Raw genomic sequence first — 137,453 nt, 5'->3', positions numbered from 1 at the left:
TAACAAATTCAGGTCTTTCAAGACTGTCGGAATGTGGACTTGCTGATAGTGTCTACTGATATGTGCACTTCCTCGTTGTGTTGTATAAAATTTCCCAGTCCTTGCAGGGATTTCACCCTTTCTAAGTGTCACAGAGGCAAAGGTAAAACTTAGAGAGGCCTGTAGCTTTGAGAGACTTGTGTCACTTTTCCAAGTATTTAATCAGAAGAAAGGAGTACTTTTATCTAGAGGGTTTTTTTAAAAAAAAATCCAACTCTGCATCTGTCTTCCTGTTTAAAATGACAGGTTCTCAACAGATTTGTTAAATGTGTTGCTGCAACTTTTTAGTGGTATTTCTGACTGATGACAGCAAAACAATAGGAGCAAGTGATCACATACCTATGTAAGCAAGCTGGTTATTTAATTGTAAGGTACTGGTATTTAATTTGTTCAAGTTGTATGTCATAAGCAATAATAGTGCTGAGTATGTTGCAATTTCAGAAGTATTTCATATTTGATCTCTCAATAATCCCGGCCTGCAACGATGATGTGTTAGATCAGTGTTGCACTGCACACCACTTGCAACTTTGAGCATTCCATGCTTTATTTGACCAAGAGAGGGCACAGTATAAATAGTCTGTTTTCTGGGTATTTGTGGCAATTTTTAGAGGAAGCATCAAGGTGAGGGAGGAAGAGTCTGCATACATGGCTAGGAAGCTTATCCTGTCTTTCAAAGCCCAACTTCAAGAAACCATCAGGCTCTCTGGAGCATCACTATTCTTGTTCCCACAGCCCTCCATGTGTTGGGAGCTGAACCTCTGCAGTGGGGAGCCTTTTCTACACCTGAAGAGGGTTTAAGCAACTTGTCCAAAGGAACTTATTTGAAGGGGAAAGTAGCCTTGTTGTTTTTTAAAAACCACACCCCACAAACCTGTTTTTTTCTTCTTCCACAAAGTTTCACATCTGTACCTGTACATGGTGCCAGGGAGGATAGGCGGTGATGTTTTAGTTAAATTTAAATTTAGCAGTATAGACCCAGGGCCCAGCAAAACTCTTTCTGCTGTTGTAAGACTTTTCCAGGATTGAAAGTTCTGAATCTTCAACTTTATGCCTCTGTCCTAAAATGGGTGTAATTTTTTTTTACCTGATCCACAGTTCCTTTCTTCCAAATAACCAAAATGGAAAACCAAAATACCTCTTTGTTTCCATTCCTTGTTTAATTGTGGACAGGTCATTTCCCTTTTCCACCTTTACTGAGGAAGGAGGAACTTAACTGAACAGAATGGGAACTTCTCCTGGATTTCTGATTTTCACTGCTTTAGAAACATTTTCTTTTCAGAGGGTCTGGTAGAAGTCAGCATCAGTGTGTGTGCATGGAACAAAATGCTGATTAGAGCCAAACATCTTTTTCCCAGTGTAAGGCTCAAAGTGAGTAAGGAATCCTTTATAGCCCAAGGACCACATACTCTAATGGGAAACCTTCCTTGGACCACATACCAGTGTCAGGTGGGGTCAGAGGCAAAGGTGGGCATAGATTTGATGATTTCCTTTGTACCGGAGGCCACATTTCAGCCATGCAAAAGATGAGAGTCTCTGCATGCACACACACATCTCCATCCAGACAAGCTAGAGGTCACAGTTCATGGACATGTGTCAGTCAGGCAGAAGCCATTGAGACACATAGCAGTCCTACTAAAGAAGTGTGGCCTGGAAATAGATGTGGTCTAGTGAGAATCCCAAGAGCCAGATAGAAAGGCCTGACAGACCACTTTGGTCCCTCATCCCCAGGTTCTTCACCTCTGCTCTGATTAATCAGTTTGCATCTCATTCCCCAGATGCATGGAAATGAACTGAATGGTATTTCAGATGTTTGACCTGCTGGAGAACTTGTACTCTGCGGACTGGTGCTGGCAAGCAGGGCTGATGCATGGAGGTCAAAGTGACCCACATCAGCACAGAATCTTTTGCACAGCTAAGTCCATAGGTCCAAGTCTTGCAAAGACTTGAGCAAATATTTAGCTGAGAATATGCTGTGCATCTAAATGAAGGCAAGGGCGGGGGTAGTTGGTTGGAAAGGTGAGTATTTGTTAAGAGCACCTGCTTCACTTTTCATAAACCCTATTTCGGTTAGTGTTATTCCATATTCCAAAGCATGTGCTTTGTGTGGCTGGTGAAAGGCAGGAGTAATATCACTTTATGAAATGAGATGAGCTTGCAGGAATGAAGGAACTGGGCGCCCTTTCGATTCATACCAAAAGCACAGAATTGTGGCAGCTTCACTACACAACCATGTGCTCACTAAGCAGAATCGCTTGGTGAGGGAGCAGGGAAAATATTCTGCATGATATCATTCTATAAGTGTCATACTTGAAAACATGTGTTGGTCATGTGCTGGCTTGAAGCAGGTGGTAGGAAAAGACTGGTTGTTCAGGCCAGGAATGGCAAAGGGATTGTTTTTACAGTGCTAGTAAAGGACTAGTACATTCTGAGGACTTGAGAATTAGAAACTGTTCATGTGTTTACTGTAGAGCTTGGCACATCCTCACCAAGATATAAAGTTTGAATAAGGATAAATGCCTGGTATTCCTCATGGAGGGAGCATACTTGGATTCACTCTAGCCCTTTTTGGATGTTCTGTAGCTTCATTTAGTAAACACACAAGGGGGAAGTGAGATAAGCACGCTAGCTCCACCTATTTGTTCTTGTCACCTTCCAACTCCCTGAGGCTGTCTGAAGCTGGGAGCCTTATGTACTCAGGCAGGCTCTCTGTATATTTTAGAACCTTAGAAATTCAGGACTCTGAGTACAGGAGGCTCCCAGCTTCAGACCGTCGCCATTAAACTCATAGAATCAGGGCCAGCTCTACCATGAGTCAGAGTGAGGCAACCACCTCGGGTGGCAAATGCAGAAGAGCAAGGAGTGGACAGAGATGGGTGTGCCATATGATCTGCTCTGCACCCCACAGTTGCAGCCTTTGAGTGCAGTGGAGGTCTCACCGCCACTGTCAAAGTAAGATTTGCCAACCAATCTGGTCAGCTTTCATTTGCAAAATGGGGGAGTACAGTATTGTCCTTCCCGTGAGGCAGCAAAATGTATCTGGTGGGCCCTGCATGAGGCCCAATGAAAATGTTGATGAAGTAGATGGAACTAGCATACTCATCCCCACTGCCTGCCATTGTGTGGTTACCACACACAGTTACAGCATGCCTCAGAGGAGGGGCTTGTGTGCCAGCCCCTTCCTTTACATTCTGCCTCTCAGGCCTAAATAGCTTGCATAAAGTTATCACATGGATTCAAGATCCAAATCAGGAGTGACATTTACAGCAACTTGGAATGGCAAGATAATGTTTAAGGGACAGGGAGAGAGCGGTTTGCACAATAAAAAGTGGATCCGAGTACTATGATAAATTGTTTCAAACCAAATTTTAATTGACTGTTAAGGTCATTTAAAAGTTGCTTTTAAAATTCCTTTTTAGGGAACTTTTTAAATGTTTGATGTTTTATTGTGTTTTCAATATTCTGTTGGGAGCTGCCCAGAGTAGGTGGGGAAACCCAGCCAGATGGGCGGGGAATAAATAAATAAATTTTATAATACATTAAATGTCTTTTAATTTTGTGTTGCGATTTAAAAACAACCAGCCACATAGGTATGTGTGCCTAATGCTTTATTTTATATAAATGGTGTTATTTATACTAAGGTTATTCTTCAGTATGGACTACTGAGAATAGGTGTATTTTTAGTCACTTATAAGGCTTCACAGTTGCTTGAAAAACAGTCATGTTTGTGCCACTCAAGTTCAGCACTGGAAGAAAGAAGGAAAGCTTCTGGCAGGACTGAAAAACGTAGTTGTAAGCTTCTTGAATCAAGATCACGAATGCAGTTATTAAGAGTAGAAACTTCATGGATGTATGTACAGAATGAATTGATGGGCAAACAAACAGGATTTCTGTGTTCTCTTTAGTTTCATATCCCAGAATGTACAACTCTCTTAAATTTATACCCTTGCTCTCTGTAGTTTGAACACAAGCAGGAATTTGTAAGTTGATCCTTGGGCCATCAGAACACTACCTAACCCAGGGGTCGGCAACCTAAGGCCCGGGGGCCGGATGCAGCCCTATCGCCTTCTCAATCCGGCCCAAGGACGGTCCGGGAATCAGCGTGTTTTTAGAATGTGTAGAACGTGTCCTTTTATTTAAAATGCATCTCTGGGTTATTTGTGGAGCATAGGAATTTGTTCATTCCCCCCCCCATATATATATATATATATATATATATATATATATATATATATGCTTTCGTAGATTTTCACGGGTACAAGAATGCAGGTTTTGGTGTCTTCGGGTGTCTTCCCGTGTAAGAGTCGGGGTGTCTGGGCGACGTTTCGGCGAGGTCTCACTCGTCATCTTCAGGCTGGTGCTTTCGGCTTCTTGTTACTGGAACAGAGCAGAGTCTGGTGTTTGAGTTCCTATAAATACTGTTGAGGGGTGTGGTGTATAGCCTCCAACGTTCTGGGCAAAGAGGAAGTTCCTAGATTAGTGTGCCTTTTCTTCTTTTGTTCCTTAATTACTTGAGGGATATCTTGGGTGATTTCATGAGTGATATTCAGAATATCACTGGGTGGGTCATTAAGTGTAGATTAGTTGCTAAAGCTTTCGTGTCTTGACCTCTTGAGCTTGTGAAGAGTTTTTCTGAGAAGATGGCTGTGCTGCATTTAGTTGTGCTCTGGCTTGGCTTCGTGTATAGGGGCGAGCTATGGTTTTGTGCCTTGTGCCAGCCAGATCTGTGTAGGGATTGCAGGGGGGTGCAGCATCCGGAGGTGCCACTATAGTTTGGCTACTGGATGGAGTCTGTAATATGTCTGTGGAGAGGGTCTGGGTTTGGGTCTGGTGTGGTTGATTGGTGACGGCGTTCTGTGTGTCTCTGGTTCTGGTGTCGGTTTTTGTGGGGAGGGCTAATTTCCAGATGTCTGGCAGGCGGGACGTGTCGTCACGCTTGTTCATGTTGTGAGGGTGTTTCTCTATCTCGATGGCTTCCATGATTATTCTCTTGTGGTGATGTTCCATGTTAAAGAGCAATTTGGAATCTGCAAAATTAATTTCATGTCCTGTTTCTTTCATGTGTTGGAAAAGAGAGGAAGTTTTTTCTTCTTTTTTGACGGCATTCTTGTGTTCTGCGATACGTGCATTTATTCGTCTGTTTGTTTGTCCAATGTACGTGGCTGGGCAGACTTTGCAGGGTATTTCATAGACCCCTTGGTTTTCCAGCTGGATTTTGTCTTTTGGGTTTCTGAGGATATTGGCTATTTTTTGGTTGGTGCAGAAGGCTGTTTTGATATTGTGTTTATGGAGGATTTTGCTGATTTTGTCTGTAGTGCCCTTGATATAAGGAAGGAGGGCCATGCCATTGTTTTCTTCTGTGTCTTGGTTTTTGGGGGGTGTTTCTTTTTGGATTAGCTTCGTAACCCTGTTTTTCTGGTATCCATTGGCGATTAACACATTTGAGAGATTCTGTAACTCAGTTGTCAAGTGGTCTTTGTCAGCCAGGCGTTTGGTTCTGGAGATGAGAGTCTTGGCTACGGAGTTTATTTGTGCAGGGTGGTGGTGTGATTGTGCATGTAAGTAGCGGTTGGTGTGTGTTTTTTTCCGGTAGATAGTGTGTCCTAGGGAGCCATCAGGTTTTTTGTAGATTAGGACGTCAAGAAAGGGGAGTTGGTTGTTGTCTTCTATTTCCATAGTGAATTGTATTTTGGGGTGTAGGCTGTTGAGATGTGTGAGGAAGCTATCTAGTTTTTCTTTCCCGTGTGGCCAAATTACAAAGGTGTCGTCAACATATCTGAGCCAAAGTTTGGGTTTGTGTTCTGACTTGTCTAAAGCATTGGTTTCAAAGTGTTCCATGTACAAATTTGCGATGACCGGTGAGAGGGGTGATCCCATAGGTGCTCCTTCTATCTGTTTGTATCTTTGTCCATTGTGGATGAAGTACGTGTTGGTTAGGCAGTGGTTGGTCAGGTCCAGGATGTATTTGGGGGGGTTGTATTTGTTTTGAATGGCTGTCAAGGCTTCATTAATGGGCACTTGAGTGAAGAGAGATACAACATCGAAGCTCACAAGTAGGTCATCGGGATGTAGGTATTGTTTCTTTATTGTTTCTATGAACTGGAAGGAGTTAGTAACGTGTGAAGCGATGGATTCTGCATAGGGCTGAAGTTGCTTAGCGAGAAATTTAGCGAGATTTTGTAGAGGTGAGCCTATGGAGCTGACTATTGGTCTGAGTGGTGTTCCTTCTTTGTGTATCTTGGGGAGACCGTAGAGTTTGGGGCATCTGGATGATTTTTCTCTGGGGATGATTCTTAGCTGGATTTCTTCACTGATAGGAGAGGCTTTTATTTTGGATTTGGTGGTTTTTTCCAGATAGGTGGTGGGATCTGTTTTTATAGGTTGGTAGGTAGGGTCTTGGAGTAGATTTGATAGTTTTGCTTGGTAGTCCGATGTGTTCATCACAACAGTGGCGTTGCCTTTGTCTGCTGGGAGAATGATTATGTTGTTGTCTTTCCTCAGGTTGGTGAGTGCTTTCTGTTCTTCTTTGTGTAAATTGCTTCTGGGTGGTTTGCTGGAGCAGAGGATGTTGGTGACTTCAAGTCTGATTTTATTGGCTTCATCTGGGTCGATTTTGGTCAGGCTAGCTTCGACTCCGCATATGATGTTTTCCGTGGGGATGCGTCTCGGGGCGACTGCAAAGTTGAAACCTTTGGAGAGTACTTTGGTTTCAGTTGGGGTGAGGATCCTGTTTGATATGTTATGTACTGTTTGTTTCATGGGTTGTTGTGGAGGGTGGCTGGGCTTCTGGCGTTTCTCTAGTTTGTAGAGTTTGTTGGTGTGTCTGTCTGTCTTATGTGAGGTCTCAGTTTCAGCTCTCCAGACGGCTAGTTGTTTGCATTTGTCCCAGAGTGCAGGGTGGATTTTGTTACATAGTTTGAGGTGAAGAGTGAGCAGATCTTTGTTGGTTTGGTGAGCAGATCTTTGTTGAGCAGATCTTTGTGAGCAGATCTTTGTTGGTTTCGAAACGTCGCCCAGACACCCCGACTCTTACACGGGAAGACACCCGAAGACACCAAAACCTGCATATATATATATATATACACACACACACTCCGGCCCACCACATGGTCTGAGGGATGGTGGACCGGCCCACGGCTGAAAAAGGTTGCTGACCCCTGGCCTAATCAGTGCATGGTTAGTAGCTCCCTTCAGATGGATGCTGATCACACAGTGACTGGGGAGTGTGGCTTCTGCAGGCAGCAGCAATGCGGGAGTGCGACTTGCCTATGTATTACTGACTGCCCCTTTCCACATTCAGGCTGAATGCCTGAGGGAAGCTGCTTTTGCTCTAAAATAGACACAATTTATTCTGACGGTGCATATTCTTCAGTATCCTCTATCGTGATGTTCTGCAGTGCTAGCACAAGCGTAAATATTTACACTGCAAAACTTTATATACCAGAGCGCTGCACATTATTATTATTATTATTATTATTATTATTATTATTTATATAATGCCATCAGTATGCAGCACAAAGCTTTGCAGAGTAAGAGACGGATCCCTTCTTGAGGAGCTTACAATCCAAACCAGATAAAAAGATTAGCAAGATATTGTTTTAGAGGTCTTTTTGTTTGAGTAAGTGGTCTATAAATGTTGTTAAATGAATAAAAATAAAGACCCAGTCTTTAATGCAAGTTTATTCGTGCATTAACATAACCTGAATTTGTTTTACGTCCCTGGTTGATAAATAAATATATGATACATTGTTTTTTCATAGAATAGAATAATAGAATTGTAAAGCTGGAAGCAACCCTGAGGATTATCTAGTCCAATCTCCTGCCATGCAGGAATTTCAACCAAATCATACATGATAAGTGGCCATCCAACCTTTGCTTAAAAACAGCCAAGGAAGGACAGTTCACCACTTCTCAAGGGAGTCTGTTCCATTGTCAAAGTTCTTACTGATGCTTAGTTGGAATCTGCCTTCTTGTAACTTGAAGCCATTGGTTCAGGTTCTAGCCTCCGGAGTAGGAGAAAACAGGTTTGCTCCACCTTTCATGTGACAGCCCTTTAGACATTTGAAGATGGTTATCATTTTTCCTCTCAGTCTCCGCTGTACCAGACAAAACATACCCAACTCCTTCAACTGTTCCTTATAAAACTTGGTTTCCAGATCTTTTAGAATCTCAAGTGGTCACCCTCCTCCAAATGCATTCCAGTTTGTCAATATCCTAATATCTTAAATTGTGGTGCTCAGAACTGGACATGGTACTGCAGGTGTGGTCTGACCAATGCAGAATAGAGTGGTACTTTTACTTCCCTTGATTGGGACACTATTGTTGAATGTTGTTGAAACATAGTTGTTGAAACATAGAGTAGCATTAGCTTTTTCTGCTGCTGCATCACACTATGGACTCATGTTAAGCTTGTGTTCCTTTACCACCTTGTTTCCTATCTTGGGCTGTACTTTCCTCCTTGCATCATTTATTCTGTTATCAGCCGGTTGGGCACTGCTTTCCTTTTGGGTGAAAACACAGGCAAAGTAGGTGTTGAGCAGTTCTGCCTTTGCTCTGTCCTCAATAACATTTCTCCATGCAAGGGACCCACTACTTGCTTCTTCTTCCTCTTGCTTCGAACATAGCCAAATAACCCTTTTTCATTGTTTATAACCTCTCTTAGAAGCCTGAGTTCATTCTGAGCTTTGGCTCACCTGACCTTCTCCCTGCAACTGTTGGCTACTCATGTATACTTTTTCTTCATGATTTTGCCTGCCTTCCATTTCATAATGGAAAGTAAGCTCCCTATGCAGACTCACTAGTTTTCTTTAGATGCCTCCCACTTTCCTTTTTCTCCCCCCTCCCATATCTGTCCAAAGATATACAAAAAGCTCTTACCCAATACAAAATACCTTTTTATAATACACCAGAAACGCCCTGTTCTCCCCAAAATATCTATTTTTATTGATATGTGTGCACGGCTCTTGGGCTGTAGACTGTGCTCCCGTTGGTGGCATGTAGTGTTGGCAGAGGCTAGGGCTTAATGTTTGGGCGCCTCTTTCGGACTGCCTTTTCCCAGTGCCAAGTTGCTCCTCTACTTCCTCCCTCCATCTCTCTTCCTCAAGAGAGCTGAGTTGGCTGTGCTGGATGGAATTTTGTTGGATTGGATTGTTTTTATTGCATATAGGATAGTTTTTGAATTCCTGTTTCGTATTGACAGTATCCTCTGCCTCGGTATGATTTTAATGAGAGGCAGTAGATCAACATTTGAAATAAATAGTCTGCATGGAGGAATTCATTGTAGTGCTAAGCAGGTTGTTCCATCAGTGCAAGCAATTCAGCTTGCCAGACATTCAGTCTCCCCTCTCCGCACCCCCTGCCACATGAGCTGTTCTGGGGTTCCCCCAACACACATATATCAGAGCCAATTTGGGGACTGCCAGAAGGAAAGGAGAGGGTGAAAAAAACACCTGTTGTATTAGGGGAAGGCCTTGCATTGGCTTCCACTATTGCGACTTGCTAGTTGAATCTGGCCATATTTGTTGACATACTAAAATGCTACTAGGCGATACTTGATTCATGGTGCAGAGAGAGACAGGCAGCATCATAGAGGAAAATTTATAGGAAAAACAGACATGGGCTGGGGATAGAGGTACACGTCTTCATCAAGTACAGCTGGGCATGATTCTGAGCACCGAGCAAATAACAAGCTGAGTCACTGCTTCAGCAGAGCCTCTTTAACCAGACCTGTTTTCCTACCCGCATGCGCATTGGGCTCAGTAGCTGGGAGAGAACATGCCCAGTAGCTAATTAGTGGAAGGCTTTTGCAGTTTTCATCTGCAGATAAGAAGCTTTGCTACTGTGCCATCTTGCTGCTTTTAGCTTCCTGTCCCCTATCAAAACTAGAACCCCATAGGTAACATGACTGAATTGACTCTGGTTTGACCACCTTGTGTGTTTCATTGATGTAATGCTGCTCTGTGACATAGCATGGTATTTTACTATTATCTCCAATTTCTTCCGTATTGAAACTTGTGCCACCCCAAGGCTAGACAAAGGACATGTTAGAGTTTATTACACTAGGGCTGTCTAATAATTGACACAGTTATTACCCCACACTTCTTTAAGGAGTTCATGGCTGAGTGAATTTGAACCTGGGCCTTCCCTGTGCAGCCACTACACTAAACCAGCTCTTATTAATTATACCATCTAGTTTATAATTAATTACATAAACATGCATAATGCAGCAACAACAACATAACGTGTTTTTAAAGGATCTTGTAGAACAGGAAAAGTTTCTCAGGCATCAGAATTCAAAAGTACATGAGCAAATTAATTGAAACAATGCATGTTTTCTATTTTACTCGTAATCCTGTACTCAAAGCAAACACAAAAAGTCAGTTGATCATTATGGTGTCAGAAGCCTGCAGCCAATAGAAGGAATGATGTGATTGACACAATATATTGAGGTTCTACGAACGAGAGTTATTCCGGAGTTGGAAAAGAGGGATCCTGACTGTACTGGGATATTGCGGCAGGACCTAGCCTCCTGTCACACATCGAAAGGTGAAGAAATTCATGACAGAGCAGCAAATACAGGTACTTGATTGGCCAGGGAATTCCCTGGACATAAATCCCATTGAGAATTTGTGAGCTGTATGCAAAAGTTGCCTCTGTGCTGTAGACTGTACAACTATGGAGAAGCTCATTCAGGCACTGATTCAAGTGTGGTACAGGGATTCAAAAATCAACAGTGACTGTTCGAAACTAGTAGACTCCATGCCAAACCGTGTTCAAATACTGCTTAAAAATAGTGGAGGTCATATCTGTTACTAATGTACGTATATGTGAGTTTTGTACATGTATATGTGAGCTTTGTACAATAAACTACATTGTTTGTTTCAATTAATTTGCACATGGGGGGAGGGAAAAGCTCAAGTGTGCTGTTGCCTTCTGCTAAGAGTGGTTCTAACAGTGATATTTCCACTCAAAAACTGTCCAAAATCTTTTCCTTGCAGAAGCATCTGAACCTTTTTACTATGCATGTGTCCATTTTCCTGAGGGCCACTAGCACTGAGTATGAATGCTACATAGTTGAGTGTGTGGAGACATGTAGTGGGCTGACTCTGTATTTGGCTATGCTTGGAGTAGATGTGCTGAAATCAGTAGATCTTTAGTCAGTCAAGTCCCATTGATTTTCGTGGGTCTGTTCTAAGAATAATTAAGGTCTTGATCCAACCCAGTAAGAAATATTTGGATTCTAAATATCTTTTTAATAGGTTTCCTGTTAAATAGGTTGCCTGGTTTTCACATGATCCAGGTCTTGCTTTAATACCTTGAAATCTCAGTGCTAGCTTTCTAAGGAAAACTAAAACTTGGCAGCAGTATTACACTGACAGATTTTTCCTTTATAAAATTGCATGAATTGTTTTTGGTTATTTTTTTTGAAGTTTGTGGCTGAGAAGATAATTGCTGTAATGTAAACTAATAACATCAGAGCTACCAGACTTTCTATAGACACCCAGACAGATGCAGTAATTGCAGGAGACAATGTAGATGCCATCCCCGAGAACTTCAGACATTGCTTCATTTTGACAGTGGATGTGTAGTGCAGATTGTGCAATTGCTGAGGTCTCGTGGGTCAGGAAATGAATGCATGTGGCATCCTGCTTGCCTCCAAAACCTTGTGTTCTCTGTTCCTCACAATGGGAAGCCCGTCCCCCGCCACTTTAATATAAGAAGAGAAAAACCCAAAACTCAAAACTAAAGCTTCATGAAAGGCACAGTTTGATAGCAAGCCTCATGATACCATAGGAAAGTCTTCTTAAACTACATTAGTGTTCATGAAGATTATGCAAGTGAATTTCATGTCAGTTATACGTCATGTGAAGTAATTCCTACTCCCCATCTCATTCTCATTGTATGAGGAATCTGATGTAAGGTTTTTCTTACAGATTGACTGATGACCACAAGGAAGTTGTTAGTAAACTGAACTGATTGTGTTTTAGCTGTGGTTGAAAGTGGAGCTGGGAGATACTTTAGTACAGGGTTGGGGAACCTTTGGCCTTCCAGATTTTGCTGGTCTATAACCCTCATCGTCCCTGACCATTGGCCATGCTAGCTGAGTACCAGAAGTTGCCTACCCCTGATTTAATATCTGCCTATCCTCTGTGTACATTCAACCCCTTCCAGCCGATATGGCTGGCCTGCTTCTCTTCCTCCGTGCCTTTGCAGGATGTGATATAGTATCTTTCATCTCAGGCAGGCGTTGGAAAGAAAAACTGTGTGGAGGACACAGATATTATTTTAAGACAACAGCTTTCCTTTCCTGGATGGTACAACATTCCTACAATTCCATCAACAGAATGTTTTGTAATGTCCATATGTGTCATCCTTCTAGTGGCCTAGGAAATGTCAATGAACGCAGACAAATCCTATTTACCAGAACACCCAAACCGCAGGAAACATTTCTCCAACATCAGATACACTGTTTTGGCATTCAGAAAGAACTGTTTTCCAGTTGAACATCTGGAGCAATTGTTTGCCTGCCCAGGAATCTTCAGGTCTAGAATCCATGTGACTGGGGATGGAAAACAAATAATCTTATCAGCCTCTCCAGACAAAACTTCTGTATGTCATCTCAGCTTGTCAAGAATTAGTTGCCTCTGTGCATACGAACAGATGCCTAAAATATCATTGTGTAAGGAGTGCACTTAGCAATTTGGTTTTATGTGCCCATGGAGTACATTGTTTTTCCAATAACAAAAAAATGAACATTGTATCTAGTCTGTATATTCTGTTTCCTCCCTGACACCTCTTATTTTTTACACGTTCTTGGGCAATTACTTAAACCAAATAAGGCATAAGTGCTGTTTTGGAAGTGTGTGAGGTTTTTTGTTTGTTTTTAATCCAGGCTCACAGCTTGGGACTTTACTGGATTCAGGATTGTTTTTCCAGAGCTCAGTCTAGTGCACTAAATTCACTTGTTCCTGTAGAGAGTAGATCTGGAGACTATTTCATATGCCTTAGTCACATCCAGATGGTATTTGCAATGTGTACTTTTCAAGGATTGCTATTAACAGAAATCTAACTTGCTGGGGTTTTCCTGCTACATGCACAACCAATTTTCAGAATATTTTAATGTGGAGTTTGATGACCGAAATAGCGCAAGGATGTATACTGGAATAGTATTGCATTATCTTGTCTGCTTTCATGCTGTTAGCAGCCCTGTTCATTTCAGAACTAGGGAGCAAAGTTACCTTAGAAACTCTCCAGGAAGGAAGGTACTGTGTAGTGAGAAGGGGTTTGGACAAGTATGAGGATTTAGGTGGAATCATAGAATTGTAGATTTGGAAGGGACCCTGAGGGTCATCTCATCCAACTCCCAGCAATGCAGGAATCTCAACAGATGACCATGGATATGGGTGTCTTTCCCTTGGTGATGGTAATCCTACCCCACTAGAGAGAACTCCTTCCACAGAAAAAGGTATCTGATTTCCCTATGAAAGTGGTTTGATGAAAGGAGTTCACCCCGCCTTTCCCTTTTGGGGAAGAGCAATAGCTCAGTGGTATAGCATCTGCTTTGCATTCAGAAGGTTCCAGGTTCAATCCCTGTCATATCAGGGTAGGACTGGGAGACAACCCATCCCAAAATCCTGGTGAGCTGATCTAGATGGGCCAATAGCCTGACTCTGTAAAAATTAGCATCCTGTGCTTCTATGTTTTCAGTTTTTCCTGGTGGCAGTCTTCCACATACAGCTACACATTAAGGGTCTCTCTCTCTCTCTCTCTCTCTCTATATATATATATATATATATTCTATCTATCTACAGTGGTACCTCTGGTTACGTACTTAATTTGTTCCGGAGGTCCGTTCTTAACCTGAAACTGTTCTTAACCTGAAGCACCACTTTAGCTAATGGGGCCTCCTGCTGCCGCCGTGCCGCCAGAGCACGATTTCTGTTCTCATCCTGAAGCAAAGTTATTAATCCGAGGTACTATTTCTGGGTTAGTGGAGTCTGTAACCTGAAGCGTATGTAACCTGAAGCGTATGTAACCCGAGGTACCACTCTATCTATCTATCTATCTATCATCTATCTATATCTATCTATCTTATCTATCTATATTATCTTTCTTTTAAAAGTCCATGATGCTGACAAATCAAGAAAAGCTAAAAGGTATAATAAAAACCATCATATTAGTTTGTTGATGTTAACAACAGTAGCAACTAGTGACAGCAATAACAAAAACCTCAAAAGCTTTCAGTCAAACAAAGTGCTCAGCCAGAGGCCTTCTTAACTAACCAAAGAAGTAGCCAACTTAATCACACTTAGAGTAGACCCACTGAAATTAATAGAGTGATGTTTTTACTGGTCTCCTGAAACAATAAAGAGGGTCTAGTGAATATCAGCTGTTAGAACAATAGCTAGGCACCACAACAGAAAAACTGGTAGAGCTCCTCTGACCACGAGGGTCAAGGTACTGTCGTTGCTTAATACTCACTTCAATTTCTACCATATGATTTCATGCTAGCTAGGGAAAAAACCTACGGTGTAAATAGTATTTACACTTAATTTATGGTTGTACCCATCTACTACACATTAATGTTAAATCATCCCAAGTTATTATGCTATTTTCCCCTGTTGCTCTCCCCCGCTGTCGTCTGCTTTCTTTCCTTAACATGTTAGTCTTCCAACATCTCCATAAAGACTCCCCAGATATAACCAGAGTTCCATGTTACAGATGTTATTCTTTTGTGTTGGAATATTTTGGCTAAATCTTGTCAATTTATTAGCTGGACATCTGTTAATGTGCAATTGCAGTCTAGCTGAAAAAGGACCTACAGTGACTGTCTAATTCAAAGATAATATCTGATGTTATAATAGAAAATAAGCTACTTTTAAATTTTATGAAGTTCTGAGACCATGATAGTCTTAGGTGCTAACAAAGTGCCGTGCAGTTTGGTGTATTGATACACTGCTAAATTTAGAAACACTTCTGGGGCATTATGTGACTGCTGCCTTAAATAAGCTGTTTCGTGATTTTCATGTTGGTCTTGTTCTCCATGTTTGAGAGAGGTTGGGTGCTAGTTCCCACTGGCACTGAGTGCCATATTCAAGGATTCGTGTTCAAAATCACTGGCTTTGAGTATAAAAAAATAACAGGAGCAAACTATTTCAGGATTTAAGTTAGTCATTTATTTGGGCAGGATAGCAACTCCTAGGCAACGAGCTTACTAAGCCGAACACTCAAGGTGTACAGTGATACACAGGGGAGCATTTTGTGCATTAGTTATAGTTAGATCTCTATATAGAGCTTGAAACTTGTGACGTTAATACAGTGGGGGGACTGGATCCTCATTTGCAGCAGTGGGGAACCTCTGGCCCACAGCCTAATTATGTTTACCTTTGTTCTGCTTGCTCATTTTACCCAACCCTGCTCACCTGTCCATCCATATGACGTCAGGCATGAGACAGGAAAAGCTTCAAATTGCACTGAATTCAAGCCATAGCTGCAAAGGAATATTTGCAGCTTGAATTTGGCATGGCTTTGTATTTGGTTGTCTTATTGTGTCCCACTAGTTGTTGGCTCTTTTCCAGAGTTACTGACTGGCTGTATAGTTGGATTATAGGTGGTAAGAACTTGGAAGTCCTGGGAAACAAATGTTGTTGTGGAAATGTGTCATCAAAATGGAAAGACGACTGAAAGGGAAATTGCAGTCCTAACAAGGGGGACTGTACCTGTGTTAAGCATTGGCTGTAGAAGACAATTTCCCTTGGCATAAACATTTAGGATTTAAATATTGTGCTTGGCAAGCAGCCTGCAGTTGCTTAAAGTGGTTGGAGGAATGCTTGCTTTTGGGGGAATTCCCAACCATACAGGTGCTAAAGCTGTAAGTTTAATTTTAGATACACATTTCAGAAATTAAATTCCTGTGCTTAAACAACTTGTATATGAGCAGCTTTTGCATAAGATGCTTGTACCTTCATGCACATTGTGCCTTCATTCTACTACAGTTAGAGTAAAGGTTGTACAGACGATTAGCTTTATTTCACAAACTTTGAATTCCTGGATTTACTTTAGATTTGCAACTTCGTTCAGTGTAACTGCAGCATAACAAGCAGTATCAGGGGTGTATCTTTGATGTTCTGATGCAGTACAGAATCACAGATGCGCTGCTAAGAGGCATTATAGGCTATGGAAATTACTATTACTGATTGTGCCAAATGAGAAATGCTAAGCTGCTGATCCACCACACAGCACCAAAGAAAAGAAAATTGAATCAAACTCTAGATTTCATATACTTTGAAGTTGTGTATGATTAAGAATTAATTACCATATTTTTTGCACCATAACACTCACCTTTTTCCTCCTAGAAAGTAAGGGGAAATGTCTGTGCGTGTTATGGAGGAAATGCCTACGGGTGGCATGCCTATGGATTTTCCTCCTCTAAAAACTATGTGCGTGTTATGGTCGGGTGCATGTTATAGAGCGAAAAATACGGTAATTTTTAGGGAGCTAAAAAGTTCATTCTGAGATCATTTAAGATAAAGCGCTTGAACTACAGAGAGGCTTCCTTCTCGTGGATCTTAATCAGCTGATAACCTAAAAGGTGTTTATGAAGATGTGCTGTTATAGGTTGAAAATGCTGGTATGCATTGATGAGAGAACATTTGCTCTGAACCAGTATTAACTTAAAATCCCTTGAAAACAGATGAATTTTAAGAACATCAGTTTCTTTCTTCAAAATAAAAATAGTTTGTTATTTGGGCTTTCATATTTCCTGTAAAAGTTAAAAATGAAGTAATTTCACAACTGCATTGTGTGCAGTTAAGTGTAAAGCCATGCTATATTCATGTTTGTTATCTATTTACAAGTTAAGTACTGGAACTTGGTGTGGAATTGGGTGTCCAGTTATTATTTGTGTGTCCACACCTGTTTGATCACAGCTCTTGTGTTTATTTGCAGGTGCAGGTGGGGCAAGCAGACATCCAATGTCCCATAACAGAGTGTAGCGAACACCTGGATGAAACAACTGTCCTCTACAACTTGCCACATGATGACATCATCAAATATAAGTACTTCCTGGAACTTGGCCGTATTGGCTCGAGCACCAAGCCATGCCCTCAATGCAAGCACTTTACAACCTTCAGGAGGAGAGGCCACATTCCAACCCCTACCAAAATGGAGAACAAGTACAAAGTGAGCATGCTCACCAAAGCTATGGATTAGATGGCACAGCTGTGAGCTGCAAAAGTAGGCCAGGATATGGTGGGCATTAAATGGGCTTTCTTCTCTTACTGGAACCTAATGTACGATGTGCTTTTAGAATACAAATCTGTAGTTTCATACCCCTTACTAGTCAGCTTTCCAGAGTAGCTGGCCAGTTAACCTATTAGTTCCTTTCTTTATTGTACCGCGTTGTTGTTTATTTTGAATTAACCATGCTGCCTGAAATATTTCACGAAGTCTGGCAGTTCCTACATTCCACCAAGCATTAGGTGAATACCACCATACTTTTCAGTAAGTATTAAGTTACATGTATCCATGGTTGAACTTTCTGTAGGTTTTAGCTATGCCGTTTGATAACTGCAGTGGAAGCTAACTTAGAAATTCTTAAGGCCAAGCACTTGTTGATTGGCTCATAATTATGGGCCACCTTCTCTTATGTGCCCTGGTTCTCAGTAATTAAATAGGAGTACTGAAATAAGTCTGTATTGAGGGGCCCTGTCTGTGTAAATACAGTGTTCAAGACTTGTAAAACTGTTTTGTTGACTGAACAAAAGTCTGTTGTATTGGTTGAGATCCAATGTCATGCCAATGAACACAAGAGGTCTCACCCTTCATCTACTTCTTGTTGTAGTTCCCTAGGCCCCCATCTTTTCCAGAGGGTTCCTCATGCCTTCAGAGAAAATTTGGGGGACACAGGAAGGATAAGTCCCATTTGTGCAAGTGCAAGTCTACTGTGCAGGTTCCACAATGGAATATTACCTATTATTACTGTTTATATAGCTAATCTGTATTCCCATCTTTCTCCCGTTAATATGTAGACATTGGTGTAGAACAGGGATTCTCAAAGGTGGAATCTACAAACATAAAAAATGTGAAAATGCTTTTTTTAAAAAAGTTTTGAAAAATACATTGAATTTGGCATAGCTCACTGTCGCCATCTAGTGTCATATATTTATATTGCACTTTACAACACATTTAAAACTTTTTATTTGCAGCTTCAGATAGGTAGCCGTGTTGGTCTGACGCATTCGAAATAAGCAAAAATAAAAATAAAAATGAAAGCTTATACCCAGAACAAATTTAGTTGGTCTCTAAGCTGCTACTGGACTTTTTTTTTTTTTTTGCAGCTGTATAGTTGAGTTCAAATTGTGGCCTGTAGACCATCAGTGGTTGGTGAGCTTCATTTAGGTGGTCTGTGGCATGTCTGTCAATTTGTGTTTGAAGATGGGAGATGGCACATCCATCACATTAAATACTCATATTGATTTTTGATTGTATTTTTATTGCTATGAATTCCAATTGCAATATGATAAAATATAATATATAAGAAATGAAAAAAGCAATTAAAATGCAATTAAAAACCATACTGCATCTACTGAAGTGTATTACAATGGCTACAACAGGTAGAAAAACTATTAAGTGGTCCTCAAAGACCCTCAGGCATTTGCAAGTGGTCTGTAAGGAGGAAAGTTTGGGAATCACTGGTGTAGAATCTTGGGCAAGGATAATATTTGCATAAATCCTGTTCAGATTACTGGTATGTAGGTGAGTTTTACATGAACAATGTGAGTAAATGTTGTAGAATGCTTGGCTTTGAAAGCAGTGGGAAAAAAGTCTTTGTGGCACAAGTACCATAAAGCTAAGAAGAATACGTGCAAGCTCTTTGCCAAGGTTTTCCAATGATATGGAATGTTTTTATTTGCAAGTAAAACCCTAGCAAATGATTTTAGCGGGTGGCGCTGTGGTCTAAACCACTGAGTCTCTTGGGCTTACTGATCAGAAGGTCGGCGGTTTAAATACCTGTGACAGGGTGAGCTCCCATTGCTCTGTCCCAGCTCCTGTCAGCATAGCAGTTTGAAAGCATGCCAGTGCAAGTAGATAAATCGGTACTGCTGTGGCAGGAAGATAAACGGTGTTTCCGTATTCTCTGGCACTTGTCACAGTGTTCTGTCATGCCAGAAGCGGTTTGGTCGTGTTGGTCACATGGCCCGGAAAGCTGTCTGTGGACAAACACCGCCTCCCTTGGCCTGAAAGCGAGATGTGCGCCACAACCCCATAGTCACTTTTGACTGGACTTAGCTGTCCACGGGTCCTTTACCTTTCTTTTTGTTGTTGCTGTTGTATGGTGCTCATACAAAACACTTTTGTTCTCCTTATCATTGGCAGATAGGGAACTGAGGCTGCAGTAAGTCACCCAACAAATTCATGGCTGAGCAGATTTGAGTTCTGCATTTCCATATTGATTTGGTGAATGACAGTGATTCGATTCTAACTCCTTTTGAATTTTCGCTCCTGGTCCCTATTTCAAATTACATTCTGCTGCTTTACTTGTTCCATTAGGTTATGTCAATGTAAAGAGCAGCATAATGCAAGATTGGGGACTGATGTAATAAGATTAAAGTGCATTGTATAACTGGATAGCTTAAAGGTATCTAAATGCATTCCAATGTTTATTGCTGCCATCTTCCATGGGTTGAATCCAGATTTGATCATGATTAGAGCAGACCCATTGATACCAATTTGACTTAGTACTGTTTAACGTGTGTCCCATTGATTTTAACTCTGGCTGATTTCAATGGAAAACATAACTAAGCCTGGATCCATCCCTTTCTTTACTTTTGTATGGTTTAAACCAGAAACAATGTGCGAGTCCTTCTTTCCATTTATTTATATGACTTACACTCCACCCTTTCAAGCACAGACTGGAGATGGCATACATAGTCTTAGAAGTTAGAATCTGCATTCTGTACACACCTGCACATAGAATAAATACCTAGAATGCTTGATCAGCTAGGAATGGAGTGTACTTAGCCTTGCCAGATCTTGCATAGCAGCAATGTGCCTGTGTGTCTGGAGCAGACATCCCCAACCTTCGGCCTTCCAGATGTTTTGGCCTACAACTCCCATGAGCCCTAGTTAACAGGACCAGTGGTTAAGGATGATGGGAATTGTAGTCCAAAACATCTGGAGGGCCGAAGGTTGAGGGTGCCTGGTCTGGAGCTTTCAGGTGTGACTGGCAGGAAACATTGCCGCCCAACCTTGCAGGTTGTGTGTGGGTCTTGGGCTCATATTTCTATGTGGATATTAATGAAGTCAGTTGCTGTGTTAGAACTATTTATAGCTTAAAAAATGATAGGCCTATCATTTACAAATATTTGATTGGGTGATTGCCAGGGACTGGACTTCAAGTGAGAGGCAGTACAGCTGTGGAATTTTCTCCCCAGGGAGCTCTCTTGCTCTCTTTCCATTTCTCATGGGGGGTGTTGCATACATTTTTTGACTCCTGAAGGCATTTTATGACAATTTTGTGCCATTTCAAAAGACTGCTTTTAAGGTTGCTGTGTTTTATAATTGTTTTATGTTCTGTCTATCTTTGTGCTTTATTACTGTAATTTATTATCTGGAGACTGCTGTGGAAATTGAAAAGGGGGATCTGAATAAAGTAATTAAATATAAAGTAGCAGGTCTTCCCTCAAACCTGGAGAGTTAATTAAATTTAGGAACTTGGAAGTGTGCCAAAGGTTTGCGTGCTTTCTCCTCCCCCTCCCAGCTTACGGTTCCCTTCTCTATATCCTGACTTTCTCTAGCCACAGATTGTCAGGATATACATATTTACAAGCTAGAGTTTGCCAATTTGGACATTATGACGAACTGTGTTTTAAGAAAACCATGAAGTAGAGAACAGAACACTCAAACAAAAGTGGAAGAGAGAGCACATTGAGCCACATTATGTACCTGAGCCTTGAAACCATCTTTCAGAGGATTGTTTTATGAAGTCTGAACTATGCAGCTGTCTTTAGGTAGGATATATGTTATGGTCTTCTTTTTCGTTATATATAAATATAATTGTAACATTAAATAATGTATGCACTATCTGTATCCTTTGGGAGACAGTGGAGGTGCTGTGTCAGAATCCTGATAATGCTTTTTCAAATTGCTCTCCGTCCACAATCAGAATTTCATGCTTTTTGTGACTCCCATGTCCTCTGGTAAGCTGTGATGAGGTGTGATGAGAGAGGTGTGGTGAGAAAGTTAGATTAAATGTCTGCTGTAGTAATATCACTGTTCATATTTATTTCTAAAATAAGATTCAGAAGTTGTAAATATCCTGGCTTGCTTTTGATCCAGTTTTGCCTTAGAGAATTCCCTGTATTTACTATGGTGAGCATTTTTCTTAGCCATAACTCAAGTGAAACCCTCTTTGTCCCACAGTGCATGAGAGCTGCTGGTAGCAACTAGAAGACAAAAAGTCTCCAGACAGCAGGAGTGTAGGACATGTGCCCATCATCCCTGGCCATTGGTCATGCTGGAGGGCTGCATATACCCTTTACCTGCCATATATAAAACCAGCAGAGCAACAGTGGGAGTCGGAACAACAATCACGTTCCATATTTTATTATACTGCACAAACTAAAAATGGACTTGTATTGCAGTAATTTCTTGTGTAGGCAGATTTTTTTTTTTGGGGGGGGTGTATTCCGTTTCTGCCTAGCCCATAAGTTTAATTTTAATTCTTATTTGTATTCTATCTTTGTACATTTCTGCCTTTTTGCAACCTATACCACGAAGGCGGGTGACAGATGAAGTGAAGGCTTGGTGTGCTTGCATGCTTTTAGAAATAGAACACCAAGGATGCCTGCTGAAGTATCCAGCAGACAGGCTCTGTTATGAACTCTGTGGGATTCTCTTTCGTCAGAGGAAAAGTCAATATAGAAGGGCAGGGAGAACTTTCTCATTGTACTTGGTAGATGCTGAACAATGGAAGCTCGCATTCCTTCTTTTCTTGAAGCCTGCTGCTGAATTATTGTAGGAAGTATATCCTGTAGATGAGAAATGAAAAATGTATCAGTTTCTCATTAGCTACAGAGGCTCAAATAAATACTATTACAGTGGTACCTCGGGTTAAGTACTTAATTCGTTCCGGAGATCTGTACTTAACCTGAAACTGTTCTTAACCTGAAGCACCACTTTAGTTAATGGGGCCTCCTGCTGCCGCCGCACCGCCGGAGCCCGATTTCTGTTCTCATCCTGAAGCAAAGTTCTTAACCTGAAGCACTATTTCTGGGTTAGCAGAGTCTGTAACCTGAAGCGTATGTAACCTGAAGCGTATGTAACCCGAGGTACCACTGTAGTGGGAAGGAGATGTATGGAATCAGATATATTCAGTACTTTTATAATACTTATTAGAGGTTGGCAAATCATCTTTAGTCATCCAAATAATCTTATTTATTTTGTTTTGGAAATGTATAAACAATTTGCTAAAAAAAAAAGTTTTCCTAGTTGTATACAGTTATATTTAAAAGTAGACTAAAATGCACAAATTGGTTAAAAACAAATATGCATAAATATAATTTGAAAACATACATATACGTCAGTAAAACATTTGCAACAAGCGTAACCAACTCATGTGTCTTGATAAGTCCACTCAAACAGAAACAGTGTCTAAAACAGTGTTGTGAAGGCGCCTCACCTGATGTCAATAGGCAAGGAGTTCCAGAGCCCCAGGGGCTGCCACGCTAAAGGAGCAATTCCTTGCAAATGTTCAACAAACATTGTGTAGCACTTATAAGAATGCAAACTCTACAGACTATGGTGGTTGAATAGGCACATACAGGGTGAGGTAGTTCCATAAGCAAACTGATCCTAAGTCATTAAGGACTTTATATAACAATAGTAACAGCTTGTGCTTTGCCCGGTAATGAATCAGCAGCCAATGCACATTTTTGAGCACTGATGTAATATGCCGACAGACTTCTGCTCCTATTAGCAATCATGTTGTAGAATTTTGCACTACCTGGAGTTTCAGGAGCAAGGGAAGCCCCAGATAAGAGTGTGTTGAAGTAATTCAGTCTTCAGGTTACAAATGCTTGGGAGTTCTGGGCTCATGCTATTCCAATCCAGGAACAGTCACAGCTGTTGTAGCAGCCAGAGCCGGTGAAAGGTGATCCTAGCTACCAAAAGCCACTTGGACCTTCAGTGACAAAGCTGGATCCAGCAGCACCCCAGTTGTCATAGTGGCTCTTTCAGAGGGAGCACAACCACGTCTACAGTAGCAATCATTCAGTTTCCCAGACATGAGAACCACTCACCCACAGAGCCTCTGTTTTGACAAGATTCAAGCTCAGTTCATTTCCCCTCATTTATTCCAATACTGCATCCAGGCTCTAGTCCAGGAGCAGTACAGCTTCTCCCAATTCAGATATTATGGAGAAATAGAGCTAAATTTCAGTAGTGTCCCTTTCCCCATTTTACAGCTTTTAATGTGCAATACAGTACCATATAGCACAGCATGGGAAGGCCTCATTCAGGTGGGTGGGAAATGTTCCTCCTGTCCTTCCGCTGCTCCTAAAACTCTTCTCTCCATCCATGAACCCTCGACAGAACTCCAAGGATCCTGTTTCAGGATGGAGCCTTGAAAAGGATATTTTTCCTTTCATGAGGTGGGGAGAATCTGCAATGTCTTGTTATTGCCCTTAATCTTAAATTCAGAGCTTCATGATAATGCCCAGTGTAAGGAATGTTGAAAATGCTGGCCTTCCCGATAAGCAGCTGGGGATTTTAGTTTATTATTATTTTTTAATGTGGCGCTGTTAGTTAAACACAGCTTCCATCGTAAGTTTGTATTAGGCCAGCTTTCCTGAGCTAAGTGCCTTATAGTTGCCTTACTGTTGTTTAGAGACATTTCAAAGAAAGTAAAAGGGATGTAGCAGGATTATTTTGGGGGGGGGGGGCTAAATCATCCATATTGGAAATTTAGCATGCAGTGCCCACACCCTAGTTTCCAAACCTTTTCTGCAGACTGGCCTGCCAATAAGTTCAGCAACCAGCAAACTGTTTGCTAACAGTTGATGCCTCTTATGCTGCATTTCTCTATGTATGCACTGCTGGTTTGGCTTAGAAGCTGCAAAATTATCAAAGCCATTAGTGTGGCATTCTTCGCCATCCCCCATTACTTAGTCAACTAACATAGGTTATTTTGGGAAAATGCTTGTGCAATCTGAACTGTGGCTTCCTAATCACATTTATTGGGCAATCTTCAAAACTGTTTCGTTGTTTTGTGCTCTTATTTCTACAGATACAGTGCCCAACCTGCCAATTGGTGTGGTGTTTTAAGTGCCACTCTCCCTGGCATGAAGGTGTCAACTGCAAAGAGTATAAAAAGGGAGACAAGCTGTTACGTCACTGGGCCAATGAAATTGAACATGGGCAAAGAAATGCTCAGAAGTGTCCAAAGTGCAAGGTAAGAGAGCGCATACTAAGTTACGTTTCTGTTTGGTGCACGAATATTCTGTGAAGTTTTCCAAACTGAGATGCCTTAGTGAAATTCATGCTCGTCAAGTTAAGTGTCATCAGTTCTGTTAGATTCAGAATAACTTGATCCCTGTCATCTGCTGACATTGCTGCTCTTTCACAAAAGTGCTTATCTGTCACCCTATTTATGTTTGTGGTAGCTGAACTGCTGAGTTTCGGAGCGCTTAACATTGCTGGTCTGCAGAAAAAGAAAGAAAGAACTCAAGCCTTTCAATACAAGTTAATGAATGTGTTTGATATTTATGGAATGGCACTTTCACAAGAAGCAAGTTTCCAGGGAATCCTGTTGCACCATTCTGCACAAGGAACTAATAGTGCAGAACTGGAGAAAAGGAACAAGTGAACATGATGCTGATGCAGTTTAACCTGGCAGTGACTGACCTGGAAAGGGTCCTGGGGATGTGGTGGATAGCTCAATGAAAATGTCAACCTGGTATGAAGCTGTTATTGGGATTATTAGGAAAGGAATTAAAAATAAAACTGCCAATATAATAATACATTTGTAGTACAGTTCTGGTCACGGCACCAAAAAAGAAAGAAAGAAAGAAAGAATATTTTTCAGCTGCAAAAGATGCAGGAAAAGACAACCAGAGCGATCAAGGAACAGCTCTTCTTTGAGAAAAGATTACATTGAGTGAGGCTTTTTAACGGGTAGGCATGTAAGTAAGGGGAGACATGATAGAGGTATGTCACATTATGCAGTGTGGAGAAAGGGTGAAATCTCTCTCTTCTATATAACACTGGAACCTGGAGTGTTGTGAGTAGACTCTTAAATCCCATCTCTAACATAAAACCTGGTCTAATATATAATGCCAATATATATACCTTAAAAATATGAAATCAATGACGTTTGTATCTTTCTTTCATAGTAGCCTGTTCGATATAGTGCAGGTGTGAGATTGACCTACAATTGAGACAACACTTTAAAAAGTAACATAATAACATTTATTATAGGAATTAATATGTGTACAAATGAGATTAATTTAAACATCACAATATAATGTGAGGTTACAAGTATGAATGTTATTTTTGCCATAAAGTTGATATTGTTACTAAGGAATGCAGGATTCACTTTTGTCAAAATAAATCCCTGCTTAAATCCAGGGTCTAGTTATCTCTGTCATTTAAAAGTGTTGTTTTTTGGATTGAAGTCTTCACACAGATCCAGCCCTCACTCTTTTACTTATTGACTTGATGGATTTTCAGCTGCAATAAGGATTTATTTATGGGCCAGGAACACCACTGTGGCTTTAGGTTGCCAGCTGCTTGCTTGCTTGCTTGCTTGCTGAAGTCTTTCACATTCCTTAAGCACAAAACTTCTCAAACTGTCTATCACCAGCTGCTGTCTTCTGTTACTTCCCCTTCAAGAGTTTCTTCAGGCTATGAATCTTCCTCTCAGGCTTAGCCTTTTCCCCTTCGACATTGATTCTTCTCTGCCTGTTCTCCCTGCATTCTTTAGTTTGCGCTTCCTTTCTCAGGCTCTTTTCTGCCTGATTTGAGCTCCAACTGACCCTCTTGATAGTTCTTTGCCTGGTGTTTTGGTCTTCTTCGGGTCACAGATACTCCCTTCTATTGACTATGTTTTTAGAGTGACCCTCAGATTACCATTCTAACGCTCCTGATCAGTATAGATACCAATTACTTCTAGTTCTGCTAACTGCCAAATATGCATCTACCCTTAGCAAATGTAACCAAGGCTTTTGTTAGCTGCCAGGCCTCCATTTGCAGAGGTGTTAAGCCAGGCCTGATCAGGTACAGCTTTACCTCATGTTTCATTTCAGGCTGAAGTATTTAATCATAGTACAACTCTTAATTCTAAACATCTATCATTTTACCTTAAGCAATAATAAATAGTTAATAGTGTTTTGTTTTCTTTTTTTTTAAAAAAATGGCTCATCCAATGAAGGTAAATGATAGGATACACAAAAGGAAGTACCATATTTTTTGCTCTATAAGACTCACTTTTTCCCTCCTAAAAAGGGGAAATGTGTGTGCGTCTTATGGAGCGAATGCAGGCTGCGCAGCTATCCCAGAAGCCAGAACAGCAAGAGAGATTGCTGCTTTCACTGCGCAGAGATCCCTCTTGCTGTTCTGGCTTCTGAGATTCAGAATATTTTTTTTTCTTGTTTTCCTCCTCCAAAAACCAGTCTTGTGGTCTGGTGCGTCTTATAGAGCAGCAGCTACAGAATTCACTACCACAGGATGTAGTGATGTCCAACCATTCAGGCCACTTTAAAAGAGGGCAAGACAATAAAAAGGCTATCAGTGGCTTCTACTCATGATGGTTATATTGCCTCAGGTATTGGAGGCAATATGTCTCTGTGTTCCAGTTGCTGGGGAGCACAGCCTGGAGTACACTTAGACCTGTGTACTGTTGGTGGTTTTTTCATAGGCATTTAGCTGGCCAGTGTGGGACCCAAATATTGAACTAGCTAGGCCTTTAGTCTGATCCAGCAGGGCTGCCCTTGTTACTATGGGCTTCAGCTGATGCTGAATGGTTCTGACCGCAGCCTTCATCCCAAGATTGGAGTTGGGGAAGGGTCGGGGATCACTGCCAGTTTGATTCCCACACATCTCTTCAGCTTTAAAGTTTGGAGAAAAGCTTAATATGCCTGCCAGAGGGGAATGCTACACATTTGATGGCATGCATGGTGTGTAAGATTGATAAAGTCTTTCTCTTAGTCACTACTCTAAACCAGATCTCATTTACCTTTGACACATTTCAGATAAGAATTTATTTGGCAGATTGACATACAGGATGTAACTGGTTTTGGGTTGGTTTTTGTTTGTTTTTCTTGGTGCTCATGTTTTTAAGTAATACAGATTTCCTTTACCTCCTTGCCCTTACTTGGCTGAACTTTTCTATATTAAGGAGAAAGCAAAAAGACCAAATTGGCTTGCCCCTTGAAGGTATGGGGCAGGATGATACCTAGAAGTTGTCTTGTGTAAGCCCTGTTGAAATGAATGGAAACTGCACAAGGGTGCTTGGATGGATTATGCCTGTAGTAGATAGAAAGGCTTTTGGTCCCTTGCAGTTCTGATTCTGTGGTAGATGAAGCTATATGAACAATGTGGAATACGCATAGAAAGGAATGACAGCTGCTGTGGACAAATGCCAACTTTTGTTTTATGTTAATGCTACAGCATTAACTCTTCCTTTGTACTATGTGATTCCTATTAGACAGGTTGCATAGCTCAGCAGTGGCATTATGGCAAATGATGTGACATAACAGCTGAAACAGTATTATTGTATTTCTCTAAAAGGATAGCCTGCAAAGATCTTGAAGTACGTTTTTCATATCGGTGTTCACAAATCTCTTTCATGTGCTGATGCCTGCGTGTTGTTTTTACAACTTTATTTTTTCCTGCCACTTAGTAAATAGTAAACTTGTGACAACTTACACGGAAAATAATAATGGTTTACAGTGAGACATTTTCCAGTTCATTTCTCGTGTTTAAAATCTTGTGGCAAATATCTGATTAAGAGAGCTTGATAGCAAGCCTGAGAAAAATCTGCACTGAGGACTTTCGAAGTGCTAGTCAATAATGGTGAATGGAATTTTTGTTTGATCACAGCTTTATCTACTTTGCTGTCAAATTCTCTTTGGGTGAGATCTAACATCATGCCAGCAGATGTAGTAGGAATTCTCCCTTCATCTCCTCTGCTCTGCAGCTCCCTGTTTGTCTTCTCCAGAGGACCCTCCAATCCTAAAGAGCAGGTGCAGAGGCTGCATGGGAAAGAAAGCAGGATCATGCCCTATTTCCACAAGAGGAATTGTGTTGCATCTCATTAACTATGTTTCAAAACTAGTCAACTGAAACAACTGTATTATTTTCATACTGATAGATCAACCACTCCACATTTTTGTTTCTGGATACTTTACATAAAAAAATAAAATGAGTTAATACTCATACCACTCCCTTCATAGCTTTGCAAATGTGCTAGTAGTTTTATTGCCGCACTTCTAGTTTGTTTTGAGGAATTTGTGCAAATCCCTGAAGCTAAGAGGTTTATTAAATTAATGTTGTTAAAGTTAGGGTAGATAATTTTGAAAAGGAGGTGGCTATGTGAATAGTATTTGGAGCAGCTAATTGAGAAAATAGATTTAAATGTCTTTTTAACCAAATAATAGCACTAAAATAGTGAGCACCTGATTGCTCTGCACTCTGAAGAAGCAAGCAAAGGAGTCAAACGGCTGTGGATAGTCACTTTGAATGGAGTCCAGAATCCCTCTGGAGGAATGAGGAATATTTTATATAATAACACTGTAAATTGCATTAAATAATTGAGCTTTATGTGCAGTACATGAATTTATATCAGACTTCTACACTAAGGGTTATAAAATGCTAGGGTAGTGAGGAATGGTGAATATTTCTACCAACTGGTTCTGCTTGTTTTCACAAAACTGCATTCTCACTGTTCAAAAAGGAAGTAGGGTATGTTTTGGAACACTTTGTTCTGATATGAAACTGACGTTTTGGATTTGCAGCATTGCTTTCATGTACATTCCTTGTGTTTACTGTGAGTATGCAAATCTTCAAGGCTATTGTGATTCCCAAAGATGAGAGATTATAAATCTCTCCTTGGGAACAGCTGTCCTAAATTACTATACCACTTCTATTTACTTAGCTAACTACTTGCCTAGTGCTTGTATAATACCAAGGGAACATATTTTTTTTATTTGCAAGGCAACTTTTGTGTGGTTTCCCCTCATCTCAGGGCCTGGCTTCATACTTCTGAATTGTAGGATATTAAATGGGAGGCAAAGGAAGTTCAGGATGATTTATGGCAGACGATTATCTAGTTCGTTAATACAAACTGTAAATCTTGTCCTCATTATATTAGCCTTGGCTGATTTGCTTTTTACTGTTCATTCTGCTCATACAGTTCTGTGAGTCTCAAGTGCAATTCTACCTTTTTATTACCAAGATGCTCTTCTTTGAGAAACCAGCTTCTATGAGAGCCAGTGTGGTGTAGTGGTTAAGAGCGGTAGTCTCGTAATCTGGGGAACCGGGTTCGTGTCTCCGCTCCTCCACATGCAGCTGCTGGGTGACCTTGGGCCAGTCACACTTCTCTGAAGTCTCTCAGCCCCACTCACCTCACAGAGTGTTTGTTGTGGGGGAGGAAGGGAAAGGAGAATGTTAGCCACTTTGAGACTCCTTAGGGTAGTGATAAAGCGGGATATCAAATCCAAACTCCTCCTCCTCCTCCTCCTCTTCTTCTTCTACCATAACACACACTATATGCAAAGCAGTGCAGGAGGCAAAACGAATTCCGTGTCTGTTTTTATGTGGTTTCTTCATTTGAGATCTGACAAATAAGCATCTTTACTACACCCTGCTGTTCAGTGGATTGCTCAACTCTGCTTCAGATTTTAATACCAGATTCTGACAAAGTACTTTTGAGATCTTAAGATTTTGTGGCTATCCCAAGGGAACGAAGGATCTGTTAACTTGAGCAGAAGGAAATGGTTGTTATGTTCCTGGATCAGGCTGTTAATTGTATCATCTAAACGGACTATGGTTACTTGCTTCTTTGGAGTCATGATTTCTGGTTGCCAATGAACTTTATTAGGCCAGTGTGAAAAGCTGAGATAAGTGGCGGCTGCCTCCCCTTACTCAAATTTCCAGCAAGTTCCTTATTGTCCAAATCTGTTCTTTCCACGTGAACCTTTTATCTCTTAGTAGCAACTGGAGGTGAGCTGCAGATAATATGCCTAAGAGTTGGATTTGGCCTAGGAACTGACAGTTGCTCTCTTTGTGCTCCTATCTTTTTAATTGTTGGCATATTTTAAACTATCTTTCCCCCACTTCTATGTCACGTCCAGCTCTTTAACATCAATGAGGGGGGAAAACAGTCCCCAAGTTTTCATCTTATTAGGCAAATCAAAGCTTATACAGGCCACTCCCAATTTACATGGGGGTTACATTCTAAGGCACCACACGTTTCAGTGATATAGCATATATCTGAAACACAATTGAAAAAGCCTGCAAACACCCCATTTCACCCCTGCCCCATTCTGCTCCTTTTTGTGATGTTTTTGGGTCACTTCTGGATTTGGCGTGATGTGCACTGTCGCGATCGTGCACATATCGGATGTGACTAACGATCGCTGCCTGTATAAGTACTTAAGTGATCTTCTGATCTCCTGCCCTAAACCTCAGGCAGTTCTTCTGGGGCTTTTCTCCAGAGTAACAATTTTCTAAATGGGCTAGAAAGTGCCTTTCAAGCACAGGCAAGACCCAAACTTGCTTAGTTTCAGCAAGATGCTGGGCATGTACCACATGGGGACCAAAACAAGACAGAAAGCACCCCAGAAAAGATGAAGAGTTCTTCCATTAGCTTTCAGCATTTCCAGTCATCAGAAGCGAAACAGAACCTGCCACAGTACATGTTACATTGATTGTGATTTTTTTATTTAAAAAATACCTGCTTCAAATTTTTGATCTACTCATTAAAGTAAAAATAAAATGCACAGAATACTCATTAAAGTAAAAATAAAATGTAGAGGATACTGAAAAGTCTTGAGAGTTTCTTTATATGAACTAGAGATACACATGGAATTTGCTGAAAGTTTAAAAAACTAGGAAGACATACATGTAATACAGAAAAAAGTTAAATATAAAATGTAGCATACGTTTTGTGTTGCTATACACTGCCTTTAATTTTATGGAAATGCATGATACACATTTTTAAATAAATCAAGATTATATTTGCAGCTTTAGTTTTCATGTATTCAGTCTTATGCATGGTGTGATATCTTTGGTGAAACTACTGTGGAGGTGAGCCAGATATCATGGTGACTCTTGGGGCTAAGAAAACATCCAGGTGACAAAGAATTGGTGGAAAGGAAGACTCATTCTTATAGTACCCTCTGCTTGCCCTTGTGACAGCACTACTCGTGCCCTAATAAATGGACTGTTTACTAATGCATTTGTAACAGAACAAATGCTTGCAGGTAGAGAGAAGGCATGTCATATATAAATAGTATTGGATCACAGGGCATAAGACAAGAAGTATGCAGTAAGAGGGTTTTTTTAAAAAAAAAATTCAGTAATGTGTTGCAATATTCTCAAACTTATTCAGAGAATTGTTTTTAAGTACTGGATAACACTACAATAAAAATGCAGTAATATGAGCTGAAGATGCAATGAAAACAATTTTAAGAGAAATTCCATGGGCTTCTGTTGATGCTGTTGAATAATGGAATAGAATTTTAAAGGCAGTATATAATGTATAATGGAAATGTATTGATGAACGCAAATGTACATGGATCTTAAAGTAGGTTCATGAACATGAAGGGAATTAAAGCTGTAGAATGCTACTCATTTTCTTCTGCTATCCTACACTTAACAGAGAGTAGATCCTACGGAATTTGAAGGGACTTAATTTTGAACAGCAATGCAAAAGACTGTAGTATACAAACAATGAATTTGTAAAATGTACCTTTAATTCCTGCAGCCTCAAGCCAGATCCTGCCAATGTGAAGTCTCATCAATTTCTTACTCATAATATCTAACCCCCTGCAAAATCCACACAAATTCCTCTCCTGTTGTCTCTGTCTGTCCTCGCATCTCCTTTGTCTCCCATTCTGTTCAAATTTAGGGCAGAGATCGTCTTTTTGTTGTTATGTTGTAAGATAAATAAGTGGTGTTATACAAATATAAACACATAAAGATTACATCTACTTAGCCAATGGTCCATCTTGAGCAGTCTTGTCTACTCTTACTGGCAGTGACTCTCCAAGGAAGTAGGCACATGCTATCAGATCTGCTACCAGATCTTCTCTACTGGAGATGCTTTGGACTGAACCAGGCTCTCCAGTGAGCTGCGTCCCTCTCTTGAAAAATGGTGCAGCTACCCTGTTCACTTGTGTAGGGTTTGTCTGGGAAATAACAGAACTCCTGAAAAATCCCAACAACTCTTAAATTATGGAAGCAAACATTAACAGTACCAAATGTAGTCTCAGGTTATTTAGTTTCTTTTAAATTGTTGTATTTGTTTGTGTATTAAAAGCAGATTACTTGAGCTTCTTAAATGCCACTGTCACAGTTTCTGAAAATCAGGCTGTTTTGCAATTTGAAGAGGTTCTACTAAGTCCGTTAACAATAAGGCAGTAAACTTTTTTTCAGAGTTCCACCTTGTATGATTCTTTGTAAGACAATTGAATTGACTAAGAACCAACTTGTTTAATTTTTTTTATAACCTTTTCTCTCTTTCTTTTTCTGTTTTGCCTGTAAAGATCCATATCCAGAGAACAGAAGGGTGTGACCATATGACTTGCTCACAGTGTAACACTAATTTCTGTTACCGCTGCGGGGAGAGATACCGCCAACTCCGTTTCTTTGGAGACCATACATCAAACCTCAGTATATTTGGATGCAAATACCGCTACCTCCCTGAGCGACCACATTTAAGGAGATTAGTGAGAGGCTCTGTCTGCGGTGAGTGGATGATGACACTTTGCAAAGAAATGCTTGATGAACACATATGGCTAAACCAGTAAGAAATCCTTTTTAAAAAATAAACATGTAACAAATGAAGTCTAGTGAGTGGTGTAGCTTCTTGGAATGAAATTGAGTTGTTAGAGAAAACAAAATAGAAAACAATATTGTATATTGTGGCAGACAGCATGTGAAATCTGTAACAGTGAAAATTACATACCAAAATGTATTTGTTGTTCACAAACTTCATAATTTTCTGTACCTAGAGCACACACAGTCAATTGTGTAACAATGATTTGTACTTTGTATCTAGAATTTGCTTCAAGGCCTCTTAGCTTACAATGGGAGCAAACCAGGTGTCCATTATTATTGAAGTAGACTATTACATTGAATTGTCCTGCTTATGTGTAGCAGGTTTATCAAACTGAAGGATATCATCCTCTTTCTATGCTCCTCCCGATGGAAACATGCAGATGGGGACAGACATACCCCTGTTTTAAGTCGTTTACAGACTTGTCTTCTCTTGTATATCACTTACTACAAAGCTCAATGACTAAGCTCTTTAGTGACGAAACGTCTGACTACCGGAATGACGTCCGAGCACTGAACCACTGGTATAGCACAAGTGGACTATTTATTACTGCATTTGCAATTGTTCAGATAAAATCTATTTTGGGAAGAAAAGAAATGAGCACTGAACCACTGATATATTACAAGTGAACTCTTTATTTACTGCGTTTGCAGTTCTTTAAGATAAAACCTATTTGGGGGGGGGACTACTTTGGCCCTTTTTATGGCAGTTTATTGTTTTATTACAGATAGTTACCATGGTGGTATTATCTTGTGTCAATTGTAGTAGCCATTGTATCACCACCCTGTTTATTGTTATATGTGTAGCATTAGTAGCCCAGTGACTGGTGCTGCAGTGGTTGCACTGCTGGCATGCTAACTCTACATGCAAATGGACTGATTCAATACAGTATGTTCATACATGACAGGCAGTGTACATGGAATGATTTCAAGGAAATGTGCTTTGCTAATAACTGCAATCAAGTCTGTTTTGGATCAGGTTTTTCTGTGCAAGTATATTACATCAAAAAAGAAACATCAGAACTGAGCATGCTCAGTTAAGATCACTGTAAGCACGACATACAGTGGTGCCTCGCAAGACGAATGCCTCGCAAAACGAAAAACTCGCAAGACGAAAGAGTTTTCCGTTTTTGAGTCGTTCCGCAAGACGAATTTCCCTATGGGCTTGCTTCGCAAGAAGAAAGCCCATAGGGAAATCTCCGGGGACCTCTTTTAAAATGCTGGCGGTCGGGAGCAAAGACTTTCACCCACCGCCGGCCTTCAGAAGAGGTCCTGGACCTCTTCTGAAGGCCGGCGGGGGGCAAAAGTCTTTGCTCCCCCCCGCCTGCCTTCCCAGGACAGCGGAGACTTCTCCGCTGTCCTGGGCGATCTTAAAATGTTGGCGGGCGGCAGTGAAGCCTTCGCTGCCGACCCCCAGCATTTTAAAAGTCCCTGGGGCAGCGGAGATTTCTCCACTGTCCCGGGCGATCTTAAAATGCTGGGGGGCAGCAGCGAAACCTTCGCTGCCACCCGCCAGCATTTTAAAATCGCCCCGGGACAGCGGAGGCTTCGCTGCCGCCCGCCAGCATTTTAAAATCGCCCCGGGACAGCGGAGGCTTCGCTGCCGCCCGCCAGCATTTTAAAATCGCCCCGGGACAGCGGAGGCTTCGCTGCCGCCCGCCAGCATTTTAAAATCGCCCCGGGACAGCGGGGGCTTTTAAAATGCTGGCGGTCGGCAGCAAAGCGCTCCTGTCCCCGGAGCTTGCGGGGCGGGAGATGGGGAGATGGGCTTTTCTTCCCACCGCCAGCCTTCAGAACAGCCTTCTGAAGGCTGGCGGTGGGAAGAAAAGCCCTTGTTCCCCCCCCCAGCCTTCAGAAGAGGTCGGGGGACAGACTGTCCCCCGGACCTGGTCTGAAGGCGGTTTCCATAGGAATGCATTGATTGATTTTCAATGCATTCCTATGGGAATCCGTGCTTCGCAAGACGAAAAACTCACAAGAAGAAAAAACTTGTGGAACGAATTAATTTCGTCTTGCGAGGCACCACTGTAGTTTCCTTATTGAGTGGGGAAATCTCTATATTGTTTCTCAAATTCGAATTGTGCCTAATCTAAATGGAATCACAAGTTAGCTAGCTTGCTACCCTTTGAGCTTTGTGACTTCTTGTATCTCTCGACTGCATTTCTTATCTGGATAAAGCTGTGACACTGTTTTTTAGTTAAACTCTCAATATTTAGAAAGTGATTTTTAAAATAAGCAAAACCTCCCACCGATTTGCAGAATTATGTGGATTGGTTAGGATTACTTTGTGATGTTTCCTGCATATGCTCAGGGACTTGTGTTTGGTTCCTAAAAGTTGCTAACCTGACTGGCTGCCATCTGTCCTGCTAACCCCGATCCTTAACTCTGTTCTGTTGGCAATGCTCTCTGCACAAGTTCTTTACATAGTTCTAGTACTGAAAAGAGACTGCATCCTGGCACAAATTAAGTCCTCGACCAAAAACACAGTTATGGAAAAATATGTGGAAAAGTATAGAATGTTTAATTATATTAAAAATATTATCAGATAAAGAAATTTTTCAAAAATAAATCTTTAACATGCCAAATTATTGCAATATATTACAACATATCCTAAATGGATTTTGACACAGATATCTTTAATAGTGGCATAATACAACGGGGGGAAACTAAGCATAACAGTCCAATAGACCTTGGCTCTTGCATATGGGACTTCAAAGGAGGAGGACAGAGATAATTAACTTCAAATTGAGTTTATTAGCAATCAACCTGGACAAACAATTATTCATCAAAATAGTCATCAATGTTTCCAGGCCAAGAAATATAACCACCTTTCTACAGTATCAAAGCTTAGGGTAAGCATGAATAAGCTCTGTGTCAGAATGTGTTTGGCTTATGTTGCAATATATTGCAGTTATTTGACTTACTAGGAATTTATTGTTGAAGTATTTATGTGATCGTTAATTTACTGTAATAAAAATTCTGTACCTTTTTAAAAACACATTTAACACATTTTCCTGGACAATGTTTTTGGGTGACTAAGTTTTGTGTTAAGGATTATTTTTATCTTCATTTGTCTACAATTTAAGCCATGTCAAAGTCACTCTGTTACTTGATACTAAATACTGATTTCGATCTCTGCAAGATAAGAGGATATGGGTACCTGGAAATGTCAGTTCTGTAAAACCTTACTTTCAACACTTACTGTAAATAGGGGTTAGTTTGTCGTAAGTGATGGGGGAGGAAAACCTATTGGGAGGGAGGGAAGAGGAAGGCACTGTTCCTTTGATATCATTAACAAAATATTTTTCTCTTGGCAGTCCTACGGAGCACCAGAAAAAAATTTGTTCATGGTTGCTAAACTTCTGAGATTATAAGCTTTTTTTTAAAACAGCCGGATTGGGTTTTTTTGCGCTACGCTTTCACAGTAATCTCAGCTGTTTGAAGCCATTTTGCAAAACAACATTTTTCCCTTCTGGATGCTAGAAAACAATTTACCGTATTTTGCGCCCCATAAGACGCTCCGGCCCATAAGACGCACCTAGTTTTTTGGGGGGGACATAAAGAAAAAAAATTTTCCCCCCCCCAGGTGCAGGGCTGGAAGAACCAGGTCGGGGAACAGTGGGAAGGCACGCTCTGCCTCCCCGCTGTCCCCCGAGCTTGTGGGGCTGGCGATGGGGAGAAGTGCACCAGTCCCGGGACGGCAGGCAGCTCTGTGCCGCCATCCCGAGCGGGGCGGGACTTAGCGCCCCGCTCGGGATGGCGGAGTAGACCTGCCTGCAGTCCCGGGACGGCAGGCAGCTCTGTGCCGCCATCCCGAGCGGGGCGGGACTTAGCGCCCCGCTTGGGATGGTGGAGTAGACCTGCCTGCAGTCCCGGGACGGCAGGCAGCTCTGTGCCGCCATCCCGAGCAGGGCGGGACTTAGCGCCCCGCTTGGGATGGCGGAGTAGACCTGCCTGCAGTCCCGGGACGGCAGGCAGCTCTGTGCCGCCATCCCGAGCGGGGCGGGACTTAGCGCCCTGCTTGGGATGGTGGAGTAGACCTGCCTGCAGTCCCGGGACGGCAGGCAGCTCTGTGCCGCCATCCCGAGCGGGGCGGGACTTAGCGCCCCGCTCGGGATGGCGGAGTAGACCTGCCTGCAGTCCCGGGACGGCAGGCAGCTCTGTGCCGCCATCCCGAGCGGGGCGGGACTTAGCGCCCCGCTCGGGATGGCGGCGTAGACCTGCCTGCAGTCCCGGGACAGCAGGCAGCTCTGTGCCGCCATCCAGAGGGGGCGGGACTTAGCGCCCCGCTCGGGATGGCGGCGCAGAGCTGCGCTGGTCCCAGGACCGCAGGCAGCTCTGCACGGCCACCGGGAGAGGGGCGGAGCTTCTCCCCCGGCTCCCTGTGGCCGGGCAGAGCTGCGCTGGTCCCAGGACCGCAGGCAGCTCTGCACGGCCACCGGGAGCGGGGCGGAGCTTCTCCCCCGGCTCCCTGTGGCCGGGCAGAGCTGCGCTGGTCCCAGGACCGCAGGCAGCTCTGCACGGCCACCGGGAGCGGGGCGGAGCTTCTCCCCCGGCTCCCGGTGGCCGGGCAGAGCTGCGCTGGTCCCGGGACTGCAGGCAGCTCTGCGCAACCCTCAGAGCCGGTCTCCCGAGGGTTGCGCAGAGCTTCCTGAAGCCTGGAGAGCGAGAGGGGTCGGTGCGCACCGACCCCCCTCGCTCTCCAGGCTTCAGCGAAAGCCTGCATTCGCCCCATAAGACGCAGGCACATTTCCCCTTCATTTTTGGAGGGGGAAAAGTGCATCTTATGGGGCGAAAAATACGGTAATAGGTGTCGTCATGGGTGTCGGCTGTGGGGAAAGTTTTCCCTCCTCATGCACTACAATCCACATATTCCAAGGTTTCATTTTTTAGAAACAGTAAGTTTCTAGAATTTGTAGATCCTGAGATATGAAGCAAATTGTGCAGGTGCTCTTCTTCAGGGTAGATGGGGTTGACAAACTATCCTTTCATTGTTTTACTTCCTTCTCCCTCCACCCACCTCAAAAATTCAGATGGATGCCATCCTTGCTCTGGATAACTCAGGTGTGGAGAAATGCTGTGTATATTTCTGTCTGTATTTTTGCTTTGAAAACTTATGTAAGCTCTGCTGATGTCAAGAGTGTAACTGTCAAGATTCAAAGGCCTTGTGTTGCAGGCTTGTACAGACGGCGACCATATTGTGTGGGGTTTACGTTCCTGGCTCCCACGTGTGTTCCTCCTCCACCCTGTTCCACCCCCATTCTGCCCTCTTCCAGATCTCAAAGGACCCATAAGCAGTTGCACGTCCATTTGATGTGCACAAAATAGTCCCCGCCTGTTGCTGCTTGGTGAGAGGTGCAGAAAAGGGAGGGAGAAACTATTGAGTTTAATATTTATCAACAGGATGTGAATCAGGTAAATTCATTGTGATTGGTCGCAGAAAGAAAAAGACTGATTGACTTGAGTTCTAAGTCAGTGAAGAATGGGCAGTTAAAAACAGTTGGATGAGGAAGGTATGAGGCAAAGCCCAGAGAATGCTGAAGACAAATGAACAGTTGAGGCCTGAATATTAATTTATTCACTCTGGCATGTTAACTTTGCTGGTGCAGGTCAGAAGAAGGGAGTTTGTGGCTGCATTAGCCTAAGAGGCTGCCATGTGTAAAGGGCTTATCAGAGGAAGGTGTATGCCATGAAGTGTGTACATGTGCACAGGAAAGTGAGTGAGTTGTGTATTGTGAAAATGTTATGACGACTTTTCTTTTTTAAAAAAAGATATGTGTTGTGTTGTGGCCACCATGTATGTTTTTCCTGTCATGAGAAAGCAAGAGCATCATTGTATGTAGTCGGTAAGCTTTTTAGGGCGCAGTGTGTAGAGGTTGGATTATCTTTGCAAATAACAATACTAGTAGCTGCAGCAATGGTAATTACATTGGCTTTTCAATAAGCTGACACAGCAGCTCTTGGTAATGTTAACTCAATAAAACATATAATGAGTGTACTGACTGCTGCATTACACAATTACTGATAGGTTAACAAAATTACTGATGGAAGCTACCATTCATGGACACAATGCTACTCCTTTTGTAGGAATAGAGGAGTTTATTGGAAGGTTATCAAACAAAACAAATATTTTTACTCTGTGGTCCCTCTTCTGTAAACTATGATCCCCTGTCACCAGTGAACACAACACAGGAAAACAATGTTTTCAAAAGGCATCAGACAAATAGTGGGGCAAAACTCTTAATTTAGCCAGCATCTACCCAGCTGCTTGGGGAGGTAAGGGGCTGTTCCAAATTTGGACATTTTGGCAGGGATTGCAAATCCCATAGATTCCCTGGAAACAGGCAAAATACAGCTCTTTTAATTGTATTAAGTTGTTAAAGCAGCATCTGAATCCAATTAAGTGAATTAAGTAATCACTCACATGCTGCATTACTAATTGTGCACTTCATAACAAGCCATGGAATACATTTCCCCATATTTATAGGGATTTTTTTCTCCCTTGGCATATAACTAATTTAACTGTTGCTTTCACTGCTAAGAGATTTAGCATGGCTAGAGTTGTAATGTATTATTATTTATTAGATTCACAAAGGTGCCCATCGATAAAAGATTTCCTGGGTAGCTTACAAAAAAAATTGAAAACACAATATGCAATAATAATTAAAAATAGACAATTGCATAGAAGCAGCAGTCCAGATTTTTTTAAAAACAACAACAACACCCAGCTATAAAGATTGGATGGATATAAAGGTTTTAACAGGGCACCAAAAAGATCATAAAGAAGGCACCAGGTGAGTCTTTCTGTAGAGACTGATTCATAGGCGTCTGTATATCACTATATATTTAGTGAGCAAAGAGATACCTTCAATATCTATGCTGAGGCTGCCTCAAATGGGCCAGTTGGGGACTTAATGGCATTCATGAGATGGTCTCAGTACAACACATGTAAGTGGCTAAGTAAACCCCTCTAAAGAACCAATATCCTTGCTCTTAAACTGGAAGCAGTTATAAACATCAGCATATTGTCATAAATGGAAATTTTAAATTGTTCTCTGTCACTCGGGGGGTTGAGGACACCTTAACTTTTGGATAGCCAAAACCAAACGTTTAGCATTAGTAACCAATGTAGGTAAGTAACCAACCAACCAATGTTCTCATAATATGCTATCAGAGGCTGTATACATTGGTTTTGTGCCTATAGGGGACAGAGTGATGTTACTTGAAATCTCATGTTAACAATTTTTTTTCTTTCCTTTTTAGGTGGGAAGTTGCTTATTGCACCACTGATACTGGTTCTGGGACTGGTAATAGGAGCCATAGCTGTTATCATAGGTAAGAACAAAATGCTATAAATAGTATGAGGTAGCATTTTGAAGTAAGGAATATATCCATTTCAATGATAACTGTTGTCAGAGGGGCAATGAGCAGAAATGGGGCAATTTGTGGGAAACTGTTTGCAGGTAACTTGTGTACGTGGAGCTCCCGCTCATAGGATTCACTTTTATATTTTTCTTCTTAGCTCAGCGTTCTAACCATAGCTCACCTCATTAAATAGCTCACCTCTAAACCTCTGATCCTTTTTGGAGAGAAGACCAGGGAGACAAGAGGGTGAGGAAGTCACCCTCCACCCAACACCTTCTGCAGGCAGATCTCTGGTTCCATCACAATTAAATACATTGTGCATAATGAAACCACCAGCAGCAGTTAAAACAATTCAGCAACAATCCAAACTAAAAATTTCAGAAGAGCATAATGTTTAAAATAAATTTTCACACCACAGATAACAGAGTTTTAAAAGCTGGTAGGAATTTTAGAAGATACTTATTATTATTTATTAAAGGTCCATAGCACCCTCCATCCAAAGATAACAGAGCAGTTTACAATATAAAAAATACATACCATAATTACAAACAAAAACAAGCATTATTATTATTTACTAAGCATCAGAAAACCAGAAGACAACTGGCTGGTCTGCAGAAGGCCCTGTTTTGTGCTTGCCTGCCTCATGTATGGATAGAACAGTAAGCAGGCCCTGAAGCAGGTTTGTGTGAGAACAAATGGTTCCGTACATTTAACTGAGTATAGACAGATGGGTGAGGTTTTGCTGATTAGATACCTTAATTTGCCTGAAATGTGCACACTGCTCCCACATCTCTAGTCAATGCCTTACAATTATGGTTACAACAATCCACTTCAAAAGTGGAATTCCCTAAATAACTGTGGTGCAGATGTGCCCCAAGACATCCAATCCTACTTCCTTCCAGGTACCTTTGCCAGTGATTGGCGTAACATAACATAGACATGTGTGATATCAGAGGCAGATTTGCTCCTTCAAATTTTGACCTTTTTGAGGCCACAATTCAGCAGCCTCCCCGCCTCTCATTTTTGGTTCTGCTCAATTCACTGCATCATAGTTGTGACCCAGTGTGGCAGAACTGGTCGTGCTGCCCTAAACACGCCTGTGGTGTTATGCCTCTGAAAGCATAAAATTATATTAAGCCTCTTGATTTCCTGGTGGTCTAGTGAAAAGAATTCATTGCTCTCACAGCTGCAGCCCATGTTCTATTCCCAGTCAGAGGGAAGTAGTGCTTTAGGACAAGTTATCTAGTCACAGAGCATCTGTTTTTCATGTAAAACATCCCAGATTCAGTCCCAGCATCTCAGGGGTGGAAAATCTTCTTTCAGAGAGCCTGGAGACCTGCCGCCAATAAATGTAGATACTAGTGAGCCAAATAGTCAGAGTCAGCATAAGGTAGCTTCCCGTGTCCTTATGTTTTGTGTTTGTAGAGTTTCATATATGCTGGAATTAAAAGATCAGCTAGGTTTTTTTAATTGCTTTGAGTTAGGCTTGCAAGAAAAGAGCAAGTACTATGTGAGATGCAGGAACATCCAGACAGCTTAGAACATTAAAGTTCTAGCTTACATTCACAAACTTTGTTGTTTTAAAATATTTTTCAGAACTGTATTTTCACATTTTTTTGTATAACATACCGTAATTAATTCGATTTTTGTTATTATTGATAAACCAACTAAAATCTCAACTACTTCAAATTATATGGCTCCTTTTGATGCAGAGTGACTGCTTCTTATATCCAATTTGAATGAGCATTCTGAAAAAAAGTTAGCACTAACAATATCATTGGAAATAAGGCAAATTCTATGTTTTCTGCCTTACAGTAGGCTTCTTCTCTTCACTTGGCTGATAGAAACCCAGGATGCATTTGTTTCTATTCAGTGAACTGTGTACAGTTGATATATATATATATTAACATTCTATATTTTCCTTTGGTTTTGGCAGGTTTATTTGTGTTCCCTATCTATTGCCTTTGTAAAAAGAAGAGGAAAAGGCCACGAACAGAAATGCCCTGGTATGAGTGAGCCATTATATATCTGAAAGGAGGCAGTCCTGCAAGAATTATGGAAAATATGTGCAGCACGCTGTGCTAGTTAACTATCCTGGCAGAAAATTCAGGGGCAACTGCCATATTTTGTCTGCACTGTACACTACTAAAGACAGACCAGATTGCTTCCCTGCTCTGCTACTTCAGACAAAATGGAGGCCTCTCAATTTTTAAAGGTTTTTTTTTTTTTTAATCACTCTCCCAAAAAACCAAGTTTACTTTTTTGGACAGCCTACATCTGCACTGTAGCTACACATCTACTGATTGGCCCACGAAAAGAGTATTTAATTTGGCAACTTCTTCCCCACCCCAAGTCACTGGCGTAACTCTCAGGTGGCCTTCCAGATGGTGTTTTCAGTGGACTTGTTTGTTTCAGAGGCTGGCTTCATATGTAGAAGTGGTTATTCTGTCTAACATCATTGGCATAATGACAGGTGCTGAATTCAGTAGCTCCTTATTTTGTATATGCAACTTTGCCCTAAATACTGAATAATGTGTGTGTGCTAATAGCTACTGTAGAACCTTATAGGGAATTTGGTGGGGAATGATTCAAACAGTATCTAGTCCAATTAAAGCAACGGAGAGATTTGTCTTGGTTATTTGGGAGAGCATTGTGTCATTTTCAGTGTTTTTGACCTGTGCAAGTTGTTTAGCAAGGCTTAAAATGTTCATGCCATTAACTTTCATCAAATACACTGAATTAAGTTAGGTGTAAAAGCCTGCTTTTTATGGTTGTTTCTGGAGTCTGACTAAAGGCATTGTGGCACATATACACACTACAGACCAGAAGCATGTTCATATCTGAATATGCAACAGCAACTAAGAATGTGGCCAAAACCAAGGCAAATGCAAGAAAAGAAACAAAAAATGTAACTACTGGAGCATATTTCAGAATGTTTAGCACTATCTAGCTGGGGAAATAGCAATTTGTTCAGAAGCAGTCCAGAAGTGCACTGTTTTTCTAGCCTGCACCAATACATGCCTAAAGTGAGTAGGCATTTCTAGGTTTTTCCTAGGAAGATACATTCAGGACAGCTTCATAACACAAGGTCACTTAAGACACAGGATCTGTTCATGTCCTTCTTACTGTTAGGCTCAGGTCTGGAGCAGTGCGCCAATGTAAATTATATGTCTGTCCTGGTTTGCCTGATTTCCATAGTTCTTCCCCAAAGGTTTGGGAGTATTATCAATATTACGTTAATCACACACCAATTTGTAGGTGTATCTAACCCACACATTAAATCATTTGTGTGGAGTTTGACATGTATATTTCCAAAGGTCCAGGCCTTCTTGCCTACTAAGAGAAAGGACATTACTGAATTTATGAATTGTCCCATTTGTATTGCACATTAGCAGTTAAATTAAAATGTCACATGTGAAGTGTTATGTGTTTTAAACAATGAATAAATTCAGTAAAAACTAGTGCTATTTTTTTTTCGAGTTCAGGATCAGGTACCTGGCAGTCTTATTTATATGTTCTTTTTTTTCCACTTGATACTTTTTGTTGAACTCAACATGTGAGGGACGTGCATTGATTTTAAAGTTAAGAATAAGGATAATTAAGGAAGGGCTTAAAGAAATTATACTGTCCTGTTACGTTAGCAAAAGAGAATATCAGAGAAAGGAAAACCATGCAAACAATCCATTATATAACGATGGACTGTATTGTAAGGTGCCTTTCTAAGCTCAGAAGAAGTCCTTTGGGGAATGGAAGGGTGCTTTGATCCAGCAAAAGTTCCCATTAACAGGAGGCAGAAAGTGAATTTTGCTTTTACTTCCTGTCTCTGCAGTCCCTCTCACTATCTGCCATGCTGTTCTGGAGGCTGCTTATAGAATCCTAGGATCCAACCTAGACACAGAATTATAATCTGCTGAAGTTTCTTGTTATCTTCAAGGTTCTGTTACTCAACAGAGTAGTGAAGTATTTGAAAGTCCTATGTTCTGTTGTAAGGGCAATAGACTCCACAAAATATATAAGAAGGCAACATACAGTTATTTAGAGCACATTGCGCATTAAAATATTACAGCACTTCATTGCTGTAGGAGTTTGGTGATAGTACAAAATGCAACCCAGTGAATATGTATTAATTGCTGGACCATAAAGCCTCATCTGAAATGGGTAGTAGATGCTACTTATCTGGCAATATGTCTCTGCCTTATGTTTCATTTTCATGTGCTAGCATCAGTCATCTTGCAACTGAAAGTGTTATCCAAATTTACCACCTTTTCATCCACTAAAATTAGATTGATTTTAGTGGATTATGAAACCTGGCTTACTAAAGTAATGAATTAGAATGCAAACATTTCAAAGAGAATTTATTTTTGGTAAATTAATATACACTATGCTGTTTCAAATATTTTGAGCTTGCTTAATGTTTCTCCTTTTTTGTGTTGTCTCAGAGTTGACTGCTGCCTTAAACTTTTTAAAAGATTGTATATGTTTACCTAGCCCCAAATTGCATTTTCTCAGGCCAAACTTGTGCATTTTCTTTGGTTTACTCAGGGATTTCAGTCCTTCATTAAAATGTCAAATACTCTTATGAAAAAAAGCTTTTCTAATATTTAGAAAACATTCAAACATATTAATTATATAATGAGATTTGGTGTTTGTAGTACAGGATGCATTAAAGCAATCTTGAGGCCTCTGTTTAACATAATTCATGTACTGCTTGAGCTTTCTTCTATGTTTGATTTTTGTTCTCTACTCATTTGAAATATAGCCCTTACATGATCCAGGAATTTTCATGTGCAGCAGCAAGTTCTGTGCAAGAATCTTTCTGCTACAACTATTGGCTCTAGAGACAGGAAGTGCTCTCAAGTCTTGACAGAGATGGTCACTTGCTTGGAAATGACTGGTCTTTCTCTCACACATACATACACGTGATCAGCAGGGGATTTGAACCATCATGGCCAACTATTATTTCAGTAACTTCTGAAGGATAAAGGAATGCCACATGATATTTCTGGGTGGGTGCAGATTTTCTTGTCTAGACAATACTTTTGTGTCCACATGGGACCACATTCTGAAGCACTCTTGCTCATGAAAGCTTACTTTTGTAAGTGGGTGTAATCCCATAGGTGTTGCTCCGTTGACAGAAGGCACGCTTCAGCAGAATGGGAAGGGAGGCAGTTCCTCCTCCACTGCTGATATCTCTTGTCTTGAAATGGTTTATAATACTAAGATAAGTGAAAGTGAAAGGCATGTGTATATGTTATCTATATAAGGGTAATTTAAAGTTATTTATAGAAGCAACTCTTTCCCACAAAGATACAAAAATAGCTCCACGGACACAAAGGCATGACATTTTAATACTTAGATGAAACATGTATCAATAAAACCCTATGGTTATGCAGATTTAGTTCACTGAGTATTTAAGTGTAACATCAAGATGTAGATTTTATATTCAGTTTTATATTAACTTGCCTTTTCCAAAAATGGAGCATTAGCAGTTATCATACAAGAAAGGAAGAGGGGCATCAAAATACTGGTTTGCTGACCCCTTTTGTAAGGCTATTTTCTTGAATAATTATCCCAAAGGGTTATTTTTTAATTTCCTTTAACAATACATAAACAAACATACTCATTTAGCAACCATTGGAATGACTGCTGATTCACTATGTCGTAAAACTTGGGTGAAATCATATTGTTTAAAAATCTGTTTTGCTGAACAGTTTCAGAAAGACTGTTGTGTGGTAAAACTGTTCAAGACATTCTTTGATTTGTTTTATGCAGTTTGTATCCTGCTCTGTGATTATTATCTGTTGCTTTTAAATTGGAGTAACTTGATCTCAGTTACAGTGAAATATTTCCCTATGCCTCTGACCATAGCTCACTCACAGTAAGGGAATATTGCCTATTTTCTCTCTCTCCAATGCTTTAAAAGAAAAAAAAAGTATAATATACCTTATCAGAATGAAAAAGAATTGAAATTGTCTATTTGGGGGACAGAACCTCCATTGCATTTATTAGTTTAACAGTAAATACAAGACTGGATGATTTGTTCTAAAGTAGAGCATCTATAAAGTATTATATTATCCAGATTGCTACACACTGTATATTCCAGTTTCAGAAGGTTGACAAATTTTCAATGTATTCAGACATTGCCAAGTAAAGATAGTTGTATTTGCAATGCAAGTAGGTGTAAACTATAGGTTGCAATAGATTGCCATTTTGGTCTTGACTACTGACATTCAGCCTGGATTTAATTTCAGTAAATAGAAAGCTGTTCTCTGGTTGTAAGAAATTCGTGCAATGCTTTTGGAAATGGACACAGGAAAAATGCTTAGATATTGATTCTTACTATTAGCGCAATTTTTCTAAGACCTTTCAGGGTAATATTTTTTCATGCATTGGCTGCTTTAATAATGGGTGGTTGTAATCACTTTAAGAATGCTGTTTCTCACTGTGGTAAAATCTTTGCCAAGACATGCCATGAATTTATTTATAAGAAACATAAATACAATATCCCAGGGCAAAAGAAAACTCATCTTAGCTGAGCCAATATTTCTCATCTTCTTTTTTAAAAGAACAATTTTTACACAAAGCTGCCCCAAAATTGTTAAAGTAATTCTGTGAGTACAAGTGAGGTGACCTTCTGTTTTAAATAATATACTTTTATGTTGGCCACTTTTCCTCACATCCCAGACATTCCAGTCCAGCAAGGAAGATTCATGCCTGAAATAATGCTTCTATTTATGGCTGGATGGGAGCCCATACTGTCAAAAAATGCTGTGTGTGGAGACAAAGTTCTGGATTAAACCACACATGTGCACTCTGGCAGGTTAGCCAGTACTGTTTAAGTTTTTGTATGTATTTAATTCTGGACACCCTTTCTTAACAACAGGTGATTAGAAGCTGTCATTGCTAACCATATGTCTTTGGGAAGAGCTTGAAGGACACCTTTTTGTGTTGCAGTGAGATCTTTGGTTCAGGGCTAGAGCTAGGGCTAGAGTTTCATAAAGTGTAGGATACTTAATATTTACTGAAAATCTTGAATGTTCACCTGCAATTGCAGTCATAGCCAGAAGTTTCAAGAACAAAGAAGTGAACTTGTGTGCTATTTTGTGTGCCATCATTCATAAAATGATTTAATGTATTGCCAATTGTATGTGGTGCCCTCGCAATCTCAGTTTTCTGTTTCTGTAAAGTTTTTAAAGAAATTGTACATAACCCTCGATTATGTGTGAAGGATTTTTTTAAAATTAAAATATATTGGGACATTGTAAAACTTCAGCTGCAACTGTTGTACTTTTGAGTTTTCCATGGGCTTTATTGGATTATATAATAGAATAAGGACAATAGAAGTTGCTTCTGAGAGACTGGTCTTTCAGTTTGGTAGACTGATTGATGCAAAATGAAGATCAAATGGTATAATTCCTGTGGTAAAAGCTAAATAAATAAAAAAAAACCACTTGCTTTTCTTTGTTTAGGCATCAATGCCTTCATTTTTCTTGTGCTATCACCTATATCAGCTTGTATTACAGCTGTGGTTCCCAAACATTTTCCACCATTTGAAAATTTAATTTTCTGCACGTGCACTGTGCTAGATGCTGTATGGTTTTTATTTGTATTCCCATTATTTTTATTCCTTGTGTATTGTATTTACAATTTGAATTCTGAAGAATTGTAATACAATGAAATACAGTATACAAAACAAAAGAAGCAATAAAATGCAGTTAGAAATCAATAGGAATATTTAATGTGATGGACGTACCATCTCCCATATTCAACCACAAATTCACATACATGCCATGGACCACCTGTGGGTGGCAGACCAGTTTAGAAATGCTTGTGTTACAGAATTAATTTCAGTGACTTGGATCCAAAGTGCTCAATGCGCAGAAACCAGTGGAGGCTGACTGCAGCCTGTCCTTTCCCTACAACTGTGCAGCACCCTGTATTACCTTAAAAGCTCTCCTGCAGTGTTCCCAAACTCAGGAGTAGCTTATTCTGAGGTATGAAGGCAGGAAAACCCTGATGCACTTCAGCCAGTAACCTGTTGGGGGGGCATAATGTAAATATTCTTCTCAAAATAAACACAAAACTTGGATTTAGATTTGCAGAAAAGCCATCCACAAATACAGAACTCTGCTAGAGTGCATGTAAAGTTATGAACGGAATCATGTTAGTTAAATAATCAAGTTGATTAGAATTCAAAATTTAAGCCCGCTAAAAAATATGTGAGTAGTCATCTTCTGACATGCATATGCCTGTGTTTATGTATGTAAATGGCATATATGAACTGATTAATATGTGGAAACATCGTATGTAAATGTCAGGTTTGCCATTGTGGGGGCATTTTACCAAGAATTATAGCTGTTCCACACATTAGCATTTTGGTTTTCAAGAATGGTGGGCAGGGACAGTTTTCAATGTAGAGGAGATGCGAGCCAGCCATATAGTAAAAAGAGAAGTTGCTAAATGATTATGCCAGTAGCTGTTACTTGAAAACACTCCACAAAAAGCCAAATAATTGGGTACGCCTGCTTAGTCAGTGTGTGCTTCCTACTTCAATTAAATGTTTTATAGCATGACACACATACATTAAAAAAATATGTTCATGCCTTGCAGATCAACTCAATTGAACATCTGTGTAGAATTTTGTATTAACTTGACTTTTCCATCCATCCTGGTAAATGACCAAAACTAAATATGTGCAAATAAGTTTTGCTCATTTAAATAGGAAGCAATTATTTGCTCAGAAAGGGGAAAAGTAAAATAAGGTAAGGCGCGGGATGGTTGTGATAAATAAAATATTAATTCCCCTCCCTTCCAGAGCTACATTTCATTTCCAATGTGAATATGATACTAAGTTTTAAAATGTAGCTTTTAAATTGAAAAGTACATTCTCAGATTAAACAGTCAATTGAATGGATTTAAAACTGCTTTTTACTGCACTGCTTTAGTCTTGTTATCTTTTTACTTTTTTTACAATTGATCTGTAATTCTTGTAGCACTATGACACTTCATAACATAAAGCTGTTACGCAAAGTCATTCCCTCTACCTAAATAACCATTTCAATATTCCAAACTAATTTTTTTACCTCTGTATGAGACTTCAAGCAAACAGATCTACAACTTAGTATTCAATATCTATTTTTTTTTTTAGTACAAAGTATACCCCAGTCCTCTCACCAAGCTTCTTTCACTGAGGCAATTGTTCATACAATCCAAAGTGAGGATTCTGGCATTACAAAACACAAACTGCTCCTTGTAGCAATGATGTGGCCATGAACCATTGTACTAGCAGTCTTCTTCCTACAGTGGTACCTCGGGTTACATATGCTTCAGGTTACAGATGCTTCAGGTTACAGACTCTGCTAAGCCAGAAATATTACCTCAGGTTAAGAACTTTGCTTCAAGATGAGAACAGAAATTGTGCTCCGGTGGCGTGGCGGCAGCAGGAGGCCCCATTAGCTAAAGTGGTGCTTCAGGTTAAGATCAGTTTCAGGTTAAGAACGGACCTCGGGAACAAATTAAGTACGTAACCAGAGGTACCACTGTATATAATAATACACGGCTCAGTTTTAAAAAATATTCGGTTCCTCTCCTTTTTCATAAGAAATACCTTTCTGGATTGCATGAACCTTTCTGGATTGCTGGTCTCCAACAGCATTTAGCTTTGCAAGCTCACAGGCAGGGCTTGAACATCATGGTCATTTCTTGTTGGTTGTCCCAGGTAATACAACATTTGTAAATGGAGGTTCCATTTACCTATTTATGGTTGATATCAGTGGAACAGCCATTTGATCTTGAAAACAATGTTTTGTTTGTGGTGTTTTAGATTAAAGTTTCAAAGTACTTAAGTAGCAATATGTTTCTTATACACGTTATATCTGTGTAGGAGCTTGGCAAACAAAAACAAAAAATCCAGTAGCATACTCAAGGCAATATTTTCCCAGCACCTTCCGAAGCAACTAGGCTGCTAATGTTCATTTTGTACATCATGTTGGCTTTAACTTGCATCAAAAACACTTTGTAACATATGCCTGGCCTTGTTAAGCGAGTGCCTTTTGTTTCAAGATGGCCTAAACACTGTCTTTTGTTGTCTTTTGTTGGTGCAGAATGTACTAGCACTGTTTAAATATGTCCTGGCACATGGATCTTATATCGCCATTAGATAATACACGGGTTGTATGTGCACATGTATACAAAACTTAGAACACAAGGAATAGCATTCTCTTGCTGTATGTCCTGCTGGACAGGACCTTTTGAAATTAAATGAAGTTTCAACTGTTTTGAAAATTGGTTACCTTGCTGCTGATAATTTATGATTGTTATGTACTACATTTCCACTCCGAAAACCTCTTTATGATAAGCAGTTTCAGAATAAAGTGTTGCCACATGAAGACCAGAATCTGCTGATTGATAATGCAATTGCTTGAGAATGCATTCCATTTACTGTTTTTATTAACGGTGGTTTGTGATAAAGATGAAAGGAAATGGGACCATAATGACACTAGAAATTGTGTAAAAATAAATAAATATGAATTTGACCCAAAAACTGTAATCTTCCAGGTGTTTAGTGTCTAGAGTTTGCAAATATATTTATAGTGGATTTTTTTTAATTTGCACGCTATTGGATTAAGGTATCTCCTAGAAAACGTTGAGCTAATAAAGTTTTGAAGAAAAAAAGATATTGCCTTGATTTTTCATTGGGTTAATTTTATTATAGCAGTATTACACTATATATTGTAAGCCACCTGATGGACTTGCCTGGAAAAAAACAGCATATAAATATGAGCCTGGCTGTAGAATTATAATGTCCTTATAGCTAAGTAGAACTCGGAGGCAGGTGTAAATATTCCCAGGTCTGCTTAGATCTCCTGTCCTAAACCAAGCACTGCTCTGATCCTTTTTCTGCAGCACCAAGTAAGCATCGCCTACGGGTTAATCATAATTCTTAGTTATTTTCCATCCCGCCAGGAGACACACCCCCCAGGGCACGTTGCAATCTGCACTTGTCCACCTATAGAAGGAATGACTGGGTGAGATGGGCAGCCCTCGCTTTTCCGCGGCCAGCTCCCTTTAACTTTTCCTAAGAAATCTTTTCGTTTGGAGAATTTCCACGTTTGCTCTGAAAAGGGAAAGCTTGGGACTCGGAGCAGGGCTTCGTTTAAGCCAGGGCTTGGGCGTTGGAAAGCCCTGCCCCTTGCAGATGGAAGGGAGCGATTTCCAGGCAGGCTCGGAGCGAACCCACCAGCTGGCCTTTCGCCTGCAAGAAGCGAAAGGGAAAAGCCTCGCAGCTGGCGTTACCATGGCTCGCAGCTGCTCGGAGCAAGACGCGCCAATCAGGTGCGTCGCATTCCTCCAATCCGCGCCGCTGCTTCCCAAATACGAGCCCGCCCCTAGGAAGCGCCGCTTAGCGAAGCTGTTTCCGGAGCTTGGGTCGCCATGGCTACCGGGACCGCCGCTCCGGCGAGGTGAGGCGAGGTGGTTCCTCCCGGAGCGCTTTCCTATTTGGGGAGCCCTCGGCTGAAGGGAGGGAAAAGCCCTTCGCTGTTTGATCGGCAGCCGGTGGGGGCGGGGGCAGATTCTGCTCTCCCTTGAAACCCGGAATTTGGTGCGCCGAGGGAAGTGGGTATTTGTTTAGTTCTTGTTTCACATTGCAACTTTTGCAAACCGCTTTTGCACAAACTCGCTTGTTACTCTTCTTGCAGTGCTGGAATAAGCAGCTGCGCCGTGAACTCCCTGATGCCACCTGCCTGAAAAGGGTAACGGATTTTTAGGACATGAATCGCCATGGTAAAATACAACCGTGCTTCTAAGGGTTATAAAACTGCCCGGTTATATTAGCAATCTTAATGTTTTCCTCTGTGGTTTTTTTATTACACCCCCCCACCAAATACATCCTTGTGATTATCCTTACTGTAATTATGATTAAAATATAAAAGTGTTTTAAAAAGCATTTGCGCGTGCACGCGTGTATATATATACCATATATAAATATACGCTAGTTTTTAAAATGTAGAGTGGGAAAGGAAGCAATTTTCAGTGATTATCCCTCCCCACTGTATCTCCGTCTGCACTCCCCACTTTGCTCTGGAGGGAATCTTAACCCTCTAGACAAGATGAGGACTTTGAGGGATGAGTCTCAAAAAATTGCTGCATTTCCTGCTCCACTAATGGAAGACTTGTTGTGAGTTGAACACTCAGAGACGTACCAATAGATGGATGGATAGAAAGATAGACGGATAGATAGAAAGACTTTTATCCAATCAGCAGCACTTTGGGACCTGGGATCGAATAAATACAGCCTTCCAGATCTCTTTATCTGGTCCCTGGGACTCTTCCCAAGCCACACCCCTTCTCAGACCACAGCTCCTATCCCCAGGCTAAACCCCACAAGGACCCAGTTTTATCACTAGCATGGGGCCCCCAGAACGTTGCCTATGAAGAAATGTGGCCTGCGACCCATGTGTAGAGTCGTTTCCCCACCCTGGACTTGACCAATGGAAAACTATGTACTGCGCAATTCTGTTATCAGTTTCCTGGGTGTAAGCCAGTGGAAGTTGCTCAGTAGCCTTGTGCAGGATTGCACTTGTAAGTCTTTTAGTGTACCTTGCTAGCTAGCATGGATTCGTTTCAACCACCTTGTTTAAAGGTATCATAGTATTTTCTGTTTTCCATTGAGAAATGACACCATTGTGCTAATGTAACATAGTCGGCAGTAGTGACTGAGTAGAACTGGGAGACAGATTCAAAACCCCACTTAGCCATGGTCACTGGGCCGTGTGAGAATAAAAATTGAGAAGGGTTGTATACACTGCCTTTATCTCCTTTGTAGAAAGATGGGCTACAAATGTACTCATTATTATTGTTGTAATTTTATATCCTGCCAGTCTGCTCAAAGGTAGGTAGGATGGCATAATAAATTATGTTATTTTCCTTAACACCTTTTCAGCTAATGTAGACACATTTTTTGGGAATCTAAAGCTTTTGGGGTTGCAATTTTCATTTTATTATTTGCTGAATTTTTATCCTGCTTTTCAGACCATTATTGCCTCCCATAGTGGCTTACATCAATACAAAGAAGAAACAGATCCTGTCATCGGACTTACAATTTAAAAAGTCAAGACACCCAAGGAAAGAGGAGTGGTGGAAAGTGGAAGTCAAGGGACGAAGCAGTGAGCTACAATCATTTATACTCAGTTCATGGCAGGCTGATCTCCCCTTGCTTGTGTACTTGCCTGAACAGCTGGTGAAATTCATCACCATGCAAGCATTTCTCCTTCCCCCTTGTGCTGTTTTGGGGGTTCTCCTGAGCAGATCTGGGCAACGTGTGGGAGTCAGGTTGCACTTGGGGGACTGGCTTCCACTAGCTCCACAACTTAGGTGAATCTGGCCCATTAATTCTTGTTCCTTGGCCAGTGGTTGGAGCCAAAGTGTCATCTCCTTTGCTTCTGCCATCCCAGGGAAACTGTCAGCTGAAGCAAAGTGCTTGCTTGCTTCCTACATTCCTTCCTTCCTGAAAAAGCAATCTTCTTGCAGCTGCTGCTCCTCTGGCAACTAGATGGGACCAGGTTGATCTTCCCCTTGCCTTGGTGCAACTTTCTAGTGGCTCTATGTCCATTGGCTGGTGGCAGAAGCCAGAGAGTATTTCCCTTCTACTTTCAGATAATTTGAGATAATGTGGAAGGTGTTTCACTCTTCAGTTTTATTATTATTATTATTAAAATGATTTGGGGGGTGGTTGGCTTCACACTAATTTCAGCTTGCTTTTATGAGGTGAGAGGATCTGTAGTAATAAAGAGGCCAGGTGGTGCTGGAAACTGCTTTCTGAAACAACCACTAATTCATTGCAGCTTTCCAATAAGGCCAACTGTCTAACGTATTAAAGTATTTCTGTTGTTCCCTTTCCCTCCCTCCCCTCCAATTCTGTAATAACCTGAACAAAGAGTACCTTATCTACCCATAGAACAGCTATGCTTTTATAGACTCCCTCTGTAACACTTTGTTGTTTAATACTCTGCATTGACTTTATTCTGACTTAACCCCTAATGTGCTGTTCTGCTTCATTTCCAGCTTTGAGATAAAAAGAACTCTGGAAGGATAGCTATCAGCATACATATTTATGCACATATATGCCGGTGTCTTTGAGCCTATAAACACTACATTGGTGTAAAGCTTATTGATTATATTATTTTTTCATGTAGAAGTGAAATATAAGGATTATCATACACTTTTAGATCACTCAGGGCCTTATGTCTAGATATGCAGTAGTGCACACTCTCAGTTTGTAGCTAGGTTCCTTTAAAACCTGTTTGTGAAATATTTAGATGATTTATATTCAAAGCAATAAAATCAGATTACATCTAAATACTTGAACTTAATTTAGCTGGGCTTTGTTAGTATATCCATTGTAGAACACTACAGGATATTTGGAGAATAGTTCAAATATTTTCTTGAAATACTGCCACTGGAACCTGTCTAGTTAATCTGTCAGGTATCATTTATATCCTTTACATACAGTGCACAGTGTTTTTGAACAATAAGGACATATCTCTGAGTCTTGATAACTTGAACTGCAATAGTATGAGGTGAAGGAGTTGGAAAAGTGGATCAGTTAATTTCTTGAGGCAGTGTGTGCTCTGATGTGCACAAAGTTCTCCTCTGTGAGAATTTTCTCATTGATTTAAACAGAGGTCAAAGGGAATAAAAGGGAAACTTAGCAGAATGCATCATAGGTCATGTTCGTCATTTCATCAAAGTAGCTGTTGGAAAATCAGGCATAAAATGTTAAATATGACTGTTGAAAGCAGATTGTTTCATGATAATATTTTTTAAAAATATATATGCATAATAATGATTTTATTCCGCTTGATAATTAAATGTTCCACGAAATGAAAATTATTTTGTTTGGTTTTAGAAATGGAGAATTCATCTTCAAGCATAGAATCTGAATACATCAAGAACCTCCAACAGCAAATTTACTTCCTTGAACTGGAAGCTAATTTTCTATATCCTGTACTATTAACTAAAAGCCAGTCTATTAAATAATCACAGGAATGGAATACAGGAGTCCCCCCCACACACACCACATACACAAGAGTTACGTTCCTGGACTCCACATGAATACATTAAATCATATAAAATAGGGAGGGCACTATATAGAGAGGGTGGAAAGCGGGTCTCCCTCAGCAGGTCCCCACATGAATTCCTCAGGTGGCGATGTGCCTTTGCACATGCATGCCCTGCCTGCTTCTGGTGACCAGAAAGTTGAGCTGGGAATCAGTGACTGGGTGGCTCCAAGTGCCCAGAGCCACTGTGGGGCCTGTTGGTCTTGAAAGTTGCTGGAGATGGTTTCTTTTTATCTATTTTGTCCCCCATCCCCAAGAAATAATGTTGCTACCTGCTTGTGGGGTGGTGAGGGAGACGGCGATGATGATTGGAGGACAGGCAACTCTTGGATCCTGCCCAAGGAACAAAATTGACACAAACAAGGGAGAGAGGGAAGGGCAGGTGGGTAGAGGTGCAGAGTGGTGCTGGCCCAGAGGAAGAAAGCTAAGGAGCGTACGTGAGTTGGGGCAGCGACACACTCAAAGTAGCCATGCAAACTGTATTTGCCCACTCTTCAACTCGCTCACTTTTTCTGTGCCATTTTTGCCTATCTCCTGCTTCAAATCATTTATTTGTTTAGTTTGTGGTGACACACACAAACCTAGTTGCGGGTGTACAGAATTCATATAAGTCGTGGTGGGGTGCCTGTATTGAAAAGAAACACTTGAAAAGGAACATTGGAATAAATTATTTCATTTTTATGGTAGCTGAATGAAAGCAGCTTGACAGTTTTCTATTTTAAACATTAATATTTTAACATTAATTTCAAATTGCATTTTATCCTTAACTTGCTGTCATCACTCGTGATCAGGCTAAAAAACACACCAAACTGCAACCTCTCATTGCATCTGAAAAAGAACAAATGCTGCACAAGCTACAGGTGTTTTTCTTTATTATCACTCTAATGGCATCACCAGTATTTTCCAGTTGAACATGTAAATCTTGCTCCCTTAGTTAGGCTATCAATGTACTGTAGTAGTAGTAATAATAAAAAATATCGTTCACAGGAATTACAGTCTTATTCTGATGGCCTTCAGCTGGAGCTAAAGAGAAAAGAAAGTGGTTTGAACATACTGAAGACAGAGAGGGAACAACTTAGTAACCAGATCAACATGGCTGATGGTAATATTTAATTTGGTGTTATTCCTGTGACCAGAGCTTTTTTGGGTGGGTGGGGTGTTACTCAAGGGTACACAGTACCAACACTCTTTTTTCCTAGAAAAAAAGCTCTGGTTAAAAGTGTGGCACTTACTGTAAGAACTTCATGGTGAATACTGGCACCCTTTTATCTAGAAAAAAAAGCACTGCCTGTGTCTGACATACAGTCTTGCTGTCTTCTTTCACCACAGCCCTCAAAATTTTTATTTTTTATACAGTAAACAGTGGGAAATTCTGGAGGCTTTTAGCTTCTGAACACTATGAGTAAGGAAAACCCTTGGCTTAATGAGTTGGTAATTGTGGGAGAAAGGACTGTTGGTAGACATAACACCTAGATACATATTCTATAAACAGAGCAAGCCTAAATTCATTTTCCAGAGCATCTCCCAGTGCGTTTCCGAACACAATTCAAAATGTCGGTGCTGACCAAGTCTTAAATGGCCTTGGTCCAGTATACCTGAAGGAGTGTCTCCACCCCCATCGCTCAGCCCAGACACTGAGGTCCTCCTCTGAGGGTCTTCCGCTGGTTTCCTCACTGCAAGAAGCGAAGACATCTGAAGGCAGCCCTGTATCAGATATTTTATATATTCTGAAAGCCACCCAGAGTGGCATGGGAAACCCAGCCAGATGGGTGGGGTATAAATAATAAAATTATTATTGTTATTATTTATTTAGGTAACATTTAAGATAAAAGGGAAATGTGATGTTAAAACGTAAATAATCCAAATAGCTAATATCATTGAAGAAAGGTTGCAATTTTGATGAAGACAAACTAGTACTTTTCCTATTTAAATGACTATTACCTTGGCAGAGGAAGAATGGAACATGGGCCTAAACACAATTCGGGTAATCTGGAACTATGCTGGATACATAATTTCCTTGTTAAACCAAACCTTTTTAAACCACTGGACCTTTACTAGTTCTGAAGAGCCAAGTGGTGCTTGATATTGATAAATCATTACACAGAAGGTGAAAGAAGCAAGATGTTTAATAGGGCGCATGTGTAAATATAGACAGAAATGCTGCATTTTTGAAGAGTGAGGTTCAGGGTTCAGACTCCCTCCCATCCCGTGCCATTCTTTTAAAAAAGAATACCACCACCACGTGGTGAAAGTGTGTATTACTACTTCAAATTATGCCTTCAGGATAAGTATAGTTTGTTTCCAGTGATGGAGTTTATTGATTATCCTTTCTGTAATGTAATTGTATTTTTGCATTCTTTAATACTGTATTGCTGCCAATGGAAGGCTGTTTTCATGCCTAATTGTAGCTTGGGGGACGGGATCTTTGTAAAGAATGCAGCTGGAGCGGGAAGAGGTAGCCTTTCCTTCCCTAGTTACAATTTCCATGAAGATTACCTTCCCTTTGACAATTTTGCTTTAAAAGTTGTCTCTTTCTCAAGTTCACTGATATAATAAAGTTTATTTATTTATAAAACATATTTATATACGGCTATATAGTGTGTGTGTGTGTGTGTGTGTGTGTGTGTGTAATCAGAGTGGTTTACGACAATTATACATGAAATCATACAGTAAAAAAAAATGTATAAATTTCCAAAATCCGAAATCAACTATTACAGAAGAGTATTTTCTTAATTGTCAGCATAAGCTTGGCAGCATAGAAAAACACAACATTGGTCCCTGCAGAAGTGTTGTAGGCCACTCCATAAGCATACAGCATCATGACTTATAATGAGCATGTTTGACTACTGTTAAACTATATTTCAAGCCTTGATTGAAAAACAAGTAGTCTCCACAAACACAAGAATTTCATGAACTAGGAGATGTTTGCATTCTTGAATTCAATGTGTAATTCTGAATTTATCTGCCTTTTAAATACTATATTTGTTTTTTATTTCTCTTTCTAAAAAGCAGCATGTATCTTTACTTTTGCTCAAGAAGTCTTGGGATTTCTTCTTGTTTTCCATTTTTAATACTACTGTTTAATATTCTAGTTTTAATATCATCTTACTGCTTGTTCAAAGATCTTTTTCCACACTCAAAGCCAGTGCTTTTTTCCCTTAAAAATGGTTAGGGGTACTCTCATTTTCCTACTCATATTGAAATACTGCCCCTCAATGAGGCCAAACTTAGATTCAAAAAATGTTTAGGGGTAGGCGTACCACTGCGTCCCCCCAGAAAAAAAGCACTGCTCAAAACCATAGTTTTATTTATTACATTTTCCTTTTGGTTTACATTCCCTTCTCCCCACCTTCTGCACTATTAACTTTGATACATGTTTGAGTGGTTCCTGCAGCTCCTCCTGCCTCCTGCCTAAGGCACTTCTTTTGACCTTTTCACTTTACATCCATTATCCAGTTGAGCACATCAGTTTGTATGATTTTAAGTGTCACACTGTTTTGGTGATGTATACATTTCTTCATTGTATCTCCTTTCTTGAAATCATCTCTATCCAAAGGCAGTTTCGGATAAATGGCTTTTCTTTCTGAAGCCTAACATTTAGAATATGAATGCAAAATGCTGTGTTCTAACTGTCCAGTAATTCAATTCAGCCCTTAGTTTGAATATCAACCTTGAAATTCCTCTGCTTTTGATATTTAGATCTTTGAGCTGAAAAAGTAGGTCTTTAGCTCAAAAATGTCATGACTGATGATGACTCTAATGCAAATTATCATCTCCCTGGAAACACAAAAGTAACATAGAAGAATGGTGTGGTTTTTTAACTTCTTTCTACGATCTATAATATTATATGCAGTTGACATTCTGTATTATTATTTACAATCCTCCACCACTGGTCTCCTGCTTCCAAGCAGCCCCCTTGTTGGCACTGTTTTCATTTTTTGCCTGCAGGGCAGACACCTAAACAAACAACTTAACTTTTTTCCCAGCTTAGCTTTTTCTCCTTTGACAAAACTACTAGCCCCGTGCATTGCTGATACACTATCTACCCCTTCACTTAATCTCTTAACTGTTGTTGTATTTACCTGAGTTTGGATCATTTCTGTAAAATATATTTTATTAAACTGTGTCAGTGGCTGGCTTTAGCTGGCTGCCTTTGCTCTTCTGTTCTGTTTTTTTGTAATACTGATCACACCTGTATGCATTCAGCCTTTCTTTAACAAGGAATATCTGTATGATAATGTGCAATACATTTAATAAATGTTTGCCATGAGTAGATCAGGCAGACTAATCACAAAAATAAAAAACAACAACACATGAGAAAGCCATTTTGTCAGTTTATTCAGCTTGAGCTGATACGGCTCATCTTGCCTTGAGCCCAGCAGAGTATGATCCCATAGTCCGCAAACGAAAGGATGAAGCAGTTATGGCTACATTGCTATACTTTATTTCTAAGCTATACCGAGAACACACAAATATACATCTTGCCTCTGTGAGAAGCAGAGAGCAACTCCAAACAAAGAAACAGGAAACCAGTGAACGTCACATCCAGTCTCCCTTTCCCGTGGGAATCCAACAGTAACTTGACTGTGGAATGAAAACATAGTCCCATGACTTGCAGCTGCTGCTCAGTGAGGGGAACAGGGGGAAATGACGTTGCGGGCTGGGAGCAAGCCCTACGCATGTGCACGGGGCGGGATAGCCCCAGCACCACTGGGGGGTCCTCGGCCATGTCATCCATTGCTGACCAATCTGGACGGTCCGGGGGCATGGTGCGGGCTATTTAAACTGCCCCCGACCGAGGACTCTTGCCCTTTTCTTCCTGCTCACTCAGTTCTCCCTCCCTCCCTCCCTCCCTAAGGTTAGGCTCATTATCTCTTGACTTTACTATGGACCTCGGTTGGTCGCCTGTTGAAGGGGTCTGGTAGGAATTTTTTCCACTTGGCAAATTGGAACCGGCCATTTGGTTTTTTGCCTACCTCGTAGCAAATTCTCACAACTCTGTAACGTTTGGCGGCTAGGCACTGGAGTATTTGGTTGAAGGGGAGGGGAGGTAGTGGCCATCAACTACCCCTCCTAATTCAAGGGTATTCCGTTAAAGGAATCCGAGGGTCATGGTCTCTGTCCGAAGCCCCAGACGGGGGGGCTAGGGCCATGGCACGACCCCTAGCAGTGACCCTGAGGGAGTTTCTAGTTGATGTGCGTCAGCAGGGCTCACCCTACTGGTGGTTAACCCTTCCAAGACTTCCTGTTAACGGGCAGGAGTCAGATATAGACGTGTGGTTTCCAATGCCTAAGCCAACACCACTCATATTCTGTAACCAATAAAGTTGTGGCTTTTTTCACCCATTAACCCAAAATACTGTTTCATGTGTCTTTATTCCAACATCCTGGGAGGATTTGGGACCTTGCCACGCAAAGAAATTGGGGGTCCCCACTTCTCATTCTGAGCTCTAATGATATGCTTAAAAGAAAGCAGCATGAAACTTTTGGATTTGGTCTCATTTCAGTGAGTGCTTCCTCAAATGGTATGTCAATTAATTTGACTATGGAACAATAGTTAGACTTCTGTTTTTAAGTATTCTATTTTAGGCTTTAGAAATAAATTCCTATCTATGCTAGCAATTGGAATTTCACATTCTCCTCCCTTCCTCCTTTAGAGCGTCATTCGAAAGAGAAACAGGCTGTGGTAGAAGAAATCATAGCACCAAAGAGAAAGAAGGAACAAAATGACAGAGAGATCTCTGCAAAAGAGGTAGAGATACTGCGTGCTCAACAGGAACTGGAGCAGCAACAGATGAACCTGAGTAACGCAGAACATACTATCCTTGTACTACAAGCAAAGGTAATCTGATTGCTTTGTTTCTAGCAATTACTGCAAATACCATGATTATCATTGTAGTCTGGCAGAGGACAGCAGTTAGAGATCTCACACTAGAGGTGCCTATATGATTCAGACCACAGTTTAGGAAAAGTGACCCAAAATGTCTTAAATGAGTCAACCAAGCAACCTGCTACAAGGGGAGGTCAAAGCCTCAAGACTGTTACCCAGTCTGGTTTGGGGGATAGATATTACACCACAGTTATGGAGATACTATTTCAGTCTCGTTGCTGAAAAGGCGGCCAGTTTAGGCATCTTATGATGTGGTTGGTGCCTAGAATTAGTCATCACCATATAAAAACAGATGACTGGTGTTGATAGAGCAGGCCATCTGTTTGGCTGTGTTCATACAAACTCAATAAAGCAAGAAGCCCCCTGTATAAAGCTTTCAGTTGCTTGTGTGTGTATTTTACTCATGCTGTATCTTTGGACTCTTTTTGGTGAAAGGGACCAGATCCAGAAACTTCATCTGCATACATGATGTTGTTATCTGGGAAACTGCAGAATGGTAACCATTTGTAAGCCCCAAATATTGACACATATTCATGCAACCAGGTTTGAGCTGTGATAACCTATACTTACCTTCTTTCACCTGTTGAAATTAAATCAAGGTTAAGCAACGGTCAGAACAGCAGAAGGCGGTGGAGTTGCAGCTTTCTGAAAAGAGGCAGGAGTTATTGAAAGTTCAATCTGCTGTGAATGAAATGGAAGATAAGATCTTTAAGAAAACAGCAGCGATGCAAGAACAGATCACTCACGAACTACGGTATCAACAAATGAATCTGGCAGATTGTGAAGGCTCGTTGAGGTTGCATTGTTTTAAACTCAGCAAATATCCACAAAAGTTACATGACCATCTGCCCACTCATGCCTTTATTCATAATCGGTTGCATCCAAGTAGCCTAAAAGAAATAAGAGCCAATTCACTTCCAGCTCTTGACCCAGTCATGAAACATACTGTCTCCCATATGGAGGACCTGCCTTACAGTTTGGAAAACTGCTGTGCTTTAGTAATACAGTTTCTGCTGCAGGAAAGAGAAAGTTGTGTCTTTGCAGAACTTCATTTCGTAGCCTGGAACTGGGCACCCCAGCACACAAGGAACCAGGCTTCATCCATGTGTTTGGAGAGCAGGCTTATCAGTTGATTATTGCTCTTCTATTATAACCCATTCCTTTATCTGTTCAAGTTTTTCTTTGATTTGATTTTTTTTTATTGTGGCGACTTATTTTACCGTGGATTTTAATTGTTGTGAAGCTGTCTTAGGAAGTTAGGTGTTCCTTGAATGAAAAAGCAGGATATAAATGATTGGATAAATAAAATGTGCATACATTTTCTGGTTAGGAATGAGATATCTCTCCTTCATCAACAAATACATGAGAGAGAGCTACTAGCAGAACAGGATCGTTTCTTAAGAAGTAAAATGGTGGGTGATTATACAGCACTGAACAAGGAAAATTCTGCACTGCGGTCCAGGCTCTTGGAACTTACCAGGCAAACAAACATTGTAAGAAAAGAAACAATCTAACCAATTGATATAAACTATTTGCAGAAGATTGTACATAGGAGAGTTCCTGTTTTTCAACACATTTGTGCTTGGAAGTTGCCAAATAATTATTTTTTATAGTTCATTTGCATAAACCAGTAAATAGTTGACGAATAAAGAATCTGTAAATTCCTGAAAGCCACTGATAGAAGTAGGCCAACTGAATATTCATTCATTCCTCTATCTCTCCGGGGTGAAAATGTTACTACTTTTAAAATACATCTATGTCATGCAAATTAGATTGTGAGATCTGGGTATAAATAATTTCCTTCAGTGTTTAAATAACACTCTGGGAAAATAATAATTATACAGTAGTGCCCCGCAAGACGAATGCCTCGCAAGACAAAAAACTCGCTAGACGAAAGGTTTTTTCGTCCGCGATTTGCCTCGCAAGACGAATTCCCCTATGGGCTTGCTTCGCAAGACGAAAGCCCATAGGGAAATCTCCGGGGACCTCTTTTAAATGCTAGCGGTGGGGAGCAAAGCCTTTTCCCCCCCTCCGGCCTTCAGAAGAGGTCCAGGAAGGCTGGCGGGGGCCAAAAGGCTTTGCTCTCCAGCACCAGCATTTTAAAAGCAGTCCAGGATAGCAGGGAAGCGCTTCCTGCTATCCCGGACGGCTTTTGAAGGCAGGAGAGATCCGCGAAGCCTGGGCGCGCTGCGCGCAGGCTTTGGCATGCCGGCAACTCTCCGCCAGCAGCGGCAGAGCGATCCGCGAAGCCTGGGCGCGCTGCGCGCAGGCTTCGGCATGCCGGCAACTCTCCGCCAGCAGCGGCAGAGTTGCCGCTGCTGGCAGAGAGATCCGCGAAGCCTGGGCGCGCTGCGCGCAGGCTTCGGCATGCCGGCAAGTCTCCGCCAGCAGCGGCAGAGCTGCCGCTGCTGGCAGAGAGATCCGCGAAGCCTGGGCGCGCTGCGCGCAGGCTTCGGCATGCCGGCAACTCTCCGCCAGCAGCGGCAGAGTTGCCGCTGCTGGCAGAGAGATCCGCGAAGCCTGGGCGCGCTGCGCGCAGGCTTCGGCATGCCGGCAAGTCTCCGCCAGCAGCGGCAGCGCTGCCGCTGCTGGCGGAAAGGTCCGGGATGCCTGGGCCGGACAGCTTTTGAAGGCAGGCGGGGGGGAGCAAAGACTTTCGCCCCCGCCAGCCTTCAGAAGAGGTCCAGGACCTGTTCCGAAGTGGGGAGGGGGGGCGGGACACCTGGCCCCGCTGCCCCACTTCGGAAAGCTGTTCCGAAGTGGGGAGGTGGGGTGGGGACACCTGGCCCCGCCGCCCCACTTCGGAAAGCTGTTCCGAAGTGGGGAGGTGGGGTGGGAACACCTGGCCCCACCGCCCCACTTCGGAAAGCTCTTCCGAAGTGGGGAGGGGGGTCGGGAACACCTGGCCCCGCCGCCCCACTTCGGAAAGCTCTTCCGAAGTGGGGAGGGGGGTCGGGGACACCTGGCCCCGCCGCCCCACTTCGGAAAGCTCTTCCGAAGTGGGGAGGGGGGTCGGGAACACCTGGCCCCGCCGCCCCACTTCGGAAAGCTCTTCCGAAGTGGGGAGGGGGGGCGGGGACACCTGGCCCCGCCGCCCCACTTCGGAAAGCTCTTCCGAAGTGGGGAGGGGGGGCGGGGACACCTGGCCCCGCCGCCCCACTTCGGAAAGCTCTTCCGAAGTGGGGAGGGGGGTCGGGGACACCTGGCCCCGCCGCCCCACTTCGGAAAGCTCTTCCGAAGTGGGGAGGGGGGTCGGGAACACCTGGCCCCGCCGCCCCACTTCGGAAAGCTCTTCCGAAGTGGGGAGGGGGGTCGGGAACACCTGGCCCCACCGCCCCACTTCGGAAAGCTCTTCCGAAGTGGGGAGGGGGGTCGGGAACACCTGGCCCCACCGCCCCACTTCGGAAAGCTCTTCCGAAGTGGGGAGGGGGGTCGGGAACACCTGGCCCCGCCGCCCCACTTCGGAAAGCTGTTCCGAAGTGGGGCGGGGGGCGGGAACACCTTCTGAAGGCGGGCAGGGGGCGAAAGTCTTTGTCCCCCCCGCCTGCCTTCCCAGGGGCTTTTAAATCGCCCCGGACAGCGGAGAAGTCCTCCGCTGTCCGGAGCGATTTTAAAATGCCGCCCGCCAGCATTTTAAGATAGCCCCGCACAGCGGAGAAGTCCTCCGCTGTCCCAGGGTTTTTTAAAATGCTGGGGGTGGGAACAAAAGCCCTTGTCCCCCCCCCAGCCTTCAGAAGAGGTCCGGGGACAGACTGTCCCCGGACCTGGTCTGAAGGTGGTTTCCCTAGGAACGCATTAATTGATTTTCAATGCATTCCTATGGGAAACCGTGCATCGCAAGACGAAAAAACCGCAAGACGAAGAGAATTGCGGAACGAATTAATTTCGTCTTGCGAGGCACCACTGTATAATATCCCTTGAGTGTTGAGCAAAAGCATAATGTTAGGACAATTCAGACACCAAGAAACAAGGAAAAGAAAATCTGAGTGTGTTTTCAAGGGTATTACACAGGAAGAGCTGGATACATTTATTCACTGCACCTGATTCTCCCCTGATTCCAAACAGATTAAAGACACACAGAACTTGTTTGGATTTGAAACTGATTCTTCATTTATCTTCATAGTAGACAAATATGGATGTGTATCCATTGTGAGTTGTGCTTGCCAAAAAACAGTCATGTAGAAGACTTGTGCTCTCTATTTTTCCTATTACCTGTTTTAACCAATTTCATTTGTACAACTGGTTAGGCACTAAAAGCATGTGCCTCCTGAGCTGCCCTTTGTTATAAGTGCACGCTTTTCCAAACCTTTTGCTGGGAGCTTTCATTAAGGAGGCTAATTAACTAGGAGCTGTAGGAAGTTAAAGCCTGTGTAGGCAGACATAGGAAAGGGTCCAGCTACACAACTAAATTATTTGAAGGTTATTACTCCAAATGCCATTGATCAACTGCTGTGCTTTCAAGAACTGTACAAGATATGTAATTTCATGCTTAGTTCACCCTTCCTTGTATAACTTGCTACAGGAGAAAGCACTCAAGGAGGAGAGATATACATCACACTCTGCCAGCATTGCTCAGTTTCTTACTTTGAAAGATCGTGAAGAACATCTGCAACAAGAGATCAAGAGGCACCAAGAACTCCTGAAACAGGAAAATAACATCTTCCAGGATTTTGAGGATAAGGTTGTATGATGCTAGAGATTCTCTTAAAGGTAAAGGTACCCCTGCCCATACGGGCCAGTCTTGACAGACTCTAGGGTTGTGCGCTCATCACTCTAGAGGCCGGGAGCCAGCGCTGTCCGCAGACACTTCTGGGTCACATGGTCAGCGTGATAAGCTGCATCTGGCGAGCCAGCGCAGCACACGGAAACGCCGTTTACCTTCCCGCTGGTAAGCGGTCCCTATTTATCTACTTGCACCCGGGAGTGCTTTTGAACTGCTAGGTTGGCAGGCGCGGGGACCGAACGACGGGAGAGCACCCCGCTGCGGGGATTCGAACCGCCGACCATGCGATCGGCAAGTCCTAGGTGCTGAGGTTTTACCCACAGCGCCACCCGTGTCCCAGAGATTCTCTTAGCGCTTTATAATTCTGAAAATGAGCAATAGGACTAATTTCTTAGCAGGTTCATAGATCAGAACACTAATCTAGGCATAAAGGGATACTGAAGGATTTTTCCTGACTGGGTCAAACTATCTTCTTCTTTCTTTCTTTGGCAACCACTTGTGGCCAAGTAAGATTTTCTTCCATAAGCATGGTCTTAATGGTGTGTTCTTAAGTGACTGTGGTAGCCAATTCTGGATCCACACATTCTTTCACAGTGCAGATATAGGTTTCTGGGCGGGAGTTGATCATGGAGAGGATTTGCCAAACGTGCCTTCCTCTTAGCTCATTTTGTCCCATGTTCGTGCTTATTCAATTCTATTACGCCTTTGGTAAAGGCTATTATCCAATTGGAGTGCTCGCAGGCCAGTGTTTCCCAATTATCTATGCTTATACTGCATTTTTAAAGAACATCTTTAAACCTCTTTTACGGTGGCGCTGTGGTCTAAACCACAGAACCTAGGGCTTGCTGATCAGAAGGTTGGCGGTTCGAATCCCCACAACGGGGTGAGCTCTCGTTGCTTGGTCCCTGCTCCTGCAAACCAAAAGCATGTCAAAGTGCAAGTAGATAAATAGGCACTGCTCCGGTAGGAAGGTAAACGGCATTTCCGTGCACTGCTCTGGTTCGCCAGAAGCAGCTTAGTCATGCTAGCCACATAACCCAGAAGCTGTCTGCAGACAAACGCCAGCTCCCTTGGCCAGTAAAGCGAGATGAGTGCCGCAAACTCAGAGTCCTCCACGACTGGACCTAATGGTCAGGGGCCCCTTTACCTATTGTCCACCAGTATTTCGCTTTCAATTCTTAAGTTGGGAATAGAGTAGTTGCTTTGGCAGACATCCGAACCACATGACCAGTCCAGCCAAGTTGATGTTAAAGAATCATTGCTTCAACACTGGTGACATTTTCTTTTTCCAGTACACTGACATTAGTTTCAGAGACAAAACATTTCTGAAACATTTTTATTTTGATACTATTTTGATACTATCTCTCTTTCTGGTTTATTGTTTGTGGTTTCTAACAGATTAGAATTTTGGAAAAAGGAAACACATCTTTTAAGTTAAGCATTGCAACAATGAGCAGTCAAGTAACTGAAGCAAGAGCCTTGTTGGACAGAGAGGAGCAGGACAATGTTGAACTAAACAGAGACAAAGTTCTGCTGGTCGATCTTGCATCTAATCTACAGAACCAGGTAAACTCTTTTATACAGTCTATAATGAAGCTGCAGATCTGCAAACAAAGCCATTTTGGGCTCAGTTGGAGCCCAAATAGATAATTGCTATGTATATATAAGAACATAAGAAAAGCAGATACCTCTGTGAATCGCACAAACAGAACATGAACATATTAATGCTTGCTTGACATCCCCAGCAATTAGTATTCAGAAGTGTACTGCTTGTTACCAGAAGTAATATAGTCATGATGACAAATATGTAAATCATGTTATTTACTGATAATTTGGGGACATTTGCCATTATGAGCTTCCCTTGACAAACCCTACTTTATTTGATGATGTATGTGGTGGACAATGCATCATCATTACTTATATAGCACTATCATTGTGTATGGAGTACCAAAGGACCATACCCCCAAGGTGGCTTAGAATGTAATACTTGACATAAATAAAATAACAAAGGGAAGGGAAGGAAGTGGAAGCAGGTGTAAGTGAGGGAAATATGCATTTATATCATTTGTACATACTTTATGAAGTCTGAGTAATCCTTACATTGTACTCTTATGTGTGTTTATTTGGAAGTAAATCCTATTGAATTCTGTGGAAGTATTCCCAAGAAAACATGCATAGGTTTGCAGTCTTATTATAAAGCACAAATATAACTGCACACCTAATTTGCTTTTGCTTGTAAGCCTAGGGCCAAACTACATATTATGCTTATGCATAACATGATGCTTAAAAATGTGATTAGCACCAGTCTTTCCTCTTTTAAAAAAAGCAGCTGCAGGGAACCCAGTCTGGAATGCGACCACAACGTGAGGGAATTAACATTTTCCCCATGTACTTAACTGACCTTGCTATCCATTAGTTTCATCCATTTGTAGACCTCTTACTTTTTTCTTTGTAAGTAGGTCTCTTACTATTAATGAATTTCTAAGCAGTTTACAATAAGGAAAACCCAGATACATGATTAAAATATACAGATGTACCATAAGCCCAGTTTCAGATGATTTACATTGAAAAATCCAAATACATAGACACAATACCCATATCTATAATAACTATATCCATATAACTAAAATTGGAGAAAATTTCTAGGCAGCATGGTACAAATTCCCAATCAACATAAAGCACACTATTCACAAGCCTTTCCCACAATATTAGTTGCACCATCCATTTGAAAAACCACTGCAGCTATTCACCACCTGATACAGTATGTCTGCTTGCAGCACCTTTGGGTCAAAAGGTTGCTTGAGAGGTGATTTTCAGGAAAGAGGAATGGGTTAAGCATCCTCCAGTTGCTGCAGCCCAGCTCCACTGTACCATTTCCCAAGCACTTCCTTTTTCTTGTCAGGAAAGAGAAGAAACAGGTATTCACTGTATTTTTTAAAAAATGTTTGCTTAATATTTGTTCCTAAGGAACATCTTTTCTTTCACAATTTTCTTTCTTTAGCTCATTGATAAAGAAAGCAGTCTTCTACAGACTTCCAATAAGATGCTGCAGCTGGATGAAGCAATATCAGCGTTAAAAACAAGGCATGTGTTACATCAGTCTCTTGAATCACAAAAATGGGATAAAATCTCCAAAATGGCAAATTCCATGAAGAAACTCAACAAGTCAATGACAGATGTTGCAGTCAAAATGGGAAAATAGGAATCTGGTATTGTAGATGGGTTTTGATGTCTTAGAATTTTGAACACTGATGAATTTTAAACAACATTTATATGGTGTAATGTGACCTAGACAATTAATAGTAGAAATTGACTCCCCTACATTTCTACTGTTAGAGGTGTCTGCTGGATCAAAAGTTTTTTCCACAAGCAGAGTGGCACACTTCGGTTTCACCTACAACGTTTAGGGTTTTTAATCTGTTTTTGTAGACCATCATATAATTGAACATTTTGTATGTCCTCTTATATGTATATATATAGAAAGATTGTGTCTGTGTGTGTGTTACTTTAGTGGTTGTGTGTGACTTACTCTTCAGTGCATCATATTAGAGCACCTTCCAATGGTAGTCTTAGCATATCTTAGTCGATATGGTCCAACTTAAGCATTTCCTTGGCTGGTTGTTTTATATGGTAATACATTGATCTTTATAATTTATATATAAAGTTTAAGCACTGATACCTTGCCAGCAAAACCTTTTGGTAATCTGTAGATGAAAATCCACTGGCTTCTATGACCCTTCTATGTTTATGTTTAAATGTGTCTGTTTAAAAATATGTTAAAAAAAACCCAAAACCCCACATCTATGGTTCTCAAATGCATCTTCCTATTCCCACATAAATAACAAATCTCTTCTTTATCCCAAGTAGAAATGCAAATTGCAAAGGAGCCAACTTGCCCAAGAAAGCAATTAATAATTTATATTCCACAATAATTCTAATTCAAAACCAGTTCACAGGCAGATTTCAGGAAGATCATTACACATGTATAAATTGAAGGATGCCCTAGGCAGCTATATGATCTTTCACACTTTTATCTGTAAGAAACAAAATTAAGATGCAATACAAAGTTTGCAGTGTGCAGTGTTACAGACTGCTTTAGGCAGTTGCTCGTTTTAGACCCCCCCCCCCCACCTAAGTAATGGTATGCCTTTTCCCTCCTTTAAATCAAGAAAACTCATATCACTCTAAACCAAGCGTCAGCAAACTTTTTCAGCAGGGGGCCAGTCCACTGTCCCTCAGACCTTGTGGAGGCCAAACTATATTTTGAAAAAAATAAATAAATGAACAAATTAATATGCCCCACAAATAACCCAGAGATGCATTTTAAATAAAAGGATACATTCTACTCACATAAAAACACACTGATTCCCAGACCATCCACGGGCCAGATTTAGAAGGTTACTGGGCTGGATCCGGCCCCCGGGCCTTAGTTTGCCTACCCATGTCTAAACCCTTTCAAGGAAAAGGTCTTAACTATTTGTTCCAAGAGGAATCTGCAGTTATGCTATTGATATTCATTCTCTTAAGTGTATGTCCATGCATATGCCACGATACAGACAGTGACTTGACATGAACCTAAGTGGGACATATGGCTTGTTTCCCTTGGAAAAAACCAGACATACACAATACAAAACATTTTTTTTAAAATGCCACTATCACAAGTGGAGAGTCCAGCTTTACATGTGAAACTAGTTGTGAGCCTTTGGGGATATAGTACTAGTTTTCTCTGCTTTTATTCATAGCAGGTTCATTGTTACTATGTTCTGAGCTTCATTGCTATTTTTCCCATTTCACCATATATGAGAAATTACAGTTGGAATGTGCTTGCTCAAAGTTACTCAGTTTGCCTGAAGCTGATTTAGGATTTGGTTGAGTCCTTTAACAGATAGGAAAAAATGGATATAACATGTTCATATGTTTGCTTTACACATGGATAAGGGTTGGTTAGGCCTTGGGAAATTTACAGAAATAATCGGAGAATGAGAAAAGTTGTGTGCTATCCTTTACTGATTTACTACATGGATTATTATTACTATTATTAATTAAATTTGTATATGTCCTTCATCTGGCGATCTCAGGGCACTTCACAGCATAAAAATACAAGGAACACAAAGCAGTAGTTATCCTTACAATGAGACAGAGTGGTTAAAGGGATAGATGCTCATGCAGGTGAGGATCACAGCTGAGCTTGGATCTGAACCTGTATCAGATTAAAACCCGGTTCTCTGGCCACACCACCACCACCAATAATAAAACAAACAAACAAACAAACAATTTGTACCCCACCCATTTGGCTAGGTTTTCCCAGCCACTCTGGACGGCTCACAATAGAATATTAAAAACATGTTAAACATTAAAAACTTCCCTAAACGGGCAAATCACTGAAGTTTCCTCATCTGTGCACTTATGTATTTGCATTTAAACTAACACAGCCACCTTGCAGTCATAACAGTAACAACATCGTTATAAAAACATAGTGAAGCAGCAGCAGAAAACAGAAGAAACTGCCCAGCCGATTCCAGACATAAGCAGCAACAATGACTCTCGGAACTAATAAAGAAGGAAGATCTACTGGAGCAAAATTGCCTTCACTAACTTTCTAAAAGTAAAAACTGAGGGGATTTGGTGTGCCTCTTCGGAAAAGGAACTGCAGCTCCTTGCTAGCATGGACTCCCTCAGAGAACTTGAGGCGGGGAGGGGAGTATGAAGTGCAGGACCTGCAGGAACAAAAACAATCTCTCCCTTAACCTGGGTTTTAAAAAGCCATTCTTAGAAAAAAACAGCGCGGTGCTTTCACTTCAACTAGAAAAATGAGGAACCTATGAGCCGGGCTGTTGAGTCATTTTTCACATTTCAGTAGTAGGTACTACATGCAAAACCATTAGGCGATAGTACATCTGAGGCATTTTAAACGTACGTTTTCCAGCTGAAGGTCGCGCGCGCCTCCACGCCACCTGCCCGCCGCGGCGAAGAGAAACGTGTGGACCGCCGCGCAGCTTGTCACGTGTATAAAAAGCGGCCCCGAGGGCGGGCGGGCGGGCGCGCGTGGGTGCCGGGCGGGAAGCGGGCCTGCAGGTGGCGCTGTATCGGAGCGCCTCCCCGCGCGCGAGCGAGAGGGAAGGGAGGCGAGCGAGTGCGAGCCGGTAGCGGCTGGCGATTAGCGGGAGCAACAGTCGCGAAGCGCGGGAAGCGGCGCAGCGCTCGAGGGGCCGGAGCGAGTCTCTTCCCCAGCCGAAGAAGCGGATCCCAGAGGGCCCTGAAGGGGGAAATGGAAGCGCAGGCGGAGGAAGGTCAGTTCCTTCGGCGGCCAAGCGGTTCGGAAAGGCGCGCACGCCGCTCTCCTTTCCCCTCTCAGCTTCGCGCTCGGTGATATATCTATACTGTATCTATATCTATATATTGGAGTGGGGGGAGAATGTTTTAGTATCCACACCCCACCCTCATTCTGCATGATAGGAGGTAGAAAAAGTTTTGAAGAGACCCGCATGGCAAAATTCGATGAATTTTCTGTGGAAAGTGTGAGGCCCACTGTTCTTTCTTTCCTGTGGATCGGTAGAGTTATGGATGCTGTATATATATATATATTCTCAAGGTACATTTTGGAGTGCTTCGAGCAAAGGTGTCTTGCTCTGCTGTGATTCGCTGCCGTCGGAGCTGTTTCCTGAGAATCAAAACACAGCTGACCACCTTGAATGGCCGGTTCTCTTCTTGTCCCTTAACAAACTGCCACTTTTGAACCTTAAGAGAAACCAGTAAAATCGCTCCCCCCCTCCACTCCACTTCTTTCTCATAAAGTGCAATCTGATAAGCCAAATAACTGGAGTGTTTTAGTGTGTGACATGCTTGCATGTTATGTGCATAGTAACAGCTGTGGAGCACAATCCTGAAGTTGAGTCCCATTGTGTTCAGTAGAATACATTCCCATGTAAGCATGCATTGTTTAAGCAGCCATCCCAGTTACTTTCCAAGCAAGATCCATTCGCCGCCACCTTGAGCCAGTAATAATTCTATTGTCATTCTTTCTCCTCCTCCTTGCACTTAGTGTATAATGTTTCAGTAATGTGTTTTTAAAACACCCCCTTTTTGTACACTAAAACAGCAACAACAACAACAACAACTCCACACTTGTATTTTCCACTAACATTTTTTGTCCTCTTCCTGGGATAGGAGAGCTGGTTACCTGTCGCTCACAGAACGAAAGTTCCTTTGTTGACTCCAAATGTAGTGAAAGCAATAAATATTTAGTTTAATTAAAGGCTCTCATGGGCTTTGAGGATGAAACAGCATTCACAATACCTTCTGAAGTTTTATTTTGCTAATGATCATCTGGTTGATATATAAACCATCTTTCCATGAGGGTTATTGCAGTATTATCTCCCTAGGGCTTTGCTTGGATTGCTGCATAACAAGCTTGGCAATTCAAAGCAAATATACTGTTGTAATACCGCCTAAAAATCTACTGCTCCATAAACCTTATTCCTAACCAATAGTTTTCTCTGTTTGCTGTGTCTATGTACACATCAGATTTATGGCAGATTTCATGCATTTCAGCTCGATATGGCTAGCATTAAAATGTTTGCTATTAAAGGAATATCTAGTAAAATTAGAGCTTTTCCATGCAGCATTTGCTTCTTAATGACCTCTGTCCTCACAGTGGAAAGTATAATCCCCTTCTTATGACTCGGTCAGTCGCATGCACACTGCTGAGTTGTTTCTAGGCCTAGTAATCACAGCGGAATGTTCTCCACCTTGTATTTTTAAGTGAAAAGAAGCACTCTTCCATCTCATTAACATATCTGAAAATGTTTGATTTCATTTTCTTGAGGGAGAAATGTGCATAAACCTCTTCCAACTGCCTTATCACAGGAATAAAATTTTAGAGCCTCCTTGTTGATTAAATATATATGCTAGTAATTTGTCTCAAGAACAATGCAAGTGGTGTTCTTTAAAATTCACCATTACTTGTCTTTGTTAATCATTTGAATCAGTGTTAGAAACTGAGATATGAAAGCTAGGAGCTAAATGGCACCTTAAGCCATTTATGGGTGCATAAAACCCATTTAAGATTATGGGCGCAACAACGGAATGTCTAGGTGCACATTTTTATAAAAAGAATACAAAGCTGGAAATGAATGAACTGCAATTAAAATATTATGTTTATTTTTCACATGGTCTAGTCCTTCCCCTAATATTTTTAAGAAAGTCTCTTCTCCAGTCTTCAGAGTAGCTGGAATTGGGGTGGCAGAAAAAAGTCCTACTTTCCTTCCACTCTGCAGCTTTAATCTGAAATTAAAGTACAGTGGTACCTTGGGTTACAGACGCTTCAGGTTACAGACTCCGCTAACCCATAAATAGTACCTTGGGTTAAGAACTTTGCTTCAGGGTGAGAACAGAAATTGCGCAGTGGCGGCGGGAGGCCCCATTAGCTAAAGTGGTACCTCAGGTTAAGAACAGTTTCAGGTTAAGAACAGACCTCCAGAATGAATTAAGTTTTTAACCCAAGGTACCACTGTACTGCTCCCAGAACTCAGAAACTGCATCGCAAAATGCGCCTAGAACAATGGGATCTGAATGTAAATTGGGCTCTGTTCCACATCTCAATTCTATGTTTATCTAGGAGTATTGATGGAATCTTAACTCCCAGATAGGCCAGTTGGGATAGGTTAGTTCAGGATGTGACAAATCCCCACTGCCCCACAGCTCAGCTGGCCTGAACCCAGTATAAATGACTTTAAAACAGTGTGGAGGTGGGGCTGCCTTGGCATCTCTCGCCCTGTGCTCACAGCAGCCTAGGCAGAAGGGGAGGGACAGACAGATGGTTGCACTAGCTTGCAGCTGGTTCAGCCAACAGGCCTGGCTCAGATACCAGGCTAGCTTAGCCCTGTCCCTTCCCTACACCCCCCCCCCATTTTTGGGCTCTGCTTGTGGACAGAAGGATAAGGATGTGTACCAGCAGGGTGATGCTTGCATCATTCTGTAGGCAGTGGGGGCCCCAGCAGGGCTGGGCATCAGTATAGCTTTGGCCATTCTAACACATACCCCTGCCAGCTCAGGTCAAAGAGGTCTGATTTGCCTTGCCACCCTGGAATATCTGTTCCTGCTGGCTAGGGGGCAACTCTCCAGTGCAAGTTATGCTGGTATAGAGGGCAAACTGTATCCTAACTCATTTGTGAGTTTCATCCACAGATCTTGGTGTAATGCCTAAGAAAGACCTTTTTTATTTCAGCAGGCATTTTATGGTTTTGGTTTTTAACTGGTTTTCCTTATTGTCATTTCAATGTTACTGTGCACCACTTAGAGACTAAGGTGTTAAGTAATACATCAACAAATACATAAAATAAACTTACAATATCAAAAATGCAGGTGTAACGAAATTCATCTCATAAGACAGGCAACAAATGAATTATATTGTCACTCCCCCACTAGATGCAGTTAGGTTGCAACTTGTCTTACACAGAAGAGTTGTCCCTTCATATCTTCACTGGTTAGGATTGCTGTCTAAGCTCCATTGCACTCAACTGAGTACAATGAATTGAGCAATAATCTGTACATGGTGTATAGATGTATGTATAGTTGAAGAAATGGTCAGCATGTAGAGCCACTGTCAATTGTAAATCCCAGTTACGTGCATCTACACAAGCACAATGTTGCCCCAGCACCTTCCTGTGTGTAGTAAGTCAGTTTTATGTACATAGGATTGTAGCCTAAGCACACACACTTTACCATAAGATGGAATTCAAATGTAAGAAAAGTGGCAGATGGGCAGCAACTTACGGATGATCGCTACAAAACCGTAACTGCGTGCACCAGTTCAAACCCTTTAGCCCCTAGCCCAAAGAGCCATTTTCTACATTCCTGCCCTGTGATCGCTTCATGCACAGCCTTCCCTCAAATATTGTCAGATTAGTGTATAAATGCTGTGCTATAACTTGCTTTCCTCTTTAACAGATGTGAGCCTGGGAGAAGCTTTTGACTGACCGCACAGCACACTCTTATCTGCAGTTTTACTCAGTGTGTGGCATTTAATTATTAATTGTAGATCTAAATGGGCATCAAAGGCCAGAGCACTCTCTGTTCACCTCCCTTATAGTGTTGGCAAAATGACTTAGCAGTTAAACCTTATTTTGAGGGATTACCCAGAATACATGTAGTGCCTGTGCTGCTTACATGCTTTCTACATATTATTATTTATTCTGTGTTTCCTGTAAAGGGGTATTTAATTTTTTGTTGTTGTGAAAAGGTTATGAGGGGAGGAAAAGGTTGGTGTATTGTTTGGTACCCACACAGGGAACAAGCATTTTCAAGTAACAGGCATGCTCCTTGAACCCTTTGTTTAGTGGTTTAAAGAAGCTGATTAAACAAAATGAAAGGGTTTGAACTGCAGTTCTTGGCTTGTCTAATAATTCTAGCTTGGATTGCAGCATAATGCGTTTCCCCCCATTTTTGGCTTGCTTCCCATTTTGCAAATGGAATTCATCAATAATATTCTGAAGAATTAAATTCTTCACCACAAAAGACAACTGGGAATATATTAACAGCTGATGAGCTGCAGCATGTAATTTGAATTCGTTCATATCTCAATCTCACAAATATCCTAGTTATCACCATGTCATATTTGATAGGCCTGTTGTACTTGGACCCAAACTAGAACAATCTGCATCTGTGGCCATACTCTAGAGTCTGAGGGAGGCTCCCTCCATTGACTTGGCTGGACTAACTGTCATTTCCCCCCCCCCCGCCCCAAATACTATATATCCCCTGATGATTATTTTTAACATGGTCATTAACCATTTGTGTAACTTTGGGAAGAACCGGTGCTCAATTTGTAAGCTTATATATTTTTACAGTGCCGAGAATGCTTCTGTTGGTTATACAGTAGTACCTCGGGTTACAGATGCTTCAGGTTACGCGTTTTCAGGTTGTGCACCGCGCCAAACCCAGAAGTACCAGAACAGGTTACTTCCGGGTTTCGGCACTTGCGCATGCGCAGAAGCGCCAAATCATGACCCGTGTGCGCGCATACGCGGCACTGTGGGTTGCGAACATGCCTCCCACACGGATCATGTTCGCAACCTGAGGTTCTACTGTATAATATTTTTGCCTCAGATGCTACTCCTACTCAGAGTAGACTCACTGAAATGAATTAAAAATCCAAACATTAATTTCAAATGGTCTGCCCTAAGTAGGTTTAAGCTGGATGTAGCCTGTTATTATGACCGAAGTATCTTACCCAAAAAGATCTGCACAAACCAGTTTATCTGAGTGCATTATTTTCAGAGTTGGCGGACACATTTATTTTTAATTGCTTAATCATATGGGACTAAACTGCATTATGCTGTAAGGACCTTTTATTAAATCTTAGAATTGTAAATTTGAAAGGGACCCAAGGTTTATTTAGTCCAGCCCACTGCAATGATCAAAAAGTCAAAAATTCTGGGGAACCTTCCCTAAAAAAGGTCAACAACTTTGGGGTTCTGCTCCTAAAAAAAGGTCGACAACTCCTGGAAACGGGGGGGGGGGGCAGGGGCAGGTGGGATCTTTGCATCACGGGGCTGGATATGCTTAAGACGGCCCTGCCAGAAATCCTGATTAATTGCATCCAAACAAGCTAAAATCAGAAGCCAACTTTAAGGCTTGTTTGGAAGCTGTTAATTGTAGTTCACAGTTTGGACATGAACAGGAAGCTCTGTTTAATTGGTACTTGCAAGTTTATTTTGTCACTTGCATGAAAAAAGAAGTGAAGGATAAAGGAGCATGCAGAGTGAAGTGGTGCGGGTGCATGCGGCTTGGGCACTTCCTAGTTTATTCAGCCAAAATTTGATTGTCCCAAATCAAACAGTCATTTTGCGGAAGAAATGTTGAACCACCTTGTGCATTATTAATTATGTCAGCATATACTTTAATTAAAAATCAGTTTGAACCAAGAGTTTTGTTCTTTGTTCCACATTTTCTATAACATAGAGAATAGAAATATTTCCCAGGTATTCTGATATGCCAGCAAATGTAGGACAAAACCTTGAGGGTTTAGATACTTGCTTTCTTGTATTTGTTGTTATGCAGCTTATATTTAAAGCACTTTGTGAGTCTCATTTATCAAGTAGTAAGGTTTTAGCTGGAGCTTTCCCTCTATCTCCATTCCCTTTCTCAACTTGGAGAGCTTACTTTTCCCTTGGTTGACAGGGTAGTCTATGACTTGCTGCTCTTTTTTAATTTTTAGAGTAGAGTTAATTGTAATGGTTGTTAATATTTGTATGCTGCTTTTCCAACGGCCAAGTTCAGCTCAAAGTCGCTCAACAATAAGTATTAACAAACAGCACTTCCTAATACAAAAGAATTACCGTATTTTGTGCTCTATAAGACTCACTTTTTCCCTCCTAAAAAGTAAGGGGAAATGTGTGTGCGTCTTATGGAGCGAATGCAGGCTGCGCAGCTATCCCAGAAGCCAGAACAGCAAGAGGGATCGGTGCTTTTGCTGCGCAGCAATCCCTCTTGCTGTTCTGGCTTCTGAGATTCAGAATATTTTTTTTCTTGTTTTCCTCCTCCAAAAACTAGGTTCGTCTTATGGTCTGGTGCGTTTTATAGAGCGAAAAATACGGTATATAAAAAGGTATAATAAAACACAATAACTCAACCAAAACAATATAGAATAGCAAAACCACAAAATATGAATCAAGCACACTGGATAAGTATTAGGAATGCCAGTTAACCCTGCAACCAAAAAGGGAAAGGACAAGAATTGAACAAGTGTTTTGACAAATCCAAAAGGAGAAAATTGTTTTACTTTATTGAGAATCATAAAGATTGTCATTCTCTGCCATCGGCCTTTCTTTCCTCTTTTTATAGAGTTGATGTGAAGATTCCAGTACCTGTGTTTTATAAATACCGGTAACTTTCATGTTTCCTCTCATCTGTGGGTTTGGGTAAGAGTTCTTCCACTGTCAAGGAGAATGTCACATTTGCTAACATTTTATTGGCCCTATCCTAGAAGTGAGAGCAGAAGCAGCCTAATGCAAAGTGTCCTCAATCTCTGAAAAAGTGTGAATTATGACAATGAGTCCAGTATTCCTTTCTAAGTTCATCTGTTCCTCTTAACGTCTGTTAACTACGGTACAGTTAACATCTCTAGGCCTAATGGAACCATTGTTCAGACTAGAACCTCTGTATCATTCAGGGCCCTGGATTAATGGCGTTGTCCTGAAATAGAATATTTTCAGTAGCATTACTTCCCCCAATTTGCGCAACACCACTCTAGCAGTTAATCAACAAAGCTATGGCAATTTGCTTTTAAAGAACTATTGACTTCAAATATTAGTTTAAGCAGCAGGAAAGAAGTATAATAAGTCTATGCACTGCCTGTAAAGAAATGATATTGTTCAGTTGGCTTGAGTACATATTGCTGAAGGGTGGCATTTTAACTAAAATAATTAAGCAAATGTGAGAGCATTTGGCAACTACCCATAATCAAGCAGCTGTTTGGGAGGAAGCAGAGAACTCCTGTAATTTCCAAAGTTTCTTTCTGTGTTGTTTCTTTTGAATGCACTTGATGTGCCATTTAAGTTGTCATAAGGTCTGAATTAATTAGGTACACAAGCTGATGATAAAGAAGGTTGTACATGTGATGGAGAGAAATAGAAATGTAGATCAGGCAGCAACAGAGAAACATATGTTAGCTGGGTCAGCATGTGCTGTACTTCATGGATAATTTGAACCTGACATTTTACAGTATGTCTCTAATTGAGCTACCCCATGCACCCCAGAACTTCTCACTGTATTTTCTAAAATATATACAACATGTCTATTAAAATCCTTTATGTTTGTGACATAGTTGGGCAATGCCTGTAAGCACCAGTTAAGATCATTGGACCAGTTGTTGTTTTTTATGACTACATTCAAGAGAAGGAAATTTCTAGCGTAACTAATTGATTGTGCAAATATCTTTCCATAGTTTCATCAATCTAAAGTAATATGAGTTAATGTGAGTTGAAAGCCAGTGTGGTGCTTAGCTGTCGAAATCCTAGGGCTAAATATGCACTCAGCCACACCTTTCTCACAGGGTTGGTGTGAAGATAAAAATTACCTTAGATCTATGCAAACTTGAACTCTTTGGAGAAGAACAGAATACAAATGTCAAGGTAAAAGGCTGGATGGCAGTCCTTTTCCCCTCAGTTACAACTAAACAGGAAAGCAAGAAATAAGTTCAAAGATAAAGGATTTCCTAGCAAACAGTTTTCTGTAATCAGGAGGGTCACAATCCATAAATCACTGATTCCACACATGTGCAATTTCTTTTCCTGGGAGGTGGGCTTGCACTCTCATTGGTGTTTCCAAGGCTGATTCACTGAAATTTATTTTCTATTTTTGCTTATCACATCTTCCAGTTATGATGGTGGTTTGCAAAAAGGCATACCAAAGAAGGAATCTGTTCCACTTGCTTATTTTCCAGTATATGTGATTAAGGGGGGATAGGAGGATCTTTTCTACATCTCTACACTCTCCAAAAGTTAGCTTGCCGCTGAGAAAGGAAGAGCCTGCCTGTTTCGTTGCTTCGTTTACCTTCCCAAATAGTCCAGATAGAAAGACTGACATGTGGTGGTATGAATTGAGTTTCTTCAGATTGGGATCAAGTATGAGGTCTTGCAAGTTGTAGCTGGTGCAGGCATGATTATTGGGAGGCACAGAATTATTTATGGGCTTGAAAATACTGGATAATGAAAAGTGGCAGCACAGTACTTGTGCTTGACATATTGTTTCAAACCTAGACAGGTTTTCTTGCTGGCATTTTTGGAGCTCTGGAGAGATTTCCCCCCCCCCCCATTACATTGTCACGGTGATGGGTAAACTCTGTTGTCATACTCCAAGGTATTTAAAAGGATTGAAGTCTTGTGCCATTTAGAATATGGTCATCTGTTAAGGGGAATATTAGCAGCACCATTGAAACAATGCTGTAACTGTACTGATACCCTTTTAGAAGGTTTGTGCCACTCAGAGATCCATTCCACCAGATGGGAGCCATGTTGGCTTTAGAAGTACTGTGGCACTATCTGCTGTGATCTGCAAGGGTATTGATTCTATTTTGCCCCTCACAGTGTTGTCAGCTTTAGAAGGAGTTTTGTTGTCATCATAGGGATGATGTTGATGATGATCTGTTATACTCAGTCCAGGCATCTCCTTTCCTTCTGTGGCATGTATGTTCTTTAGAATCAACACTGCAGCGGATCTAGAGGGTCTAGGCCAGGGGTCTGCAACCCGCGGCTCCGGAGCCGCATGTGGCTCTTTTACACCTTTGCTGCGGCTCCGGGGCGGATACTAGCGAGGGGAGGAGGCGCATTGTGCGCCCCGACACTCCCCACTGTGGTGGGCGCTGTACTGGCTGTGACGTCGCATGGGGGCGGTGCGTGCATTAGTCACGCACCATCCCGACGTCACCTTCGCGCCCGCTGTCAGATCGCGGCTCCGGAGATATATTTGTTTTAAATGTCGCAATGGTTTTGCGGCTCCCATTTTTTTCTTCTTCGAAAACGGGTCCAAGTGGCTCTTTTTGTCTTAAAGGTTGCAGACCCCTGGTCTAGGCTATTGACGCAGTCACAGTGCTGATCAGTTTAGTACAATAGAAATGAATAGTTCAAGTGACTTGGGTGTGCTGATTTCAACTCCACCCCTTTTGAATTTCTGTTCAGGTTTCCTGGTGGCTCTATGTCTTAAAAGTGGATGTGTGGAGTGGGGGAAAGGCTAGTGGCAGCCGGACTGAAAGTGGCTGGCTTTGAGAAGTGACAATTTGGTTATCCATATGTCATCATTGTATTAAAATACATTAATGAAGCAATATCATAACAGTAGAACTTGAAAAATCTTGAGCCCTCAATTGATCAGGTGCATAGATATCTGGGCCTAGCATCTAGGCTTTGAAACATGTTGCCAGTCCTAGATCCTAGAAATACTGTATTTACTCGAGTCTAATGCGCCATCAAATCTAACGCACACCTCAATTTTCAGAACCTTGAAACCAAAAAATGTATTTGCTGGCGAATGTAAATTTGCCATCGAATCTAATGTGCACCTTAATTTTCACAACATAATTTGGCCAAAAAAGGTGAGCAATAGATTCCAGTAAATACCATATGTCTTAGTAAGTGTGAAATGAATGTAGTGTTTTGTACTAAGTGCTTCCTGTTTGCCATCCATTTACATATTGTACTTCCTACTGGAATCTAATCATTATGAAATAAATAGCTGCATAAAAAGCTATTTAGGCATAATGTCATGCATTTCAAAGAATGCTTGAATAGTATTCTGATCTGTTGCTTGCAAGAGGAAGGTTAGAAAGGTTTGCACTGTGACATATGGATGCCTTTTATTATTAAGTTTTCTGAAACTGAGCAACAGAAGAGCTGCCTTGGTATAAAGCTGCAGAGAAGCATATTTATGTTATACTGAAGACAATTCTGGGGATTTGGGGGACAAAAGACGACTTCATAAAAGAAGACTTTTCAAATTCGGGGAATACTGTATTATGGCTCATTTGATTTCTGGGAGCTATTAAGGGTATATCCAGAGTGTTGTTCTTGATGGGACAGCTTCCTCTGAAGAAGCCAATACTTAGCTTGGGAGTACTTCTGGATCCTTTGTTGTCACTTGAGGCTCCATGGCCTTCCATCAGCTGTGCTCATATCTGGACAGGGACAGCATAACTTCTGTCATCTAGGCTCTGGTAACCTCTAGGTTAGATTGCCGTAATGCACTGTGCTTGGGGCTCCCTTTGAAGCCAGTTCGGAAACTTCAGCTGGTGCAGAATTTGGTGGCCAGGTTGCTCATCGGGGCAAGACGGTTTCACCGATCCTGACCTGACTGCACTGGCTGTCAATTAGTTTCTGGGCCCAGTTCAAAGTGCTGGTTTTGACCTATAAAGCCCTAAATGACTCAGGGCCACAATACCTCAAGGACTGTCTTTCATCATATGAATTGATTTGGACCCTGTGATCATCATCTGATGCCCTTCCTCGTGTACCTCTCCTACGAGAGATCCGGGGGTGCAACATGAGAATGAGTGTTTTCCGCAGTAGCTCCCCATTTGTGAAATGCCCCCAAGGAGGCTTATCTGGTGTCTTCGTTGCATATATTTTGGTGCCAGGCAAAAATGTTTCTCTATAACCAGGCCTTTGACTAATTTGCATTCTGTGGTCTTTTAAATGTATTTGTGGGAAGGCGATAATTGGTTTTTTGTTTTTATTATGTATTCCGTATGTTTTATCTTGCATTTTTATGTTGTGAACTGCCCTAAGATCTATGGATGAAGGGCAGTACACAAAGAAGAATAATAATAATACACCTTCATTGGGTTTGAACAAGTGTCATCTGCAGTTTTCGAGGGTTTATATAGGAATGTCTAGAGATTATTTATTTGTAGGGGTGAATCAGTTGGCCTCATCTGTCTTATTGGTTCATTTTTACAAGGAACAAATAACTAAAAATATTTGGCTCAGTTTCCAGCTGGACATGATCATTGGTCCATTTGACAGAAAATGGATTTCAGCTTGCTGGTACTGATAGAATAACAACAGGGAAAAGTGGCTGTATTTACTTTCAAGGTGGTGAAATTGCAGAAATCTTAAATGGAAACGGAAGGTATAGATTGCTACAAGGATAAAAAGAATCATATTTTGTGTGTTAGGACTGCATTTTATGGATATTAGGAATACCAATACATCTAAATTGGTGCTATGGTGTCCTTATGAAATTCTTATTTCTGTTAGGTCAAGACAATAAATATACACGCAGATGGCAACATTTGGGAACTGGGCTGCTTGTTGCTTAACAGCATATTTTGAAGGGAGAGTAAGAATATGAGTATAGAACAAATTCTATGTTCAGTTTACACAGGTCTGTTTAAAGAGAATATTCCTTCTTATGACAAGTTGTAAATGGAAACGCCATGTGAAGCTAAGAGACTAGGTACATCATTCAAGTATATTTTATGTACAAAAGAAAATAGATTGCAGCTTTTAGGTCTTGTCCATGGAGCGTGGAGGACAGGGTGCAAATGGATTGTGCTGTGACTTGAAATGGCCTTTCTGGAAACAAAAGACTGGTGTGCACATGCCGTGAGCTATGTGTGATAATCCACTTGGCTCAAAAGAAGAGCCTATCTAGTCCAGCATTCTGTTCTTACAGTGCCCAAACAGATGCCTAGCAGAAGCCTGCAAGTGGGACAGGAGGGCAATTGCACTCTCACATTCTGCAAGTTGGGATTTGGCATTCATGTGTCATTTGATGTACATAACTGTTTTCTCTTGTACATATTCTAAAGTGGGAATAAAGAGTCATTGTGGATCAAATAAAGAAGTCCCCAAAGATATTTTGATAATCAGACCTAATTTTACATCTTTTCAGTACAATTGACATAAACTGAAGTTTTTGTTGCTGTTTGAGTGTGTGTGTATCTCATATACATTATTTCAGGTTGTTAAATATTTAGACGTTGGATGCTCTGGGTTTTTTGTTTGTTTTGCTTCTGTTCTTTTGCTTTGTTTTATGATTTGGTGCTGAGTCGTTTGCTGAAAATGGCAGCAGCAGTGCTGAAGCTAGCAATGGATTTCCAAATTGTCAAGGAGAGGTCTTTTCCACCTCTGGAACCTAATCACCTGTTAATTAGCTATCAAATCTGACTCATTCTGCACACAAAGCATTTGCTATTCTTCTACATGATGGTCCCTCCTTGTTAAGATCCTTACTAATTCAGAAAAAAAGATTTAAAGGAGATTTGAACAAGCATAAGGCATTTTGTTTTGTTTTAACAAGTTTGCATTTCCTATCTAGGAAAAAAAATCTCTGAAACTTGTCATCTTATTTTCAAAGGTCTGTTGGAAAGGCAAGTATTACATGAAGTAGATGAAGACATGGTCACTGATGTTGATTTTACCAACATGATTTCTGAAGAAGAGCAAGAAGAATTAAAAGCTGAACTTGTCAAGGTAACATTCTTTGTCTCCTGAATCTGTCATCTTAAACTAAGGGCTGGTTTTGGAAATCACAGCTGATGCCAATCTTTTCCCATGCAATTCTCCTTGGGCACATTGCTATAAAAGCAATTGCATGAATTTCTTACCAGTACCATGACTGTATGCCTTACCATGTGTGAAGTGGTTCCTGCATGGATTGAGCAGAGTTCAAACTTTTTCTAATAAAATGTAATTGGAGGCAGGGCAATAACTAGCCAGGTAGTTCTTTACCTTAAACAGGAGCATTCTTGCATATGGATTCATTGAGAACATAACCAATGCAATAGAATGGATAGTGTGCCAAAATTTGGGGTGCCCCGTCCAGCCATGAAGTGCTTTGGGCAACTTTCATGTATTAGTTTTTTCTGTCATACAGTTTGTGTAATAGAATAAAATGGAGTGTTTCCGTGTTTCCACGTATGTCACTCGAGTTATTTGAAGAAAGAGCTTGGATATAAATGTGATCAATAAATTAACATTAAACTCGTCAGTTCAAAATATACAAATGAGGTTTCTTTGATTAATATACAGTAATACTTTGAAAATAATGTATTTGTTCTTTCATTTTTATGTCTCCACCACCCCTCTTGGAGTCATAAAAGCAGGCATAAATTATTTTGTGTTTCACTTTTGTAAGTCTTTGCCCCCCAGTCTTTCCTTTTCAGTGATGTGAGCAGAGGTTAAGGCCTTCATCCTCCAGGCACATCCCACAATACGTATTGTTTGTAGTCACAGCAGTTAATAGAATCTAGGTCAGCTCAGATCACAAGACTGTCCTAAATTGTTCACAGCATTCAAATGGTATATAATTACATTGTTCAAAGGAAATGCATTGGGGATTTGCATTTTGAAATGCTTGGAATTTTTCAGAATTTACTAAGTTTCTGGAGCTCTAATGAAATCATTCTATTTGGAGTGGCTGCTGTACTTCCAATGGGAGTAGTTTGCCTACTGGTTTTCAGTGCCTTTGAAAATATTTCCCTGTATCATTGCCTTAAAAGCCTTAGAACTGTCACATTCCCATCTTAAGATTTTCCCCAAAGCCATGATTCCCCACTTCCCAATTGTATTGCAGTTCCCAACTACATTTTCCCAATTGTATTGTTTCTTGAATAATCCACAAAGTGTACAGTGAATATGAAGATTTTCATGGATGTTAAGGAACATATAATTCAACATATAATTCATATAATTCAAAATGTAGTAGCTTCTGAGGGGAGATAATTTATAACTTATTGCTGTGTATATAGCTGATACCTTCTGTGCAGTTAGTTCTCCATGAAAACGTAGGTTCTGCAACTTAATATTCATATGTATAAATTGCACTTAATGCCCAAATGACAGCAAAGTTGCTCATCTTAATTCTGTTAAAAATAGCCCAGTCCAGAAAGGCCTATCTGTGTATGGAATTAATATTTTTCACATCATAAGATAAATATGTCTCTGAAGAGACTACCTTGGAGAATTACAATTTGAAAATGAAACTAAACGTTGTATAATCCACCGCAATGTTTCATTTAATGAGACATTTTCAATAATAGAAAAGTAGCTGAAGATGTTTATTTCTTTAAACTGGGACTAATCAGTTTTTCCAAGTCCAGTAAAAACAACGTGAAGTGACTGTTGTACCCACCCAAGCCCATCTGTGTTGTACTCCTCCCAATTTACAACCTGACTATTCTGCTTTACATAATCAGATGAAATGTAAGGCTATATTTAACTTAATTGGTTTTACAGTGGTGCCTCGCAAGACGAAATGAATCCGTTCTGTGATTCTCTTCGTCTAGCGGTTTTTCCTCTTGCGAAGCAAGCCCATTGACGGATTAGCGAATTAGCGCTATTAGCGGCTTTTAGCGGCTTTTCTGCTGATCGGATCAGCTGATAAGCGGCTTAGCGGCTTAGAAAAAGGGGGGGAGGGGGAAAACCAGCAGGAACTCGCAAGACATTGTCGTCTTGCGAAGCAAGCCCATAAGAAATTCGTTTTGCGAAGCACCTCCAAAACGGAAAACTCTTTCATCTAGCGAGTTTTCCGTCTTGCGAGGCATTCGTCTTGCGGGGCACCACTGTATTATAATGACACAAAGAAAATAGCTTTCTCTTTGCCAGCATGTTTTTTAACTAGGGTGCTTTTTCTGTCTCTTCTGGGTTATACTGATGGGAGCCATTTTTATTTTACATACACTGCCTCTCCTTAAAGGCACAAATTACTTCCTAACCATCTGTTCAGTACATATGTACATACAGATCCTTGTGCATGACATTGTGCAGCTCATTGCCTGACAAACTTTCAGTTTGAGCCATTATGGCTAATAAATCCAGAAATGAGCAGGCAAACACATTGCTCCTAACTTGTTTTCTGGCCTGGCCATTTCTGTCTTCTATTATATTTGTAGATTTTGGTAGTCCATAGGTCAATGAGAAAAGCAATGAAATACATGTGAGATTATTTTAACGCCACTTTATTAGGTCTAAAGATTCAAATACCATGGCATTTTTGTACTTGAAGAAATTGTTTTACCTAAAACCATTTTACGTTTATCATGAAGAGGAATAATGCAGACTTTTCGTCTGTTAATTCTATTAAGCTTGAAGATGAAATTGCAACTTTGCGACAAGTGTTGGCAGCAAAAGAGAAGCATCTTGTGGAAATAAAACAAAAGCTTGGCATCAACCTGATGAATGAACTGAAACAGAACTTCAGCAAGGGCTGGCATGATGTGCAAACTACAACTGCGTAAGTAAAAACCTTCTGCACACCCTTTTCCTTTGTACTTCTCTCATTATGAAAGCAGCATGGTGCAATGGCTAATGTATTGGACTTTGTTTAAAGTGACCTATGTTCCAACTCCCATTGGGCTTTGAAGCTCACTGCATTGCCTTTGTCCCCATCCTTGCTGAAGATACAACTGAAAGCCAGTTAATGTGCCACCCTGAACTCTTTGGAGATGATATGGAATACACACGTGGCAAATAATTCAGTACATTTAGTCAAAAGCCATTTTGTTATTGCCATTGCTGTCTCCAGTAATTTGAACTCTATTTAAATGCACCTTCAAGGGGTCACTTTGCATGCTTTATTCTACTGGTAGCATACATGATTTTTATTTTCTTGCCACCTGACTTCCTTTGCTTTTTTATGAATGGTTCAGATGCCTTTTTTTTTGCAGTCAACACAGAGAAGTGGGCTGTGTGAAGGTATCCTGATGTGCAATGGACTCTGCAGCCACCATGCTTTGTATGCTTACGACAAGTGGAAGTGGCTCTTTTCTAAAATAACTGCAGTAGCAGCATGTAAACAGTAGGACACCACCATGTTAACATGGTGGCCATTGTTGTTGAGCTACTTTGTGTGGATGATGGCAGGGGCAGACTTTGCTAATATGGCACCCTGAAGGAGGACAAAATTTGGTGCACACACACACACCACATAAATGACGTTGTTGTTGTTACTATAACAATTAGTGTCTCCTCAGTTGGGTGCTCTATGCAGAGGTACTGCCCATGCTACCATAAATCCAGCGTTAATGATGGTCACTGCTGACATGATGGAGCTGGCATTCTTTCTATTCACAACAGACATATATATTGGTCACAGCACACTGGAGCCCTTCCAAGGATGGAAACTATGCATGGTACAGCATTCGACTAAGTTTTATGCAGTGTGGACCCATTGGAATTAAAGAACACAATTATGTCCATTGATTTCATTGCATCTAACCTGAATAAAATTCAGCTGACTATTTTGCACAAAGAAAAGAACTCAACAGAGAGAGAACTTTAGTTGCAGTCATCTTCATTCTAACAATAGAAAAAAATCCTGAACTGGCTTAAAGAAAATAAGCAGTAACGTTTTTTCATTGGCTTCTACTGTGATGGTTGTACCAGCTGCATGTACAAATCTGAATAGTTATTTTTTGAATGCCATTCTATTTATTTATTATTTCGTAGTAGTAATGAAAATATGAACAATATATTATTAATGGCATTTTTTAAAGGCTAGTACCTTAAATATATATCTCCAGGCAGAAGAGAAGGTGAACTGTGAAAATGCACACTCAGCAAATAGATTAGTAGCTGAATAGGTAGCCTCTGAATTTTAAAAAGCTTAGCAACCCTGATGAAGAATGCAAGCATAGCAAGTCAAAGCATGTTGCGTAAATCAGCCATGCGCATATTTAAGAGGATTGTGGTTGAAGCATTCTTTGCATTATCTGACTGTTAGAAGCAGCAAAACCATTTTGGATATGCACCTGTGGTCTAGACACTATCAAGGAACCCTAGAATAATAATTGCAGTGTTGCAAAATTACTGAAATGGCTTATCATTATTTGCCTACATATTACAGTTGTGTCCCCACCTTCCTCCAAAAAGCTCTGGTACATTTTATCCCTGCAACTCTGAAGTAGGTAAGGCTGTGAGATAGCAGTTTACCAGTGACCATCCATTGAGTGTAATGGCTTTGTGAGGATTTGAACTGGGTTTCCTTGATCAAAATTCCAACACTCTGCACAACTTGTGATCCATCAGGCTCAATGCCTCCCACCAGCCAGCACTGGTGGTCTGCCATTGGCTTGACAATGCCTGTGCTGGTGTGCTTTGCAGTTCTAAGCAGGAAGAAAAAACATGAAATTTGGTGACCAAGGACTCTGTCCCAGTTATGCACCTTGCTGTTCACTTCTGTTTTGTGTATCTTGGAGCCATCCTAAATATTATGCAAAATGCAGTAGTAGAATTTTTCTCAACATTCTTGCTCATCAGACTGTGGAAGGGTAAAAATATTTTGAATGCTTCTTCACATACAGGTTTAATAGTAGTAGTAGCAGCGATTATGATTATTATTTATTGCCTGCCCTTTACCATAAGGTCCCAGGGTGGCTTACAGTATAAAAATGTATTAACTATAATAGGAACAAACTTTAGAGAGAAATATGCAGCAAAGTACTTTTAATGTTGGACACTTGTCTTTTCCTGGTGTATATTCCCTGGCAATTCTGGGTACATCCTGACATCATTATTATTTTATTTCTACCAATTTCTCTGCTATGGGTAAAGTAGTTTGTGTTTGGGCCATATAAAATACAGTTAACTGCCATATATGAATATTAGCATTTGGTAAGCTATTTTAAAACCACCCCCTTCTCTTGTGCTGTTCCTGCAAATGAGTTTTAATGTACAGCAGTCACAGTTCTAATGGATTTCTGATTTGAACAGTATGAGAAGCAAATGCCTTGAACTTAAAGGGTACTTGCTTACACTGTAATAACTGTTAATTCTTAGATACAAGAAGACACAAGAGACTCTGAGTCAAGCAGGTCAAAAGGCAACAGCAGCTTTCAGCAATGTCGGAACAGTCATCAGCAAGAAGTTTGGAGATATGAGGTACAGACGTTTTGATTTAATTTCTGGGAGAAAATTAAATCCCACCCTCCCACAGTTCTTTAATTCCCAGCATTGCAAGATTTACATTGAATCCTGGCTAAGGCGACTTTTTCCTGTTTATCACAAAGGACCTAAATGATAGCTTATTAAGCTGTATTCCTGATTTAAATCCTGGCACATTACCAGAGAAACCAGGGAGATTACATGTTGGAATTCCATCTTCTAAATAATGCCATAAAATACATCAACTGCATCCCCCTAATTGTTTTGAAGAGTGAAGCATGCCTCGAAGCTATTCTTGAAACACAAATAAATCAACTTTACTGTTCTATCCATTTCCCAAGGAACGTTAATAAAGACTTTTGTCAAACCATCCGTATCTCCCTTCATTGACTCAACAGAATGCTCTACACAAGGAAAGGTAGATTAGTTCAGAGATTCAAAGTATTCATTCCCAAAATGTAATCTTCTGGAGGAAGAAGCAATTGCTGATTATTCCCTTTGTAGGGTAGCAAGGATCTCCCTGCTTTCAGGGAAGCAAGGCAACTGTGTCTGCTTCCTCACTTGCTGGAACTAACAGCAAATTTGTGGTATAGAGGAATTTACATTGGGAAAGAGGGTAGGAGGGTACAGGATAAAAGGTTAAACACATTCTTCCACAGAACCACCAATCTTCTGAATGCCTTGGGGTCATTAGCTAAGAAAAGAAAAAATAGCAAATTCTAATCCCGATTTAAGTTACATCTAGTTTGGCCTCTTTTCACTGACTTCACTGGAAAGCCTCATTGTGACTTTAAAGGATTTTGGAGAGCGTTCCTAGGGTTTCTGTAATTACAGGTGCAAGTGACTGAGTCTTCTATTTAATTGAATAGTGTGCTGCCATTTCTAACACCTTCATCCTCAACTGAAGAAAAACCAGTTATGAACTACATTTGCTTGTGTTGTCCCTTGCTGTCCTTGTCCTAGCCTTGTCCTCTTTTCCTCCTTTCTCTTCTGACTGCTTGCTCTTTGGGGTGTAGATAATTTATCTGTGTATACTCTTCTTCGACATAGGGTCCCTAGATGTTATTGGACTTACTCCCATCATCCCCAATAGACCAGCTTAGCCCATGGTCGGAGATGATGGGAGTTGTAGTCCAAACTCATTTGAGGACCCAAGGTTGAAGAATACTGCTGTAATGCATAATAATGCATACTGATGGTGCCATATAAATAATGAGTGAATAAGATGCTGAGATGCTGTTTGTACACAGTGTGTACATTGACGAACTACCCTTTGCTTCCATGTCATTTTAAGTTTTACTTTGGTTAGCACAAATCTTTGGTACTTGGTAGGTACTACAGAGAATCTTTTGTCTATTCAATACCACCACAAACACACACCCATGCACATAAGCAAAAAACCCAGGAATGTGACATTAGGATATTTATTTTTCCCTATAGACTAAAAGCTAGAGTGTAACATTTTTATATGAATCATTTTTCTCTTGTACGAATAGTTTAAAATGCTTATTTCATGTTTGAAATAAGTAATAAAATAGGAAGAAATTGCAAACAGGGCTAGATCAGAAATGTTGTATTGTCTAAGCATACTGCATTAATAGGTTGCTTGATCACTGAAGAGCTTCTTGACAGTAACAGTTACTGATTTAGGCATAACACTTGCTTTTTAAAGGGGATTATTTTCTGTTTCCTGTAAGGGAAATATCCACAGTAGTTTGGAAGGAATTTGTGTGCCAGCCTCATTCTGCAGGGAAGCTGGAGGGCTGATTGCAGCTTGGTTATCAGCCTGGGAATTAAAAGATAAATTCAGGGCAGAAGCTACATATTTTTTATTATGTTGAATTGATTAGTGTTTCTTAACTTTCTTAACTTCGTTAAGTGTTTAGATGTTGTGGTCCTACAGAGCAATGCTGCGCCTTTAAGTTTGGGCTGTGCCACACGTACAAACATTGAGATAATTGCTCACTAATATTTGAAGTAAAAAGAGGTGCTAAATACTATCTGTAGTATTTAAAATGTAGAAGCAAACAATTGCTTAATATTCTGTAGTGCAGTGCTCTGCATGTTAACTCAGTTCAGTGGGGCTTACTGCCAAACAAATGTGCACAGAATTGCAGTTATGTGTATGTGAATTATACAGGGTGTACATTTTATTTCATGCCAAGCCCTCAGGCTGGGGTCTTCATCCATTGGAGCATCTTGTTATAAAACCTGATGAAGAGTGCTAATCAGGCCTGGGACATGGCAACTCATAGATCTGAATGCTCAGGAAGTACATATATTATTAAAACCAAAACAGCCGCCTTCTCTTCGCAATAATCCGTATCTAGAATTTTATAAAATCAGTATCTGGAATAGCATATACAACTATGAGTGCTAGATGCAGAGCTCCAGCACTGGGAGTTACACAGTCCCTCTTTGCATGTGTAGTTCCCACTACAGCTGAAAAATGGGAGTGCAGAATTCATTGGGTGGTTATAGTTTATATTTTACAATGCCCCTGATGTGTGGTAGAATTCTAATCACTAGACAGGTTAATGAAGACCAACCAGTTTTATGCTCGCCATGGTAAGCTGCCACTTGCCAAATGTCATCTGTACCTTCCATGTCTCTCTGTTTCATTACAGTACTGAATAAAGGTATCAAGAGAACAGCTCTATAAAGTTGTAGTCTAGAAAAGGAATATGCTTTTTAGTGACATATAAAAAATCAACAGTAAAAGTGGAAGACAATTTACAAGATTTTATGGCACGATATTTACGTAGCAAGTTCAGGACTTAACCAAGCTTGCATGATCAGAGAATTCAGTTGATCTAATTTAAATTAGCAAGGTTTTGACTTTTGGGTTGTGTTTCTCCAGTTAGCACATTCAGTTGTATTACATTTGCCAGTCTTGTGGTCTACCAGGGGCTGCTACTGAACTTCCGTTCATTAGAATGGAGTTTGCTTGAGATTCTCTTACCTTAATTGGAGGATTTTATTGAAAATTAATAAAAAATTATTTACAAAAAAAGAGATTCTCTTATCTGTTTCACAGCAGCAGTACTTGATCAATTGCTCTTCATACAATAAACAATTCCCAGTGTTTCTAACTGACCCTTGTGTTTAATTTTGCTCTGTAATCCGATTTTATCAGCTGCAAGTAACTGGTCCCACTACCATTAAGTTGCATCTGTTGCAATTGATTTGATAGAGCTGAAACGCAGAAGTCCAGGGGTTGTAATTATTTGAAGCTTCTACTCCCTCTTCCCACTTGCGTTATTTATTTAAAAAGAAATTATCATTATCTGGCCTTCTGACCACTCTTCTTTTGGTATTAATTTAGTTTTAATGGATAATACATAGATGTTCTATCCAGTTCTCTTAAGGCAGTCGTGAGTCAGGGCTATTCATGTTATGTTGTTCTGCCTGAATGCCATTGTGCCTGAAACGAAGGCTTCAGTGACAAACACAGATTGCTTAGAATCTCATGCTTAATTGACACAGCTCTTTGGTGGGCTAGTTTTCAAACTGGATTATGTGCTTATCTTCAAACCAATTTGAAATTGCAGCTGGTGACTTGTTGTGGAAGCAAGCTCAACATTTACAAACTTCACAGGTTTCCAAAGAGAGCACGAACAGTTAGCAACTTAGCTAAATTTAAACATTTAAAATGTGTTCCATGTTCAGGATTTTGGGGGTGGGGGTGAGATCTGTAATTATACCAGTGCTTAACTCTTCTTAATTTTTTCCTTATGCTGCTGTTCCAGGTCACATTCACTTGGGTAAGATAAATGCATGTTGCTGCTGCATTTGGCATAGTCTGTTTTATGGAAAAGGACACAGCATGATTTTCTCCATTTGTGGTCCAAGATTAGAAACTTGAATTATTTCAACTGGGACATCTTGATTTTATAGTTTAATTAGGCAGTGAAGAAATTGCTGAAGATCCTGAAGAAAACCTTGGATAGAATTCAGAATGTTGTTAATGCGCTCCTGATTAGATTAGACCAAATTTCCCATAATGGAGGCTTTCAAAATGCATTTCTACGAACAACAATCCTCCCTTCACCACTCAAGATTGAAACATAAGGACTAAACATTCAGTAAAATTGTTTTTTGATTGTTTCTCTGAGAGTGGGCATTATCATAGAACAATAATTAATTTCATCAATTGTTTGAATCCCAAAGTTTGATCTGTGAACCGCCCTAAGACCCCTAAGTTTCCCCTAGTAAGTTTCAGGATTGCTTTTTTCCAGGATGTAAGAGTGCCAGAAATTCTTACTTAAAAACTAAATTAGCCAGCAATTGTGATTTTATTTGTATTTGTCATTTTATAAAGTTTTATGTTTTCTCTCTTCCATGTTTTTCAATTGCAGTTACTCTATTCGCCATTCCATAAGTATGCCTGCTATGAGGTAAAAGTTCCACATCACCTTCTTATCCTGACCTTTGAATGTGTGTTTTCAGGCTTCACACTATGACTATGACAGTAATTTGTTTTTAGTACTGAATTTTAAATTGTCGTAACCCTTTGGGATCAGTAGGAAATTCAAATGTGGCACCATTGGCCATTCTCTGTTGTTCACGTGTGAGTAGTCAGATTCCCAATCCACATTCTCATAGATTTCACTGAAATATATTTTCAAATAAGCTTTGCCACTGTTTTCATTTGTGAATTGCCCCAGCTGACAGACAGTTATGGCTATGGGCCACTTTGCTTGGATGGTAGGAAATGGAGGGCCATGTCTACCTTCTCCTTCCTAACCAGAGTCCTTTCTCCTTGGCTGGGAGGCAAGTTGGAGTAATTGTTGTGCTCCCTAGAAAGCCCTGTCATAGAAAGGACTTTGTAGCTCATCAGAAAGGTAAACAGGTGTCACATTAGTTAATGTGAAGTAATATGAAGGGCATATGATCCATTGCCACATGCCTGTAGTTTTAAGAAACACCTCCTTAGGGCCAAATGTCACATGGCCTTGTATGGTGGCTGTTTAAGGCCTCCCATGCTGGCTGTTTTTTGACTAGATTAAGACCATGGGTTGCTTTAACCCTTTCCCCCCAACGCATCCTATTCAGGATCAAGCCTTCTTGTGCCTGATTTCCATTGGATCATAGCATGACCTAAGACTTGAAGCTTAAACTGTGATCCCAATATGGCTCGGGTATCCACACACTGGCTATCCGTTAAACACACACATGACCAAATAATGTCGCAGCTGGTTTGACTCTTAGCTTGGTGGTAATTAGAAGCCAGAGATGGTGTGACAAGCCATTGTTATCAGAACCCAATCCTGCAAGCATCCAGCAGCATTTAAGGACAAGTGTAAGACTATAATGTTATTCTTTGTTATACCTTATCCTAGGAATTCTCCTACATTCAAATCCTTTGAAGAAAAGGTTGAGACCACTGTCACAAGCCTTAAGGTATGGATTAGAATTGAGGGAAGTGTTATGACCAGACTAGCTAATTTTTGTGGTGTGTCACTGAAAATAACTGAAGCCAGAGTAGTCCAAACCTTATCCTAAAATGAACCCGTGATTGTTCCTACACTTCCAGGGAATTTTCTGTGCACATTTGTACATCATCAGTGCAGCAGAAACCAGTGTTCCCTTTAAGCCCTGTGTACCTGAGAAATAACTTCCTATTCTTTGTTCCATCATGAGCTTTAAGATCAGTAGAGCAGCTTCATGATTGTACCACGGCAACACGGTCAAAACCTATCATTGGTAGCTGTGTCACATTGTGAAGCCCTCTTCTCCTGAAGGGTCAAGCCAAAACTCATTCCAGAAGCACTAAGACTTTCCTGTTTGGGCTCATGTTTATCAGTCAAGGCTAATTTCTATGAGTATATATATTTAGGCCTCCCACACTTCTCAAAATAGTTTGTTCACATATAATATAAGCATTAGCTTGGTAGTGCATGTTTGTTCTTTGTCAGTTGTGATTATTTATCTGTAAAAAGGTGTAAAACCAAACAATGATAAGACCACCAAGGAAGATGAAGGAATTTCCACAGCAACCGCCATTTGCTAATAACCCACATTTTATGCTTACTAAAAATAAAGATTTTTCCTAATTGAAAAGATTATTTTAAACAAAATAACTTTTAAAAATTAACCAGGCTTATAAAAGATACTGGCCTGAGTTGAGAAGTTAAACATATTTAAGAGTAAGTGTCTGTGATCATGAAATGTCATCTGGGAGATAGGGGGACAAGATTAAATCTGATTAAATGTGACAAATATGGTGCAGATACAGCCTAAGAGAATTAAAAAAAAAATGCCAGCTTGATCACCGCTAGCACTTGTGCCTAAAGGCAAGATGGACTGCACTAAGTTCATGCTCTGAAATCCCTTGCTTTTTCAATACAACTTGCCAAGCTGTCAAGAGTTCATCTGGCCTTTATCAGAATCAAATACTTAATAGTGCAAAGCACCACAGCGTCATATACTAACTTTTATTTTATCTGTGCACCTAACCAACTAGCTTTGCTGTCTTCTCCCATGTTACTGATAACCAGCTGAATTCCAAACTGGCATGGCATTTAGTTATAAACTGAGCGATTTCCCACATGTAAAGAACAATATAGATTTATTATGGGTTGAGTCAAATTACACAGAACAGAATGTATATTTGGAAGTTAACCTTGGGCAAATTGCTGCTGTTTCATATTCAACATTTTATTTTAAGCTTGCCTCTTACCTTTTTTGTGGAAGTCAGTACATATCAATACATTATTCTCAATCTGGCACTGACATCTTAGCATCTAATACAAAGGGAACCATTTTAAACATTCATTACCACCCTTGCCTTTAGTTAACACTATAGTTATAATCTGCTACCTTGAGAGCTGAGGAAACAAAAGACAACATGGAATTAACATTCTTTGCAACTGAGGTTATAGAGCCCCTTGAGTTATAATAGTCCTAAGCGTTTATTTGGCTTGAGAATGAGAAAGAAAATTGAGGCAAATTGTTTAGCAGAATGTTACTGACTGCCCTTGCTCATTCCTTTCAGACAAAAGTTGGAGGTGCGAGCCATACCGGAGGAAGTTTTGAGGAGGTTCTCAATTCTGCTGCCCATGCCAGTGCTCAGAGTTCCGCTGTCAGCACTCGACTCCCAGAAACAGAAGAGGAGCTTCAATGCTAGACTGAAGGGATGCTAATCATTTTCTCCATCCCATGTCTCGGGTCCAATTCATACATGAAGCCCTGTTTATTTTTGCTTCAGGATTGAGTATGACTGTATGCTGAAACATTAGCGTAAAGCAGACAGTACCCAGAGTGAACCACAGTGATTTTTGTGATAAGCCAGAAATGATCGCCATCTGTTGCCATATACTATCCAGTTAGCTCTAAGTACTTCTTTATGTGGTCACTTGCCTACATACATGATTGCATGGGGGGGAAATAAGCAAGTCCTATTCTGGGGGAACAAGCTTGGAGTCTTAACTTCATAAATGCTTTTACACATCCAGCTACTATAAGAAAGTTGTGTCACTTTTGAAAATGGCTTCTACCAATGTTGTACTCTTAGAGATTTGTCCATATGTGTATATATGTTATATACTGAATTTTTGAACATTCTGTTGAAATAATATATTGCTTAAATACTCACTTTTCAAATCTTACGGTTTCTCTTCCTTCTCCTACCTGCTTCTGTCTTCGGCTAGCTTTATTTTAAAGGTCAGCTATTTCAGGAGACATGCCATTTTGTCCTGAGGCACCAACCTACCCACCCACCACTGTGCCACAGAGACTGTTCTTCCCTTTTTATCTGGTTTCACTGCCACAGCAAAAGTACTTATGTTTCTAATAAATGGTTTGCTTTTCCTCTAGTTAAGGAGTCTGTAAACTTGATTTTTCAGCATCAAAAAGCATATATGGGTGTGAAAGAGTTGGAGGATTTATATATTAAAAGCAGCTCTTAGCTACTGTCTACAAAAAGGACAATGACACTTTTTGCTGACTTCCACAATAACAGGACAGCTGCATCCTTGAGGACTGTGTATGTGAAATAAATAGTGGCTGTGAGTGGAATGCCATCCATAGGATACCACTCTTGGAGGAACGGATGAAGAGGCAAAAATTACCCTTTTTCTGCTCTTTTAGGGGATTGGGAGACTTTCTGGAGCAGAGTGGGAGGTGGTGCTGGAAACCTTGCATGCACTTCAGGCCTGTACACAAACAAGAGCCTAAGAAGAAAAAGCAAGCTGAATCAACTGGTTTCTTTGAACTACAGCATAAGTTAACTTTGTTCTTTCAAATTTCTGACAACTTTCAAATTTTACCCTAATTCTAGAATATCATGTAAGCTATATATTCTTCAAACTGCCACAATAGCTAAGCCTCTAGTATTATTTAAATTTGTATACCGCCCTTCATCCAAAGATCGCAGGGCAGTTCGCAGCATAGTGAAAGGTAATGCTCAAACCAAATTCAGTGATTTCTGGTCTGAACTCTTGGGGCTTTTACTGGGTTTCACACCAGTGCGGTGTTTGATTCAATGGAGGGTGGGCATTGCTGTAGGCTTTTTTGATTTGTTGTACATGTTTCAATAAAGTAGACCCCATGAACAGCTACATCAAATCTTGGTATTTTGGGTTTTCATGTCCAAGCTTGCTTGACTTTTTAGGAGGTGCAGTGAATATCTAGCAAGGCAGCACTGTCTTCTCACAAGGAGCTCTCTTTTAGCATGTACACTGAGCCTATCTCAGAAGCAACCACAGAAACCTTTTTGTATCCAATTTACACATATGAATATATATAAAAAAATAAAAATTGTCTAGTAGCACGTTAGAGACCAACTAAGTTTGTTCTTGGTATGAGCTTTCATGTGCATGCACACTTCAGATATGCACACGAAAGCTCATACCAAGAACAAACTTAGTTGGTCTCTAACGTGCTACTAGACAATTTTTTTAAAAAAAAAATATTTTTATATATAGTTCTACTGTGTCAGACCAACACGGCTACCTATCTGAATTTACACATATGTTAGTGAATGGTGTGAAGGGCCCAGCTGTCCCCTATAAAACTACTTTCTACATCATATAACCCTACTTTTTATTATTTTTCTATAATGTATTTAGTAAACGAATAGTATTCCGGTGGTAGTATACTGCAAAACCAAACACGCAGTAGAGATTTTAAAATAATTTATTATAGATACAGCTGAAAACATTTGAAAGGTGACTCAAGATGGACGATCTTTGTTTGCTGCATCTATTTTTGTATTTCTTTCTGTATTTATGGAAGACACAAGCTGGACTATTTCAGGGTGACTAAATTTTCCTGTAGATCAAGAGATCACCATTAACATGTTTTCTCATTCTGCTATGTACCAAGAATATAGCAGTGAGATAAAAGCACCTTCCTCAACAAGAAATGCTTGTTCTTGTTATGTTGGATAGCCTCTCATGTTTTATACTGAGCTGCTCTTACACTATTATAATTTTAGGAAGGGACATTTCAAAGTATGGAAAATTCCTGATGCTCATGCCCTGTGATTTCCTTAATCCTTGAAGCATCAGGGCATCAGCAGGTGGCAGCATGAAGCAGCAGTGTGGTGACATTCTTCCTGCCTTTCAAAGCGGGATTTGGGGACCATCAATGGTTCATGAATCTAGGGGGTGTCATGTGAAAGTGTTAGGTAGACTGAGCATTACCAAAAAACACTGGAGACACAAGGTGGTATGAACAGTGCATGCCCAACAGGACTTGGCCATGTGTTTTTAACCTACGGGAGTATCAAAAGCAGTTAGTGATTCTAATGTGGACCTGCACTCCAAGGGAGAAGGGGCAAGCTCACTATCTAAATGGACTCACCCCAAGTTTCATTCTATATCAATTTCTATCTAATCTGCTTTTTGATGGAGGACTTCCCCGGGAGTCATAATTGGGAGGAAATAATGGAACTTCTAGTCGTTGTTCTGGCTCACAGACACTTTCTGAGTTCATTGTGTTGATAAGCTCCCAAGGTGGTTCAGATGCTCAAATTATTCCTGCCTCTCCTGTAACACAAGTCTCAAAGCAGCTCAAATAAAACAATGGAATGCATCCAACTGCCATCATAGATGTGGCACCTGCCAGTTCCCTGTGTGAGAGCGTTCCATCACATGGAGGAATTCAACTATTCCCAGAAGGACAAGGTGTAATTCAACCATAGCTGAAGTATATGTGCATAACCCACTTGCCCAACAAGTGAATAAGCCGGTGAAGCCAATACTAGTCAAAACCATATTATATTAGGGTGCTTTGCATGATTGCGATCTTCAAAGCAAGTGGCAAATGAAAGGGTGTTTGAGACCAAGGGTTAGTATTGTTTTATACTGGATCTCTCTTCAAAACTTTTCTACTGTTATAGTTATATATAAGGAGTGTGCACTGGCCTCTAAAATTTGGCACTGCATCTCTATCTTTTTAAAAATTCCAGTCTGTTGCTCAGTCACTCTATGCTCTAAAAAGGACTCTTAACTCCCCGTCTCGAAAAAAGCAGTTGAAATGTACAGACAACAGGCAAGCCTCCGGGGTAGACTATGTTTGCCACATTACAGACAAACAGGTATAGAGGCTTTTCATTGGGGAAGCAAAAGGGATTTTATTTCCTCCACTGAACTGCAATTATTCCCACAAAAAAAACAGAACCCAGAGGTGCTCATCAAAATTAAAGAAAACCTTTATTAGGCCAGATAAAAGCCCAAAATTCATAAGTAAAAATTTTTTTGAGAAAAATAAGTAAGAGGAGGGCAACTGGCATGTGTTCTTCCTTGTATATTCTGTTTGTTAAAAACTACACACCTTCGTTTCTGGTGCTTGTTTATGTCCTCCAATAAGGCCCTGCAATATGAGGCAGTTTAGTTCCCTGCAGAGATCTGAAGAACTGTGTTTATTTTCCCACTAAAGCAGAGCAATGTAGAATTAAAAAAAACAAAGCTTCTAACTTGTTTCTAAGAATCCTCCACTGCTGTGCCTTAATAGAAATAAAGTAAAATGCGGTGTTTTTCAGTGCTCTGCAGGCAACATTTTGGCCGAGAGAAACAGAGATGCAGGAAAACACAGAGCTGCAATACTCAAAAATAAGGGTACCCTTGAGGGAACCCTGATCCAACTTCGGGGGGGGGGGAAGCAGTTACTAGCATCGTGCTTCAGTGCAGGGAGGGGGAAAGCATCCAAAATCAACCCACTGTGCCTCATTATTCAGCCCTCAATACAGAGTCACTGCACACCCCTAATATATTTTAATAGCAAACTCGGGTGCTGACTTCAGGCAGCTATGTAGCCAAAACAGTGCTACTAGAAAAAAAGAGCACCAAGGTTGAAAAGATTAGTTGGGGGGAGGGATTAAGGTGTCTGGCTGTTTGGAACACCATTTTCCATTTACTCTGCAAATGTTTGTTGCAGGTTCCATTATAAAAATAATACCAAGCTACACAATGAGTGTTTAGAAAAAAAGGAGGCGGGTGTCTTACCTGCCGTTGTATCAAAGAAGTCTTGAAGTCTTCCAGGTTTTTTCTCTAACTCTTCATACTCCAAGGCTTGAAGTATCATCTCACACTGGTCCAGCTCTTTTACAAATTTTGCTTCTGCAGTTGACTGGTGTTCATATTCCTAATAGGGGTGTGCAAGGTGGTAACCCACTTTACTGAGAAGGAAAAAATCACAGAAAATGCAACTGTATGCACTGCTGTACAAGGGAAGCAGTTCATTTCTGAGCCCCCTGGTCTAACCCATGTAAAGGATTTCTAGCCAAATATTGAGAACCACCACTACATGTTCACGAGTCCAGAAGCAATTCTCATCAGTTGCTGCTGAAGAGAGCTTCAACCAAACCAATACCTTGCCAACAGGTATCTCATAACACCTGAATAATGAAATGCATTCGCTGCAGAACACAGGACTTTCCCACTGGTTAGACATGCTTGTCAAATACTTTCTTTTTCAAACAGGTTCTTGCTTTCTAATACAGTGGTGCCCCGCAAGACGAATGCCTCGCAAGATGAAAAACTCGCTAGATGAAAGGGTTTTGCAGTTTTTGAGCTGCTTCGCAAGACGAATTTCCCTATGGGCTTGCTTCGCAAGACGAAAACATCTTGCGTTTTTTGCAAGTTTGTTTCCTTTTTCTTAACACCGTTAATACAGTTGCGACTTGACTTCGAGGAGCAACTCGTAGAACGCAGTGTGGTAGCCTTTTTTGAGGTTTTTGGTGATTTTTGAAGCTTTTCCAAAACTTTTCCGACACCGTGCTTCGCAAGACGAAAAAACTCGCGGAACGAATTAATTTCGTCTTGCGAGGCACCACTGTATGCCGGTTTCCTGTGGTGATCCATCCGCTTCCACTTTTGAGTTTTTACTGTTAAGCACACACCAGTTTCTACTTTGAAATCAAAACTACATGGTTACAACCATTTTTTTCTAACAACTGACACCCTGGATAGCTCAGTTGCTTAGAGTTTATCCTATGGCAGAAGTCAATGCAATAGTACAAAATATGTTAAGTCTCCTCAGGCAAACCTTACTCCAAACCACCCCCAAGTCCAATGCAGCTCACCATGGCATTCAGTTGCATGGCAGCCCCACTGGATTTTATAAAAACAGGCAGGCAGCAAACTCAGAACGCTGATTGTCTCCCTAGTGCCCCCTGTAACATATCCATATTTAGCTTGGTAGCCTGCTTTACACCAAGAATGCTTCCAAAAAAGTCATTATTTAGATCTATACTTGATGTTTAGTAGAGAGAAATACCTGTTTAGGGGAAAATGAATTTTAATATTTAAGCAATTTTAGATCTTTAAAACTTACTTCCCAGAGTTCATAAATTTCTTTTCTCAGCTCCTCAGACAGCACCTGGGTCAAATGTTTCATAGCTTCCTAGAAAAAGAGAATCCTGTGTTTTATTTGGTGTCACCCCAATATTGTTTCCCTTCTTTTGGCAGTGATGAGCTGCATTCTCTTGATCTCACACACCTTGACAGTGAAAACCTGTAAGGATTGGCCAGATGGTCTTGGCAAATGTAAAAAGAATGTGAGCACACGCACGCACACACACACAAACGTCACTCCATAACGCAGTTCATCCCTCATCATCTTAAGTACTAACCAAAAGAAGAAAATTATGCAAGCTATTAAGCAATCTGGTGCTTCCCAGAACAAAGCAAGTGAGATGTGTTTCAGAGCAATAATCTGGAAATCCTAGCACTATGCAGGATACCCTCTTGTCAACTTCTTCTTGTGCAACGAAAGGAACATCAAAAGCTTCAGTTCTGTGGAAGAAGTTCCCATGTGAGCACTGCCTTTCCTGGAAACTGATGTTAACTTAACACTGAGCTACACAATGGAGCCCTCCCTTCCCATACAGACTCAAAGTTTTCTTGGCAATTTGGGATGGGATGCTGCAGCAGCTGCTACGCAACAACAAAGGTGATATGGGAAGAGCAGCATCAGATTTAGGGTGGTGCAGGTGGTTTCCCTGTACAGGGAGCAGAGCCGAGAGGGTGCAAAATTGAGAAGATCCATTTATGGGTGCCAAATTCTGGCCTTACTCAGGAAGCTATATTACGAAAGATTTCCAAAGACCGCCCCTGGGAAAGAGTCCATAAGGTTGTTGGTTGCTAACCTGGACATCCTGACTGTCCCCATTTCAGCCCAGGCTGGACACTCTTATGAAAGCCACATGCCAGTGGTGTGTATGGCCAAAGCCAAATGTGAATTTTATTATTGCACAGTAGGCTGGTTTCTACACCCATTCACAAACCCTTCCCTATGCACCATCCAAGCAAACAATAGGCATGATCAGAATTCAAGGGCACATTGCAGCCAGGCAAAAACACTCAAGTGTTTGGGGAAGAGGGAGCACGGCCAGGTAGGGGTGCCCTGGGGGGAGAGGGCCAGTCAGGGAGGCCTGAAGAACTGCATTTGCCCCCTTCCCAGCCTGAATTCCCCCAGCCCTACTTTAAAAGCCCTGAAGCAGTGGGAGAGGAGGCAGTTACTACAGGCCTCCTTGTCCATTCTCCAGTGCTCACTGCTCACTATAGCAAGCAGGAACACAGTCTTGCCCAGCAGACAGCTTGTTTTCAGCCTGTGTATAATTTATAAAGGGTTAAAGGAAGGGAGCAAAGGATGACCTCTGGAGATCATCAAAAAGCACCAATGGATATGAACGAGAGGGGTCCACTATGCAAATGATTGAAACGCCTGCCATTTTCACAGAATTGCACTGCCACAGATTGTGTGTGGTGCCCCTTACTTTAAATATTTCACACATAACAAGTTTATATCTCAGAGCCTTCTAGTCTTCACTGTCCTTTGACAAGTCAGCTCCTGCACAGAATGCCAATCAGTTTTCATGAGAGGTAGGAAGTTTTCAAATAAGTCACTTTCCATCTAGTTTTCTCTTGATAGAGAAGACAACTGAATGTCAGCTGATGACAGAGCCTCTATGTTTGAATCTTCCCTTCTAGAAAGAAAGGCACTATGGAATCCCACAAACTAGACTGCTTTTCCTGTAAGAAATCTTTTCTTGTAAAATACAAGATTGTGCCCTCTAGTGACCGGTATTCTACACTACTCACCCTGAATCTGTTCAATTTCATTATTAGAGCCACTTCACAGAAACAATTTTGTCTTCAACTGGGTTGACAGAAAACATCAATGAAGTTTTAAAAGGTGCAAATTCAAATAACAGAAATCCCATGGAAGCTTTGTATCATGAGGCTGAGCCCTGTGTGTCTTTCCAACTGCATTCTACATAGGAAAAAACAAGCCAGCCTCTTTTCAAGAAAACGAACGCCACAATTCAGATTACAGAAATGGCAGTATCTAAGTGTTAGCGGGGGACATTTTAACCTCCCTGGATGTGCCATCACTGACCTTAAGGTGGTCATACTGGAACAAAGGAACTTCAAAAGGAAACAGCAAACTGAAACTGCCAAATTACCATTATGAAGCAATTCAGTGTTATCACTTGTGGACTGAACTGGGACGATAGATTTTTACAACACTACATGTGCTGACTAACTTACCAGTGATGTGTGTTTTTTGTGACTAGCTTCTGTTAATAATGTAACTGACGTCTGTACTTTTCTGTATTTCCTTTCCTTCTAATCTCACTGCTAACAATCTCTTGCCTGTATAGATATTCCTACAACACAGGATAACACTTCATACATCTGATGAAGTGGGCTGTACACTATCCATGGAAGTTTACGGCTTAATATTTTTGTTAGTCTTTAAGTTTCCGCAAGACTCTTTTGTTCTGAGGATCTTTCAGACTTTACAGACTAATCTTGGTCCTTTCTTTTTTAGAAGTAGACCATCAAGCTACATGTGCCACCATACTGACCTCCTCTCGTCTGTGTTTCTCCTCTTTGGAAACATTGTCAGCAGGAGCAATGTCACCAACTATGCATTCAGCCATATCATGAACCAGAGCTAACCGGATGCATCTGGGAAGCAGAAAATATTTAAAGACGTTATTACTAAAAGGCAACTACAAAAGATAGTATTGTATAACAATCTCTGCATCCTGTCAACTTATTATACAATTCATTTTGGTTAGTGCAATTATATTTATTTCCTTAAATATCTATGTTAACCTTAAGTTTGGTTCCAATAAAAATCAAAAATAACAGCAGTGTAATATCCTATTAGGACCAAATATCAATTAAAATGTCACTTTCAGACAACAATAATAATAATAATAATAATAATAATAATAATAATAAATTTTATTTATATCCTGCCCTCCCCAGCCGAAGCTGGGCTCAGGGCGGCTAACAACAATAAAATAATACAACATTCTAAAATCATTTCATTATAAAATTAATTCAAATCAAATTGATGGCAACCATTGGACAAAGCTTCCAAATACTGTCAGGGGTCCCTTTACCTTTACCTCTTCAAGCTAGATGTAGTTCAAAATAAAGAGGAAAAGATGTTTTAGAGCTACAAATGTTTTAATCAGATTCAGGTTCTGAAACATTTTTATTGACTTCCTTCAACAGCAACAATAATAAAATGTCTAGCCTGAAGAAGAGTTATCTGAATCAAAAGCTTGCTCACTACTTTCTGATGTTTTAATAGGTCATGATAAAAAGGTATTCAATGTAAGTAATATACCAACCTGACAATTTCAGTACTAAGCCTGGCAAAATAATTGCTATCACCAGTTAAATCGAGATTTAACTTTTGATTTTATTCTGTTTTTAAACCTGCCTGGATTTACTTATTTGATGTTACAATGACAATATTGCACAGCTTTACATTACATATTAATTTACCCAGCAGAAGTTCTTCAATCCTATTGGTGAATGTGAATTCCACATTCCACCAAGAAAGGCACTCAAATTCATACACATTCATTTTTGAAAATTAAAGAATGACCTAAATTTCACATGATGGTATTTTAACATTGGCCTGAATTCAGCTAGCGGGCCCAGCTAGCAGAAGTCCATACAAGGACTTCAAGGTGTGTGTATCTGCAGAACCCCCAGAACGGGGGGGGGGGGGGTGTCAGGGAGAAGAGATTGTTCCTTCAAGCAATCAGATATACTTGTGATGATGGAGCATTTTTAACAGCACAACACTGAATTCCTCCTATTAAGCCACGATTATCAAATACTGTCAACCCTTTTTGACCCACCTAAATAATAGTTACAGGAGTTGATGCAATCAAGCAGTATTAAAACAGCACTTCTATTTTTCTATTAATTGTGTGGTTTGGCAGTGTACAATACCGACGGTTCCGTGTTGCAAATAAATAAACAAACCTGGATCCAATGAAAAGTAAAATAAGACAGCTGCAACGAACTTGATCCCATCAAGAATGGAACTTCAGTGCAGCTACTTTTCACTAAAGTGAACCCACAATGTGCAGTCCCCCACATCCATTAAAGATACCCACTGCAATCAGTATACATACCTGTCTTTATTAAGTGCTTTATCTTCAGTTACCATCGCCATGATTGCCATCCTGTACATATGGTCTGAAACGCTCTCTGGATTTGCTACATTTCTGTATACCCAGCCAGTCCGTGGGACTCTCTAGTCAAAAAGAGTTTAAGCAATACTGTCAAAGGGGGGGGGGAGGCTTGCATGCATCTTCTTTTTTTATACCCAGCTGCCATGTAGAAACGCAAGCTGCCATATTTAACAGACTGTTTGTTAGTCGTGCTTACTGATTATAAATATTGTTAAAAGACACCAAAAAAAAGTAATTCCAAGACAGTATTCCTATAAGCACCTGTGCCCCAGAAATAAAATATTTACTTCCTAGTTCCCCAGGTGGATAGTTTTGTATACTGGGTGTGAAATGAACTTTGAGAGATCCTGCCTGTATCCTATCTTACTAAGCTTACTGCAAAGCTGAACTACTAACTGCAGTCTTTAGGTTCTGCAAGGCAACAGAGGCAATTTATTAGGCAATCCACAAACTGCCATTTCCCCTTGCTTCTTTAATAAGCCCTCTCCGCTCTTCGGCCTTCTATTACTTGTAAACTACCTCACTTTCATTGCCGGCCAACTTTTCCTCCAGTGTCCCTTGGATTTACCACCATCCCCTTTTTCAACAGATTCCTTATTATTTCTACGCTACCCGGTCTCCAGGTTCCTAAAGCAGAGTCAGAACACAGAAGTCCTTCAGCCGGATAAGAAGTTGACCAGGCGCAAGCATCGTATGCACCTTTGTACTAAGCAAGTCTAATCTAAGCAGAAGCACGTGTTTAGGATTGCAGCCTTATCCTACGCAGGTCTAATTGTACATCCCACTGAGCTCAACAGGATTTGCTGCAGGAAAAATCTGCAAACTGCAGTCCTAACCCTGCCTCGGCCCAGTATACCTGAAGGAGCGTCTCCACCCCCATCATTCAGCCTGGACACTGAGGTCCAGTGCCCAGGGCCTTCTGCCTGGTTCCCTCACTGCGAGAAGTGAAGTTACGGGGAACCAGGCAGAGGGCCTTCTCGGTAGTGGCACCCTCCCTGCGGAACAGGGAGGAAATCAAATACTACCTGGCTTTTAGAAGACAACAGAAGGCAGCCCTGTTTAGGGAAGTTTTTAATGTTTGATATTCTACTGATGGGCGGGGTATAAATAAATAATAATAATAATAATAATAATAATAATAATAATTATTATTATTATTATTCAGAGGTAGGTCCCGCCGCATTCAATGGGGCTCACTCCCAGGTAAGTGGGGTTTGGACTGCCGTCTTAATCGATGCTAAAAGGGGAGGGTGAGGAGATGCATGGGGGTTTTGTGCTGCAGCACCTTTGGGGAAGGATACTGCGAAGATGGGCATTGACGCCCCCCTCCCCCACATTTGCTCCCGACCACCCAGTCGGGGTCTCTGCTCACCTTCAGCTGCCCCACCAACTTCAGAAACTGCAGCAAGCTACCCATGGTGCTGGCTACGAGCGCAGGAGCCGCGGCCTCCCGCCTGCCTGCCTGCCCAAGAGCGGGGGGGGAGGAAGTGACGACACCACAGGCTCGGCTCCTAGGTTCCTGCGCCACTCGGCTGCTCATTGGCCGGCGGCTCAAGTCGGCGGCGTATTACGGCCCCGAACGCCGGCTAGCCTAGGGACCCGCACGCGTGAAAGCCTTGGTCGTGGGGATGCGCGCGAGGCGTCCTCTGCACCGGTTCTGCCAGCCCGAGCCTTCGGAGGTCTCTTTGGCTTCTCCTCTCTAAGGATATAGGACGTTGTTTTCAAAAGCAGGAGCTTCGCTTCCCCTCCTCCCTCTCGAGTCCGACGCAGCCGCCCCCCACTTTCCTTCCTCCTCCCCCTCCCCCTCCTGGTTTCTGTAGGTATTTCGTAGCACGTGGTCAAACCCTTGCGAGTGCACACAGCCAAAACACCCCTTGAAGTGTTTGCTGAAGTTCCAGGTGAAGCTGCTCTGGAGGGGGAAAAGCCCTGTTGTTTCGGCCAAGGTTCTTGGCGCGTGTAACCTAAGGTTACCAGATTTTTTTCAATGAATCCGGGAACGCTTTAATTACTTAATTAATTGCTACACATTCCGGACGTTAATTCTGCAGCGATGGCAGTGGGGTGGCTGCAGCCTCGACCTCAACCGCCACGGTTTCCTTTCCTCCGAGGCGTCTTATCTCCACGAGCCCGGGCAGCCCCTGAGTTGCTGGTTCTTTGGTGGGGGGGGGGGAGCGGTCAGGCGAGAAGAAGGACCGAGAGTGGGCGCTGCGTGCCTCTCTTCCCACCGGAACAGCCCCAATCCCATTCATACTTGCCTGCAAAGCAGGAGGGGGCGGGGAGCCCTCAGCTGGGAAGGGAGGCTGCACTATACTGTTACAACATACAAAACATTATTTTAACATACAAAAAGGGACTTTTACCGTTAAATAGTCATTATTTCTTACATTGGCACAGCGCCTCCTACTGTGTTAAAAAAGGAACTGCCCGAACGCACCACATCACACTTGGTAAAAAGAGGAAAAAGTGTTTTAATTTTTGCATTTTAGCCTGATATAAATATTGGATTGCCAGCGCTGTGTTTAAAACGCCAATTGTATAAAATAGACAGAAGAGGAAGAAAAAGTTGCCGCAAAAGGGAGAATTTTATGCGGCACATTGCACTCCCATGTAGGCACCCATCCAGATACAGACCGGGGCTGCTTCTGCTTAGCAAATGGGCGACTACATGCGCACTGCAATGAAGCCACAGTGTATTACGCGAGAAAAGCTTATTCTGTGGCATATTTAAGTCCTTTTGTCTTCAGCGAGTTTTTCCCACCAACTTCTTGCAAAGTAATGTTAATAGCACGCCAACTATAAGAACATTTAATTAGGAAACAAGCTCCGCCACAATTCAAGCCCCTTAAAAAAACACATCCACCCGTGTTGTAAGTCAATGCACGCTTAGAAGACCATATAAAATATGCAAAGGGTTTGGATAGATGGATTTTATTTCTATGCGACTTTTCATTCAAAAGATCCCAAAGCGGCTTACAAACAAATAACAGCAACATGGTAGAACATAATCTTACTGTGCATTAAAATACACATACAAATAATGTATGTAGCATTACGTGAATTAGGAATTACCTGAGCGCACAACACCACTCTTAGTACTTTCTTTTCTTTCTTTCTTTCTTTTTTTGCATTTTAGCCTGACGAACAAAATCGAATATGCAGAGAGTTCGGATGCATTTTTACATTGCATTTTTACAAGATAGCCAACTGCAAAAACAGTCATCAATAACCGCAGCAAAAGCAGGGGAGTGTGGAGGATGTCCTTAGCACTTGTGCTTGAAGGGTTCGCGACCTGCCCAGAAGTTTGCGGTTCTTACAGCAAAACCGGACTACTATGCAACCCACATCAGTTGCTGAAAAGGATGATTAACTACGAACACCGCCCCCAATTGGGATCCCCTCCAAACCTGTGCAACGCTTTCTGAAATACAGCAAAGCTCCTTCACCCACCCATCGCCCAGCCCCGAGGGGAGGTGTTGCCTGCCAGTCCTTCCTGCCGCTGCTGAGTCAACTGAGTCAACTGAGTCATTTTTGACTCGGTGGTTTTTTCCCCACCGATGTCCACAGGGGGAGCAGTCAGCTGTGCTGCGCTGCCTTGAAGCCCCGTTTTCTCCTGTTTTGTTCCCTGGAGCCCCCCCCCCCAAAAAAACCCACCTCCATGGAGACCCTCCTGGGCTGCCTCTGCTGCCTGTTCCGGTCTGTCTCTCCTGCTGCTGGTCAACAGCAGAGCCCAAGGCTCTGTTGCACGGTGGGGTGCGGAGGGTGTGGGGTGGCAGCCAGCAGCAGTGGCGTAGCGTGGGGGGTGCGGGGGGGGCCGGCCGCACCGGTTAGGGGGCGCAAATCCGCGGGTTAGGGGGCGCAAATCCGCGGGTTAGGGGGCGCAAATTACTTGCCTTGCCCTGGGTGCTGACAACCCACGCTAAGCCACTGGCCAGCAGTTAGGGCTGTCAAGGGTGATGCTTGGCTTCCCCAGAGAAGTCTTCCCTTTGTGTTATTTCCCGCCCCTCTCGTTATTATTTATTGCATACATATCCCACCTTCATCTCCAAGGAGCTCAAGGTGGCTCCATGATCCTCTCCTGGCTCAATCCCCACAACAGCCCTGTGAGGTAGGCATAGGCTGAGAGGCAGTTCCCGGCCCAAGGTCACCCCAGTGAGCTTCGTAGCCCAGAGGGGATTTGAACCCTGGTCTCTCTCATGTCCTGGAGACCCGCACTCTAACCACTACATCACACTGTTGTGCCTTCCTCTGGCTTCTTCTCTCTACCGTCTGGGCCCAAACCTCACCTAGAGGCAGGAGGTGATGAAGTAAAAGTGGCTCAGCCTCCTTCTCTCGCACACTCTGGGATATTTGCTGCTGCTGTTCCTCCTTCTCCTGTTTGCCGCTGGTGCAGATGCCCCCAAGGAGGCAGAGGACAGTGGCACTGAGCAGAAGGGGAACGGGGCGGCTGAACAGCAGTAGGTGGGGAACAGGGAACAAGTGTACGCAGTGCCCGTTTTACTGTAAGGACTGGTTAACTTCTACCAGGTCATCGTCCCACATGGAAGCGCTCCTGTAGATACTGAGGTCCTTCACAGAGCCTCGTTGCTGCTGTAACCACTGCTCTGTAACCACCGCCTTGCCCATTCCCACAGGGCCCCATTTGCACCCCTGCTCAGCTCACCCAGAAGGATTTTGCATGTTTGGGAGAAGGAAAGTGAACAGGCAGCAACCAGGAGGAGGAGGAGGAGGACCTGTTCTGTGCAGGGGTACGGCAGCCTGATGATGAAAATGGCCTATGACCAGGGCCAGCCCAAGACATTTTGGCACATGAGGTGAGCCACAAAATGGAACTTCCCCTCCCTGCCAGAGAAGAAGGGGTGGATTAAGATCTACATCAAAAACGGGGGGGGGGGGGATTGCCTGCTGATCAAGATGACCAAGGTGGATCTCTACTGTCTGCACAACCACGGGAGCGACATCTCGTAAAGACTTCCATCGGGATTTGCTGCCCCTGTGGATGCTGTTGTACGAAGTAGTCACCTTCCCGTGCCTTGCAGGTGGACCAGCCCCATCTATGACCCTGCACTAGACCCTGCTTTCTCTCAGAGATGCAGCTCTTTGAAATGAGGCCCTTCTTCGTGTGCCTCCTCCATGAGAAGTGGGTGGGTGGGTGGTGGCAGTAAGAGAACGGGCCTTTTCTGTGGTGGCTCCCCATTTGTGGAACGTTCTCCCCAGGGAAGGTGGTCTGGCCCCTTTGCTACATATCTTTACCTAATTAAGTAATCTGTGGCCTTTCAAACTGTGAAGGGGTATTGCTTTTGTTTGTTACTATGGGGTTTTTTAATATAAAAAAGTAAACTACCCTGTGATCCTCAGATAAAGAGCTGGATAGAAATTTAATAAATTATAATAAATAAGTTAACCACCTGCTATGACAGACACTCATAGGTAAGAAAGCAGTTCTCTTTCACAGTGGTTATGAAAAGGAGTCAAAGCCTGGGACCAGAAAGCAGCAGGGTTGAAATCTTGATAGACACCTGGTTGCCAGCAAGATGAAACCAGTGCCCGTCAGTAAATAGAAAATGCAGTCCTGGCTGTACCATACAGCTGTTGCATGGAAGCCCTATCCAGTGTCTTATGAGCCTTGTACACAAGCGCTCTGCACCCAGGAGGTTGAATTGTGGGCGAGGAAGAGTAAGTTCTTAACAGCTGGAAGACAGATGCAAATAAATAAATGAAACTTTGCTTCTGTGAATCCAAAAGAGGGCTAACTCTTTGCGCTTTGGAGGGCTGAAGTTCTCCTTGTGGTGGAGACAAAAGATGATGAAATACCACATATAGCCAGCAGGAGTCAGTGATTGCCAGGTAGCCTCCCATCCAACATTTTTGCTGTTGTTGATTCTGCTTAGCTGAATAAAGTACTACTGGGTCACTGCCACCAGAGCTATACGTGGAACCTCACGTGAAACCTGTCTTATTTTGTATTTGATTGCTTTTTTCTATATAATAGGTCGCCTTCTGTCTGCAACGTTGCCAAAACAATACTGAAATAATAATAATGGTTTTATTATCTATACCCAGCCACTCTGTCTCCAGCCGAGTCCGTTTCCTTGAATGGCAGCGTGAGTTTCCATTCATTTAATTAATGAGCCTTGTTTGCTAGTGTGAGCACCTTGATTCCCAGGCACATCGACTCAGAAGTTAGCCCCCCACCTCAATCCCAGCTCCTGTGCACCCCCGTCCCCAAGGAAGCCGGAGGTCCGCCAGCCCCCTGGGAACAATGAAAGGGGGGGCAGACGGTGCAAATGAAGCCCAGTAATAATACATTTTGCTCATCGGGCATTGGCCTGGACGGTGCATGAATGCTGTGGACGATTCGTGAAAGGAGGCTTGCTCCCCTCAACAGTTCAACCATTTAGCAAAAAAACAAAACAAAAGGGGATTGTGGTCTTTTAATACTGCTCATCTGATGTGCGGAGCAGAGTTTCTGCGGGGTGTTTATGGGTTCGGGCCATTCTCCTTCGCGACGGCAGGTGGCGCTCTTTGCCCACAGGCTGCTGCCCCGAAGCCGCTGGAGCTGGCGACGCCAAAGGGGTTCAGCGCTGTCCCTTGCGGGCCGAATTGGCACAGCTGCATGTCAGCACCCCTGTCTTTTTCTCTTTCTTTTTTTGTAATTCGACAATGTTAAAAACATAATTATCACCGTCTGTAATTTTCTATGTTTTATTTCCTTCCGACCTCACTGTTTACAATTCTTTCTTTGGCCAATCGTGCCTGTATTTCTTAGGGTTTTGCTGGCCTTTGGTCACAGCTGATTGTATTCGCTACTTTGCCCTGGCTTCTTGGCTGATATTTTATTTTGTATTTTTACTGTCATTTCTTTTTGTAATCAAAGCCTTCTGAATTTAAAGCAAAGGTGGTGTATAAATATTTTAGATAAATAAATAAATGTGCCTGCAGCAGCAGATAGCATTTTATGCATCTGATGTTGTCCACAAAATCTTACGCCACAATGAATTTGATAGTCTGTAAGGTGCCACAAAACTCTCCTTTCTTTTTGCCAACAGAACTATTCATTATCATGATGAATTCTGCCATGGATTGCTGCCTGCTTAAAAAGTATCACGACCTTCCGCTGTGAGACAAAAGGAATATAACTTTTTTGTCTGGTCTCATGGGAGCATCAGCTAGATTCTAGTATATGTCAATTCATTTTACATTAGATTACCTATCATGGAGATAGGAACAGTTTGTGCCTGCTTTATGACTGCTTTTTTTGTAAAATAACCCCCACACCATTGGCAATATAAAATACAATGAAAACGTGTATATATAACAAAGGCACACAAACACATTCTGGTCTGCTTTGCATGCCATGCTGGCATTGCTTTCAAAATAGATATGCTGTTAAGCACTGGATTTCTGCAGGATAAATTTAATTTAATTACAGTGATCTGCTGAATAATTGCTTCTGATATGGATCCTCAAATATGATATCCATGTCTTAGGTTTGCTGAGCAAGAGAAAAAGATTTTGGGGTGAGCAAGTCAGTGAAACATTTTAAGTTCACATTATCTAGTACAGTACACTTCTAGAACAACTAGTCAATATTTTTTCCTGTTAATGTTCCTTGTGCCCAAACAAAACCCCTCAATAGAAGCTGATAAGTAAAACCAAAACAACATTCCACAGAATGTTGTTTTATAATTTAAAGAATACATTTGTTCTATTTATTTGGTTGATGGGGGGGGGGAACTAGACAATGAGATGCAGAACTCAGGTGACAAATCATTAGAATCTCAAATGTATATGTGCATATTTTCTAAAAAGTTATTGTATTTTCATAGACTTTTCAAGGTCAGTGGGTGGAAGGGGAACTTAATGACCCTGCTTGTCTGCAAGAGCAGTTTGTAGCAAAACAAGTCTGTAATCCACTGGTTCAAACTGGGCCTGATATTTGACAACCTCTGTTCTGACTTAAATAAAAATCTCTTGACCAGTTCATCATAAATACTCAAGTATAGCCACATGAATGCACAGCAGCTTCTTTAAAAGGTGGTTTTGCTTATGGTTTATAGTACTGCTATCCTTTCAGAGGTCTGGATGTTTTGAAATGCAAAGAGCCCCTTTTTTCATAGCAGAAGATCAAACAATGCTAAGCAGGCAGTGCTATAATCCATCTATTCAACTTGTCTCTTCTCATTTGGAAGGTCCTTCTCACGCAGGATTCCCTGGATTTTAAGCTGTCTTTTCTTAAAACTGCATCAGGTCCCTTCCCATCTCACCTAGAAATTGTATAAAGAGGAAGGTACATTTTCTTCCTTCCTTGCACCCTCTTTGTATAATGAAACAATGTAAACTCCACCTAGTCCCTAGAGTACCAAAAAATCAAAAATTAAAAACACCAACACTGAAGTGTTTTGCTTGTTGCTCAAAGGACTAGATGTCACTCTCTGTGGAATAGCAGCCGTTTTGCATTTCTTTCTTCCAGGACTTGCTGTAAAATTGCAGCTGTAACACATTTCTCAAGACCCTTTGCTCCTTCCCCAATATTGCCACACAGTGACGGTTTGGAATTCTTCCTTTCCTCAGCCTCTTTGAGCTTTTAACCTTAATTCTTCAGCATTCTCCACCAGCAGTATATTTTTCATTGGCAATGTGAGGGTTACTAATGATCCCATGCAACATGCAGGCTGATATCATCTTTGCACAAACCTGAAACTTGTTAGGGTAGGGCAAACTTTCAGCCACAAGAAATGGGACAATTTTCACTTTGATGGCTTACTTTAAAACAGTAGGGTTGCCATCATTTATTTTTTTATTGGCCTTGTTCCAGGGCTTTTATCAGCAAGCAGTCACTTGGAGTGACTTTTCTGGAGCTCAGCTCAGGGACCGTAGTGCTCCCTTGCTTCCAAAGCTCAGGAGGTTTTCTTGACTATGACCTCTGGGATAGTTAAGGAACTGAACAGTTCCTTAAAAACCAGCTTTTTGAGGCTTTTGCACAGATCTCTCTAGGGTGTGATTATCCTTTGGGTTTTTGAAGGGAAGGCTATTTTACAAATCTGCTCAACACAATTCAACATGAACCTTGAAGCTCGTGAAAATGGACTCTGCGCTTATGTCAATACTTGCCTTTCTTATGAAGTTGCTATAGGAACAAGTAGAACTGTCATAGTATTTTGGGGCAATGCTGGCATCACCCTGAGCAAGAAATGGGCCTTGGCTTTTCTGTCCAAAAAAAGGCTTTCCACTGACTTAAACTCAAGAGGCACAATTCTACTTCTTGATCCTCATTTGTTTGCAGGGAGATTAGACAATGTCGTCTGTTTATTGAGCATTCATTCTTATTTGTCTGTGGGGAGGTTAGAAGATGGTGAATCAAAGCAGGTCATATCCCACACTTTCTAGGAGATTTTCCCATCACTTTCCATATTACAAAAAGTCTGAACTTTGGGGGAAGCAAGTTTGTTGCGCAAGAGCTTCAGATCAACTATAGGAGCACAACTTGAATTGAATCCCATCCAAAATAAATGGCAGTCTGGAAATGCCCATAATGAGATAAAAACTTTTAAAACAATAGATTTTTTCTTCTTCATCTTTTCCCAATTAAAATTTTAAAAAGTACATTTTGAAAGCACATTTTGAAAGCAAATAGTACCTTTTTTAAAGGGTGTGGCTAGAGGGTCATACTGGATCATCTGAATATGGGGGTGGGGAGTAAAAACCAATAAAAGCTCTAAACCAAAATGAGTGAGGACAATGTTTGTTGGAACTGTTAGGTTGCAAGTGGCTGACTAGATTAAAATCCCAGAAAGATGTGGAAATTCCTGAATGAGGAGGCAATGATGCCTGGCTGCTGCCTAGTGGAGGCTCTTGACCTAGCCTTGTAAATTGTACTTGTAAGGTCATTTCCTTCCCCGATTAGATTTTTTTTTTTAAGCCGCCAATGTGAGTATGTCAACATGGAGATTTCCTACTGTGCTGATTTTTCCTTTTAATGATAAATGAAAAGCTGAGCTTATACACAGATGCAGACATATTTCACCCTCAGTAAAATATGTGGATCCTAGAATCAAGGTTATTTAAAGTATTCCTTGTGTAATCTGCTCTGCCCTTCTGTTCAATGGAGGGTTTTTGATGCAGTGGATGCCTCCACTAATGGAAGAAGAGGGGAGGCTGTTTCTGTGTATTCTAGAGTTGCCATATTTCAAGAAATAAAAATCCGTTGCAGCTCCCAGCACACACCCTGGAAAATTGGCTTCAAAGGGTTGGGGGCCCCTCCAGAGCAATGTGAAAGGTGGCATAGGCAAAAATGGGTTCCTCCTCCTTTTCTGTTAGTGGGGGCTTCCAGTGGACCAAAGGCCCTTTTGGGGGCTCACAGACACCAGCTGGGTCCTACTCTGGCATCTGCATACCCCACACATTTCTCTGATGAAAATAGGGATGTCCTAAGGAAAAGTGGGAAATTCTGGGATCAAATAAGAAACTAGAACAGCTTCTGTAAATCTGAGGCTGTTCCTGGAGAACAGGGACACTTGGAGGGTCTGCAACTGATGAGCAAAGGGAAATTTCAGCGACATCCTAAAGGATCAGCTACATGGGCCTAAATCCATATCTGGAGAATTAGTTGCATTTGGGAAAGGGGCAGTTGTGCCGCACATTACAGTACCACTGCCCATGGCACTTACACATTCCCATTCCATACAGCAAGCCCCATGGTAAAGCATATGATGCTTAGGAGATGTGTTATCTCTGTGAGATGTGGCAGGGGAGGAAAGGGAGGGGAGGGGGACGCCTAGATTGCCAGACAAGTGTTTTGTGAGCATCTGTTACTTATAAAAACAAAACATTGTGTCCAGTTTGTAGAGAGCACTGCAGAACGTACTGTAATACCCCGTGCACAGAAAGCATATCTGCTTTTATTTCATGTGAGAATAATTCAGAACAACACTTTTATCAGCATTCATCAGCAATAAAACAGCAGTGCTTATGTGGCTTACTGTCAAGAACATGCTGTTATGATATATGCTCCCAGCAGCCAGCAGTGAATTGCCCGGAAATGTACCTCATTGAATGTGTAAAAATCCATTCTAGCTAAATATCAAACTAAATATGACGGAAAGAAATCAGGGCACCTTTGGTCATGAGCTGCTCTTCTGCTTTTCTAGATCTGAGATTCTTGGCTGTCACTTTTGTGAAGGAAAACCCTCTCATTCCAGAATGTGAAGAATACCACATGCTAAACTAGTAACCCTTAAAAAAACCCCAAAACTTAACTTCTACAATGTTCTTTAGAGCAACCAAGAGGAAGACTTAATAAGATTTTTGTCAAGTATATTCACAATGTCCAAACAGGATGTATTAAAGGCTGGTTATTAAATATGAATATATGGATGACTTTGAACATTGTTGTATGTAATATATATAATCCTAACCTTCATACTTGGGCCCTAGGTCCTGGCTGTTTTATGCTTATTCTAACAATCCTTGTCAAAGTTTGGTTGGAACAGCAATCTTACAAATGAGGATTATTAGGTTGGGTATTAAGCACCCATTGACTTCCAGACAACCCTCTTACGAAACTTCAGAGCGGTGGTAGCCAACATGGTTCACTCCAGTCTCCAGATGTTGTGAGCTACAACTTCCATCATCTCTCACTGTTGACCATGATGGTTGGTGCTTGTGGGAATTGTAGTCTATAATTTGGGGAGAGTATCACATTAGCTACCTCTACTTTAGAGTCTTTGGGTGTTCAAAGCAATCCCAAGAATGGTAAACAGCTGTGGCACACACACATATACACAGAGGGTTGCAGCAGCAGTTGACTGTGCTTGCCATGGTTTGAAGAAACCACGTTCCAATTATCAATCATCAAGCAGTGGGTGCTTAGCTTTTGAACGGCTAGACTGTTTTCAAGCATTTCAAGAGTGTTGTGTTCTGTTTTCGTCTAGCTCTGTCTGCCTTCTCTCCTCCCTTCCCAACTACACCAACCGGTGGGCATAACACATTTGGTAAGTGGCCATTAAAAAAAAAAAAAGTTTCCTCAGTGTACCAAATTTTTCTTCCTATACACAAAGATCCCAGAATATATTTCAAGGCTCTTGGCAGACTAATGAATCCGCCAGAAGGAATTTATATTTTGATAAACTGGCACGTAGATGTCTTGCATTACAGCGTACCTCATGTACTGACAAGTCACAGTGGTGACATTCAGAAGATTATGGCAATGCTTTAAGAATGATTCAACATGAATCATATCCATTGCTTGCACTTAACTTAACCAGGCAAATGCAAACAGTGACACAAAGCTCAAGCTGAAAAGCATTTGGTGGCATTCATAATTGCTTAAGATAATAGGAATTGGCTGACCTTTAGGCTAACTAGTGACCAACAATCCAAGACATTATAAAATCTTCTCCATCTGACTTTGAGTAACCCAGCCTGTTGTTAAGCAGGGCTGGCTTTCTACAAATCATGTCAGTACGATTCCTCCTTCCTCAAAGCATCTTCTGGAACTTTTGTAAAAATTGCCAAACCAGACCTGACAGCTTAATGACAAGAGGCTGATGAGAGATGATGAGCATGTTGCTTAGATTATCTTAAATTAAAATAATTTCTGGGGAAAGTGTATCTTCTGACTCTATGGTCCCCTTCTAACTTGCTTTACTTGTTCTTTTGTAAAGAAATGGCTTATCATGACAACAATGCTAATGGAGTTCCATCAGTGTTTCATACTGGTAATACTCCATAATTTAGGTTAACAAATGTGTTAATTCTATTTTAATGACTGTCAAACTAGATGTGATCAGATCTCCCAGTGTCCTTTGCTTTGCTTCAGAGCAGCTGTGGAGGGGGTGTTCATTTGATCAAAGAAGTGCTCGGGGAGGAGGGTCCAACTTTATCCACTTGTACCTTTTACCCAATTTACTGTGCTTCTGGATAGTTGTTTATAGCTAAATATCAGTCTTCTGCAAGGCCTATGAATTAAATAAAACAAAACAACCCGCCGCCACCCCAATGAAAATGGATGCTGCCTCAGCCACCACCAAAAAGCACACCTCCATTTTCCCCATAGAAACCAGGGGCTGCTAATGGTATCTCTTGTACACTTCCTTTGCATTATGCACAAAAATGGCTGCATGCATACGCAGAACAAGAAAGGGGTAGTGAAGGGTGGGGGAACTGAGATTGAGCAAAGGGCCAGAGAACACAGCTCATAAATATTCCATCAAAGTGCAGAAAGGAAACAGTGGGATACATAAGAAAAACCTAAGACTAAGAAGCCACCCCCAACATGGGTGGTTGTGCACCAAAGATACAGATTTACGGTAAACCCCCCTTTTGTGACATAACCCCTATCTGGAAGCACTCCAAACCAGGCCCCCAAACTGGGTCTCATTCCAAGAGGGAGGACAGACAGGTATCTGTATTCTTCCTTAGTAGTCTGACTATTACTTAGTTATATTTACAAGCACTTATTCTTATGGGCTACAACCCTCTTGTTCCTTTCCATTTTACTTTACTTGAGGGCACTGTTGGGAATTCCATTCCACCCTTGCTGCAGATATGGGGGATTGTCACATGTCTGTTTACATTCCAGCACAGATTGCTGGAGTCCCGTGAACGGAACATCCGCTCTGTATTGCTTTTGTTTTCTTTCTCCCCGAGAAGAACAACAAGGAAAGAAGCCATGTTTTCTTTGTCCTGATTTATGTACAATAAACGTAGTCTAGTATCCACGCCTTGAGCCAGATTTGTTTGTTTACTCTGCTGAGTAATGTGTGCTCATGCATGCACAGCAGTGTGAGTCGCGGACGCACATCAGACGAGGATGACTGATGGATCTCTGCAGCGGCAAGGCTGAGAAGGGAGATGCTCCGGCTGGGGCCAAGCAAGCTGGCTTTCCATCCCACAGTTCCGACAGGCACATGGGTGGCGCTGCTGATCAGAAGGTCGGAGGTTTGAATCCCCGTGACGGGGTGAGCTCCCGTTGCTCTGTCCCAGTTCCTGCCAACCTAGCAGTTCGAAAGCACGCCAGTGCAAGTAGACAAATAGGTACTGCTGGGGTGGAAAGGTAAATGGTGTTTCCATGTGCTCTGGCTTCCGTCATGGTGTCCTGTCATGCCAGAAGTGGTTTAGTCATGCTGGCCACATGACCCAGACCAGGGGTCTGCAACCCGCGGCTCCGGAGCCGCATGTGGCTCTTTTACATCTTTGCCGCGCCTCCGGGGCGGATACTAGCGAGGGGAGGAGGCGCATTGTGCGCCCCGACACTCCCCACTGTGGCGGGCGCTGTGCTGGCTGTGACGTCGCATGGGGGCGGTGTGTGCGTTAGTCACACACCGTTCCAACGTCACCTTCCCACCTGCCCGCTACATTGTAAGGGGCATGTACGCTGGTCACTGCATTGAAAGGGGGCATGTACGCTGGTCACTGTTTTGAAGGGGAGTGAAGAACACACACACACAAAAAGGTAACTTGTTAATTTAACGTTTATTTCTATGAGGAGGAGTAATTCTGAGGGGTCAAACAAAGAAATAATAAAAAAGTGACAAAAAAGTTATTTTTATAATGATGAGTTTTGCAGCTCCCAGTTTTTTCTTCCTTCGGAAACGGGTCCAAGTGGCTCTTTTTGTCTTAAAGGTTGCAGACCCCTGACCCAGACAAATGCCGACTCCCTTGGCCTGAAAGCAAGATGAGTGCCGCAACCCCATAGTCGCCTTTGACTGGACTTAACCGTCCAGGGGTCCTTTACCTTTTACATTTACTTTAGCATATAGCATTACTTGCAAAAACCCCTCCATCAAATTAACAGTAACATGAAATGATTGTACTGTTGTATATGGAAAGGGTAGAAGAATCCAAGGTTCAGATCCCTCTTCCACCATGAAGCACTGTGAGCAGCCTTGGACAAGTCATTCTCACCCTTCCTGAAATCTTAGGGACTCTCTGCCAGTCAGTGTTGACAATACTGAGCTAGATAGACCAATGGTCTGTCTAAAGACAGCCTCTGGTGTTTACCTTTCTTACCAACCTCATACCACTGCTGTAAAGGAAAAAAGGTTTCTTTGAAGTCCTTGGAAGAACGAGTGAAGAAAACAAATGCTGCGCATTCTATTATTTTGACCACAAGAATGATCCACAAAGCAGTTAAGTGGCTTGTGTGGATCAGTTTGATTCTTTTCATGCCAGTTTTCAGTGGTTAAAAAATAATATCGACATAAATGGTAAGATAAAAATGTTCTGCTTTTTAGATGAAGCTGCCTAATGATTTACTTGGGAGGATAGTTCAGTACAGCTGCTAATGTGAATACAGCTCTCTCTCTCTCTCTCTCTCTCTGTGTGTGTGTGTGTTTTAGAATAAAGTGATTACTATTTATTTCCCCCAGACATTTAAGTGTTGGGAGCGTTATTTAAAAAAACACAAGACATTGCACAATGTCAGGTGAGGCGAAAAAAGAAAGAAGAAGAAGAAAGCAGCAGAGTCCACAGATGTGTGCTCAGGTAACTAGGTTTGCTCTTATGACTGAAGGGGGGGAAATGTGATCAAAGTTGTCGTCCTCCCCCGGTGTATGTGAATGTAAACTAGGAAATGAATTGGAATATGTAACATGATTGCATTAGAAGTGGCATAGAGGTGCAAACATATCCTGTGACCTTGCTATCTGCGGGAGGCTGGGATGCAGTCCAGCATCCTTTATCCCTGTAGAAAAGAGGGAATGCGGCATCATGTTCAGCTAATTTAGTAGAGTTCAACTAGAGTACAACTTAAAAGTCCTAAAATGGGGCACATAATCCTGTAGGCCATGTGAGAGGGATGGACTGGAGCTGTTCATATTCCTCCTGTGTTCCTCTCTTAGGCACAAAATTACTGCTAAGAATGGCTTTTTAATATAAAAAAGCATGGGGGGAGGGGAAGAGAAAAGAAAGTCCAACCTCCTTAACACAATAATGGATATATTTGGAAATCTTTTCATCCTTCTTTTGGAGCCAGTGTAGGTCTCCAGCTCTTTATTACTTTGACTTGTAAGTATGGAACATATTACCGTCCTAAGGAAAATCCCGACTTGTCACTACTTTGGCACCTTCTGAGTGGTCTCCTTGCACTGTATCTCAAAGTACTTTGCAGCGCAATAAATTACATTACCAACAGCCATTATGACTTCAGTAAGATCCATGGGCAGCCAAGAACAGCTCCACTGTTACCATCAGTTAATTAGTTGTGCTATTCATTAAACAAGTGAGTGTGAGCCAGGAAGCTATCCATTACTGTTTGCTAAACTGAACAGTGTCCTAGAATGGCAGAAGGAGAGAGAGAAAACCAGCCACATAAAGAGCCACCTCGAAAAGGAAGCTGGAAATCAAAGGCAATGTGCCTTGCACATACATACCCACAGCACATTTGGGTGGCACAACCAAATATTTAGGAGAACACATAACAGGCCAAAAATGTCTCTTTTTGGTTACAAAAGTAGCTCTCAGATTTTATATTAGCTGCTCTAGCAGAACTCTGAAATGAGATTTGAGTTAAGACTCCTGGTCAGCCATGGCATTAGAAACAGGGATGTCCAGATCTCACTTCAGTCTACTCACTGGATCACTATGGCTTTCCTTTAGCCATTGAGTTTATATGTCTTTAGACCCAAGCCTATGATTAAACAAAGGGACATGATCATTTTGAGAGTGAAAACTCCCTCTAGGTATAAGAGTCAAATATTTTGTCCTTCTGATGTTCTTAAGACTTAAAAACAGCTTTTTCAAAAAGATAATGAAAGCTGCAAGACTCTCCACAGCAAACACGGACAGATGGCAGTAGAGTTCTCCATCCCCCGATTTTTTAGTTATATTTTATATCAAGACTGAGTATGACCAAAATGTAATCAAAATATTTGCTCATGATATTGAGGCTGCAGAAGCCATTAAGTCTACCTGCCTGCTCCTGTCTCTCTCCATCTTTACTGCTTGCAAGAAAACTTACTTTTATTTTGTTAAACAAATATTTTATGTACCAGCTCAATTTTCATTTATTTCAAATATTTATAGGTCACATTTCTGGACAAAGTCCTATCAAGACAGCCTTGCTTAACTGAAGGCTTTTGTGGAGTGAGGTAATTTTGCCTTGAGATCTGCATTTAATCTATTTGTTTTTAGTATAATGATGGGGGTGGGGGGAAGCCTCACAGAAGCATTTTATACCCTTCATATTTCACACTGGAGAACTCAGGATTGCATCTTGAACAACTGATGTCAAGCTGTCATTCCTTTTCTCTTTCCAAAAGGATTCCTAGCTGGGGTTCTTGAGTGAGGCAGGAGCTCAATCCCAGCCTTCGTCAAGAGCAAATCACTGCTGAAACATCAGCAAGCCTTTATGTTGTCAAAACAAGACTGGTTGTAATTTTCTCTTTCTGTATTTACAGAAAACAAGGTCTTCCTTCCTGCCCTCTTTCTGGAGTACAGACAATATGCTACTAGTCTAGAAAGCTGATCTTCTTTTGTTAGCTTGTGTTATAGTGTCTCTTCATATCCTGCCACATTCTCTCCTGCCTGGATTTTGTGTGTGTTTGTTTGCAACTCTTTCCTGCTCCTGTGAGACGTGTGAACTATATATGGCCTGGGAAATCTGTGGCACTGTTGGTATTTTTAAACTGTCTTGGCCTCCGGTTTGAACACTGCTGTGACGCAGATAACAAAATTTGCAGTTTCTCATGGGAACCCAGGGATACCCCAACAACTGCTTTTAGTACCTTAATGTGTGTGCATTTATTTGTCCTCAATAATACAAACCACACTGACCCTCCTAATAAAAAACACTGCCCTGTTGACATCTTTAGAATCAACTATCTTTGCACCTGAACAAGACTGGCTGGCATCAGTCATGAACATGTGAAAAGCTGCAGTTCTTCCATTTTGTCCCACCATTTTTTACACTTCTAAATTGGCAGGCTCTTTCTCCAAATGCAGTTTGGTCCAAATGGTGTAGCACTGGCATCCAAAGGAAAGGTTCTGCTGTCTGCAGTGTCTAAAAGGTTTGAAAAGCAATTTTTTGTGTGGAAATTTTCTACTTGTATATATGTTGGTGTGTGTGTTGGTATTAATGTAATGTAATGTAATAAACCCCCCATGCCACTAGTATATCCGTGGGCAAACAATCTTGATTACACATTTATTTAAAAGACCAAACAAAACATTATAGCATAATGGGAGAGGCTGAGAATGGATTGCAAAGAAAGAAGCCCTTTATCCTTATGCCCTGTATGAAATGCAGCATTTCTGAAGAACGTGGCAACTATCAGAGAAGATGCTGAGCTGGATAAACAAGAGCATGGTTCAAAGTGGATTATTTTAAGACTGCTTCCATATGTAAGATTTTTACGTTGGTTTCAAAATGCCATCCCATACAATGCCCCACTTTAATCAGAATTTACACAAAAAAATCACCAAATGTGTGTATTTGAAAAAACAGGGGGTGCTATTTGGGTTTTTTTTTAGGGGGGAGGGGTGTTGCCAGCAGCCCCCTTTTCATGTTAAGATTATGTTCTCTTCAAATGGCAGCACAAAATGTCATCTCTTGTCACAAACCGTTTTTTGAAACTCAGCTCAGTTTCAAAAGTAGTTTGCCGCAAGGCAGGTGGGAAGTAGCTGGTGTTTGAGAAACAGATGTCCAAACCTTCTCTGCTTTTAAAAAAATGGCCGTGCCATTGTTTAGATCTTGAACATCTCCTGTAGTAATCTAGGTGGCTGCTTTCCTTGTTCGCTGTGGGAACAATTACAATATTTGAATATTCTTTTCCAGTCCCCTTTTAATTTATTTTCTCAAGCTTAAGCTGACTGACTAATGCAGTTCTATGCAGGTTTATTCAAAAGTAAGTACCTGTGCTTAATGTGGCATACTCCCTGTTAAGTACATTTAGATTGCTGTCGGGCAACTTCAGCTGTTGGGAAACCTGTGCCCCTCCAGATGTTGTCCCATCAGTCGCAGTCACCATGGCAACAAGCAACATCTGGAAGGCCACAAGTTCCACACCTGTGTTTAGAAACAGGGATGGTAAATTAAATGACCCAAATTTATACTTATTCATTTATTTACTTGGTGTGTGTATGTTTACTTGTTTTTCTTCATTTTGCATGGTATTGCATTACATGTTAATAATAATAATAATAATAATAATAATAATAATAATAATAATAATAATAAATGTTATTGGTTAAATAAAAAAGGAAATATATTTAAAATAATTTTTCAAGTAATATATTGTCCGTATAGCTCTTCCTTCCACTGCTGGTCTTCGTTCTTGAACAAAGCATCACTGCAAAGAGGTTACTGTTTGAATTTTATTTGTGCTTTTTAGTATTATTCTTAAAACAAAAGAAAAAGAAAAAGAAAAAACTGTGAACATATTGTTTGGAGACAGCATCTGCTGGAAACACCCATACCCAAGAGCATTTTAAAACCTTTCTGCTCAACGTACCGAGAGCCGTGGAAAGAAACTCCTGCATTGTTTGTAACAGGAGCATCATGAGAACCACTTTTCTTATGATACTTCAGCGTATTAAGAATTTCCCAAAAGTCTATGAAACGTCTTGAGTTTCTTAAGCCCATTTAATGTGCATCTCTTCGCGAGAGAATAATGCCTCTCCTTTTATTTCAAAATATTGGAAGATGTATTTAGCAATAAAACCGAGAAACCCCCTTACATTAAGGGTACTGTGCAATGTCTGGTTATTAAAAAGCTTACCGTACTTTCCTTTAGCTACGGATATGAATAATGGGTATGGTTCAGTTGGTGCTTCTAATAACTGTTTGCACCACACTCTAAGCCAGACCTTGGCTTAGCAAGACCACACAAACGTGTGGGCTCCTTTAGAGGAGCTTGCAGCTGCTTTGCTCTTCCACAGTCCTTTTGGAGGTGTGTGGGTAGTAACTTCTGACTTTCAGGTGGCTGGCATGTCGCCTAGTGTGCAAAGGCATGAATCACATTTGTTGATCCACCTACATGTGCCTCTGGCTCTGAACACCACTGGCATGTGCCCCTCAGAAGGTTGTTTGTGAGGGAATATGGCCCTCAAGATGAAAAGCCCTGAAAGAAAACACCAGGTGCTTCAAAAATGCACCATCCAACTATGTCCAGATACCATCACTGAGCAGCAATGGAAGAAAGTGAGAAGATCTGTGCATCTGCTGACCATGACTACTGGGCATCATGTAGAGCAAGCCTGTGCAGTATAAGCAACTTTCAGTGGTATGAACTGGTTATGTAACTGAAAAGTGCAGGCTGCTAAGAAATTCTGGGCAGACACAAGACAATACAAACACATGATTTAGTACTGCAGCCTTCCAAACTGGTTTTGTGTATAAATGTTTCTTATTGGGGCTCAAGGAGCCTAGCAACTAAACACCTAAGCTACCTTCCTGGGATCTCAGTGGAATAAGTTTGCAGGAAAGACCTCTGGTAAAGAAATACTATTTAACATTAATGGTTAATATAAAGAGAGCTTAAACACGAGTCGGCTTGGCTTGGCTTCGTGTGATGTGGCACCGAAAAGGATCAAGGATTTCAGAGCTGAGGTTCTCCACCTCTGCATTATTTGAAGCATCATTCCATCAAGTACCACTGGTGGTACTACCTGTGATAAATCCAGCGATTGGAAGATAGGCAAGAATATTACATGGTCATTGGATGAGTCCTCAAGTCATTATTATTATTCAAGTGAAGGAGATCAGAGCTCTAGCAGATGTTTAGCTTCACCCTAGGACTTCAGGGTATTGTGAGAACCAACGTACACACCATATATTTAAAGCCCATTTTAAGCACATGGCTCCCTCCCAAGAATGCTGGGAACTGTAGTTTGCAGTTCCTGCACTCAACAAACAAGATTATTGGGGAGGTCATATGCTTTAAATTTGTGGTGGGCATGTGGTACTTGGTGCTTCATAACATCATGGAAATAATGAAAACCAAACCAAAAACCTTGAGTTGTATCACCCTTCGGACAACATTCAACAGGTGAAATTTGTCAGTACTGCACATGTGGGGTGCTAGAAGGGCCTTCCTAAATTGAATCTATCAGTTGGACTACTGCAATGCGCTCTACGTGGGGCTAACTTTGAAGGTGACCCGGAAACTGCAATTAATCCAGAATGCAGCAGCTAGACTGGTGACTGGGAGTGGCCGCCGGGACCACATAACACCGGTCCTGAGAGATCTGCATTGGCTCCCAGTACGTTTCCAAGCACAATTCAAAGTGTTGGTGCTGACCTTTAAAGCCCTAAACGGCCTCGGTCCTGTATACCTGAAGGAGCGTCTCCACCCCCATTATTCAGCCCGGACACTGAGATCCTTCTGGCGGTTTCCTCATTGCGAGAAGTGAGGTTACAGGGAACCAGACAGAGGGCCTTCTCAGTAGTGGCGCCCGCCCTGTGGAATGCCCTCCCTTCAGATGTGAAGGAAATAAACAGCTATCTTCTTTTTAAAAGACATCTTAAGGCAGCCCTGTATAGGGAAGTTTTTAATATTTAATGCTGTATTGTTTTTAACACTTGATTGGAAGCCGCCCAGAGTGGCTGGGGAAACTCAGCCAGATGGGCAGGGTATAAATAAATAAATAAATAAATAAATAAATAAATAAATAACTACTACTACTACTATTATGAATCGTGTACAATTCTACATAGCAGCAGCCATCATTGGTCATTTTTGGGTCATCCTGAAGGCAGTGTCTTCTGTCTGACTTGAAATAAAGCCAGATCAGTTGCAGATCCCATAACGATCATCACATAGAGAAGTGCCACACTTCTATAGTTTACCCACAGCTGGAGAACTGCTGTACAAAATTATTTCCCATTCTGCTGCCTAAATTCCTTCATTTTTGTATCCATAAGTTATCCATCTCTTATGCAGACCTCTGTCCTGTGTAACATTCCCATGGAATCTCAACTAGGAGCTGTCCTTTCATTTTCTTTTAAACTAAAGCTCTGCCCTGCCTCAAATAAGAGAAAACAGATACATCTTCGCTTGTGGAACACATGCTGCTTGGAACATGACAGTCATTGCCCAATATTTGCAGTTGGAAGTTGACAGCCAGTAATTTAACCCAGAAGCGACACTTAATTTTTGAATTTGCTGCTTAGTTGTTGATATTCTATTTAAAATAAAATAAAAGATCTACGTATTCTTAAAGGGTTTAGAAAACGACACAGCTCTCTACCCAGTAAATACAGCACATATTGCACTTTGGTTTCTATGGCAACAGGTAAGGGATATCAAGTACTGGCATCTTCCCAGCTTTCTGTGCTTGGTTGTAGTCGCATGCTGCTAGCCTGAGGGAACTGGTGGGAGGCTGCCCGTCAGCCTCAGCGGTGGGGAAATGGTGCCGCACACACAAAAAGGTACTGCCTCTGCTCCCATGTCAACCCATTGTGTGAGGCTTGCCTTTCAGACAGAGGAGTCCCCCTTTCCTGTTTGTTCAATGAATGGAGGAAGGCTAGTACTAGCAAACGTGACAGATGAATGAGGCAAAGGCCGAGCTAGGAGAAGAGCTCAGTAGCTGAATCACGGTTGAACAACATGACTTGAGATAAATGACTTCCTCCACCAATGATGAGACAACAAGGCTGAACAGGAAGAGTGACAACATCATCCGTTCAGGAAAGAGCAAGCATTTATAGTGGTCATTTTCTTTTACCAAAATAGATGAAAGGAAGTAGATTGTGTTTTGGTGGGGTTTTAGAAGTCATTCGTAGTTCATCATAGTTCACTTGGGTGTCCAGGTTGAAATCCCTGGCTTCAAATACCATTTCAATCAATGAAGCAAATGGAAGATCTTTGGATAGTAACTCCAACGTACTTTACAAGGTGGTTGTGAAGATAAAATAGGGGAAGCATGAACAAAATACGAATGGAATAAATCAATACAAATTGATACATTCTGATGTCCCACCTACAGACCCAGGCAAAATGTAATCACGTGAAGAGTTGGAACTTGTTAAAAAACCAAATGGTTTTCTTTTTAAGGGATTGAAATTCCCTTATTCTTATATAATCAGTATTAAATTACAATTTTTTTGTTGTGTTTTGCATTCTAGTAGTGAGGCTATATGTTGAAATGCTGTCAGCTGTAAGTCTGTTTTGTTAATCTGAGACCTAGCCCTTCACTGCAAAGAGCGCACAACTTCTGTATATTCCTTAACCATCCATCTGCCCTCTCCATTGGTTCCCAGGGTGAATAAGAGGTTCATTCAGATGCAGACATTATTGTATTAGTTTGTCTGGTTCTGATGTTAGTGCTTTTGTCCCACTTCCTAATGTTCATTTTATACCGCATTCCCTGTATTGTTATAGAACTGTGTTCTTTTGATCAATATACTGTCATGTTATGCTAAATTACATTCGCACCAGTGGGCAGGGTAGGACACAGCAGCATACCTATATGTCAGAATACTGCCCCCAATTTCATCACATGGCGTGATCCATGAAAATGGCAAGAAAACTGCAGCACAAAACTCACAAAACTTTCCAGGTTAACGGGGTTGCAAAATGATGTTTTTCTGGAAGCAATTTGTTCTTGTCTCAGGATATCCTGCACCCAAGTTTCTACTTATACAAATATCTTGTGAACATGATGGACAAAAGTCTTTTTGGGTAATGATTAGCCAAGATCTTCAAACCCAGCCACTTTTTAAAAAAGACAAGCACAACAATTTCCTAGGTTCACAGATCAAGGATTTATAAAAGTAAAGAGTATTGTCTGATGACTGAGGAAAATGATAGGTGTTATGGAAGTTGGAGTTGTGCTGATGGCAGCATAATTTCCTGTTCTGTACACACTTTTTGTGGTCCCACTGTAATCTTCAGTTGTACAGGGTCTTCAAGTTTTTGAAGCACAACAAAAACCTGTTAACGGAGGCGATAGTGAGATGAGTGTGTGTACCATGGACAATGATGCCTCTGTCATGCCACCTTCAACTGCCTGAAACAAGTGCTGTCTGTTTCCAGTGTTCCTTTGCTTTTTGCTTTTGATTTTTGCAGCACGCACAGTTTAAGCAGTCATCAAGGAGAAAAGCAAGACAGAGCCAGGGGAAGCTGAGTAAAAGGAGAAAACAGTCCACCCCCTGCCTCTGCACTTCTTTGTACTCTCTTCTGAAATAAGAGAAAGGCGAAACTTATGGCAACTGAGCCTGGAGTCTGTCTAGGAAGAAGTGGTTTGATTGGTGTGGTTTCTCTTCAGCCACAATGATTTAGTGCAATGTACAGGCTGACTGGACTCCTGAAGATTTTGGGCCTCTGGGCCTTCTGTAGAGGAGTGGAAAGTGCTGTACAAATTTTAGAATAAATCAAGCAAATGTACTATGCGTAACTGTCATTGCAGAAATATTACAGTATATGTGTGGTGATGTTTTTGCTGGGTGCTGTCTATTGCCACACCCTCTGCTTTCACTGTGTTTCAATCAGGCCAAAGGAAAGGATGCAGCCCGACTTTTCCCACTGCTTGTTGCTGAAGTATTTCTCTCTTTAACAAAACAGCTGTGTTTCAAAATAAAAATAAAAATAAATTTTGCCCTTTCAGATACAGGAAGTGGTAAAGGAAAAGGGAAGCAGCAGCCTTTTATGCCAGCAACTCCAAATCCTTGCCTGGCTTGGCCTCTCTCTCTCTCTTTCTCTCTCTAAAATTGACTGCTCTTTTGTGCAAATCTGGTACATGAAAAAACTAATAATAATAAAATAGCATAGGTAAAGAAATACTTGGGTTCATACCCGCAATGGATTTTAGCTTTCATGGCTCAAAGCAACATACACAGATTTTACCGCACTTATTTTCAAATTGTGTGTGTGTGTGTGTGTGTGTGTGTATGATTTGTGTTTCCATTTAAAAATAATAATTAAAGGTACATTCACTTAGGTAAACAAATACCTCTGCATGTCTGCAACAGATTTCAGGTTACTTGGTTTGGAACGATGTAGAGACACGTATTTTATTATTATTTTTGACTGCTCTTTTATGCAAATCTGATCTAATGAAAAGCTAGCATATTTAAACACCTTTAAAACATTTAATAAATACCTGCATGCATGCACACAGCAGACCACAAGATTCCAGAACTTATGGTGGGTGGGGAAGTAGTGTTTGAGGGGAAGGGATCACAACTCACCATGTGGCTATATCCCATCAAACACCAGCCACCAGCATAGATAGGTAACATTGAGCTAGATTTCAGGGCCTTAATATTGAAAGATCTCATGTGTAAATGAAGGTGCAAAATGTGTCCTGGAAACAGTGACTCAGAACATCAAAGCCAGGTTGCACAACAAAATGCACATCTAACTCAAGAATACTGCATGGACAATAGAAAAGCTTTCAGTAAAACAGAAGCTGGCCAGCTCTGCAAGTCATTAATGGCAAGATGATAAAAATTAATCCCTTGAATACGTTGTCTTTTCACTTTCATCTCCTTCTCCTGGGGTGAACTGTTCACTTTTTATTATACAACTGACAAAAATCAAGAGTGTTCAAGGATAAAGCAGGATTTACACACGCACACATAGAAACAAAAGCCATATGGCTGCAATTAGATCTATTGCTATGATATGTACACATTTGAGCAAATCACAGATCCCCCTCTCACATGAGCATCTTGTTATGCGGTAAATCACAGTCATTTATTGGAAGAGTTTAGAGAGCGAAGGACATATTAAACCAAATTTAGTCTAGATAAATCTCTGCTCTAATTAATGCCACCTGGGCAAAATGATTTCCATACTTAATCAATAATGGCACAGTAGTTAAGCAGGGACAGATAACATCTATCCTTCAAAATCCAATACAAAATTTATACATTAGAATGAAACATCTCTCCCTAGTGTTCTGGGATGATGATTCTTCTCCTTCCCCTCCTCCTATTGAAGTTTTTGATGGGCACATGCTAGATTTTACCTCTGGGATTGGAAAAAGCAAACTGAGGATATCGTCAAACACCAAAGCACAGCAAGGTTTGTATATTATCAACATGTGCTAATCTGTATGTAGAGACACCTTCAGTTTAAAGAGAATATAGTACATTCAATCATGGAGAAGAAGACTTTGACCAGGTGAATGATGGGCCTGCTTAGTCTGCTGACCAGGAGCCACCTGTTGATGGTCATCTGCAAGGCCCCTGCTCTCCCTTCTTATGGTTCTTCATCTACCAGAATTGGGATTGGACAGCCCTTCAAATAGAGGATGCCTTCAAACAGAAGGCTGTCCTCTGTATAGTAGGATACATGGCCACTTATTAGTAATGACAACTGCATGTTTGCAGACAGTGTAGGCCACTGAATGCAGGTGGAATAGACTGTTTCTTTCAAGCCCTGATTTGAGGCTTCTTCTTATGTTCTTATGGTGAGCCAGATTGTAGCCCAAATGTACATACAACAACACAGCAAAGGCCGTCAATAAGCAGTGCTCCCTTTTCAAAGCAGAAGAAATGTTGGAGGCAGGGCAGGGAAGGTATCTCCCTCCCCCTCCCCGCAAATACTTTGGAAGCAACCTCGAAGGAAAGACGAAGGTGCTTGAGTGAAAATTGAAAACAGACAACAAAATTTGGCATAGCTGGTGGGGTGGAGGTGGGAGTTGACAACACAATGGTATGTGAGAGATGATATGAACAGGGAGCAGCCCTTGAAGAACTTCAAAATGAAAGCAAGTAATTTGTAAGTGGGTATTGTGTGTGGAATCAAGGGTGACAAGTGAAGAGATGACAAGACCAAGGTACTTTACTTAGAGCTCAAGGGGGGGAAATGCCTGGCAGAAGATTTGTATTTCATTCTAATTTAAATCAGGGATGAGATTGCATTCTCCAGGCTACAGAAAAATATGCTTTATCAAGAAGGAATATGATGATCTTGCTGGGAATCCTAGCCAGGTCTAGTTGTGGGTTTTGGTTCCACCTAACACTTGTAATGAACCTTTAACTCCCCAGTGAAAGATCTGCCCTTCCTCCAGAGAGAATATTATCTTGATCAAGGGCCAGTCCTACCATTAGGCAAAGTGAGGCAGTTGCCAAAGACAGCAGATGCTGGTGGGGTGGAGAGAGGAGAAGCAGCATCGAGGTGATGAAGACCAGAGATCTGTGTGTCACACACTGAGCCCTTTAAGCTAGTTTGTTGTCTTCAGGTGCAGCGCTGGCCTATGTACACATTAGTAGCGCAAAACTCAGGCATGAAGTCTGACTTTCGATTGGTTTAAATGTCTCAGCTTAGTCTGCCTCACAGAATTGTTATGAAGAAGGTGAAGGAGCTGTGTACCTCACAATGAGCTCATTGGGTATGTAAAACCTAAAAGATAAACAACCCGATGGGATGAGTCCCTATTATTTCCGTTTTACACATATCTATGCAAGTAATAAAAGAGTTGATGAAGATTAGTTAGAATACATATGCATTTAAAGCTACCTCCAATTTACTTGTAAATATTATTTTGTAGTGCTTTCTGGATAATAAGCACTAAAGCTACCATGTAAGATATTTTAAAATGTGCCTATGCAGTAAGTGATCATCTGGCACCCTGAAAACTGTTACAAGTTGGATTTTAGAAAGGAACTAAGAGGTTCCAGAGGGAAGTGCTGAGCAAGACACATGCTTCAGTCTGCCAGCCCTGACTGACTGAAAGGTTGCAACTGCATGCTGCTTTCTGGTGCCATTTAAAACAGCAGCTGCAACAACAATTTTTTCCTGTACATCTCAGAAGTCCTCTTGGTGTGCAAAGCCCCTGAGTTTGGTTTCCCCTCTTATTTTCTCATTCGATCTGCACTCACACAGGGAGGATCCACTTTGGGCACAGAGCTGTGGTAGCGTTAGCCCCAATACAGACATTTTTTTTACACACTGGATTGTATCTGATTAAGTCATACTCAAAGGAGAGCTATTGAAATCAATGGACTTCATTAAATCATTACTAACTGAAGTCCATTGATTTCAATGGATCAACTCTGAATATGGCTTTGTCTAATACAACCCATGGTATTTCTCTCCATTATGAAAATTCTCAATTTTTTCAAACCCTTGCCTTCCTGTTCTTTAGCTAGACCTGTTACAAATATTCATTATCCCACTGTCATGCGACTGTATGTCCCCCATGACAGTGGGAGGAGGAAAAACAATAATTTCATGGTGTTCAATTTTTTCCCCACCTTATAAAGAGGCAGATGGGTTTCCTTTCTTTCCTTTCTTTCACTGGCAGCAGATACTTTTCCCCCATAATAATATATCTAGCAATGACATAATGCAGGGCTACATCATTATTTACCATTGTTCCAGTATCCTTTCTTGAAGACGAATTAAATAATGTCTACCAGATCACTCTTACCTACATGTGTTTGTTGACTTGCTTATTCATAAAGGGTTGGTGATATTGTGACTTGCTTTGCAGAAGCCATGCTGATTCTTCCACAGAAACGCTTATTCTTCATGTTAATCATTCTAGCTTGATTAACCTGGGGCAGAAGTTAGGCTGATGAGTCTGTAACATTTTTGTCTCCATGTGGATACATTTTAAAAACTGGCTTCTGTCCAATTCTCTGGTACAATGCATGTATTACATTGCAATTTAGCAATTTAGCAATGCATGTGTTCAACTTAGTTCTTCCAAAGTCCTCCCTGAAAAACTAGGTGTAAGAAAAAACTGGTGTAAAGAAAAGAGCTTGAAAAAGTCCTAGCAAATTCAGTGCTATTGTTGGCTAAGATAAGTTCTCTTCAAGTTGGTGTTGTCTTGCTCCTCCTCCTCTCACTGTGTAATTTAAATGTTGTTGAGGCAGGCAGTTGGAATAGGACTCCCACTGGTCATAAGAGGGAGACATTTCACAAGGGCTAGTGGAGCACAGAAACGCATAGCAAAAGGATCTTTCTGCTTCTTTCAGGATTGTGGAGTTTGTTGTGCAGTATGAAAAAAAAGTCTAGAAATGTTCTAATGAATCATCCTGTTTAAAGAGCCTGACTGGTCACTCTGTTTCCTTGTCTGCATGTATTCAGACAGAAGAGGCATCACCCATGACGTTTTGCAACATTTAAAAACAAAATATCTTTCAGCAGAAAAGCTGGGGAGCACTGTTTTTTAAAGGCAATCTGTAGTGCTTTAAGAAAACTCCAGTAAACAAATAAATAAAATGGAAAAGTGGGGGGCGGGGGGCGGGAAGCACGCACAGACAGCTGAACATTTTTACAGGAAAATATCACCCTGACCTTCCCTAGGTTAAAAGCTATCAATCAAGTTTAAATTTAGCTCCCACGCAGTCCCAGATGAACAGGAGGCAGTCAGGGCAAGGAAAGCTTAACGCCTGAGAATGTTTGTACTGTGTGGCAAGGGAAAAAAATTAAAAAGAGCCACCCAGGCTTAAAGTCAACAAAGGGCAGCCTGTAAAAACAAATGGGGCTGATGAGAATGGGGCTGCCACCAGAAAGCTCATTAGAGGCCAGATGCAGCCACTGGGGCCGTCTCTCGGCAGTTTCCTCATAGACAATTCCCCAGCTCCATTGATACCGCAGACCTTCTGACTCAATAACTCTCCCCCCCCCCGCTCCACAATCCGCCAGTATAACGAAAGAGCCCAGTCACCAGTTCAGATACAATGCGCAGCCTCAACATGAGATCTCTCCCTTTCCTGAACTCCTCATGTGGCACACTAGGCTGCGGCTGAAGGCAAGAGAGATGAGAAAACAGGAAATGTCAGTGTAATTGTCCAGGAAAGAAAGTGGCTGGGCAGAGTGGCGGGGAGGAAAGTCATGGTCCAGGTCACTCATCAAGCTTGGACATAATTGGTTCTGGACTTAGGAGCTCAGAACCATAAAAGCGCATTGGGCATCTGTGTGCATGTGTTCTAAGTCAGTGGCAGCAGTCTGCCCTAGGGGTGTGCGCTAAGTGCTTTACATTTCATTCCTCAATTTGCTCACCTTATTAAAAACCTAGTTCGCTGCATGATTCA

The 137,453-nt window shown here is 41.4% G+C and overlaps 4 protein-coding genes and 1 long non-coding RNA gene across 21 annotated transcripts; 3 read left to right on the top strand and 2 right to left on the bottom strand.

The window, feature by feature from the left end:
• Positions 1-15,862: 15,862 nt before the first annotated feature.
• On the top strand, positions 15,863-50,247 carry RNF217 (ring finger protein 217; the record flags this gene model as incomplete). The annotated part of the gene is made up of 6 exons (XM_082216306.1): positions 15,863-15,907; positions 16,984-17,217; positions 24,323-24,487; positions 32,802-33,003; positions 40,357-40,428; positions 42,395-50,247. The coding sequence occupies 6 exons, from the start codon at positions 15,863-15,865 to the stop codon at positions 42,472-42,474; spliced, it is 798 nt and encodes a 265-aa protein (XP_082072432.1). The 3' UTR covers positions 42,475-50,247.
• Positions 50,248-51,833: 1,586 nt separating this feature from the next.
• Positions 51,834-69,988, top strand: LOC309528573 (uncharacterized protein). Of its 6 annotated transcripts, none has more exons than XM_082216147.1 (12): positions 51,834-51,920; positions 52,158-52,242; positions 53,491-53,624; positions 55,367-55,457; positions 56,359-56,437; positions 56,565-56,679; positions 61,235-61,419; positions 62,067-62,221; positions 62,798-62,960; positions 65,990-66,148; positions 67,589-67,756; positions 69,192-69,988. In XM_082216147.1, exons 4-12 carry the CDS (start codon positions 55,369-55,371, stop codon positions 69,390-69,392), a joined length of 1,314 nt encoding a protein of 437 aa, XP_082072273.1. In that variant the 5' UTR covers positions 51,834-51,920; positions 52,158-52,242; positions 53,491-53,624; positions 55,367-55,368; the 3' UTR covers positions 69,393-69,988. The 6 variants fall into 6 exon arrangements, with proteins under 6 accessions (XP_082072273.1, XP_082072275.1, XP_082072276.1 ...); XM_082216149.1 differs by having other exon boundaries at positions 51,869-51,920; positions 52,158-52,211; XM_082216150.1 differs by lacking the exon at positions 51,834-51,920 and adding an exon at positions 51,927-52,060 and having other exon boundaries at positions 52,158-52,211.
• LOC309528599 lies at positions 56,433-72,235 on the bottom strand. 5 transcript variants are annotated; one of them, XR_014217827.1, is made up of 5 exons: positions 72,108-72,216; positions 62,038-62,148; positions 59,660-59,804; positions 57,173-57,281; positions 56,433-56,600 (listed from the first exon to the last, which is right to left on the bottom strand). It is a non-coding gene; the product is annotated as an uncharacterized lncRNA (long non-coding RNA). The 5 variants fall into 5 exon arrangements; XR_014217823.1 differs by lacking the exon at positions 59,660-59,804 and having other exon boundaries at positions 57,173-57,304; positions 72,108-72,235; XR_014217824.1 differs by lacking the exon at positions 59,660-59,804 and having other exon boundaries at positions 72,108-72,235.
• Positions 72,236-72,314: 79 nt separating this feature from the next.
• TPD52L1 (TPD52 like 1) lies at positions 72,315-97,949 on the top strand. Of its 4 annotated transcripts, none has more exons than XM_082216184.1 (8): positions 72,315-72,480; positions 85,043-85,158; positions 87,771-87,919; positions 90,463-90,564; positions 94,317-94,331; positions 94,926-94,964; positions 95,910-95,970; positions 97,565-97,949. In XM_082216184.1, the coding sequence occupies exons 1-8, from the start codon at positions 72,459-72,461 to the stop codon at positions 97,694-97,696; spliced, it is 636 nt and encodes a 211-aa protein (XP_082072310.1). In that variant the 5' UTR covers positions 72,315-72,458; the 3' UTR covers positions 97,697-97,949. The 4 variants fall into 4 exon arrangements, with proteins under 4 accessions (XP_082072310.1, XP_082072311.1, XP_082072312.1 ...); XM_082216186.1 differs by having other exon boundaries at positions 72,456-72,556; XM_082216187.1 differs by lacking the exon at positions 72,315-72,480 and adding an exon at positions 79,053-79,075.
• Positions 74,454-108,986, bottom strand: HDDC2 (HD domain containing 2). 5 transcript variants are annotated; one of them, XM_082216192.1, is made up of 6 exons: positions 108,897-108,986; positions 107,465-107,586; positions 105,887-105,989; positions 103,348-103,416; positions 102,018-102,156; positions 74,454-74,473 (listed from the first exon to the last, which is right to left on the bottom strand). In XM_082216192.1, the coding sequence occupies exons 1-6, from the start codon at positions 108,939-108,941 to the stop codon at positions 74,469-74,471; spliced, it is 483 nt and encodes a 160-aa protein (XP_082072318.1). In that variant the 5' UTR covers positions 108,942-108,986; the 3' UTR covers positions 74,454-74,468. The 5 variants fall into 5 exon arrangements, with proteins under 5 accessions (XP_082072318.1, XP_082072315.1, XP_082072314.1 ...); XM_082216189.1 differs by lacking the exon at positions 74,454-74,473 and adding an exon at positions 97,122-97,397; XM_082216188.1 differs by lacking the exon at positions 74,454-74,473 and adding an exon at positions 99,690-99,840.
• Between the last annotated feature and the right edge of the window lie 28,467 nt (positions 108,987-137,453).

The sequence above is a fragment of the Podarcis vaucheri genome, assembly GCF_965113315.1.
Source record: "Podarcis vaucheri genome assembly, chromosome: 3".
Classification (NCBI taxonomy): Eukaryota; Metazoa; Chordata; class Lepidosauria; order Squamata; family Lacertidae; genus Podarcis; species Podarcis vaucheri.
Note: the sequence above shows the minus strand (reverse complement) of the source record. Positions and strands in the feature narration are given on the sequence as shown.

What these genes read in the sequence shown, in the direction of transcription:
- LOC309528573 (XM_082216147.1), top strand. Translation starts at nt 55,369, where the DNA reads ATGGAGAATTCATCTTCAAGCATAGAATCTGAATACATCAAGAACCTC. An exon ending in CCAGATCAACATGGCTGATG is followed by an intron (nt 56,680 to 61,234) that starts GTAATATTTAAT and finishes TTCCTCCTTTAG; the next exon opens with AGCGTCATTCGAAAGAGAAA. An exon ending in CATCTAATCTACAGAACCAG is followed by an intron (nt 67,757 to 69,191) that starts GTAAACTCTTTT and finishes TTCTTTCTTTAG; the next exon opens with CTCATTGATAAAGAAAGCAG.
- TPD52L1 (XM_082216184.1), top strand. Translation starts at nt 72,459, where the DNA reads ATGGAAGCGCAGGCGGAGGAAG. An exon ending in GGAAGCGCAGGCGGAGGAAG is followed by an intron (nt 72,481 to 85,042) that starts GTCAGTTCCTTC and finishes TTATTTTCAAAG; the next exon opens with GTCTGTTGGAAAGGCAAGTA. An exon ending in TAAAAGCTGAACTTGTCAAG is followed by an intron (nt 85,159 to 87,770) that starts GTAACATTCTTT and finishes AATTCTATTAAG; the next exon opens with CTTGAAGATGAAATTGCAAC.
- HDDC2 (XM_082216188.1), bottom strand. Translation starts at nt 108,941, where the DNA reads ATGGGTAGCTTGCTGCAGTTTCTGAAGTTGGTGGGGCAGCTGAAG. An exon ending in AGTTGGTGGGGCAGCTGAAG is followed by an intron (nt 107,587 to 108,896) that starts GTGAGCAGAGAC and finishes CTTTTTGACTAG; the next exon opens with AGAGTCCCACGGACTGGCTG. An exon ending in CTTCTTTGATACAACGGCAG is followed by an intron (nt 99,841 to 102,017) that starts GTAAGACACCCG and finishes CTTGATCTACAG; the next exon opens with GAAAATTTAGTCACCCTGAA.